The sequence below is a fragment of the Pseudorca crassidens genome, chromosome 19 (genome assembly GCF_039906515.1).
Source record: "Pseudorca crassidens isolate mPseCra1 chromosome 19, mPseCra1.hap1, whole genome shotgun sequence".
Classification (NCBI taxonomy): Eukaryota; Metazoa; Chordata; class Mammalia; order Artiodactyla; family Delphinidae; genus Pseudorca; species Pseudorca crassidens.
In genome coordinates, this window is record NC_090314.1 from 6,508,466 (window position 1) to 6,652,644 (window position 144,179).

Consider the following 144,179-nt stretch of genomic DNA (forward strand, 5'->3'; position numbering starts at 1 on the left):
ATGGACAGGTGAGTGACACCTGCAGGCTGCATGCACACTGACAGGTGCCCCGGGAGACACAGCAGGAACGGTGGGGGGGATGGTCTGAAGTCAGAGAAGGGAGATTCCAGAAACAAGAGAAGCTGTGGGTGCTGGTCTGGAAGCGGGGGTGGGGGGGGGGGGCTCTGGTCGGTGCAGCCCCGGACTGTCCTGCGGGTGGGGTGGGAACGGGGACTGTCCCAGCAGTGGGATAAGGACGGTTTACAAGCCATTTTCTCTCACGAAACTGCCTGTTATAAACAGCTTTCCGAATCAGTTCCTTCTTGATCCCAGGCTAACAGACCCTGTCCTTCTGACCACAGGGGCCTCTCGTAGCCCAGATGGGGTTATTCACATAAAAAGCACTTACTGAGGGACTTCCCTGGTGGTGCAGTGGTTAAGCATCTGCCTGCCAATGCAGGAGACACGGGTTCGAGCCCTGGTCCGGGAAGATCCCACAGGCCACGGAGCAACTACGCCCGTGAGCCACAACTACTGAGCCCATGTGCCACAACTACTGAAGCCCGCACACCTAGAGCCCGTGCTCCGCAACAAGAGAAGCCACTGCAACGAGAAGCCCATGCACCGCAACAAAGAGTAGCCCCCTCTCACCCCAACTAGAGAAAGCCTGCATGCAGCAGTGAAGACCCAATGCAGCCAAAAATAAAAAAAATAATAATAATTTTTAAAAAGCACTTACTGAGCACCTACACTGGGCCAAGCATTGCTCTAGACACTGGGGAAAAAGTGCCGTGGAGCAGCAGTCGATTGTTGGACCCTGTTTGTTTTCCACTTGCTTTTTATTTAGTTGCCTGTCAGTTGACACCACTGATCCTACAAGACGGATGGAGAAAACATGCCCCGGACACGAAGAGCTTTGTGGATGATCGCTAGCTGGCCGATGATTCCAGAGAAAAAGCAAGGCAACATCCCAACCCAGTTCGTCTTTAAGTCAAAATCTCTTGGGCTGTGAGCATGTCATTAGAAAGGTCAAGAGAGCATTTCCCGAAAACCTTTCTCCCCTGAGTCCCTCCTGCCGTCAGTTACAAGTGTCCTGCTGTAACAGGAGTGTGCTGGGGAGGGGGGGTGGGTGGAGGTCAGAGGACGGAGACCCTGACTCCAACTGAACTCAGAGAAGTGAGTCTCCCATCACACCTGCGTCAGCAAGCAGAAAAACCTTTGCTCTGGTCCCAGCACTGCCATGGGGCAGAGAAGTGCTGAGTCCTAGTTATTTTCTTAACGAGGCAAAAGGAGTGAGGATGGACTGAGAAAAAATACACGGTCAGAGGGAAATTCAACTCTGTACATCTGCAGAGCAAAGCACAGTTTCCGACAGCCTTGTTTTTTCCCTCTAGCATCAGGGCACGGGGCACTCAAAGTGTATTTAAAACGCAATAAAGGTGTTTTGATTGGGCAAGACAGACCCTATTTTTATGTCTGAAAACACAAACCAATCCTGGGAAGAGGCAACGAACAGCATCCCCCTCACTGTCGGCCTACAGAGACAGACCCTTTGGTGAAATTTGGTTTTATCCTCAACGGATACAGTGGTTTTACTAAAAGGAAGTTGGTGCAATTTTCCCAGAGTCAGAAGGAATAGCGTGTTAAGAATCATGTTTCTTAAACAGCTAAATAAGGAAACTGGACATGACCCCTTTCCCTGTCACTAGTTTGCCATATTATGAAATAAAGTCCAAGTGCAAACCCGTTTCAAAGCACAGGCTTCTGCTCCTACCTGTGCGGCCCCCCTCCTGAGTCAGGGCCCCCAGCTTGAGTCCTGTCCTTGCAGCCACTGGCCTGACAGGCTGAGTGAAACTCTGCAGATCAGGTCCAGACAGTGCGTCCCAGGCTGGGCTCCTGACATGGCCAGGGAATCAACAGGATGAGCAAACTCAGACCCTCCTGTCTTTAACCTTGGGTCCCTGGGAGGTCCTCTGCACATGCTCGTGCCTCCCCAGTGGGGTGACAGGATTTCCCAGAGACCTGCTGAGGGATGCTTGAAACACACGGGCTTCACTGTGAGGGAAATGCTACTGGTCATCGGCCAGGGTCAGAACACCCAGCTGTGGAGGTGAAGCCCCGGGACGTCAGGAGCCCAGGCGACCGAGCAGCTGTCTGGGCTCTAGGGCTGAGGGGGTCATGGGAGCGTGAATTCCACGTTCCCGCAGGGATGAAGGGACAGGGGTCTGGGGAGGTGGTGGTCTGAGCACAGGGTAGCCCCGGGGAGGTGTGAGAAGCAGCACAGTGGTGGGGTGGGGGTGGGGGTGGCAGTGAGGGGTTCCTGTGGAAGGTTCTCATCCTGGGGTCTGAGCACCAAGGAGCTGAGACATCATTGGCTGTGCAGACTGCACACTGGGCACTGTATTTTCTGAGCCGGGGAACGACAAGTCAGGAGGTCAGAGAGGCCCCAAGGACCATTTCTAGGGCGATGGTTTTGAAGGGAGGGGAAGGGAGAGACTAGGTGATCCAGAGCAGAGGGTGGGTGTCAGGCGGATTCTTTCGGGAGCGCAGCATGCTTGCTTCCACCCCCTCAATAAGAAACATCTCCGGGTGGGACATTCTGCTCTCCTCCCAGCTCATGAAAGTGAGGCAAGTGTTATCGGTTCCACCAGGAACCGGAGATGGAGTGGAATGACGCCACACACACTATGGTTCCAGGTGCTGGTTTATTGCAGCAGGAAGAGAACCGACTCGCTTTACAAATCTGAGGGCTGTGGATGTCCCCACCAGACACACTCATGCCAGTTCCCACAGTGCCACCTGGATGCAGCCAGGAGGTGATGTTTCAGGTAAGCAGAGACAGAAATCAGATGCTACCTGCAATCGCTTTGGAAGGTTTTGAGAGAACAGGTGTATTGCAGGCACTGTTTAAGTGTTGCATAAATTCCCAGATGGATTCCTTCCGGGGCACTGAGTGACTAAAGTATCCTGTTCAGCTTCAAGACCTTCGGGCAAATGGACAGACAGCGGACAAGCAGGTGGATGTGGGGGCTGAGGAGGCTGCTGGTGACGGAGGCCACCCCTGTCTGCGGGGACCCATGTGCCTCCCAGGACCATTAAGCATCCCCATCCGGAGTCCAGCTCCTGCTTCCGGCTCTCCAAGCCACTGGACGTGTGGAGGCTGATTTCTGAATTTAGAAGATAGCAGGATGGAAATGTGTTCCTCACTAAAGGGACAAGAATGTGAGCTATGTGGGCCGGCTGGCCCCTTTCTGATTTCCCTTCTCACTCAGCCTTGAGCCGAGCTGATGACTGCAGCAGTGACTAACGAGGACGAGATGGATCAGAGCCGGAGGGATTTCTAGTTTTAAGTCCAGCATGACCCTTCCAGAAAGAAACGCTCTGACACCTCTGATATTTTAAAGTGAACTTTAAAGATGCCTTTGATTCCTTGGAGTTTCTGAAATGCTGATACGTGATAGGGTGGGCAGTGGGTGGTCCAGTCTGAGATTCCCCAGACAAGCGTCTGGAATTCCTCCCGCAGAGGCTGGGCAGCAGCATGTCCTTGGCGTTCTGTTATCGTCTGAGGGAAAATGAGGCTGAGGATGTGTGTGGGACAGAGGAAGGTGGACCCGGGGGCCCTGGCTCATTCACAGGAAGGGGGGCTGCGACTGGCAGCCTGCATTTCTTCTGACAGCCGGCGAGGGAACAGAGGCCACGGAACCACAGATACCAGAGTGCGAGTGTGCACCTCGTCCGGCCACCCCGGTCGGCAGCTGGGGAGTGTGTGTGGAGGGGCTAAGAAAGGAAGGTGCGCTTGCACTTCTACCCGAGGGAGAGGACAAAGTGGGTGGGGTTAGAGGAAGAGCTCTGGAAAGACCCTCAAAGAGAAATGCGCTCCTCACGTAAAACTGCGGAGCCAACCCAATTCTTATTTGGGGAGCATTTTGGATATCACCGCGGAAAGAGTTGTCGAGTGATCACCGAGCACCAAATTAGTTTACAATCTTGTTCTCAACACAGCGACTTCTCTCCTGGTGCTTTGGAATTACCAAAATATCCTTGCCTAACAGCAAAGGGGGAAAAAAAAAAACCCCTGTGCGTCTCCCTGGATGATTTTTGCTCCTCCCCACACGCCGGTCGCCGTCAACTCTGCGGCCCGCCCGCGTCGCCCTGCGCAGCCGGCCTCTTGCAGGTCAGCATCAGCAGCAGGAAAAGGGGCAGATGCCAGAGGCTGCAGAAGAACAGCTTCCGGGAGCTCTTCCGGTCTGCGTCCCTGTAGAACCGAAAGCTGAGGTAGGAAATGTACAGGTTGATGGGGAGGGCGATGACGGGGAAGGTCCACGTGGTGACGTCCAGGGCGGGGGCCGCGGCGGACATGGCGACCAAGGCCAGGCAGTGGCGCAGGGCGACGCGCCGGCACAGGTCCGGGTGGGTGACGGACATCATGCAGTAGCCGCCCCGGGAGTAGTCTTCGCGGAGGCTCCAGCTCAGCGCGTTGAAATGAGGAAACTGCCAGGAGTAGAGGATTCCTCCCAAAAGACACGCTCCTGCACAGAGGTTTGGGGAAGCAAGACACGCCGTCATCAGAGATCTACAGAGGCACCCTTTCCGACAGCTGCCGGCCCTGGCGGCGCGCTCCCACCCCGCAAGCCAGACTCCCTCGGGTCCTCGCGCGTCTGCGCTTCCCTCTGCGCTTCCCTCTCTGCTCGGAGATGGAGGTGGGCGGGGGCGGGAGGCTTCCCACAAGGCTGAGCACCTGTGGCACCTGACCGCCCCCCGCCCCCTGCGGTGCCAACACCGCGACAACAAAGGGGGTCACGTTCAGGGGCGGCCCAGTCCCAGAGGGCCTTCTGGGCCGGGCTTTTAGCTGTTTCCACCAGCCGGCTCGCGAGTGAGGGGCTTGGGCAGCGAGGTGGAAGGCCGCTCCGGGCAGGTGGCAGCTCCCCGCTCAGCACCGACAGAACCGCAGTCCTTATGGGCGGCACTGGGGACGCGGGGGCAGCAGGCGGGGCGCACGGCCCGCACCGCAGGGAGGGCGGGGGACTCCCCAGCGCAACCTGAGTACGCAGAGCGGCACAGGAGCAGAGGCTCCGCTGTTTCTCAGAACAGGTGAACACCTGAGCACCCTTTCTCCGGAACTGGATCTTCCCCCCAACACGGTGGGGTGAAGGCTGCCAGTTACTGAGTGCCTCCTTCTAACAAAGACTTCTACAGTCACCTCACTTAATCCGACTGCAGGACTTGAGGTAGGTTTTATAATCCTCATTAAGCGAACGAATCAGATGATGCTAAGTTCTCCAACAAGAGGTGAAGGAGGAACTCAGCGGGAGCCCGTCTGGTTGCAGCCCCGGCTCCCCCGCGGCACTGGGCCGGGTCTCCGGAAGGGGCTGCAGCCATTCCTGAGCGGACGGTTCATTCCTCCTCTCCTCACACAGGGCATGTTCCCCGAGCACCCACTGAGAGGCGAGCGCGGCCTAGGCACCGCGGATGCAGCGTGAGCGCCAAGCCACGTGGGCCGAGTTCCCCCAGAGCCGCGCATCCAGAGGCCCGCGGCGGCTGTGCAGAAGCATGTGCAAGGGGGCGCAGGGCACCGGTGCGCAGCGCACGGGGGCGCAGCGCATGGAGCGGAGCAGATGTCTAGAGGAGGACGTCTGCGCCCAGAGAGGAGTGACCAGGCCAGTGCGGTAATCAAGGCCCCCGGGCAGGAGGCGCGGCAGTCACAGCATGACAAGAAGGCTAGGGCGTGTGTTAGGATCCACAGAGCTGTACATCAGAACAAGGTCGATTTTACTGTATGATAATTTAAAAAGTAAATTAAAATAAAGAAGGCAGGCATGTGTCTGGAGTGCAGAGAGAAGCGGGGCCAGGTTCCAGGATCAGCCAGAGGGACAGGCAGGGCCACTCGCCCCCGCTCTGCAGGCGGCGCCAAGGACTGTTCCATCCTAGAAGCAGCAGAAAGCCATGGAGGGGACTTAACGCGTGAGAGTGCACATGTGCGTGTGGCGAGAGGGGCTGAGGAAAGGGGCCCTGGTGAAAGGACATGCTGGAGGGGCCCAGGCAGCTCTGGACGGATCACTCGGGAGAGGAGAGGAGAGGAGAGATGAGGGGAGTGAGGATCGGGGCGGTGATGGCGCAGCAGGAGAGATGGGCCTGAGAGGGACCAAGGAGGCAAAGGTGACAGGACGTGAGTGCAGAGAAGGGAGGGAGGTGTCGGGAGCGACTCCTGGGCCCAGGGGTGCCCGGAGACCTCGCGCCCTAGAGGACACACCCAGAAGCCGTGCAGGGCAGCTTCTAAGGGTAACTCTGGTGTGTTCGGTCTGACACGCCCTTGGGATATCCACACGGCAAGTCGTGAGGAGGGTCTGGGCTGCGATGCGTCCCCGACGGGGTGAGCCACCTATCCCGTCACTACCTGTTTCCTTTCCCCTCCGGGATGTGAACTCTGTGAGGGTTTGTTCCTCTTTTTTTCATCTCCAGAGAGAAGTGCTGCATACCATGGGGCAAAGGGTCCTCCAGCCCAGCCCCGGAGCCCATGTACACAGAGAACTGCTCCACAAAAGCCATTCCCAAGACCCCCGTTTCCAGCACTGACGTGTAAACCTTAGGACCTTCTACTGCCCCTGCTTCCTTCCTCCTCGGAGGGTCCCGGACGCGCTGACTCACTCGGGGTTCCCTGTGTCTCAGACCCCCACCTGCCTCTGGGGCCCCTGATCCGAGAACTGGGAGATTGAGGACCCACTGGAACCCACCCTGGGAAGCACTGTGCTGCAGGGGGCTTGAACATGTGCACCCACTGTCCTATCTTAGATGGTGATGCAGATCTGCTGAGGCCCTCGTCTGTGGGAATGTGCAGAAAAACAGGGCGGGGTCTGGGGCGGCGACTGCTAACACAGGACCCTCAGCAGGAGAGAACACAGTCAGATCACTGAGAGTCCTCCAGAGAGTAGGCGTGGGCTCCAAGTCCTGCCACGCACCTGCCGGACAGAATCAGAGGAAGGAAGCTGCTCTTCATTTTGGATCTTTATTTGTGAGTCAACCGACTCCTTGGCAGCCTTCCAATCCAGGAGGAAAATAACGAAGACTTGCCCTTAGGGTCCCTATTTTGGTAGGGTGGCTGTCAAATCCCCTGCAGACCATTTTAACCCTGTCTATAACTAGCACATATATACATCTTCATTCATGTAGACACATTCCAATTTGAACAGCAAAAGAAGCAGCTACTGGGACTCCCCTGGTGTCCAGTGGTTAAGACTCTGCGCTTCCACTGCAGGGGACGCAGGGTCGATCCCTGGCTGGGGACCTAAGATCCCGCATGCCGTGGGGCCAGAGGAAAAAAAAAAGAAGCAGCTACTATTTGTTGAATCTGGTGGCAAACAGAGGACGGTGTCAGCCACCCACCAGGTATGACCCTGGAGGCCAGAGAGGCAGCGGCCAAAGCGACAGAGCCCTGCACGGGGTCTAGCGGGAGGCGCACACGACGCAGGCGACACTGACGGCTGCTACTCAGAGAATCAAAAGAGGGCAGCAGGATGGGCGACCTGGGAGTGACTGCTCAGGGAAGGCGTCCCCAAAGGTGGTGTGTGAGCCACGTCTCAACTGCACTGATCCTGGGAAGAGTCACTCGTTGTGTCTCTGGGAGACGTGCAGGCTGTGGGGAGGCATGGGGAGTGAGGAGACAGCCAGCAAGGGCGGGGCCGGGTCTCAGGGTACCTGCACACCCGATGGGGAGGGGCATCTCCCCCAGAGCAGCGGAGAGCAGGGAGGAGGGACAGGTGGCAGAGACCACCGAGGGGACAGGTGGTTGGGGGGCACTGGAGTGGCACACACTGATGCCTTTTCCTCCGGGGGGGACCCGCACGGTTCATGGTGGAGACGTGAAGGTTCTCTCTGTGGCCGTATTAGGTTTGCCCAGCAGACATCCATCCCCACGAAGGCCTGGAGGCTTGTAGGCAGGCCCGCGGAGGGGAATCACGTCCATGCTCTCCTGTTCCCGGCACCTTTCTACAGGCACAGCTGCTCTCACCTCATAGATGAGACATTAAGTAACTTGCCCAAGGCTATTCAGCACCCCGGCACCATGTACCAGCACCTTCTCCTAGAAAGTTGTTGCCGAACAGTAACAAGGGACTGCCAGGTGGTCGTCAGAAGGCCAGTGGAGCAGAGCAGAGGAGGGCTTGCTGGAAGGAGAAATCCCATGTATTAAGATAAGAGTGCTGGTGCCTTAAAAAACAAACAACCAAGGTTGTTCAATTACAAACACACAGGTAATATTTTTCTTGACAGTGAGCACCCTTGGGGAATTAGCCAAGACAGAAGGGAAGGGGGCAGCACCCAGGTACAAGTGAAGTGGAAAACAGACCGACAGAAGGAGACTTCTTCGTATTCCGATGGCAAAACAGAGCCATCTCTGGATGTCAGAAGGGCCAGCACAGAGGAGGCAGTGTGACTGGTTCTCGGGGCACTGGGCCACTCGGAGGCTTTGAACGCAGCCCTAGCCCAGGGGAGCCGACAAGACCAAGCTGTGTCCCCAGAGGAATGGCATCAGGGCTCACGTAGAGACGGGGGAGAGGACGGGTAGGTCAGGGCTCAGGAGCTGTTTTGCTCTTGCAATGGCTGAGAAAGAGCCAATTCAGCCAGGAAACCAGGCTCGAAACGGTTAAGACATCAGGCTCCCACGTGGAATCTTGTCTTTCTCAAAAGCCCTCTTTTTTCCCGTGCCAATTGGAGTATTCTGTTTTGCTCAATACACGTTTTTAGTTACGCTTCTCCTTCAAATAACATAATTAAAAAAAAATCACTTTCGTAAGAGTGGCATGCTGCTTTCTCTGGGAGAGGAAATTGGGTAGGGGTTTGGGTCATGTCACAGATGAAAGAGCTTTAGAAATCACAGCTTAGCCTTCAAGGAGTGTAATCAGAAAACCCCACCCCACACAGCTCTCCTCGATGGGCTGCAAGGCCTCGGCTCCGTAAAAGTTGTAAAACAAATGACTGTCTCCATCAAGATAAGGCGAGCTAGAACAGGAAGGCTGGAATTAGTCCAGGGGCCTTGGGGGAACCCACCTTCCTCTTGGGGGGAACATAAAGCCCTCGGTTTCCTGACTCAAAGGCTTCACCTCAGCCTCACCCCCACGAAGCAGTCTGTTTTCACTGGGCCCATGGTCTGTGACAACAAATATTTACTGTCTGCCCACTACAGGGCAGGCACGGTCTACTCTCAAGGCCTCTGCTGGAGTCTGGCCAGGGACAGAGACAACACACAAGGGGTCACAGCCCAGGAATGTCACCTTCGGTGCAGGGCTTTAGGGGAGCACACAGGAGCAAGACCTCAGTCGGCCCTGGAGAGGTCAGGGAAGGCTTCCTGGAAGAAGTGATATGTAAACTGAGATTCAATGATGGTCTCTGAGGTTCAATCCATTCACACAAGCCGTGCGTTTCCTCCTTCTCTGCAATGTGTTTTCTCATTTTCCTACCGGTCTGCAGAATCTTCATACATACTTGGTTTAATCGTATCCAGAAGAAATGTCTGCTTCCTTTCTTTTAATCAAATATCTGTTGGTCTATGAATACACAGGATACGGAAACTTGTGAGGTAGTTGGCGTATCTGTGCGAACGGACTCTCCAGAGGACAGCAACTTCCTGAGATCATGATGCCATGATCCCAGCTTGGAGGCAACTCCAGAGAAGGGCCAGGTGTCAGCGGCCTTACTTCCTTCCCTCCACACACAGAAAACAGAGGTGAGCTCGTCGACTGTGCTGTGTGTGACCAGCTGAGGGGAACCCTTATCTTCTGGCACCCTCTCCGATTAGGGGGGCTCCTTAGGTGAGGCAAGGCCAGCCAGTGTCTTCCCAGTGACTCTTGGAAAACACTCTCGGAACATCTCCCAAGCATCTCTACGCCACACCGGCAGGTGGAGACCCTCACCCTTGTCCCCTCTGCTCAGGTTCGTAGCGTACTTCCATCATTTTGTTGGCAAACAAAGCCAAGGCAATCCCAGCCAATGGCTTCCCAACAGGGTGGAGACAAAAATCTCCAAGTTGGAGCTCTGACTCTGTATGGGCTCTTCCAAAACACACTCCTCTGGAATGGAGCTCAGTGGTTTCAGCTTGCTTTCTCTGCTGCCTGGCGGGCTTACGTTCAACCCTTCCCACCCCGACCCCAACCACTCACTGCCCTTCGCTGCCGACGCAGGTCCAGCAAAGCCTGGGCTGGGCTCGGGCAGTCCTCCCTCCGCGGACAGTGGGCTCCCTCTCTCCACGTGGCCCTCAGCAGCTTTGGGGTGTCATGCTCATGTAAACTGGGGCTGGCTGGGGGAGCACAGCCAAGTCCAAAGCTTCATGGTCAGCAGTTTCAAAGCCCTTCTTTTGAGGGTGAACACAGAGGCGCCTGTGGGACAGGTCAGCCTCCCCCATGTGATGAAATTCCATGGTGCCGTAGAGAAAGGGAAGAGGACGGGGGCCAGTTCATCAACTGCATGGCGACAAAGGGGAGATGAAAAGTCCCCTGGAAATAGGAAATAGAGTCGGCAATGGCCGCCTGCCCTTGAAGAATGCTCTGGCAGTGACTGGGGAATGATGAAGAGGCACGGCGAGGAGAAGGGATGCTCTCCCTGCCTCCCTCCACGGTCCACTCCGCACGGTCCCAGCCCCGCTGTCCACGCCCCACCGTCCATGCGGAGCCGCCCGAGGTTTCATTTGAAGCACAGTCGGGGGAAGAGGCAGCACAAAGCCCTGACTCTGAGCAAGGTGACCCCTCCCCTCCTCTTCCCCCCGCTCCCCTGGGGGCTCCGAGCCTCTGTGGGTGCTCTAGGAAACTCACCTGCTCCCCACTCGCCAGCTCACACTTGAAGGTCTGTCCGTTTATCACCCGAGCATGAATCTGTTTGTTGAACAGAACTGACTAAATGTGCACTGCGGGCCAGGCCTCACCTACTGTGGTCCAGCTCCTGTGATCCTGCCCAGCTACGCGACCCGGGGGTGACAAGGCTGGGCCTTGTTGTGCCAAACGGTCGCCAATTACACCGCCGACCTCCGGCTCGCTGCGTGTTTCTCATGTGGTCCTTCTGACTTTTGTTTCTTCGTCTTTGAAGACAAGAGGGCTCTAAATATCGTTTGGTTTGCTAATATTCCTGCAATGTCTCTTGGTCACTCTGTCTTTAGAAATGTCATTTATCTTAATCAATCTCAAGCTCTAAGACTAGTTATGGAAAAATCTCACACGAAAGGAATTTACTCGTTTTCGAGTTTGATCTGAAAGTGAGGCAGTGTTTTAAAGGAAATCTTCAAAAGGGCTTGGGTTCAACAGCGCCTGGTACTCGTTAGCCCTCAATAAACATTTGTGGAATGAATGAGTGAGTAAATTCCATTCTACCTTCCCATCCCAGAATAAAGGAGGTAAATAAAGTGAAACGGTATTTAACATTTTGTAGTTTACCAGCTGAGGCTAAAAAAACTCATTCTCTTTTTGTTACTAGAACCATCCATCTGTCAAATGTCACTTCCTGATAAGAGTCCGTCTCTGAGTCCTCATTTGTAACTGAATGTTGGCTGACATAATGTTGACCACACAACAACATCTGAATTACAAACCAAAGGCCATTTACAAATCTCTTCAAGGCAGTCACCAGAAGCATGCCACAAGACCGGGGATTTATTCAAATATAGGAAAATAACAAAACAGAATCTGAGCCTTTTTAAGAAATGGGGGTGATGGGAAGAGAGGTGGCTTTGGCATGGGAGAGGGGAAGGGACTTTAACCCGAAGCCTTCGGGATAAACTAGACCGTCTCTGGAGGTGAACGCTGCTGAGAGGCTACCATGTGCGGCTCCAGCCCGGGCCAAGCAGGAGCATCTGCTGTCGGGCACTTATCCGCGGTGTGCCCCCCACCCCCACGCCCTCCCCCGGGCGTGCAGGTCGCTTGTCTCCTTGCTGGCCACTGCCTGCAGAATCAAACCAAGCACTTCCGTTCCTAAGGCAGCGAGCTGGCTGCACCACGGGCCAGCCCTCTTATTGGGCCTTCCTGAGTTTTAGTTGCTAAGCATTTTTAATGTTTTCTGCTAACAGCAGTTAAGCTCCCCCGCCCCCCCCCCCCAAAGAAAGCAAAGTAATTAGGCAGGTGGGAGGAAAGGTCTAAGCCTGGGTCTCAGAGGAGAATGGACACAGGAGAAAATTCCACTGTACTGATCACCTCTATTGACACAAAAAGCGCTTTTAAGGCTGGGCCCTGGCTGGGACTGGCACCCTCTGAAACAAAAATTCCACTGGGAGAGAAGAGCTAGCTGTTCACAGTTCTTTGTGCAGCTACAAAGCAGCAAACACCAAGAACACCTAATGTTTGTTTAGCTTTTACAATTTCCATCCGTTAGTCTGTTTGTCTTCACCTCACCCCTCCCCCTGCCCACCAATCCAGCCTCACTCGCCCACCCACACTGAGCTGGATTCTGAAGGGTCACATCAAGCACAGGCTTTGGACCCACACCACTGGGGCATCTAGAACAGCGAGAAATTCTTTTCCACTAGTGGTAAACACAAACAAACAAAACCAACAACAACAATAATGTTGTGGGGAAAAGAAATCAGAACCCCATGGCTGTCTTATGTTTCACGTCTTTACTGGAGGCGGGAAGGCAGCACCATCTCTTCCGTGCTTGGTGCCCTGGAGGTCTTGATTGGCCCCGTGGCCACTACAAAAACCACAGAAAGATCTAGATGCTAAGAAGGGTGCTTCCGAACACTGCATTTCTTCACTCTGTCGGCCGTCTGGGAAGCACACAGTTTTTTCTGTAGCTACAAATCTGGTATCTTTCCTCCCATCCAGAGTCAGTTCCTTCGAGGCAGGACCCTGAAGGTGAGGCTTCAGGATCCCCATCACACACGGCCCCGAGCTGCTGCCCCCCAGTCGTAACCAATGTCCACCAAGCCCCAGGAAAGGGCTTCAGCCCAAGTCCACCTGGTCAGGGAGACGGCGACTGAAATGAAGGCCGGGGCTGGTATGCGGCGTCCTGAGGCGGAGGCACGGATTTCGGTCTGTGTAGACTTGTATGCCTACCAACCCCTGTGCACACACTTTCCGTTTCTTGGAAAGCACTTTCCCTTCTCAACTAAACGGGCCGCGACTTAACTCAGAAGTCACTCGGCTCCGAAGTCTTCCTGGACCGATCTGGGGGCCAATTTAAGAGAGCCCGGAGCCCCCGCTAAAGCTCTCTGCTCAGGGAAATACTTGATCACCGGCCTGCCTCTCCCTGAAGACTCTGAGACATGAGACACAAGTGAGAACCGGGACTGGGTTTAAGTGACCCTGTATCTCTCAGGGCCTCGCATGCAGTGGCGGCTGGGGGGACGGTTCGGGAAGGCGCGAGCCGAGTGGGCCTCTGTCACCTCTGTCACCCACCTCCCCCTCCCTCCCCAGCAGCAAGCTCGACAGAGTTTTCCAAACACTTCTCTCCTCATGGCTGCTCCACAGTGACCAGTTTTTGGAGGTTTAAAGACAAGATGGTTTGGAGATACCACAGAAGAAAGGAAACATTGCTGGCTGTTTTTTCTCAGAAGGGCTCCTTCAAACAAACACGTTCCCAAAGATAAGAACCCAGAAGAGATACAACCACCTCGGTAAACAGTACAGATGACACTGTTAGCGCATCTCTGATAATACCATCTGCCAAGGCCTTGGCCCAAATCCCTCGGTATTTCCAGGGCATTCTAACAGTAAGAGCGCTCGCTGGTTCTGCCTTTTCAGATTGGCGGTTCTCAAATGTAGTCCCTGGACCAGGGGTATCAGCATCACGTGGGAACTTGTTAGAAATGCAGACTCTCAGGCACCTCCCCAGACCCACTGAGTCAGAAACTTTGGGGGAAGGGCCCAGGATGCTGAGTTTTAACAAGCCCTCCATCCAGGTGATTGACATGCATTGAAGTTTGAGCACCATCGTGTTGGACTTTGGCTAGCGGCTGCCACAGTACAAAGTGCAGTTCTAGAAGATGAAAAAACTATATAAAATCATAGCTGACTTAGTCCCTAAAATCCAGGAATAAAAATCTTTCAACTACATTCTCTCAGATTCTGCCTTATTTCTTTGAGTCATTTCCTTCTGTACTCATAGGTGATGCTCAATATATATCTGGCGATTGACCTTGGAATACCTTAGAGTTTTTTCATCCTTAAAACGGAAGCTACTTATTCACTGTTTCATTCATCCATTATTTCATTTACTCAATTCATTCAAAGATCTACTGCTTAGCTCAAGTTGGCTCTACCTATCAAATTAATGTCTTGAAACTTCTGAAGCAATTGCAAGCATTATTTAAAGTAGCGTTCCTCTTTCTGTATAAACCTCACAAGGCTTTGGGTGTGTGATTTGATCTGTGGTAATTAAGGATTCTGGGGGCAGTAAACCATGTTGTCATTGTGCGCCCCACAATGCACCTTCAAGATTTACACAAAAGGGGTATAATAGAAATCAATCACAACAACTGCAAAAGGACCTTCTTTTCGTGGCTTTACAAACCTTTCAGGCTGCTCTGCTTTACACCAGGGTCAGTTCAGGTAGATGAAGGGTCTCGTTTCTCAAGACAAACGTGCATTTTCAGGCCGCTACCTATAAAAGGTACAGCCTGGCCCTGAGCTGTTCCTCATTAATGAGTTTGTATACAAACAATTAACTTTGGATTGCAGAAATACTATACCTCAAATTAAAAAAAAAAATTAAATATGCCCATTAGCATTTTAGCCAGATCCGGACTGTGGCTGAACAAATAAGGGCTCCACCTGGATGTGCGTCCTAAGTGGGAGGACCTGAAAAGCTTCTCTCTCTGGCCTCCAGGGAGGCAGCTTGAACACATGCTGAAGCCCAAGCTCTTCGCAGGAAACTGCCAGGGGCCTCCAGCCTTCAGCAAGAACCTGGGTCCGAGCACCCTGCATGACAAAGGTGACTGAGTTCTCCACGGCCCTGGACTGGACAGCCCTCACATACCTCCAAGCGATACCTGTCCCTGGGGCTGTCACACTTGGCCCTGACCCTGGCCCTGGCTGGGATTCCCTGGACAGAAAAGGTAGTTTCTGGTGCCTTGTTCCTTGTGACAGGTTTGAGGAAACTGAACAGGGCTGTGTCCATCCGGCAGGCAGGTGGCTTGGAGCAGGCATCCGAGGGCTTAGGCAGGAGGACGTGGATGGGAACAGAGCACACAGTGCGGGGCGGGCGGGGAGGCAGAGCCTGGGAGCGACCTGCTTGCTTTCCAGTGTCTGGGCGATGACTGGAAAGGCCTGGAGGGCACAGCAGGGGGAGGCTAGCTGGGTCAAGGGTGGGGATCAGGCTGAACTGAACAGCAGGAATCTGACCAGGAGGTTTGGCAGTGCCCAGGTGGGCTCTTTAAATTTACAACTGAAAACCGGGGGTGGAGGGTGGGGGCGGGAGCTCATTCATCATCTGGTCCAGGGATGCCAGAGCCCTGCTTTCCCTCCCACTTCCCTCACCCAAGACACAGATCGCTGATGGACCCAGTGCTTTCCCTCTAAGCCGGGAGGCATCTCCCTGTCCCAAAACAACAGCCAGGGAACAATCGGGAACTGCTCAGACTCTGCCAATGAATCAAATCTCACCACCTTCCTTCATCTGTACTAATTAACACCAGCTTTATGATTGAGGGAGATTCAATAACAAGTCAGCAAATCCTCACAACAGCTCCATGAGAAGGGTCTTTCCAGTCCCAGGTGGGAGGCGAGGAGACACCGCGTAAGGAGGTCAAGTTTGGTTCTGAAGGGCAGCCAGCTAAGGGCGGGCGCGCCCCAAACCCAAGCCCCCTCCCCCAGGGCCAAGCCCTTCACCGATGGGCTGACACCATCTCCCGCTCGCAGGAGACTGGCTTCAGGCTCATCACAGAACAAACAGGCACATACGTTTCAGAATATTATATTCGCAGATTCATGAAACGCCAACATTTACAGGATATTAAAGCCACTGTAAGAGACAATCCTGGTAAAGGTGCGATCACCTCTGTAAGCTTCCAAATGGGAACGTAAGAGCTTTTACGAAAACGTTTCAGAAACGTGGCTTCTAGGGCAACGGTTTATGGCCAACAGCCTTTTGATCGCTCATGTGAAAAATATGTACTTACATATATTGCAGGAAACCTCACCACTTCCTTCCTAAGCGTTGGTGAAAAACAATAATTACTTGACTAATTAGACTTTGAAACTTCCCTTACAGATGGTAAAAAGGAGCTATTTTCACCCCACAAATTTACTTGTGACATCCCAGCCAAAAAACTGGAGGAATGTTTCAATGGTTTTATTGTAGACAGCATGAAAAATGTAAGCAAATCATATAAAAATAAATTAGAAACTAATGAAAATAGTCTGTCCTCTCCTAAGAGGGGAAAATAGTCTGGTTCTGGGGGAGCGAAGAGCTGGTGCAGGAGGCCTGCTGACGAGGCAGCATCCGCTGTGCCCGGGCCGGCCCTGATACCCACTCCAGGATCGGGACCGACCCCACACAGCACCAGGCCTGCCTTGGCTCCTGACTTCCAGGTGCTTTCTTCTCATTCTACCTGTTGCCCTTTGTTTTCTCTCAGCCCTTCCCTACTGGTGAGAGCATCTGTTCACCCAGAAGCCAGGCTGACACGGTCTCCCTGCAGCTCTACACTCGATACTTCCGACGGCCACAACCGCACACGTGCCAAAGGATTGGTACTGAATAGAACGGTATCTACCACCAAGTACCGCAGCTCAGGGAAGGAAGTGGCCTCTGACCAGCGGCGTTAGCGCATGGAAGAGCCCCTGAGCTCGCGGGGCCAGCACCCAGGCCCCGGGTCTGTGGAGAGACGCTGAGACACTCACCAGCATCCAGGCTGCCCGTGGCCGCGGTCCAGCCCATGAGGGGAGGGATGGCCCCCACGACGGCTCCCACCCACGTGTTGGCAATGCTGATCCTCTTGAGCGGGGTGTAGCAGCAGGTGTACAGGAAAATGTTGAAGAGCCCCAGAGCTCCCGTGAGTGGGTTTACGCCCCAGGTCAGAAGGGCAACTCCCGGAACTGCACAGCAAGTGGCAAAGGACACAGCTAGCAACGGGCTGGAAGAGAACAGGGGACACAGAGCCATCACTTTCAGCTCCAGGCAATCACGACATGGGGCACAGGTACAGGGAAGTGAGCTGGGGGGCGGTGCTGGCCTGGCTTCTGCCCTGAACCAGGACATCCTCTGGATGACATTTACAACGAGGAGGGACTGGCTTGCAGGAGCTCGGGCTGCTCCTCCTGGCTTCGCCAGCCGGGACTAACAAAGTGAAGAGAGTGGAGGCCGCCGAGGCCCGGATTCAACAGGCGGCCCTGCCCCACCTCCCAGGCCGCAGGATGTCCTGGCCTCCCTGTCCTTATCTGAGCAGCAGTGACCGCCCCCTCCTCCCAGGACTGACGCGAGGGCTGCCCAACAAGGCACCTGCTTTGCACACGGTTCTGTTGCACAGCTGGTGGGAAGTTAAGTGATCGTGACAGATGAACCCTTCAGAACCCAGGATTTAGGATTTGGGCAAAAACCAGTATCTTACTTCTGGAAGCAGTTCTGTCCATTTACTTATTCTTTATTTAAAAACATCACCCAGTTAGTACTAATGCGTAAGGACAGTGTGTCTGAGTACCACTATGTGTAATAAATTACAGGCTCAGCACGGCACCAGCTCTGGGCCAGCAATGAGACACCAGGGGCCGCCCGCGGTGATCACGCTGCCCGGCCGAACCGTGGTTTACGGACACACAGCTTTCAAAAGAGGCAGCACAACGCCCTATATGTAAATTGTCAGATAAAAGTCTACAGCGCTAAAGATGACCGCAAGCCTGGTTCTCAACAGAGCCTACTTTATACAGTGGACTTCCTGGGGCCTCTTGTGAAAGGCTTTTCGAAAGTGTGGATAAACTGCATCTACTAGTCCCTGCCCATCTGCATGTTTCTTTACTCCCCTGAAGAAACCTAAGGAGGGCGCTTGAGCCTGTCTCCTCCTTGGAGAAGCCATGGCTCACTCGCAGGCCCCAGCACGTGCCCATGGGGACACAGGCGTCATGGGTGCAGCTCCGAGGGGGCTCTGGTTTTAGGGAGGCCGGCTCGCGTCCCTGCAGGCACACGTGTGGGTGCGGCCATGTCCCTGACACTGCCTGCCTGTCCCTCAAGGAAAAGACAAGATGCGAGGGGGGGGGGGGCGAGGAGCCCCCAACCCCTCAACAGACATCCTTCCCTCTTACTATGAGTGATGGATACCTTCATCTTGACTTCTTCCTCCCATTTTCTCTCTCATTTTTAAAGGTAAACGCTCCAGTTTTGCTCTTGTGTAATCCCCTCCCTGTCTGTCTTTCACCTTCTCCCTCCACTGAGCCACATCCTCACGTCAACGGCCTTGTTCACATTTCTCCAAGGTCTGACCATCCCCTCCAAACCCAACTAGCCTTGACTTCCCCATCCCTCCCTCTGCTATCGGCCCCAACTCTCTCCCTCACACCTACTGAAGTAGATTTCTCTCTGCTGTGACCTGGATAAACACCATGTGATACACACCATGTGACCTGGACCACCTAGCTTCCCTGTAGAGCAGACACACAGTTTTCCAGGGGCACGGGGAGGAAGACGCCTGGGGTCACCTCTCACATTGGTCCAGAAAGTGGAACTGAAACGGCTGAGAAGCAGTGCAAAAATTGTAACTGCTGTTCTTCTTTCAATCAGGTACTTTATAGCTTATAAGAACAGATTTTTTTTTCCCTATGGGACTCTGAAAAGCTAGTTTTATTTGGGTGGAAGAAAAATGTGGCTCATAAACATTTTTATTTTTCCTGAATTGGACCTTGTGGGGAAAAAAAAAAGGCTGTTCACTCCTTCTCCAAGGACTGTGGAAGCCAGTTGGATTCAAAGGTATTAGTGTTGTAAAAAGCCCTTTTACAAAAGTGCACGTGAACTTAATTTATTGAGATAGGCGATTTTACGTGCAAGTTTAGTTTCTGACCCTTGTCGGAATCACAGAAAATCATGAGACTCAAGTTTGGTGTTTAAATCCGTGCTCAGGGGCACGAATGAAAATTGGGTAGGTTGACAAACCATGTAAACAAAAATGAGGATATCCGCCCTGGTAGGGGTGAGCACTCTCAGCGCCCAGACACTCAGGGAACCCATTTCCTTCCCGGTCCAAGGAGCCTGGGGTCGGCTCGTGTTGTGGGTAAAAGTGCCCCAATGACTAATTCTGTGAAGTTTATACTCCCGTGCTTTATTTTTCATAAACATATATGTTTATCAACAGAGGAATGGATAAAGATGTGGTACTTATATACAATGGAATGTTACTCAGCCATAAAAAAGAATGAAATAATGCCCTTTGCAGCAACATGGATGGACCTAGAGATTGTCATACTGAGTGAAGTTAAGTCCGACAGAGAAAGACAAATATCATATGATACCACTTATATGTGGAATGTATAGTCACAGATGTAGAAAACAAACATAGTTACCAGGGGATAAGGGGGGGAGGGGTAAATCAGGAGACTGGGATTGACATATACACGCTACTATATATAAAATAGATAACTAATAAGAACCTACTGTATAGCACAGGGACCTCTACTCAATACTCTGTAATGGCCTATATGGGAAAAGAACCTAAAAAAAGAGTGGATAGTTGTATATGAATAACTGATTCACTTTGCTGTATACCTGAAACTAACACAACATTGTAAATCAACTATACTCTGATAAAAATTTTTAAAAAATAAAATTAAGGGGCTTCCCTGGTGGCGCAGTGGTTGAGAGTCCACCTGTCGATGCAGGGGACACGGGTTCGTGCCCCGGTCCGGGAGGATCCCACATGCCACGGAGCGGCTGGGCCCGTGAGCCATGGCTGCTGAGCCTGCGCATCCGGAGCCTGTGCTCCGCAATGGGAGAGGCCACAACAGTGAGAGGCCTGCGTACTGAAAAATAAATAAATAAAATAAAATTTAAAAAAAATTTAAAAGTACTTACTCTTCCCCCTACATTTGAGGAAAGGAGGGAGAGAGGGCGGAAAAAAACCCATAAAAGTAACATGTTCATTTCCAAAAATTAGGAAGGACAGAAAATCACACAAAATATTCTAAATTAGCTTTTCAAAGAAACATTGGTTTATAGCTTTCTAGACTTTTTTTTTTTTTTTTTTTTTTTTTTTGCGGTACGCGGGCCTTTCACTGTTGTGACCTCTCCCGTTGTGGAGCACAGGCTCCGGACACGCAGGCTCAGCGGCCATGGCCCACGGGCCCAGCCGCTCCGCGGCATGTGGGATCTTCCCGGACCGGGGCACGAACCCATGTCCCCTGCATTGGCAGGTGGACTCTCAACCACTGTGCCACCAGGGAAGCCCTCTAGTCTTTTTCCAATGATACATCTACTTTAAAAATAACTGAGAACAGGGACTTCCCTGGTGGTGCAGTGGTTAAGAATCTGCCTGCCAATGCAGGGGACACGGGTTCGAGTCCTGGTCCAGGAAGATGCCACATGCCACACAGCAACTAAGCCCGTGCGCCACAACTACTGAGACTGCGCTCTAGAGCCCACGTGCCACAACTACTGAAGCCTGCACGCCACAACTACTGAAGCCTGAGCGCCTAGAGCTCGTGCTCCGCAACAAGAGAAGCCACCGCAATGAGAAGCCCACGCACCTCAATGAAGAGCAGCCCCTGCTCGCTGCAACTAGAGAAAGCCCACGTGTAGCAACAAAGACCCAATGCAGCCAAAAATGAAGAAAGAATTACTTTGCTTGGCTCTTTAAAAAAAAAAAAAACTGAGAACACAATGAATTGTGGTTTTGTTGCTTATTCTATTTTCAATATATCTTAATAATTTCCCTATGCAGTTAAGAATTATTTCACACCATTATCATTAATAGTTACATAGTGGCCTATTCCGTGGATATACCGCAATTAATTCAATCAATATGTCTTTTTGGACACAGCATTTTTCCAGTTTTTAATTAGAAATAATGTTGGGATGAATATCTCATTGACAGGTCGTTGTTCACAGCTCTGACTATAATACATTCTGAGGATAAGTTCCCAGATCACTAAGTCAGATGACATGAACATTTTTAGGGGTTCTGACTTGTACCCCAGCCTGTACTCGAGAGTTTATACTAGTTTACACTCCAACCAGCAGTATATGAGAAAGCCTATTCCCAGAACCTGTATCAACACTGGGCACGGCGGCATTGAAAACAAAACAAAAATGAACAAAGTCAGACAAGTTTACTGAGATAGATAGTATTATCCCCATTTTACAGATGAGAAACTGAGACTCGGACCTGTACAGGACCTGTACTCGGGTTTCCTTGCGGGCTCATTCAGGTAACCCGGGGTTCACCCTCTAACTGGTACGTGGAGGGCACTGGTCTAATACCATTTACTGATGCTCTCACTTCTGGGGGCTGCAGGGGGCTGGGAGGTTGGGGTCTTCAGCTGGGAGCAGCCTCCTGTGTGCTCACAGCTCCTTCAGTTCACCCCACTGCCCACGTGGCCTAACTTCCTATGCATTCCCTGACATGGAAATGACTGGGAAGCACTCCATTTCTTTGAAACAAAGGACAGACCTGGGATGTAACACGGTGAGCAAGACAGACATGGTCCTCATGCTGGGGGTGCTTATCCCACAGTGGGCGACAGTGAAACAGGTGGAACAGTCAAGTGAGGGGCGAGCCTTCCGGGAGCAGGAACCCAGTGTGGGCGGAGGTGTGGAGCAGACACGGGAAGTTCGGGGGATGTTGAAGCCAAACCCAACCCAAACGGATGGGAGGCAGGCAAAGGGCGGGGCAGCGTGCTTTGGGGGCCAGAGAGCAGAGGTAGGGAGGGCCATGGGGAGGTCTCTGGGCAGATGCAGAGTCCACAAAGTTCCCTCTGGGAACTTGTTAGGAACCCAGGTGATCTGGAGACCCGCCGCTACACTATCACCAACGTGACTACCTGGCCTGCGTCTGGCCAAGCTGACGCAGGCTGAGCTGACAGAACCCAGCACCCTTGTTCTGCTTCCAGTGCTGACTGTGCTGGCCTGGTAAGTCGCCCACTTTCACTTGTCTTTACATAAATGTCACTGCAGTGGAAAGCACTCAGCGCTGTGAACTAGATCTGTCATCAGCTAACGCAGGAACTCAGCTGTATCTCTCAACCCCTCTGTTCCAAAGACCTTGAATCTAACCTAGTCATGTGGCTTAACGTGTTCTGGCCACTGAAAGGGCAGGATGAAGCAAGTGTGGCAACGTCTTGATAACTGTTGACTCTGGGTGATGGGTGTCCTGGGGTTCAGTGTGCTCTCTCTACCATTGTGTCCCATGGAACGTTTCACAACAAAAATGTTTCCGAAAATGCTTTATACTCCTTATTCACATTATCATTCTGGTTTCTGTATATGGCATAACTAAGCATGTTGTACAGGAATCAGGTGGTTCCGAGTTCTCTCATGAGAACTCTGATGTAAACTCTCTATATAAACGTGGGCGGATTATTTAACCTCTCTGGTCCTTAGTTTCCTCAACTGTAAAGTAAGGGTTGTATTAGGACTCTTGATGGCAAGACTGCAACCCGAGTCAAACTGGCTTACACAGAAGGCTCGGTAACAAGACTACGGGGAAGGCAGGGGTTTGACCCCATGGAGCTATGGGACCTGGAGCAGATTATTTAACCTGCTGGCCTCAGTTCCTTCATCTGGGAAGTGGGAGACACTTACGCCACAGAATTGCTTATGAATTAAATGCAATAATGTAAATAAAGCACTTAAGAGTGCTCACTCAAGGTGTTCATTCATTATTCATTCAAATCTCTCACTGCCTACACAGCCAGCCGCTACACTGGGTGTGGGTACAGCAGCCGTGAACAAGACAGAGAGCAGAGTTTAGTCTAGAAAGGAAGACAGACGTTAAACAAACACAAGTACTATGAACTCTCAAGTTGCAACATCAGCTACAAGAAAAAGAACAGGTGATACGAAACAGTTATTAAATAGAGGACTTATTTAAATAGAGCTGGAGGTAGAGGCTGATAAACTTGCAATAAATTGTTTCCCGATTTATTTTTTCAAAATTATAAAGACGTAACGGATATATACTAGAATATGAAAACGCATGTATATATACTCAAGAATGTCAGTTCTTAATCATAAATTATAAATGTATGATGGCTGTGAAGCATGTTTCTAATAATAACAATTAAAATGGCAGAATATTTCTATCTCTAATTATAACTTTAAATTAAGAATTTAATTTTATTACAGCAAATTACAAACAAATAAACCAGAACCAGGAGAAACTGGGTTGATCACCTGCAAAACATTTTTAAAATAAATTTATTTATTTATTTATTTTTGGCTGCGTTGTGTCTTCGTTGCTGTGCGCGGGCTTTCTCTGCGGCGAGCGGGCTTCTCATTGTGGTGGCTTCTCTTGTCGCGGAGCACGGGGTCTAGGTGTGCGGGCTTCAGGAGTTGTGGCACACGGGGTCTAGGTGTGTGGGCTTCAGGAGTTGTGGTGCACGGGCTTAGTTGCGGGCTTAGTTGCTCCGCGGCATGTGGGATCTTCCGGGACCAGGGCTCGAACCCGTGTCCCCTGCATTGGCAGGAGGGTTCTTAACCACTGTGCCACCAGGGAAGCCCCCAAACATTTTTTTTTAAAATGTGTGCTTACACGTCTACCACAGTAGCTGTCATGGCTTTTATTAAGAACCGAGGAGTTATCTCTGTGAGTGGATGTTGCTGGAGTGAATTTATAAAGGAAAGATCAGAAAAGCAGGGAATGGGGTGTGATACTGCTGCAAAACATTCCTCATTGTCAATAAAACAGAAAAAAAAATGTGTGAATAAGGAAAACAGCATTACTTGATGGGGGTGGGGAATGGTGGCAGGAAAAGATCTAGCAATTTTCTTGAGCTAAAAAATATTCTTTTGTGTCCCTTCACTCACTCATGCAAATAGGTTCACGGCTCATGCTGAGGGTGGAATGATGATTTATTTCCAAACTCACATCCAAAACTGAATTACATTTTAAATTGAGAGATCTTTCTACTGAGCACCAGCGTGACGTCTTTCTACTTGTGCCTTTCCTGGCCAAGGCTACCGTGGAAAGAAACTAAGAGATACGAGTGGGAGGGGGATTTGTCAACACATTTCTATGAATTATTTATTCCTCCCATAAAATCTAGTATTTCTTTGTTTACTAAGGACCAATCCTTAGTAGCTCTATCAAAGTGGAATCTATGGAAATTAGGAACAAATGAGAAAATACAAGCTTTAATATGATACCTACTTATTACACTTAAATGTAATTTAAATTACCTGACTTTTAAATAATTTACTGGAGAAATGTGGCCTGTTTAAGTGATGTGCCAGAGAGGTCTATGAAATGTTATATTAAATCAAGAAGGCTTTATATTTTAAGCAGCTCTGCAGGTAATTGGTTTAGACAAAAACAAATCTCATACTTCTTGGTCATTTTTCCAGAATAAATGATTTTTAAATTGTAAAACGAAATTCCCTTTCTTCAAAAACAAAAGAAAACTCAAAACCTTAATCAAACCAAGCCAATTTAACTTTAATTTCCTACGTAAATGCCACATTTGAGCTCTGACCTGAGTTTTCGGGAAAAGTGTTCACAAATGACTGTTTTGAAAATGTCTCTTCAGAACCTCATTTAGGAGTTTTCTATTTCTGAACAAGTCTGAAGTTACAGATACTGGAAGGTAGCAGGGGACTGATGTAAATTTAGAATTTAAGGAATATGTGACGACAATAAGGACACAAAACATACTTTAAAAGGAAATTAGTTACAGCAAGTTTTGAAAGACTATCAGTTACATATAAAATGATGGTAACCTGCTTCAAGAAAAAATTAAATTTTACAACATGTTTAAGAGAAATGCAAGAATAAGTATGTATTTCTGGCATGATTATATTCAAAATATAGGGACTGTGGTACTACATTAAGTAAAACTTTAAGGAGGAAAACAAAGCAGGTCTGAGCTGAATGAGTCTTTGAAAACTGACTGAAGAATCTTATTAATCTAGGGGGAAGATAAGAAAGATAGGTTAGGGGGAAAAAAAACCAAAAAACACTCAAAGGAACACTGGCCCGCTATTGACATCTCAGATTCAGCCTTCTAACTCAGGGAGGAAGTGAATGGTTACCTCTTGAATGACGCTCCATCGATTCAGCTCAAATTAAGAATATGTTATTTGTACGAAGACTCTGGAATTTTCAAAGAGAAGATTCCTATTGTTCGATCTCCTCCATGAAAAGCAAGTTTCTAGTGTAGTGGTCCAATCTCAGTGTTTTCTCACATCCTTGAGGGCGGGACCACCTATGGAATTCCTCCATTACCCCCAGGCCCCGGGGAGGAAACACCTAGGCCTGCCTAGGTGGGAGACACATACTTTTCCTTTTTCCTGGTTGAGCCAGATGGTTTAATTCTGACCCCCTCCCTTTTTAATTTATAGGAATCTATAAAAAAAAAAGCAGCTTTGTTCACTTACATAAACTTAGGGTCAGTGAATTGTTAGGAGTCTTTGAAAAGCTTTAATAAAACACAATTTATAAAAAATGAAGCTAGGAAATAAAACTATCCATCCCTACAGCTCTGGAGACTCCTGGGAGCTGCATGCACGTGCAGCTACTTGGACGTGAGGGTGCAGATGTGGGAGGTTGCATCTCCTGCACCGCCTGGGACCGGAGCCTTTGGTCCACGGGTCCAAACAGTGTTTGCAAACATGGACATCTGTAGGGACCAGGCTGGCAATGTGAAGCGTAAAGTGGGCGGACTTAAGAAAAAACAGGAGGCGTGAGGACTGTGGGAACTGCTAGTCAGGTTGCGCTGGCAGATTCCACGTGGGAGCGAGCCAAAGAAGCCTAGAAATCTGTGGTTTTATGTGCAAAGTTTCTATTTTTAAACGCTGGCAACTGCAGAAAAGCAGTGCACCAAACAAAAAAGTGCCTCCTCAGGATCTGGTCTGGTGGCTGCTGTTCTGCAGTCTGTGGTCTAGGTGGAAGGTTTCTGCTGTCGAGTGCGTGCAGCTCCTCTGCCCCAGGACGACCCCACACCCTGCCCCCAGCGACACTTCTCTTATCTTTGGTGTGGCCGTTTCTTAATCATCCTCCAAATTCAGCCTTGACATCAAAACACGTCCTCCAAGCACATCTTCCCTCACCCCTCTCTCCTCCCTGTTGGCCCCCCATGGGTGGTCCACGTGCCCTCTGCTGTCACAGCACTTCTTGGTCTCATGCTAACCTCCTCTGCTGCCTTGTCTACCCATCCCCGACGTACACTTTTTCAGTGCGACTCTGTACCATTCATCTTTACATGCCCTGTACCTAAGGCTGGGGCCCAAAATGTTGGCTGAAACAAACCTTTACAAACCAGGCAAAAGAGAGAACACGATCTTAAGACTACTGCTCCCGTAACAGCCGTCAATGGGAGTAGCATTTGATGGTGTCGAGTCTTTTCACATCATCATCTTATTTGAAAAGGGAGGAAATAAAGTGATAGGACATTAGACCAAATGACTCCAGGTTATTAGTAAAAGGTCCTACGACTTATTTCCCACGTGACTGCAAGGCATTGGCTATGTCGCTACGATACGATAGTTACTCTGTATATTCATATTTCTTAGAATATCTAAGTATTGTGTGGTTATACAAAGGGGCCTGGGGGCTGAAGGATTCCTCCATCCCCAGGACTGCTGTCAACAAATGCTCACAACTCACGATGCTTTCATAAATGCTTTCTTTTTTTTTTCTCATGACAATGAGAGAAAAGCATGTTAACTTTCAGAAAACTCCCGTGTTCCTCTTAGAGCCACTGTGATGACTTGTCACAATGACATGCACACAGGCCTTTTGCTGGTTCTTCCTAGTATGTTTCATACGTTGAATGATTTTAAGGATAAAGTTCTGTCTGTTAGCACCACTATTATTGAGACCAAATCTGTTCTTCCTGCCACTCCAAATGACTGGTTAACACTAAAAAAAATTTCTACACTTATAAAATGTTTATGTTCTTATTACATTCGCATTATATACACAATGAGAGACTAATCGTAACCACCCAGAAGCTCTGAAGAGCTTCACCAGGGCCGGCTACGTGTCTACTAGACCAGCGTGACGGGGGTAGGGGGAATGAATAACACTCCCAGGTCCCCTGCAGCCTGCAAGATGTTTACATTTGCTTAACTGCTTACTGGTAAAACCTTCAGTAAATGTGAAAAATGTCTCCTGTAAATCCCTATAATACTTCAGCTAAACCCCGTTCTTTAAGTTAATAATGCCAACTAAACAATCCATTAATTTCACTCCGAAAACTCAATCTTCATCATTCATTTCAAAACCAGGTATGGGCTGCCCCCAATTCCAAGTGCTCTGATTTATCCTCTCTGAATCACCTTCCACTCTGCTCTTATCGCTGTCTCTCCGGCTCACAGCCCACACCTCAAGCTTACCAGTTATGGAGCACTCTCATCGGAGCCATTAAGTTGGGAAAACTAACGCTGACATGTAGTCTTTCCCTGTCAACATGACCGAGCTGGAAAATGGATAATTCAAAGGAGACGGAATCAAAATAAAAAAGAAGGCCCAGCCCACGCCTGACTTCTTCAGGAAGCTTTCACTGCCCAGCTGGTCCTTATCCGAATCTCTCCTTTCTGACCTCCCGGAGACCTTCTTGTTTGTACCAATTCATTTATTTCCGTCAACACATGTTTATAGGCTGCCCTGTCTTGTCTGCTAAGCATTTTATGCATTCGGCTAATTTTTCCACCCAGATTATAAGCCTTTTGAGCATGATAACAATAAAACTGACAGTGCTGCTTCCATTCTAGGTGATCAATACATTTTTGATGAATTAAACAAGGGAAGTATGTAACTCTAAAATATAGACAAGATACATTTGGCCTTGACATTCTTAAAAAAGATTAATTTTAATTAGGGTAGACCATGAAAAAAGGTTATTACTTAAAAAAATATATAAGCTATGTTAGAAATTTAAGTCTGAAGGACTTCAGCTCAGAGAAAGATGTATCCCTCTGTCCTCTTTGAAAACAAACAGGAGAGTGAACAGAAAACAGAAAGCTCCAACTCTGACAGAACCAGGAAACCCTCCTAGAGAAGAGCGCCAGATACAGGAGGACAGTGAGAGCACACACAGGTCTGTGCACTGAGGCAAACAGTGAACGTCTAACCTCAGAAGGTCTTCCGGAGGCTCTGCCTACAGGTCACAGAAGGGATCTGACGCCAAGTGGGTGCTCTGGGGGTGGGGAGGTGGGCCCCAGTTAGAAGGTGACCAAGTAGAATGAGGCCGAGGGTGGCTCAAGCTGTTGGAAAGCAGCCCTGGAGGCGTGGCCTTGTGCTCTGTGCCCTGAATCCGCGCCCCAGCCCCGCTTAACTGCCCCCACAAGCCTTGCCCTTGGCCCAGGGCACTGGACCAGAACTCGGGCCAGCAAGTCTTCTCACACTGGGCCTGGGAACTGGGACAGAGGACTCGGCTGGAAGACCTGGGGGCCAAGGCTGAGGGTTCCATGTTTATGATGAGTCAGTTTAAGTGGAATTGGGACCTGAAGACCCAATAGGCAGAGAGGAATGAGGTGGAAGCGCAGAGAGCAGCAGCCTCGACACGGGGGTGGGAGGGGTGAGGGGTGCCATGCTTTCCGGAAGTCTGGCTGTAAAAAGAGAAGAAAAACCAGATGGAGGGGCTGATTTAACACTCATCTCTGTGGCGGAAGGACCACTTGTCCAAATATTAAGTCAGAAGGAAAGGCCCTGATGGGGCAGAGGGCCTGGGAGGCCCAGGGAGCCTCTAGGCCAGGCACCCACGCTCTGCAGCTGCCCTCTAGGGCTGGAGCTTGGGGCCCAGAAGGCAGAAACGGGGCCCCAGCCGCCAAAAACAAGTGTTAGATGCTGACAACGAAAACCTGTGCAAAAGCACCTGGTCTCATCCTCCTCAGAAGAAACGAGGGCTGTCTCAGGAGGAACTACTGAGGACATTCACTTTAACCACTCATCATCTGCCCTCCCCTCGGCCACCCGAGAACTACGAAATCCGTTTTATCCAATTAGGACCAATGTTGCAAGTAAATACAGAGCTTCATCACACAGAGGGCGTTCAAGGACACTGGATACGCGTGTGACATGTAAGTGGCAGGCAGGCAGGAAGTTACTGGTGAGAATACAAAACAGCAGAAAAACGGGGGGCCCAGAGGTCTCAAATTCCTTCTTGGTTTTGCCTCGCTCAACCCCAAGTCATCCAGGCTCCCAGAGCCGTGGTCCCCTGGGCGGTGCTGCGGCTGTGCTGACAGCCTCAGGGGCACAGATGCAGGGGTGTGGCCCACAGTTAACAGAGGTCAAGTCTGCAGGGAAGAGCCAGTCCTGGAGGTAAGACAGCGCCATCTGACCCCTGCAGCCCCTCTCCAGACGTTCTCAGAGGCAGACGCTGAGCTCTTTACCAAACGCACCGAGACTCCGCGACCAGCGGTGTGCGTAAGGCATGCACCTAAGTGACGTGGGGACAACATACTCAAGTTCACCAAGTGGCCCCCGAGCCATTAAAGACTCTGATACGTAATTCCACCATAAAGGCCCCGGAGCTGGAGTAGAAAGCAGAAAGCCATGGGGTCAAGTGTTTCCACAGGAAACAGAAGCTGCAAAGGATGTCGCCAGCAACCACCTGCAATTACTGTGAGCCCCAGTGCCCGCTAGACGAGACCACCGGAGTAACCCATAACTGGGTCCCTGAAAGAGTTAAGATGAATTCAAACATGCCATCTAAATATAAAAATGCCTTTTCTTTCCACTAGTGAAAAAGACATAAGAAGCAGTCCCAAATGGTTGACACTTCTTTTTTTCAACTGTAAAAATTTTAGACACACAGAATTGGTATTTTATGTAGGTAACCAACAGATAATTAAAAGTGCTGTCCTCTGTATCCTCCTTGGGAAAATGAAGTAAATAATAATGCAATTTCATAGATTTTTATGGTCATCAAATGGCATTTTAGCTGTAAAGATTTTTTTCCTTTGATCCTCAAAAAATTAGAGAAAACTTCTATAGCCTAAGATGTAAGGGGTGTATTTTTACTGTAATTGACTTTCAAAAATAGCCAATTATCTTACTATGCCTTGTTTATTTTATTTTTTTTAATATTTATTTTTGGCTGCGTTGGGTCTTTGTTGCTGCGTGCGGACTTTCTTTAGTTGCAGCGAGCGGGGGCTACTCTTCATTGCGGTGCGCGGGCTTCTCATTGCAGTGGCTTCTCTTGCTGCGGAGCACGGGCTCTAAGCACCCGTGTTTCAGTGGTTGTGGCACGTGGGCTCAGTAGTTGTGGCTCGCGGGCTTAGTTGCTCCGCGGCATGTGGGATCTTCCCGGACCAGGGCTCGAACCCGTGTCCCCTGCATTGGCAGGCGGATTCTTACACTGCACCACCAGGGAAGTCCTGCCTTGTTTATTAAATACGTATTCAGTGTCACGTTCTCCAATATCTGAACCAACAGAGACAAACTGCAGCTCAGCAAGAAGAAAGGCAACAGCATGAAGCCTGGCGAGCGACACCTTGGGAGGACTGGGTGCATTTCCCTTTCTTGAGACACAACTGAGCTGCAGTTCATTCAGCCTGTGTCGGTCAGCCCTAAGGTGGAAATATATTCTACTCAAAATCATCCTTCATGACCCGCCGAGGTCAACCAAAAAGTACATGCAAGCTTATATATGTACAAATCTGGAAAATAATGACTAAGTCCACTGAAGTTTGAGAAGCGCTGAGTTAAATTAAAAGAGAGAAGAAAAGAAAAGTCTATATTTAGGTGGCTGGGTGCTCAGAGCATCTGCCTTTGAGACGACTCTCGGCAGAGGGGAGGTGGAGAACTCTACAGGGTTCTGCTTCCCTGTAGGGCGTATGCCCTTCTGTCTTAACGTCGACTGAAAAGGCATGGATTTCTGCTGTGGTCGTGAGGCTGTGAGGCCACACCTTCTCTGGGGGTTGTGTCCTAATGGCTGCTTTGCTTCTCTACCTTATAATGAATCTGTGGTACTGGCACAGAGGGCTGCAGAATTTAAGAAAAGTGAGAGGTCGAGAGCAGACGGGTTACAGCTCAGGGAAGGGGTGTTAAGATCTCAGACCTCTTTGCCTGGCCTGGTCTCACTGGGGGTGGGTCTGCGGGGCAGCTCAAGCTGTCACCCCAGAAGTGCAACTCCTAGAGTTGGTTTTTGTCTATTGACCTTGTATCTTGTGCACTTCCTAAATTCACTTAACTAGTTCTAGCAGCTTTTTTGTCAATTCCTCTGAATTTTCCAGGTAAACAATCGTATTTGTCTGTTTCATTTCTTCCTTCCCAACAGGGATGACCTCTGTTTCCTCCTGCCTTGCGGACCAGTGAGTCAGGAGCTCCAGAACAACGTGGACAGCGCTCCACTTCCTCCAGGAGGCCCTCACAGCTCAGCCGGCAGGCACATTTGCCTCGCCCTCCTCCCCAGCTTTCCTTCCCTACTATTCTCCTCCAGGAACCCTTCACACTAAGCCCAGCTACCAAAGTCAAGTTGTCCTCCAAGGTCCGCAAGCTCCCTCTAACCTTCGGCCTCACTTTCTCTCATTAATTCTCCACTCCCGTCCTTCTCGTCACCTGATGTCACATGTCATTCACTCCTCGGTGTCTGTACTTCCCTCGCCTGGAGGTCATTTCCACTTCTCTAACGTCTATCTGTCCGTCCACCCACCTACCCATCCCTCATTCAGCACCAAGAGATCTGCCACTGCCACACGTGATGGCGAGCAAGAATGCTCCATGACGTCTGGGGTTTTTGTCTGTTCTGTTGTCTGCTGTGTCACAGCATTAAAAATCATGCCTGGTGCATATTAGGCCCTCAGGATATTCGTGTTATATAAATAATCCTATGCAGTGGACATAAACAGATGGAAGACTCAGTCTTCGTCTTGGAAGAGCTCACAACATGGTAGTGGAAGACGCCCAAGGACAGGTGTGTAGTGTGCTGAGTGGTGCAGTGGCAGACACAAGCACAAAGAACAAGAAAGCCACCAAGACCAAAGCCCAGCACCCCGTTACTGGAGTGTGGACAGAGCGATCCGTCCGGGGGCAGCCCTGCTTGGCTGAAGACCTACCCGGGCATGGAAGGGCAAGGCTAGCACAGCTGGCAGGGCTCAGAGAAAGCAGGGCATTTTGGTGGAAAACGCAGCAATTCCACTTAGTGACAATACAACATAAAAGCGTGAATAAAAAGGAGAACAGAGGGATGTGGCTGGAAGGACTAGAAAGGACCAGACTCTGAAAGGCCTTGTATGACATAGTAAAGAATTTAAAACACATTTTTTCCCCAAATATGTTTGGAAGACCCCAAAAAGTTTTAAGCCAGACACGAGTGTGATGCTTATCTGCCAGCTGAGTGGAAGATGGATGGAGAGGGGGTGAGCGAGAAAGCAGAGATGGCGGCTGGGGCACTGCTGTAATCACCCCACAAAACGGAGGATGGTCAAAGGGCAGACGCCAGGGTGATCCAGGTGGTGGAAAAGACACAATATGTTGAAGAGTCAGATGAAGGGGATAAGAGAAAGAGAAAGTCTAGAATGAGTTCCAGGTGCCTGACTTTAGAATGTAAATTAACAAGCATAGAAGGAAAAAGACAGACTTGGGAGAGAAAATGATGAGCTTACGGAATGTGAGATGCCGCAGGGCACCCAGAAGAGAATTTCAAAGGGTCCAGGCTCGGAAGAGGAGTCTGGGCTGTGGGCACAGCAGTGTGGAGGGCAGCACCTCAGGGGAGGAGCGAGATGGGAAGAGGACCAGTGACAGGGCGCAGACGGGGGAGGGAGGGGCAGAAAGGAGAGCCGGAGGCCCCATGTCTACTCACCCTTTGGTCCTCAGCTCCAAGACCCCACTCCCTGATGGTCGCCCTGACCTCCTCGGTCTGGGTCAGGTTCTCGGTGCTCCCACCTCCCCTGGGCACCCCCCAGCACAGGTTCTACCGCTACCCCTCCAGTGTCTGGCGTGGGGTCTGTCTGGTTGGCAGGTGTATTCAAAAATTACATTTGTTGAGTGAGCTGTACCTTGGACAGCACTTAGGGTCCTCATGCTTGTGTGCCCCGCTCTCTCCAATGGGATTCCACAAATGGAGCCCATGTCATTTGCCTCTTCGTCACTCTAGCAACCAGCACATCCTCTAAGGGATGACATCCTCCATAAATGCGTCCTGATAATGACAGGATGAACGAAGCATTCACTAACCTGCCACTGGCTGGACCAACTTAACCGTGAAAATGGAAACATGCACTTTCATCTTCTGAGTTCCCTTATCTGCCAAGTGTTTTGCTTCCTTTCCCCCATCCCTTGAAACGAATCTGAATTTCTTTTTTATGTTATTGCCTGATAAGTATGAAAATATTTGTATTTCAAAGCAGATCTGGAAAAAGATGAAAGTTCTGCAAACAACTCTACGTTCCTCTGGAGTGTCAAACCCACTCCCCAACAATGCACTTCAGTTTACATGGTTTTATCGATCTTACGTTGTCCCCCCAACAACGCTATGAGATGAACAAGGTAGGAGATACGATCTCACCCTGCATGTGAGGAAGTGGTGGTGTGGGAAGAGCCATTCACTGACTTGCCCAGGCTCAGTGAGTGAGATAATGTTTTTCCTAGACTGCAATGACCACACGAAGAAGATCTGAAGACTGAGATGTTTTCTATTACATACAGTTTTTAAAGATTGCTAATTCACTTTTTCCGATCATCAAGTTAAAATTGGATTATACCAAATCTGCCTTTTTTCTGAAAAGCTGAATGAGTCTTTAAATTTTATAGCGCTTTACAATTTTCAAAAGTTTCACACAGATGTTTTCATTATTTCCTAACGCTATGGGATTATATGACCTTCTTGATAAGAACGTCAGCTCCTCTGACGTCTACCTTCACTCTTGCCTTTGAGTCTGCAGATTCAACCTCCTCAGTGGGTTTCCTCACCAGCAAGGTGAGTTCTCGGGAATGTTCTTTGTCTGAGAATGAAAGGGAGCTCTAAGCCCAAGTCCCCCCCGCACAGCGATGACCAGAGCCATGACAGTCTGGCCAGGAATGTCCAAACAAGTCAGCTGACCTTATTTATCTTTTCCAATTTATAAGACATAAAGATATTGAGAGTCAATGAATAAAAAGCTATTTAAAGGGGTCAGTATGACAATGCCTACCCGCAATGCCTCCTCTCTTCTGATTTAGGTACATCGTACTTTCCATTTATGCTCTTTCTTCTCTTCAAGGCAAAATAAACAATTGGAATTTGTATGAAACAGCCTTAAAAGTAAGGGAATTCTGTGAACATCACAATTGTCACCGTCACTCCCTTCATGTAGGTGGCATTTGGTCAACACTCAAGCTGGACACTGTTGACAGGGAGAGTGGACACCTCCCACAATTCTGCTGGGACAACGGGTATAAAGCAGGCCCGTCCTGGGTAAGCTGGGAGAACGGGCCCCTTGACTTCAGCCCACATGACGGTCACACTTGTGGCAGAGTGCTGTCCCCGAGCATCTCTGGTCATGGCCCTCACCTGGGACACACTCACACAGGCAGCTCCTCTCTTCTTTCTTTTTACCATGTCGGTTTAACCCTGGGTCAGGCTGAAGGGTCAGTGAGTCCATTCCCCTCCCCGCTCGTGTCGAGGCCACGCATGCACTCCACGTGGGTCCCAATGGGAGCTGGTGTTTGGTGTCCTGTCTCTGGCTTGTACCCAGCGATGCCTTTGAAATCCATGATTTGCCGCCGCTACAGAAGTCACTGAGGCCGCTCCTCTAATATCATCCAAGTGCCCCTTCTTTCTTACTTTTTAAGAACTAAGAGGCAGAAGATTGGTCTCCCTGGAGTGGTGTTTTCTTCTCATGGACAGAGAGACTTTTACAGAGAGTTATGTGCAGCTGTTAGGAACTCAGGGTGTGGAGTCAAGTGGCCGAGGCCAAATTTATTCATCGTACTTGGATCCCCAGTTTTCTCACGTGAGTACTGGGAAGAATTTAAAAGCATCTACCTGGGCTTCCCTGGTGGCACAGTGGTTGGGGGTCCGCCTGCCGATGCAGGGGACGCGGGTTCGTGCCCCGGTCCGGGAAGATCCCACATGCCGCGGAGCGGCTGGGCCCATGAGCCATGGCCGCTGAGCCTGCGTGTCCGGAGCCTGTGCTCCGCAGTGGGAGAGGCCACAACAGTGAGAGGCCCGTGTACCACACACAAAAAAAAGCATCTACCTCACAGTGCTATAGTGAGACTTAAATATAAATAACGCGTATAATGCTTTTCATTATGATGTAAGTGTGGTTTCACCAGGAAATGTAGAATGACATTTACAGTTCAACCTTATTAACTATGTGAATTTGATATGCTTTTCTTGCGATCTTACCATTTATCCCCATTCTATTTTCTGTAACCCCAACTTTCTTTACATATTTCTCTACTTTACTAATAGTCTTATGAAGCCTCTAACCCTTTCTGGAATAAAGAATAAAATAAGTAAGCAAGAAGGCACTATTTCCTCTGCCAGCTCCGAACCCTCCCTGTCGTGTTTTTCTAGAAGGGAAGCCATCTAGGAGCGCAGAGAAGGCAGCCAGGCACATGCAAACTGCACCGACGGTGCACACAAGTGAAGAGCTCCTTCAGGGAGCTCCCCCAGGTCCTCGAGAGCTCTCAGAATGACCAGTGCAGGCATGTCCTTCTTTCCTTCAGGATTGCTATATTACTTTAACTCCCTAGAATAGAATTTAGTTCACTTAAACAAAAATTTTCAAAAAAATCTGCAATCACTTGAAAAAGATAATGAAAATAAACGTCTACACTATGTCCGTCAAATGGATACAACCAAGCTATGGACAAAGGCTGTCATCAGCAAAAGACCTTTAAGGATTTCTTCCCCAGATTCACTTCACCGCTGCCCGTCAACAATGACAGGGATCACACTTTACCTGCCAAACTGTGACTAAGTCTACAAGGTTGTGCAGATTCATACAGGCCCAGATCAAATGGGACAGTAAACACCAAAAGAGAATTTCAGAGCAAACTGGCTAGGCTTTGGACTTAAGGCCCAATAGCCGTTATGAATGGGAGAGCCACCAAAGCTGAGAGATAAATGTCAATGGTCGTCTACAAGACTTTCTGCTATACCCCTATGGCCACTCATTTATAAAATATCTGTGTAGAAGAAAATGATTTACTGAATTATAGTAAACACTAAATGGCAAGATATTAAGTCTTCAGTTTTAAAACTATGATTCTCAATGCAAGATTTTGCCACAGACTCGTAACAGCTCCTTGTACCTATTTAATAAAATACATCCTAGCTAGAAAAATAAGTCTGAGTCTAGATTTTTCAGGCCTATAATTTGCCCTCTAGAAGAGCAATTACGGTTTATTATCATAAATGAGATTCTGCCTCGGTCATCTTGCAAACAAAAGATAAGTTCCAAGTCTATCAAGACTAATAAACTCGTACTGTAGCCTCTTCCTTTAACGCCAGGGCACTGCCAACACCAGCCACCAATGCCGTGATGCTCCTCCCTCCTGGATGTACTGAGACTGTGCTTTCCTGGGCGCGAGGAAATGAGCACGCTGGGCGAAGTAAGACAGGCTACTAGAAGAATGACGGCCTTTATCTGATGACCATGCCACGCCTAATGGCTGTTTGCTGGGCTTATCCCGTTTCCCTTGGTCCTAAAGGAGTATGAGTTCACTGAGGAAGAAAGCCTGGACAGAAATTCCAAACAAGTAGGAAGGCACCCGTGATTTCAGCGGTGGCAGGAGCATCGTTTAGCTTTTGAGATGGGTTACGGGGCTTACATGTGCCCTCTAAAACGACTTTACTCAAGTCAAAGTGCTTCTGACACTTTCTAAACGTAAAGACAGCAGACAGCTGCATCAGATCTCACAAAGGGAAATAAAGGATCAGTCAGGTATGAGGTTTCTGTTCTTAGGTGTTTTCATCTGGATCTACTGCCCTTTTCAATATTTAGATTCATTTAAGAACTGGATGGCTGAAAGCAGCAAATACTAAAAATTACGTTTACACAGACATCTGACTGCATCTGAACTTGCTTCCTTTATTGTTTTGCTTGATATGTATGATTATTTGATCCACGGTGTTACGCCAATGAATCTGAAGCTCCGTGAGGGCTCCGCCGGGACAGGTGGACAGGGGTTTCTCTGACTTAGAACAGTCATGCAGTATGAACCACTGGTCCTTTCTATTCTTCTCACCTGTGCTGGCTATTAGACTTTAAAAAATATTTTAAAATGCCGGTTTCGAGGCCTCCAGGAAGTAAAATGTTTAATTATTAACCGTTAGTGGTATTAAAATATTTATATGCCTTTTAGTTCTACTTAGTTGAATCTGGTGGAGAGGAGAGTAAAGGACGCAGTGCTTTACTTGGGGTCTAACGGTGCTCTCAGCTCATCTGAAAACATAAGCATTCAGACATAGCTTGATGCTGAGACCCTGTATGGACCTGTCTGAAATCACCTGTGTTAATGGAATGTTTTTACCTTTAGCCACTACGAGCAAAACAAGCCCACGTCTCAAAACCGAGTCTAATAAGGGAAACTATCGCGTCAGTTATTCCCACAGCAAAACTGCCCATCTCAGATCCATTCTGAGCTCTGAGCCCTGCATTCTGGTTAGAGTTGGAGAGCACTACATATCCCCCTCCCCGTATGTCCCTTTGCGGGTGGGGTGTTCTTTTCACTTTACAACTCAAGGCAAAATACCGGGAAATGATTCAGGATGGACAAGCAAATGAATGTTCTGTAACATGGAGGGGACTGACATTCATGATTTTACCTGATCTGTCCACGAACCAGAGGTCTGTTCTTTGTCCTATTCATGTTTGAATCAAATGGAACCTCAAAAAACTGCAAAAAGATTGAAAACAAAACAAAATATTAAATACAGTGTGAAACAATTATTCTCTCCTGCTTTAATGCTACAGTTTTTTTTCCACAGTAAATTTCATTTTAATTTTGATACTACAAACTCATACTCTTGGTACTCTTTAGAGAAAAATTCTCTGGGAGAGACACATTTCAAAAAATATATGCACTAATTATCAGGAACATGCACAGTTCTACTTTTACCCGCTTTGAAAACCACGTGTTAAACACACAGTTGCATTCCTCAAAGCCAATGTTTCAGCTTTAGAGCATTAGTGCTGTCCACAATTTCAGAACTTTTCACACATCCCAAAGCCTGTGAATTAACCAAGCACCAGATGACACAGGAAATGGGCTACTAGAGCCAAGGCCAGGTCTGAAGGGAATAAGATGCCAGATGAAACCATACACAAGTGAGGAGCTTACACTGAGACTAAGGCCACATGCCCCTCTGCCTGGGACAGCTCTCCTGTACACCTGAGACCAGGGTGTCACACCTGGCACTGTCTTATGAACACAGCAAAGTGCCCGGGGGATGGAGACTTAGGTGGCTTCTAGGTCTGAGGCTGCAGGAAATACTTAGTGTCTGGAGCCTTAAGAGTTTCCTCAGCAGCAAATGAGAACAGTTGCTCTCACCTACCGACGTCGGGCAGTGTGTGACGACACTGCTGCCATGCAGGCCGAGAGCTGCCGCTTCTCCCCCACACCTGCACCCGCCCACAAGACTCCCAGCCCCTCACAAACCCGACCCTTCCTTCAAGACTAAGGTCCGGTTTAATTGAAGCCTGAACCTCTGACCTGATGTGATCCCCTCCTCCTTTCAATCCCCATGGCACCTGCCTGAACCACTTGGAAATGTGGCTGCACCTGAGGTGAAATCGAAATGCTGCAAATACAACAATCACTTGTCAAGAATTACAGAATTTAAAAGGTGATAAGCCTGTTTCTGATTTCACATGATAGCACTGTCACTCTAGTCGGTAAATGAAAATACAGACTGTCCATTTTTTGGTTCAATCTTTTTTTTTTAACTTTACTGAGGTCCACTTGATATACAATAAACTGCATGTATTTAAAATGTATGATTTGGTTAAGTTTTGACATCTGTACACACCCCTGAAGCTATCACCATATGAAGACACCGCACGCATCCATCTTCCCAAAAGCTCGGTCATGCCCCCTTGCAGTCCCTCTCCCCCACCCTCCTGTCCACACCTCATCCTTAGGCAGACACGGAACTACTCTGTGCCCCTATAGACTATTTGCATTTTCTAGACTTTTACGTAAATGGAATCAAATAATATGCCCTCTCTTTGTCTGGATTTTTTTTCACGTGGCATAATTATTTTGAGATTCATCCTATCACTGAGTGTGTCAATAGGTCATTCCTTTTTACTGTTAATATTCCATGACATGGTAATACCACAATCTGTACATCCATTCACTTGTTGCATATTTGGGTTGTTTCCGGGTTTTACCTATTACGAAAAAGCTGCGATGAACGTCTGTGTATAAGTCGCTGCATGAACACATGCTTTTATTTCTCATAGGTAAACACACTGGAGTGAGTCATCGAGGAGATGCATGTTGAAACTACTCAGGAAACTGTTCCACGAGGTGGATTGCCACGTTACCTTCCTGCCCCCAGAGTATAAGAGGTCCAGTCCAGAGCCTCCAAGAACTAAGCTTTGGGTCATCTCTTGTGGCAAGGAACTACAGCCGTCCAAGGACAAAGGGCACGCGGACTGGCCAGCAGAACAAGGTAGTTATAAACACCAGCTACAACCCTACGACCAGTTGCAGAAACAAGGAATGTAATAGTTCTGAGTATTTTCTCCTTGTTTTGCTATAAATATGTTTGTATATATAAACCACATTTTTTATTTGTCTCCCATTCTCCTACCACTGAATATATGCTAATAGTATTTACTCTCATGCCTCAGTATTGAAGTTACACAGGATCAGTTGGAAGAGAAGTGAACATTCCCCCAGAGATGAATAAAGGGACTTTACCTCCTCTTTCAGGGAGTGGATCAGTGAACTGTTGGTTGTAAGGAGAATTTCATCATGTTCAGTGTACACACAACTTTTTGCTATCGCCTTATCTGGAAGTACGACTGAAGGGTGTATCCAAGCGCCAGGCCGACAACGACGAGCTGTGATGGGTCTGTGCTGCGTTGATTTAGCTCACCGGGAACCATGCTGCCCGGAACGCCCTCTCCCCACAGCTGTAGCTTAGGGGCAGCCACGGAAGCACACATGAGATCTGGAAGGTGGGAATGCAGGAGCGGCCATGTTTACACTTGCAAAACTGGTGTGAGGTCTGGCTTTACTGCGGCTCACACGTGGCAGCTGGGATCCGTTGGCTCACCTTGCTGGCCTGGAGCGGCACGGGGCCCGCAGCTGCCCCCCGAGCTTGTCCACGTCTCGTGATCCTGGGCCAAGTCTGTGTGCTGTTCCATGGTCAAGTGCATGCTCTCCTGCAGGTCAACCTGCATCATCAAAGGTGCAGGCTTGGAAGCAGCAGGAAACAGACACGTGGTCCAGTCTTTTCTCATGCACTTCTGCTCCTCCTTGTGGATTCCGGGTCACTCCTGCTCTCCTCTGCTTTCCTCAGGCCTGGCACCAGGTACAGGGGCAAGAGGCTTACAGGACTGCAACACATCCATGGTCCCACCAGGCCTAATCCCTTATATCTCTCAAGTGGTTCCGACATCCTGATCAAACCTTAACTGATACAGGCCTCTTCTCTAATACTTTCAACAGGGCTGCTGTTTAAAAGTAGTTACCTGTCCAGTATGACCATCTTATGATCTCAATGACAGGCTTCCTGAGATATGTGAATATCCCATCCTTAACGTTAAAGGGAACTACGCAAATAGGCACTCAATAAATAATTTATTAAATAAACCATCACTGCAAGTTAAGTATATTTGTAGACTGAATTACATGTTGAAACGATTTACAATTTATAAGTGTTAAAAATTCTTTGAATGTGTTCAAGTTACACATAATTAAAATGTTCCGTCTGTCACCTTCCCTCCCTTCCCCAATATTCAAACACATTCTATAAGTATTTGACTTATTAATTTAATTTCACAGGACTAATGAGGATTCCAATTACAAATCATGTTATTTAAATGCTGGTAAGGTGTTATCCAATATAACACAGAAACTCTTGTATAAATAACTATCTTGGCAGTTCTCAAGTCTGTGCGCGCACACACACACACACTTAGTTCAGGAATTCTAATGAATGGTTTCATCCGGATGAAAAAAGATGTTATATTTTCTCTGTTTCTGGCAAGTCAGCCATCCAAAGATGGGAACTGAGGTCTAGAACACAGCAACTGAACTGCAGGGTGCCAAAACTTGGCAGTAGCTTCTGACTCCCACGAACGCTCAAATTTATCAGGACAAGCGACATCTGGGTAGAAATACCACGCTGACCAAGACTTCTGGTTCATTCCAGCGAGGGCTAGACAATTCCTCCAAGCACATTATGCTGCTTTACGCTGTTTTTCATGCGTTTCCTATAATGCCTTTCAGTGAGGCTCACTGCTTTGGTTTAGCTATTGAAACCACATTCCCAAAACGTAAAGTGGCGGTGATACAGATGAGAAATTTAAACACTTTAGAACATATAGCTGGCTTGATAATCTACTCACATTTTTCCCCTGTGCTTTGCAATTTTTTCATAATGTTATTATCATTTCAGTTGGCTCCAACTACGTCCGAAGCAGAGAAGTAAAACTGCTACAACTTGTGTTGAAAATAAAATACAAATGTTGTCTTACCAACCCTTAGAACACACTGTTTGGCCCGCCTTTTCATATACCCTCGCTGCTTCGAATAACACCCCCAGTGATACGCTTCGGTGAGCACACTTGGACAGCCGCTCAACCCAGGCCTGTCCTCTCGGGCCCTTCCTTTAGAAGGCTCTAGTCATTAGGTCTCAAATGGCCATGTCACCCAGTACTTTACCCCACGCCTGGACACAGTGACTGGTTTACTGAGTGGTATCGGATTCAAACAGAGTCTTTCCTTGGGATTTTACAAACCAAAAGCCCAGGAAGGTATGTCCTCCCTTCTCTTGGGTTGCCTGTGGCCACGGAGCAGGAGAAACGGAAGTGGAGGAGAGGCCCAACACTGATTCCTTGGGTCAAGTTACCTCCAAGGCTCCACCTCTGCCCTTTCCAGTTGAAGCCAACACCATATGGGTCCGGGCCTCTTAGTTCCAACGTCCCAATACAGGAAAGGCTGTAAGAACTTCAAACATCAGAGCAGTGCATTGCCCAGGAGTGAATAATACTTGCTTTTCCTTCAGCAAACAACTTATTTTCTGTCTATGTTCATTTCCAAAAGAAGTTTTTCTCTCAGTCTCTTTCCCTCATAAAAATCCGTCGTTCTTCTGGAATTTTTTTCATTTAAAATTTCCCCTTTAATCCTGGCTCCCCACCCCACCAGCCTCCACTGGTGACACTCCTCCTAGTTTCTTGCCCCCCAGCTATCATATGAGCTGTTACATGAGTCAGGCTCTTGGGGCTGCAAATGGTAGAAACACAACCCAAACAGCTCAAAGCAAAAATGGGGTTTAATTTCTTACTACAGGGCTGTGCCTGCTTTTAGGAATTACTGGGTCCAGTGCCAAATGTGCTGTCATGATTCTGGCTCTTTCCACCTCTCGCATCTACCCCGAGTACTCCTGCATGCAGGCGCCTTCCAGGAAGCAGGCAAAATGGCACGGGCAGCCCTAGACTCTCATCCTCCTGGTGACCCTAGCAGAAAGTTTATTGCCTGATACCTCCAGAAGAAAAGTCCAGAGCCACCATGGCCATGAATCCTCACAGCTAGGTGATGATGCGACTAGCCTGTGACCACAGGGAGGGTGCAGGTGGAGAGACACAGTGATACTGTATCGCCCTCAAATCGTGAGTGTTATTTTCTCGATAGGAAAGGACAATTCTATTACCAGAAGAAAATGGGAAGATGTTAGGCAGACGGATGCAGTGAAATTATTCTAACTCACTGTAAAGCTAACGGCCCCAAATCATTTCATCTCACGTCATACCTATAAAATAACTTGCCTACGTTACTCCTAGTTTAAGTATCTGAAAGGCATTAATCATTATAAACATAGTAAATAATTTATATTAATCTTTGTCTCATAATCAGTTTGGGGATCAATAGTTCTGTGTATTTAACAGAGTAGTAAATGGATTACTTTTTCCTCCTTGTAATCACATGAAGATATGGGTCACTATTACACCAACGGGTAAATATTTGTTCGATTCCTAATATCAGATTTGTGCTTTTCTATTATACCATGCTTTTATATTAGTAGATAATTATTATTACTCCAGAGAGATGCTGCTCAGATATAAAATATACTTATTAGCCCTTCTAACAGATAACAACATACTTACCACACTACTGAATTTTGTAAGCTAAAATGACACAGACACCAAAAGCAGGTCGAAATATAACTTGGCCCTAGTGATGAACTTCCTATTCCTATTTTGATTAATTACACGCTATGCAAAAAGTAGATGTGTTCTAGAGATGTCTGCAAGTCAGGCTCAGGAAATACTGACTTTGATAACGAGGTGCAACTTTTTCTTCCCCTATGCTAAATAATGGGGGCAACGTTCTTCTAAAGACTCAAAGGGAAAACAAACGTGTGAACCCTGTCGGAGTTTGTTTTTCCATCCATCTTCTCAAAGCTGTCAACAAGTGTTTGTCATTCCAGTATGGCTCACAGCCTCCCAGGTCCAAGATAATGTCTCAATCGGTCTCAGACCAAGTTAAAAGGGATGTTAACAAAAATAAATAAATAAAGCACCGGGAGAGGCACCTTATCCAGCAGGGTTCCACATACCATTACTTTCAGCTTACAAATCAGTTAAGATACGCGGTCAGTCATGGCTCTTTGGTTGTTACCAGTGTTCCACAGCCATACCAAGAATAAACAAATTAAGTGAGACTCGCTGTTCCCATTGATTTTTCCCCACGAGGTATTTTAAATAAGGTGTGTGTGTGCTCAACGTGGTGCTGGGGTAATGTTCTCCTCCAAACATGCTACTCAGGCTGTCGCTCATTAAGCTGTATTTTAAGGCTTCGCCCTAAAAGGTCACCCAGCACTTATCAGGGGCCTGAAGTACCATATCCTATAAGTAAAAGAAAACTCAGAAAGTTGCACTGGTTTTGACGAGCTTCAGAAATGGTGTTATAGGTCACCCTTTCTCCTGCCAGAGGGAACTCAATTTGTAACACTGCTTTCTGAAAAGAGATGGAAGGAAAACATAGCAAAATATTTACAAGATCTGGGTAGAGAGATGTGGGGTGAGTATTCTTTTTGTATTTTATAATTGTCTATAAAGACCATGTATGTTCTACTTAGGAAAAAGAAAAAGTAATAAAAATTTTTACCTAAATGATACAAATATAAAATCTGGACAGACCTTCGTTAGGTTAACTAATAAAGAATAACTAAACTTATCTAGTAGAAAGCCAATATCAATGGAGCCTTAGTCAATTAGAATCCTTTTTTTCCCCCAGAAAGAATCACAGGATAAAATGTTGATCCTAAATATTTCTCAAGGACACCCATTTCCCTCCATCCCTGGTGCCACTCCTTTAACTCAGGCGACCATTTTATTTTGCCTAGATTACAGCGACTCCCCACACTTCCTATCTGCATTATTGATTACCCCTATCAATTTCTCACACAGCAGCAAACACGATCTTTTCAGGTACAGACCTGATCATGTTAGTTCCCAGCCTAAAACTCTTCATGGCTACCCGCTGCCCAGGGAATAAAGTCCAGGCACTCACGTGGCACAGAAAGCCCTTCACAGAAGCTCCGGCCCCTTTACCTCCCGGGGCCTCATCTTCTCTCGCCCCTGACTGCTCCCCTCTAAGGGTCAGAACCTCCTGTCAGGTCCGCAGGGACCCTTCGCGGTAGCCGTGCCGCATCCATCATTAGCACAGAGCTGACTCACTGGTCTGCCCTACATTCTGCTTCTCGTGTGTGCCTCGGCAGTGGAGCTCTGCCCGAACAACCGCCGACAGGACAAGAGGGTTCACTTCAAGTTCAGAGTCACCAGTGTCAAAGGGGGCTCGTACCACTCCCTGGTGAGCCCCCTGGACCTCTCTAGCCCACTGGCTCTGCTCCCCTTCACGGGAGGGTGGGGGGCGAGTTCAATCTGGTCCGCTCTCAACCGATGGGTGCAGCCTCCTCCTTCCCTCCACCTGGGCTGGCGACCCTGTTCCCTCCCACCTCCTATGAAACCTAGTCCATCAGGCACCCCTTTTCTCCACAGCATGGTGTCTTTTAGCTGGATCTTTCCCACTCCCACCTCAACATGCTTAGTTTTCCCCCAAGCCCACACGTCTCCCCGTGTCGTCAGCGGACTTGAGCACAAGGTTAGCATTTGGAAAAGAGAGGACGTGGTCTCTGCTCCTACCGCACATGAAGTTTGGGCCCCTCATCTTAGCCAGCACGGTCAACAGCAGGAGGTGTCCGGGGCGAGGCTAAGAATCCTCCAGAGATCTCGCAACAAGCTCCAAGGGATTTCTATTCTGACAGCTGCCAAGGACCATAATTCCATCTTTGCAAAAATCATTTTTAAAACAGGTAATTCTGAAGGCCAGTTTTGAAGAACAATAAGGAAATGCATTAAAGTCCACTAAAGGCGACTAATATGAACAGACTATTTAGATTTCGAATTTTTTTTTTAAACCCAACTTTTTAAAACTTGGGTCTCACAGATTAAAGGAACTTTTCCTCAACTAGTGCTACTTCATCCTAATCTAATGGGGACAAAAGACTAGCAAATTAATAAAGTCTTGCGGATTCCTCCACAACTATAAAAAAACAGGCATGCTTACTGAAACCATTAATGGTGATAAACTATCAATAATATGACAAGTCTGACCTCTGAAACAGTTCCCTAAAATACTACAAAGAGCTTAAATGCCACCATTAAAAAAAAAAATAGAACATGAACATTTTAAAAGGCAAGAAATAAGTAAAATCACCTTTATCTGGGATCCATGGCAGAACGAAACGATACTCGAAAAGAAAAGGTTATATACCACAAGGTGAGCAGTAAAACTGGCAAATCTACAGAGATTCAGCTGCTGCTCTGATACACATCTGGTCCCATCGGGGCGGGGGTGGGAGCTACAGAAATCATTAAGCCATCGGAGATGTTCCAAACAAAGAAACTGTAAAATTCTTAACTATAAAGCAAAGGAAACACACTTAATCCCTCAGGGGTTGCAGTATGTATTTCAACTGGGTGATCCCCTCCCTCGTGAGGACACGTCGATACACCAAAACCTGGAGTAACACAAAACCTCCCGTCTGCATGTGGCCCGGAGCCAGCCTGCGCCGGCACCCCGGCCCCTGTTGGTTTAATCGTCGCGTTACTCTACACACCCAGGAGGGGGCGGCAGAGAGGAGGAGGCTGGGGGAATCGGGGGAAAAATGTGTCTCACTCATTCTGCCGATCAGAGAATAAATACCTTAAAAATATAGTTACGCAGGCCTTCTGTAAATGTTCAATAACGTGTTGGAAGATTAACACATTTCTTCTAAGATTACGGTTTATTTTTGAACTTCAGATCCTATACGGCTGCAAAGGGAAATGATTCGTCTTCTGAGGAGACACCAACTACCTACTTACTTACTGTTATCTTAAGCAAAGTGACTCGAAACCGCTCTTTAATGACCCCATTCCCTTCTGTCTCCGAGATTCTGTGATGGGGGTACAATTATAGTGCATTTTAACTTTAGTAAAATTTTTCTGCTGCCTATTTTCCCCTACAATCCTCAGTCTCTTACTGATTACCTAAAATTATTTTTAAATAACCTTTTGAAAGTCTTCGTGCTGAAAGCAGGTATATTACAAAATGAGCTTCTTTAGGAACTTAAGTGAAAAAGAAAAAAACTGGAATGGTGAATAAAAACAATGACTATTACATCAAAACAATAAATAAATAATAATGGAAATAATACTTGAATCAAAAAATAAAATAGCACATAAAATATACTGGGGCATTTTCAAAGGCTTAAGAAGGGAACACAGGTGTTATATAAGTAGTCATTAAGTGGAATACTTCCGACAGCCTTTTATAATTGTTTCTGTTCCTGTATTCCCACTGCTTTCCTTTCAACCTGATTACTGGACATGCCTTGATTCTGTGTCTGATATATTCAGAATATGTATCTGAGCATAGACTTGGGCCTACAGAGAAGGACCTACAGTTCCTTCACTGAAACACAGGAAACGGTGGAAAATTCTTTTGGTAGGGCAAGACATATGTCATGGGCAAGGGAAGGATACTGGGAAATTTCCCAGAACTGAGAAAAGTTTAAGTATATAACTTCTTTCCTGAGAAGCCAAACAAAAACCTGTGCCATGTTATAAGCATGGTTACCGTGTTCTGAGAGTGTAACACGTGCATTGACCACCTTACAGAACGATGCCGAAGTAACACAGTGGTTGATCCACGGAAGAAAAGCTTTCCATCCACACACACAATATTTTCAGTCTTCCTGTTAAAAGCAAACCGGGAAGAAATGTTTCCTTTTCTAAGATATGTGGATAAAAATTCCAAATTACTTGGAGTTTCTAGGAGAGGAAAGATATAATAGGGTTCTGACGTTCACTGTGAGTTTTTCAATGGGAACTTTTTTAAAGTTTTAAATTTAATTAATTAAAAATGGCATAAAGAGAACTTAAATATTTCTAACTTTTCTGTCAAATATCAATATAATCCCAGAAAACAGGCAAACATTTAAAAATGCCTATGAATTACAGTAAGTGATATGTGACTGTGAACTTATTAGTATGATCATGCAGCTTAGGTGAATGGCTAAGCTATTTATTTGGTCATCAAATCCCAATACTTAAAGAATTGCAACCGATTACATCTCCACGTAGTTTCTGTCAGCATCACAGTTTTTTGCCTCAGAGGCAATTCTTAGAATATATACGATTTTCTGTGTTTGCACAACTATCCGTGTAAAGTAGCAATCTAGTTTTCTAATAAATATGAGTTAAACGGACAGCATTAATGTCTTAATGAAATACTTCCACACAGAAAAGGTTCTAATTTTAACGACCACCTTTCTTAACCAGTTTTAATTTATTTTTTTTAATTTTAATTTTTTTGGCTGCGCCTCACGGCTTGCAGGATCTCAGTTCCCCGACCAGGGATCAAACCCGAGCCCCCAGCAGTGGAAGCCCGGTGTCCTAACCACTGGACCGCCAGGGAATTCCCCTCCAGTTTCCTTTTAAATACACTAATGGGAGGGCAGGCTTTCAAAGAGATGCAAGTACTCCCTTTCTTACTGTTGGTGACAGGAGACAGTGAAAGCAGCAGAAGGAAGCCTCCACACTGAGGATGGGTAAAAAAGCAAATGAGGAGCTGGCACCAGGTTAAACTCTAAATGGTACCCAGAGTCAGATTTTACGGACAAAACATGTAAGAACTTACTTGAGTGCACGTCTAATCAGAGATTTTACTTTAGAAATACCAAGTGGACCACCGTTCTCCTATATTTAAAAAAAGCCTTCCAGGGGCTTCCCTGGTGATGCAGTGGTTGAGAGTCCGCCTGCCGATGCAGGGGACACGGGTTCGTGCCCCGGTCTGGGAAGATCCCACATGCCGCGGAGCGGCTGGGCCCGTGAGCCATGGCCGCTGAGCCTGCGCGTCCGGAGCCTGTGCTCCGCAACGGGAGAGGCCACAACAGTGAGAGGCCCGCGTACCGCAAAAAAAAAAAAAAAGCCTTCCAGATCATGTACTAGTCTCTCTTCTGTGAAGCAGAGAAACCCTGAATTTATGTGCCAGGAAAACAGTAAGTAACTACCACTCCCACAAGCAGCCATAGCAGACAGAAAGGCAAACAGACTTATAATTAAATCTGTAATGATGAAAAACAATGTTGCGTAATGAATGTCTTTATAAAAACACAGTCGGCCAAACTACCTAACCATTAAGACATTTATTTCAGTTTATCCGTTGACAGTGACTTTTATTCCATAACGAGACGTGACTAAAATACTTCTCATTCTTTAAAAGACAGTCTTTACAGGTATAATACAAATTAATAAGACAAGTCACACTGGGAAGAGGGGTTTGGGACTTTGTCAACTGATCTTTAACAGATAAATTAGCACTATAACTTATAATTAGGCTTAAAAATCCCAGACAATATCCACATATGAATTCTTGAAAGAATATATGAGGAACAGCAATAAAGCAGAGTCTAGTTTATACTAGTATAATTTTTCAAAATGACAGCTCTTATAATTAAATATATTTGAGAGCATATGTACCTTAAAATATATAAATGAGAATATAGACCTCATTTTATTTATCATAATGTGATGACTTAAAAATTAATTCTATTAAAAGTTTTTTTAAAAAGAAAACTACCACCACAAATCAAGATTTTGAAAGCTAATGCAACCAAGAAATCAGATGTAACATTGCAATTAAATGAACAGGCTCGCTGAAGATTTACTGACCACATATTACATGATATTTAATAATCTAAATTTTGTATTGCTTCATAACAAGTCAATGAGATTACTATTAAGGATATAAAATGCCTGAAATTAACAAAAACAGGAATATGAAAATAAGAATATATTATTTCAATATCATTTACAAAAGAAAACATTCTTATGAAGGGCAGTAAGGAACTCTAAATTTAATGAGCTTAGTTTGTTTCTAATAAATTCCACTTCTGGAACTACATATCAAGGAAATGATATAGAAGTATAGGAGAAAACTACATGATAAAAATTTAAAACGTCTGCTGCAGGGTTGCTTTTAACAGATAAACACTGGAAGAGCACTGAAGGAACGGTTACAATGTGGTAAGACACCTTAATGGAACATCAGGCAGTCATTAAAGATGATAATTAAGACTAATAATCTGGGAAAATGCTTCAAACACTAATAATATAGTTTATAGTTTATAATTTGTTCAGAGTGGTGGGTCTATGGATTTTTGCTCTCTTTTTCAATTTTGTTTTATTATAATAATGAGAAAAATAATAAGCACAAGGAGTAAATTAAACAGATAGATGTGGCTACATTTAAAGAAAGATTTGCAGATGTTCTGGGAGTATTTTTAAAAATTAAATGTTACATTACATTTTCCAAACCACATTAAATCTTTTAGGTTTTCCAAAACACATTAGAAATGTAAAAGTTTCATCACAAACGCTTTTGAAGGTTAGTTTGAGGGAGAAAGGCCCTTATAAACATGGCAGGTCAAGCAGACTTAAGAGAAGAGGCTTCTTTTAGAAAAGGTTTCTTCACTTTTAAGAAGTCCTCAAACCTATATTTTCCATAGCTTTATTTGTTTATTCATGGCTGTAGCTCGCTAAGGCCATATTTCTCAGAAGTTTTGTTTTAATTTTACTATTATAGCATACTCTGATTTGCTCAAGAATTTACAGACATTTATTAGTCCAGCAAGCTTAGGACTACCAGCTGAAACCATTTCTGATACTAAATATTGGAGGTGACAGAGGGTTTCTTCCACGTAGAAGGCCTCAAGTGTGCACATCTGTAGTTTTTCCACTTTGAGGTGTGATGCTGATGAACAAAATATCTAAGTTTGCAATCACTATGCAATTTTGTTTTACTGCTAAAAAATCCACTGACTTAGACATTACAAAAATATAAAGCTAGGTTATTTCATTTGAAACTGTCTTATGAAACCTTAAATAATAAAATTGTAAAACCTTTTATTTTGATCAGCTTTTTACTTGAAAGACAGTGCACATTCTCAGCTATGGATTTAGTAATGAAGGAAATATATTTCCCATGAGGTGACCAGCAAATCTGCTATGCATAAAATAATTGATGGATTCTGGCTAATATTGTGAGGGTTCATTCAAATGTTAGCTTCTCACAATAACCAGTCACAACGTGAAGCAGGTGAAAATCTATAGTTAGTTTCATGACTAAATGAATGTAACGGACAAGCAAACACAGAAGAGCAATGGGAAAATGCCTTCTTAATACTGATGAGGCTACAGCAATGCACTGACTTATTCTGAACAAATCAGGAATAAGTACCGCTATTAGCTATTACTCACCGAGGGTTTACTATTCCCACGCCTGGGCTCAGTGTTTTGTGTATTAAGCCTTATCTCCTGTAGGTAGGTATTACCATTATCTTCATTTGAAAGTCGAGATAACTGAAACCCAGACAAGTAATTAACCAGGGTCATAAGGCTTGGATTTGAACCTGGGCTGCCTGAGTCCCTGTGCTCAATCATGGCCCTACACGCCACCCGGCACAGGAGGCTTGAGCGTGAGACACGGCTGGGATGAGGATGCTCTGAGGGGCTGCGAGATGGAGACCCTGGCCCCAGATCACAGCCCAGCTCGGGAGGTAAGATACTTAATTTATAAAATAATGAGGCAGCATGATAAGATTCACAGAGATGCAGACGATAACTGCCCAAAATAAGGTTCAGGGGTATAATAATATAAAGAATATGTTTCGGGGCTTCCCCAGTGGCGCAGTGGTTGAGAGTCCGCCTGCCGATGCAGGGGACACGGGTTTGTGCCCTGGCCGCGGAGTGGCTGGGCCCATGAGCCATGGCCGCTGAGCCTGCGCGTCCGGAACCTGTGCTCCGCAACGGGAGAGGCCACAGCAGTGAGAGGCCCGCGTACCGCAATAATAATAATATGTTTCAAATGATTTTATTCTTTTCCAAAAGAACCACTGACATGCTTAACTGCAGTGGAAACACAAAGTATTGGACACAATTCCAATATCCAACAATATGGGCTTAGTTAATGTAAATTTTGCTTTATTTGTATAATGGCATAATATACAAAATGTTTAAAGCCTTTTAAAAGCAAATGATATTGAGTGACTTGGGAAGTTCATGATTCGGTACTAAGAGAAAAAAATAAAATTATGACATGCCATATACAGTATAGTGCCTATCTGTGTATGTGTATTGAAAAAGATCGGACAAGAGCTATAAACCAATATATTATAACTGAGGGATGCTATTCCCTCTCTAAGGAAATTTTATTCATGAGTGTCCCTTTAATGATCATCACTGTATGAAATATTTGAAAGAATACTTCAAGAACATTTTGGTATTAAAGAGCTCTGATAACAATCACAAAACTAGTTGTAAATCTGCATGGAGAAAAACAACATAGAAATATAAGCAATTTGTCTAAGGCATGCCGATGAATCTCGATATAAACTGCATTTGACAACTGAAAATAGCAGTGATTTCCCAATACCGAATTGAAGAGATACCCACTCCACCCCAGCTCCCGGAATGTCAGGACTCAAATCCCTCTGTCCTTTTGACATCCCAGAGAGTGTCCTTTCCAGTCTATCTTAATGCTGTTTATTTTTTCTCCGTTCACCCATTTATTTTAAAGTGATTTGTTTTAGAAAGTTCTTACAGTCTGTAGATAAGCATGCGTCAGAATCCTAACCACAGTCTTTTAACACTACCCTTAAGATTTTCTGTATTAAAACATTAAATATATAATAACTCATAGGGAGAATTATTTTTATTCTCCTTATCTTGGTTCAGTGTTTTAAAAGAAGTGTAAATATTTGTTTACTTTCACTTTATATACATTCATTTCCGAAAGGAAAATTACTAGGTTAAAAGCTATAAATACTTTTGGATCTACCACTCAGACATATACATATTGTATTCACTATAATAATCTAATATTTGTTTCATAACACTCACAAACTTACCGTGTCATTAAATGCTATTTGGAAATGTGACTTTTATGATGTTCATAGCATGCCATTATATGGATAAGACATAATTTAACGGAGCCCATTTCTGTATGTTGAAATTATGTCTAACGAATTTTAATACATAAAATACATGCACGTATTTTGATAATTTAAAACATTTCTAGAAATGGAATTGCTGGGTTGAGGGGAATGTACATTTTTAACAATTTTAAACTATACTTCCAAAATTTCCCTCCAGAAAGACTGTCCCAATTTACATTCTCAACAGCCTGAGAGGGCCTGCCTTCCAGCATCCTCGCCAGCATTAGGTAAAACAATTAAAAAAAAAAAACAAAAAACCTAAAACATCTTTACTCATTTAATTTCTCATTGATTTAAAAAAAGATTTCTCATTGACTTAAAAAAAAGATTTCAACATAGGATGTAAACTAAACCTTACAACTTTACAAAAAGTCTTAAGTTAATAAAGCGTTGATTGTTAAAATGAAGTCATCAGCACATGCAAATATCTGTATGAACAGACTACAGTCATGCATGTTTTTCTGTCCCCTTTCACTATAATTAATTCCAAACACTGTGAATCAAGGTAGAGTTCTTGTTCTGCTAACCTCATAAATAAGATAATCACAAAAAAGAACACCCCAGCAAAAAATGTATTTTGAAGGAGGAGATTCACTCTAAGTTTTGACATGCACATATCAAAAAAACAAATTAAGTACAGCATTCAAACAACAAGAGTCTCAACTGGGCTTTATGGTGAGAAATCTCCTATAACATCAGTATGGTGCGGCCAAGCCAACAGCAAAAAAGGGGGTTAAGCAAACTGGTAATGAATGAAAGCAAATCTAGACTTTTGGGTTAAGTAGCAAGAAAAACATCTAAAAAAAGGTACATATAATTCCCCAGCTTTTCCTTAAAAGGATGCTTATTACTCAGAGGTCAAGTGAATAAGTCACACCTCATTTTTCTGTCATCTCTGAGAAAGAAAACGATGCACACAAACTAATTTTCTAGATTAATGAAGTAATTTTCTATTTTGAATAGCCAAGTATTTATAAAATTAAAATCAGTTTTGGATGGAAATGTTTCTAAAATTTCTCCTGTTTCTGAGCTTTCAGAACAATTTGCTGAGCCTCATCTGACCTCGTTTGCAATGACTCAGGATGCCTGCCTTCACAGGAGATTGCTCGAACTCCTAAGCTTTTAAAAATAAATCACCTTTATTTTTCTTTGTTTTGTTTTACGCCAGCGTTTTCTTCCTCTTTACCTTCATCTCGAATCCTTATTACTTTTAATTTTCTGTCATTACTTAAAGAAAAAAAAAAAGACTAGACGGGGGCGGGGTGGGGGATGGTAGGAGAGGACAACCAACCAAACTACTTGATTAAATGCAATCATCAAAGGCAGCGCTTTTAGGGTGTTTGTTCCTCAATCTCTATTCCAAGCCCTTTACCGTGCAAATGCCTTTGCTTCTCTAGGTTTGAAAAAGGATTTCAACTGGAGGACAGAGGTGTGACTGACTTGCAATACTGAAATCTAACCGTTTCAATATGGTTGAAATATGGTGAAGGTGGTCAAACGGTACAAATGTCCAGTTATAAAAAAAATAAATCTGGTGATGTGGTGTACAGCACGGTGACTATAGTTAATAACACTGTATGTATATTTAACAGTCGCTAAGAGAGTAGACCTTAAAAATTCTCATCACAAGAGTAACAAATTTGTAACTGTATGGTGATCATTTCGTAATATATATAAATAGCAAATCGTTATGTTGTACACCTGAAACTAATATAATGTTACATGTCAATTATAACTCAGTTTAAAAAAAATCTAAAAATTCTAATAGATTCAGTAATAAGACTACGAAAAACAGTAATTCCATATTTGAACAAAAATTTAGAAAATGAAGATGATGTTCTCTATACACATTTAGAGAAAAACATAAACATTCTATTGCTTCTACAATATAATGCTAGAAAGGCTCCATGTCTAGTACAGTGTTTTCAAAGTGCAGTTCAGGGGCCGAGTGCATCAGAATCCTCTGCGGTACTTAATTACAAATGCAGATCCCTGGGCCCCGCCCCTGACCTTCTAAAACGAAGAACATCTAGGAGTGGGGACTGGAGCCTGCCTTTTCCATCAGCTCTGCAGGTGAGTCTTTATATCCATAAAATTTCAGAACTACTAACCTAGAATCTAAAGCCGGTGGCGTGCTTGCGACGTGCTTTTGTTCCCAACAAAACAGCTGCATGAGCTCCAAAGAAATTTTACCATTACGATAATGGTTAATTACCAAAATTATTCAAAGATTTCAACTTCTGATTTTTAAAAAAAATCAAAGTAAAATGTGTCAACAGAACCAATAAACTAAACTGCGAAGGAAAACAAAGACCACTCCACGTAAAATCTGTAAGAGTCAACTATTCGCGAATGAACAGCTTTACAGCATGGATCTTCGTGCCCAGAAGGTAATAACAGAGATCTCATCATATATACATTAGGTTAATTTTAAAGATAATTTTTATATGTATAGTTATGCACAGCTGCTCTTTATTCAGAATGAAAGAACAAACATAGTGCTATGCTTTGGCCTTGTGGACAGACTCAAAAAGCATTTTGAAAACACGAAGGCGAGTTGGTATCCTGGCTATGATGTCATGTGATGTTTTTGCAAGACGCTACCACAGAGAAGAACTGGGTGGAGGGTATATGAGACCCCTCTGTATCATTTCTCACAACTGCATGTGAGTCTATGATGATCTCAAAATAAAGAGTTTAATTAAAAAAAACAAAAAACCTCCAAAGGCACTGATTTTACCCAGGTCTGGTCAAAGAACTACCGCTTTGGAAGGCATACTTGCTGCTACTGAAGTTAAGTGGCAAAGCTGGCTTTATTAGCTTATTAAGCTAGCTGATTTCAAAATTCTCTCCGAAAGTGTACTACACCACACATATTCCTTGGGAACAGGTTTAATTTCCTTTTTATGTGCTTGTGATCCCTTCTTAGAGGTGAAACCATCTGTGTCCCACATATAAAGCAAAATTAGGCATCTTACAGTCATTCTGTGCCTCTGAAACCCTATCTGACAGAGGCGATGCTTTTCATCTTCCAATATGAGCAACCATTAAGGTAATTCTAAGACCCAGTTAATATTTTCCAGAAAACAGACATTTTCTAACACGTAAGTTGTTTACTAAAGCCAACAGATACTGTAACTTTGTATTTTTATCTCGATTTTCTTTAAGAGCACGTTAACAAGCATGTAAGCATATCATCAATAATATTCCCAAAGGTCACAAGTGTCAGAGACAACTCGATGAAACGTGAAAAACTATACTCTTTAAAGATCTAGATGGAATGGATTGTGAAGAATCATTGCTTTTTTCCTTCAGACACTAACATTCGTTGAATTTGAAGACATTATGCGGTCTGCATCACGAAGCCTTTTAGTTACAAGTAACTGAAAAACTGTTATTAATATTTATTGTGTAGAAAGGAATTCTTTAACACCAAAGCAAAGAACCAAAGAGAGCTCAGAGACACTGGCTCAAAGAACCGCCGTGAACACCGGGGTTCCTCTCTGTAAAAGTCACGTCATTCAGCATCTAGGTTATTAACATGCTCACAAAAAGAAAAGATTTCTGTATGGTAACACAGAGTCTCACTTACGTCCCATAAAGTCAATGCAGACTAAAACTTCACTAATTAAGACTGTACTAGAATTAATGAAAAATCTGAATTAAAGACTAATTTTTCTTAAAAAGGATGTTTCCTTCCTTGATTTCAATTATGATAAAGGTTTCATGAATTTAAAACTTTACTTAATTAGTCATTTTTTTCATCACCCATACTAGAGTCAGGATGAAACTGATTTCCATTTAGAAAACTTTTTCATTCTACAGAATACCATTTCGTAGTTTTAATAATATTTAGTGTTGGTAGTGACAGCAGGCATTTAAAATGCTTGATAACCAACTGTTTAAGTATCTTCAAATATATTTTGTCAAGTACTCTGTATTACACAATGGGTATAATTACAAATCATGTTTGTTAATTCAATGAATTACACCATTAGCTACAGTGGGGGCATATAAACATAGACACAGTGCCCACACTCAAAGATTACTCTTAATAAGAAGAAACTCTTCAAGAACTTTAGTATTCTGATTTAATTTGAAAAATAATACTGGATTTCTTCAGAAATATTCCATAATTTGAACCTTTCACAAATCCAGCTAGTACAAATTAGTGTAATTTAACTGCGGCTACAGTAATACAGATTAATGGATAACCAGAGGTCCCCTTAAAGCTTCCTTTAATGTATGAGTCACAAAAGTAATTTATTAACAATTCCTTTATTTAGTCCTAAATATGCATTTGTAAAATATTTCTAATTATTTTTAAAAATACATTCAACAAACTACAGTTATTACATTTTTGATTTTTTGTTTTCACGGAAAGTACAAAAGTAAACTGCAGCCCAATCCAACTCAATGAATACAGTCTAATTACTGAAATACTAAGTTTTAAAGTTTTACTCCATCATTTCTAATAAAGAAAACTAGTGAATAAATGGCTTATTTTTAATAAACTGCAGGGAAATTCTAGGAAAGTTTTTCAAATTCACATTAACCCAAGCTTCATCTGGTCCCTGTGTAAAGAACTTCACAAGCATCACACATCCCCTCAATAAAGAAGCTACAAGAGTTACCACATTACAAATTTTTAACTTAAAATGTTCAACAAAATCTCCAACTGACTGAACTGTACTGTTTTCTTTAGGAATTAAATAAATCTAAAAGGAACTAAACTCAAAATCAGAACGGTTAAAAAGTTCTAATGACACAATTCTTTCAACATTAGATTATTAAATTTCTATAGTAACAGTGCATAATTTTTCTCTAATACTACCCGAAGATTTTTTATGCTATGATTTAGCATCAGCATAGGCAGAGAATAAGTAAAAATAACCAGGATTATTCTTTGATATAGTTTCTTAGCACGACAAATTTCTTTTTCTTCTTCTCAAATAATTTAATAGGTTAGAGGTTAAAATACATGTATATCCCACAGAAAATTTAACACTTTATCAAAAACTGTTCTACAATAGGCCGATGTAATTGTCAGATGGGAAAAAATACATAAAATTTTATTTTTTAAGATTAGGAGAACATTATGGTTAGAAAATTTTTAAAAAGCAAACTTTTATGCTCAGATACTATGACCACCATTCATTAAAGTGCTTATAAACCCAACGTAAGAGAAAGCAGAGAATCAAGCTAACGCATATTTAGTAATACAAGGATCATACCTCCATGTTGATTAAAACTGATACATCAGTTGTTTTACTTCATATAAAACTTTTTCAGGTGAATGGATTTCACCATCTACACTTATTCTCCTTCGGAATTTAAAATAACAAAATTACAGAACCTGGTTTCATATACGCATCTTAGGCACAAGTGATTGAACAGCTGTGGAAATCTACGTCTCAAATATCAAAAATTCCTGATATAATAAAATGGTGTAAACTTAAACCATCCATTTCTAATCCAATTACTTTATCTCCTCATCTCATCTGCAATGATTTCATGATGTTTGGATAAGGAATGATGTGGCATTTTGTTCATGATTAAATTCTAACGTAGAATGTAGAAATATTATGGAAAGGGAAACCCAAACAAAAGCAAGTTCAAGTATTTTTAACATAACTATAAATGATGAAAATGTATAGATCACTAAGGAAATGTCTACTTAGAAGGAAGTCATAAACAATCCATTTGTTCATCATTTTATCATTTAATCCCCCAGTTTTTTTAGTTGGAAAATGCTCTGAATGAAAGGGACTTTGTCAAAAAGCTACTGGCTTTGGTTTCAGAATCTCCTTCCTAATTACTCTACCCACCTGATGAATGCCAAGATTGCAACACACAAATCAGCGTTCTTTATTATACTGCGTCTGTCCATCTAACACTCCTGTGCATTTGCTACTATCACATGGTAACAATATAGGCTGTCATATAATAATTTTAAGGGAAAAATCTGTTTCATAATTTTTTAATATTACTGCTTTCTAAATTACTGCCATTAGAATATTTGAAATGGAATGTTATCTGTTTTATTTGCTGCATCCAGCGTATTTTATGGTATAATGTGATCACGCGGTCACATTCAGTGACCTAAAACTATTCCACTGAGCAAAGCCGGGGCCAGGACAGAGCCCTTCTCTCAGTGAAAATGAGCTGAGAATTGGAGCTTCCCCTTCCTACTCCCTTGATTTTTGCTAAGGGGTTCTGCCAGACATGGTGGCAGTTTTAATGTCTCCCTAGCGCCCCAAGAGGGGAGGAAAGGCAGAGGCAGAGGACCTCCCGTGGATGGAGGAAAGCAGGCCGGGGAACAGAAAGGAAACACAAGCTAAGGCAGGGCTTTCTGTGTCTCTTCTAACTGATCCCCAGGCTCTATGACAGGCTAGCCATACCTGCCTCCCAGAGCTGCTGTAAGGGTTACGGAACCGCACGGGTGCAGCATCTTTGTCTGGCATGTGCTACGAGCTTCTTTATTCCCACCCTTGCAACCAGCATTCAACAGTTTCTTAGTTTGAATCAACCTATTCCCACGGAACGTTTGAAATTTCTCCGCCTCACAGACTTATGAATAAATTACCTTTAAACAGCGTTTCACAGCTTACATAATGCTTTCACATATGTTATTTCACTTGAAAGTGTTTTTTCATAGACACAACCTTAGGTAAAATGAGATGGGTAGGTCTGTGCCACTTTTTGCCTCTGTGTATCATATCCTGTTTGGTTGTTCTAGATTTTCTCTTGGGCTAAGATTTAACTGCATGAAACTGAGGTCTTTTGGCTACAAAGACTGTTGATGCAAACTTCTAACCACAACATGTAAGTGATACATAGCAGGGGCCATTCAAAATACTTAACCACCAATAGAGCGTGGGCCTGGGGCTAATCCAAAGAGACGCTGCCCCCCCCCGCCCCCGCTCTCACCCCTGCTCTGATGTCTATGGAGTCCTGGGCGCTGGGTGGGTGGCTGCCTGACTTACCAACCCATAGGTTAACAGCCAGCATCTCCTGACTAGCAGCCCTGCATGTAGGTTTTTATCCCCGTGTTTAAAGTGGACCGTTTAGGTCCAGTGGTATAGACTCTGCACTTCCACCGCATGGGGTGTGGGTTCGATCCCTGGTCAGGGAACTAAGATCCCCCATGCTGCGTGGCACGGCCAAAAAATTTTTAAAATAAATAAATAAATAAAGTGGACCGTTGGGCTATATGGGGGGATGCTAGAATGGACCCCGAGAACTCATTCTTCTAATCTCATGTACTGTCTTCAACTCCCTGGATGTCCCTTCTTGTACATTATACATGTTCGATGCCCCTAAAAATGGTCTTCTGTGATATAAACACTTGTACATCAGCTGACAAATAAAATATCTGAGCTATTACAAAGTGTGGTTTTCTACCTCCTCACATTTGAGTTTAGCTGCGCTATTTTTGTCTCAACCATAGTATTAGCGAAATTATTTAAATATTTTACTGAGTCTTCTCTCATATTTACAAAATGAGTAGAAAACAGAAAATGGAAAGCATAGGGACTAGTGATCAGAGAAACTGAAGAGGAAAACCTGCGCCTAAAGCTTGTGCCCTCTGGCTTTTATTTATTGGATTAAGCCGGGAGATGGTGTATTTGACGGTGAAGAAGATGTTCAAAATTTTAAAGCACTGAGAAAATTCTGGACATAGAGTACTGAAGATCATGTTTAATTAGGAACTGGAACTAAGACTTCAAAGATAATCTTAAACTGGACGGGAGTATTCAGAACCCCTAACAACAAGGAAATTGATCTGTTTACACCTGTATATTTAATATATAAAGCAGCTTTCTTAGGCTTTAAAAACCAGTTTCATGCTTTGTTTTCTAATTATAAAATCAGAAAAATAAAAGATAAACCATAGTACTGATACTCACATACAAAGTTAATATATTTTTATCTCTATCTCCCTACATATTGCTCTGAATATGCTCTTTCACTTAACATTATAGAGTGAACATCATTTGTGTTAAAAAAAGTTATATATATATATATATATACACATACACACACACACATACATACACAAATAGATCTACCGCATCACCTATAATGACTGCAGAGTATTTCTTTCACTGGACAAATCAACATGTATTTAAACAATCTCCTTTTAGTTTTTCTTGAGCAGCTTTTTGGTTCTTCTTCTAAATTACAGTAACTACTTAGAAATGCCTTTTGACTTTCTCTTCAATAAACTGCCCTTTTAAGATGTCTATAAATCAATGGCCATTTGGCCCTTCATTTAAATGACTTGAATATATCCAAGCTACACATCACAATGAAAACCCAATTGTTCATTTACTCGAGAAGAATTTTATTAGGCATCTATTATGTGCTGCTGGGGATATGGTAGGGAACTAGGTTCCTGATCTAGGGGAAGCACTAGTCAATGAGGGCACAACCAGAGACCAGCCACTGTGTGAGGGCTTTTCAAACACAGCCTAATTCGGGGGTTTTCACACAGTGTTTGAAGAACCCCAAAGTTCTGTGAAGGTCCCTGAAAAGTCTTCTGTTATAGGGAATGCTGGGGGAGAAGAGGAGCAAAGGAGGAGGGAAAGATGAGGGACAGGAAGAAGAGGAGAAAAGAAAGCTGCAAAGGAGATAGAGGGGAGCAAAGATGAAGATGACAACCAGGAAGATGGCCTGGAGGATGCGAGATGGCGAGACGGTGAGGACCACAGAGACGACGGCCAGGAAGACAAACGCGACGGTGAGGAAGACGGCAAAGGAGGAAGTTCTGAAACCAACTGACCTAGCTTAACCCTTAGGGAAAATTCTACAGCGTAGATGTTACAGGCTTCAGTTCCTGCATGAGAAAGCTGGGGTTCAGTGAGATTGCCTGGTGACAAAAATAGTACACCTAGTAAGTGGAGCGGGAATTTGACTCTGGGCCTGTTCTGCTCCCAAACTTCTGACCTTCACCAGGACATTATTTGATGGACTTTGTCTATTACAGATCAGTTGATCATTACAGAGGCAGTGACTGGGCTTCAAATCTTCCAATCACTGATGGACATTACTCAGATTTTATCTTAAAGAGGCAAATCTACTTAGTAACAGTAATATATCTAGTGTCTTTACTTGCAGAAATATTTTACAATTATGGGAGCAATGTCTTCCTAGGAAGGGAGGAATAATCCTGAGGGGGGCACAGCACATTCACTCACAGGATTCTTACTTCTTCCGTGTAATTTAATTGGGGACTAAAATCTCTCCACTTACGTCCAAAGGCTTTTACTTCCCTGACTTTTGTTGAAGCCGCAGACTGGCAGAGGTTGACTTCAGCACGTCCACTCCAGCCCCCCAGAGGAAGAGATGTGGGAAGATGCTGGGCTCACAGGTGTACACACGTGGGGTTAAGGAGTATCACAAGCTATAACTTACGCACGCTTCTTAATACGCGACTACAGTGTCTCCTGGACAAGTTGGTCCTTAGGCTGAAAAAGGAGAAGGAGGCTTACCACCTTTATTCTTCAATAAATAAAGAAAAAAACTGCCAAGCATATCTGGCTGTATTTTACACATACTCTTCCCAACCTTTTGCTTTCACGGCTCTGCAAAAGTGGGCTTTTCTGCAGGCGTGCTTCCCAAGTAAGGAGGTCTGTTTTTGTGGAGCACAAAGAACCTACATCTTCACATCTTTTGCTAAAGGGACGCATGGCTTACAGTGCGATGAAGAAAATGATTGAGGTGATTATGAGTAGTTTTCTCAAGGGGCCTTAAAGAAACAGAGTAAAGGCAAACAAAAATATAGGAGGCTGAAAGAGCTGGTCTACCCACATAAGCCTAAATAAAAATAGCTCTCCTACATAACCACTGAGAGTAAGATCCTGGTAAAGATTACAAAAGATGCAGATACCACAGGAAGTTTTAAGCTGATTCAGACAGTATGTGTATAACTGGAAATCAAACAATGGAATTCAGGTAGGAGAAACTGAGAACTTGAGTTAATAGTTCTTCATGGCAAGGGGCTCATCAGCTGAGGAAAGGTTACATTATTTATACACCAATGCAGAAATATAAAGTATTATTTCATCAAAGGGAAGAAATTTCATTTCTGCAAACTACAACTGAAGCATAATGGACCTGGCAATCTCTTAAATCTAAAGAAAAAGATTTATTTTTACTAACGCAAAACGGGTGTTTTAAAAAAATAAATGTAGAAATACAGATTTTAGAAATGTACCTTGAGATATACTCTTCTTGAACACTTTTGTTTGGGTTCTGTACTCCTGCTGTAACTCGGCCCAGCTGTACAATCATAAATCCATCCATAATGTACTTAACTGCCCCCTCTCAAAGCACCCTCTCCCCTCCTCCACAAACCTTTTTATTTAATTATCTAAATATCTGAGGTGAAAGCATTTTTACAAGACGTCACCACGCATGCCAAAAAAAAATAGAGAATCCCTACTATATGCACACCCTATTTGGAGAATTCATAATTTGTATCATAAGTCATTCAATTTTAATGGTTTATTCTGACCAAAAGAATATTTGCAAAGAGTTACTTTCTATCCAGAAATATAAAATAGCATAAAAAGAACACAAGTATTATAATCAAGTCATAATTGAAAAAAAAGATATCTGATACTTAGTATTTTTTAAATTAATAACTGCAGGAACAGTTTATTGTCAAATAAGCATGTTCACAGCTAACATGTTGTTGCATAAGAATAGGACAAACTAAAAAAAAAGATTACAGCTGAAAATGCAAATGCTCAAAATTGCAGCATTAAAATGTAGATGAAACAACACAATTTATAATCCTTTCATGTTTTAATCTACTCATAAGCATATGAGTAGTTTTTCATATCTTTTTTTTTAACTAAAAATTCAGTTCAGTGAAATTGCTTATTAAACTATTAGAGGTACCAAAAGAGCAAAATTAAACAGAAAATGTCTACACTGTTAAAAAAAAACAGAACCAAAAAAGATAAATCAGATTTATACACAGCATCTGCAACAAATTTGAGGTACTGGCTAGGGCTTCAAGATTCCATGCTATAATTTAAAAACCACACACACACATACACACACACACAAGATTCAAATTACTATTAAAAATGCAACTTTTGAAAAAATTAAAAACACTTCTGAAGGTGGTGCTAACTTTGATGTGGCTGTGTTACCAGACTGTTTTGGTACCTGAGGGCAAAACAGTAACTTCTCAATAGCGTGTAATTAATAGAATAACAGCTAAGTGTGCAAAAAAAAATTACTTTTTATTTTTAAGTACAGAATGACAGTAACAATATTAACAGTCTAAACGTAGGGCAAATGCATAAATTCTCAATGAAGCACACTCACACACATACAGTTTTTATTTAATAGAAGTCACTAGCTCAAATGTCTAGTTCTTAGTTTTGACCTACCTGAACTTAATAAGTAGAATGCATTTACTGCATTTGAATTTTTGTTCAATAATCTTAAAACTTCCTCTAGGGAGAGAAAATTTAAAGTGAGTATGGCTTACTTTTATTTATAAATGTTAATGCTTTACCTCAGAATATATCTTACCTCTCCCTCCTCACCACCAGTATGTAAATACATGAGAAAACTGAGGTAAGAATAATAAATAGCTGAAATACGCTTATTATGACAGAGCTGTCGCCAACCCCACTATAATGTCTCAGTGGTATAACTTTACTTAGTGGTAGCACCAGGAAAGTAGATACAGGAAGAACAGTCTTCAGAAAATAATCTATTCAAAACATTAAATTTATGAAAACATACACCTAGAGAAGTTGGTTTAGTAAAGAAAGCACATAGCTTAAATTTACCATTGCTCCATCATCTACTTTAAAACCAACTCTCTTTAAAAGAGCTGAAGTTAATTCAAAAGTTATACCATAGTCTTGGTCAAATTAAACTATTTTCTTTCAAGATTATATTTCAAAGATTTAAATATGAAGCCTCGCACTTTCAGTCCTTTGCACCAAACGTGATTCTTTTATTCAAGGAGAGACGAATTATAGTTATAACAATCTATCTCTTCTAAAGTTAAAAACAAGTCAGAAACCAAATCAATACGATTCAGCGTATTTCAGTAATGCTCATACTGATTAATACTTAAATATTTCCTTGTAATTTTAAACACTAATAAAACACTGCAGAGAACAAAAAATATATAGATGTTAATGCTGCAAAAGCTGGAGAGAATTAAACACGGAGTCACCAGAGGAACACTAGCAAGCTCACCCCATGGAATCACACCCCGTCGCAGGTCTCCGCCCAACTCCACCCAACGACACTCCCCTCCTCACACACACTCGCATACCAGTGAGCTTAACAAAGTCGATTTTCCTCAAAACAGTAAGACAGACAGAACTATAACCACTTTCACCATTAAACACACTTGGTTCAATTTAATGGCCTGAAAAATGTATACTAATAAAAGTGTAGAATACCCTATTAACATATAAACACATCTATATAAAGTCTGAAAGTTGCAAAGAGTTACTTTTCGCTAATTAGCTGTGGTAACAGGATGTTTATTAAAGCTTGATTTATTTTTAAAATATACATTATACATCTTTAAAACGAGGAAGAGGATTATAGAAATCAAAAACTTTTAAACCTGTGTTTGAATGCCCTAATTCAAGAGTTTATACTGAACCTTTTATTCAATGGGCTGACTAAAGGAATTTAAGTTAGCGAGACCCAAATGGCTTAAGTTTAAATGGATATTGATGGAGAAGTAAACATTTGGGTACATTTTAAAATAAAGATGAAATGGTAAAGTGCCTTCAAACTAAACATATTTAAAATAATAAATAGAAAGTAATGAAAGATGCATCCTTATAAGGAATCAGAGGGAAAAAAAAATCTCAGCAATGAATCAACACAAGTACCCCCTTATTAATCGCAGTGTTTTTTGTTAGAAGCATTTTTCTAATTGACACTGAATTAGCATTTACTACCCCAGAGAGAGTTCTCCGTGGCAAGCACTTTAATGGGGGTTGTCTGGTGGCTTCCGCTCGTATTAGAGGTGTAACAAAATAGATTTCGTGCACCGAGTTCGCTGCGGTGGTGCAGGCGGCCCGGGAACGGCTTTCCTCCTCGCCCCCAGGACATGCTGGGCGTGGAGCTCTTGCCCTTGACTAATACATCAGGTCCTTTAAAACAATGCATTAATTATGCATTCGCTGCAAGTTCAGACACTGTGCTTAATATGATTAGTGCTGCTGTCTACCCGACTTAAGTACTGACATGTATTTTAAAGCCTGAAAGTGAACTGGATGCCTTCAACTACCCAGAACATTCGCTGTGAAGTCTTCTCAGAGGCCTTACAATAAAGATGGAGACACACAGGTCTCAAGTCCTAACACCAGCAGGAGCCCTGGTTCAGTTCTTTAAACTCACAGGCATCCCGTTTGTAATCCGTGATCCAATTGGTTTACCTCCCCGGAGAGCTGCATTTTGTCGTCTGGCTCTGAACGCTGGCCTATGAATATGTTTTAAATTTTACAGCGTGGTTTTCGGTATGGAAATAAAACTTTATTTTTCAATAGCCCAAATGTTTTTCTTTCAATGAACCTCTTTGGTCCAAGGCTAATTCAGCAAAGAATGACTTGAACACTGCGAAAATTACCAGTAGCACCTGAAATCCAATTCTCGACGGTTTCAGGACTTTATTACATTTTTATTAGTAAGATGACAACGTGGAACAAGAAGGGCACGCTGTCACCTCCTATCAGCTGTAGGAGTGGCGCCTTCTGTTTTCAGCGCATGTTGAAAACTACGGCCTCCGTGAAACGTCTCAACTGGAGGTGACAGGATAAAAACATCCCTGTAGTTATTTTACTGATGTGCATTCATCAGTGACAACCTGTGTAAATACATCTTAAAGATGAAGTTCACGTTTCGTTGTTCACATTTCAGGGCGGAAGAAACCCAACCAGCATCTCCTAAATCAATTTGTCACCTGCTTTAACTGGCCATTTTCTACTGGATTTCAAATCAAAGTGAAAACTGATAACGCAATAGGAAGAAAAAATGAGATTTAAGTAATTCTACACGAAAAGGAACATTTCTAAAATTAAGAACACTTGTTTCAAGTATAACTTATAAACTGGTTCTGATTCAACATTAAACAAATAATCTCCAGCATTAGGCCACAGTCACATAATGAAAACACCCAACACTCAGGAGCCTCCTAAGAGTGGGAAAGGAGACTCCATGCTTTGACAGATAAAGAAACCAAAGCAGAGAGAGGGGAGCCGGGGAGCGGAGCGACACCCAGGGCACAGAGGGTGCTCGGCACTGGACCACTGACGGCAAGACCGCGACAGGCCTTCCCCCCCAGCCACCCCCGTACGTATTCCCACAAGTAATCATCTAACAAGCGGGTGCTGTGAAATGAATACACCATCCTAATTATCAAGAGGCCCATTAACAAATTACATGTGCAACACAGACCGTGAGGGCACATGTCCACCAACAAAGGACAGCGGAACTGGCGGCAGCACCCAAACTCATGTTCTGAACGGAATGAGGAAAAATAATCAACTCTGGATTGTCCTATGGAAGTCTTAACTTCATAATTCTATGTTCATTGAAATTAGGGAAAACAACAACGGGAAACTGCCTGCAGAATATTCTTAGGATATGGCTCACTTCACTAAAACTATCCCTCACTTCTCCATCCTCGAAGGAATGGCAATGGTGTGTAATAAATGCTAAACACTAGTCTCTCTAAAGGGGTTGCCCCCCAATTCACAAATTTTGTGCCAAGTTCAAGAGATGAAGCGATTCCTTCTATGGCTACATAGCTGTCCGAGTCTAACAGAGTGGTCACCCTGCAGTATCTGATGCAATAACTAACCTATTCACAGCTGAACTGAGCAGAAGACAAGAATCAGGTACCTGATTTATTCTTTAGAGACCCACTGTCACAGTGACAGGAGAGAGAGACGTGAAACCAACAGCATGCAATCGATGTGAAACCAACAGCATGCAATCGACTGTAACTGTTGTAAATACTGTATCTGCTTTTCAGTAACACTAACCAAGCCTAGTTTCACAGCTGGGTACCACTGATACACGGGGCACCAAAAGAGAAGAAAAGGGAAAGGCACTTGATACTGAAGGGAAAATGGTCCAAGTCCACACATCACATGGTTTGACTTAAAACAGACAGATTAAAGATACTTAAACGGCTCTGAACATACACTGCAGGCACCTGTTGCTCTCAGGCTGCCTGCCCCGCCTCACCCCTGTGAGCATGAGAACGCTGGTCCCGCACAGAAAGCCCTGCTCACACCATCTCACGTTGCCTAACTCGGAGAAGAGTGGATTTATTTCTCAATTTCACAGTTTCTTCGGGATACATGATTTACATTAAAATGTAATACCAAATAGACCACAGAAATAACATTTACATTCTCTATCGAGAATGTAAACTGCCTTCCTAATTTTATGATTTGTAAAAATTTTTCTTTTTAATCAGACAAATTAGTTTCGTATGCTTCCATCATGCTCTGGGCTACTTTATCCACACTAGGAAAAAGCCTGAGTTCTAAAAAAAGTTTTAATTTTCACAGCTCGTGCATCAATAATATTACCTATGTGAATCCATTCTATACTCAAATAGTCTTAAGAAAATTACTGACTTAAGGCTGCTGAGAAGAGAGCTACGATTTGGGGATCCAGATTCTTTATGATGAATTGTGAGCCTGCCGTGTAAAGAAAAGTTCAGAACCCGTCGCTTCCCCAGATCAAAGGTTTACTGCATGAGCCAGGAGAAGAACCAATAGGTTCCGTGACAGAAGAAAAGCTAGAATTCTGAGTTTGAGCTCCGGCACCCAAGGCAGGGTGATTATTTAACTCTAAGCCTCAGTGTCCCGAGCAGTAGAGCGGTACTCATATGGTGACCCCTGTTCCATGCACCTCAGGGAACTGTGGGGAAGATCAAAGACCTGGCTCAGGAAAAAGCTCTGTAAACTGTGAGGTACCCTCGAAACGCAAGGCACCGCAGTATCGTCCTCACTGCCAGCCTTCTCTCCACATCCGTCCCCCTGCACATCCTCTCCGGGGGCTGAATGGGCTTGGCTTCTGCTCTCAAGCCCTTTTGAAAGGAGGCAGACCCCGTGTAAAGGCAACTCCCCCAGAGGCAAGTGCTGGAAACCTTACCTCGGTTTCTTAGGATTCAGGGAGGATTTAGCAGGTTTCTGGTAGACACATACTTAGGAAAGATCTTAATTCAACGCAGTTTACTGAAGCAGCGGTCTCCTGGCCAGTGGACTGTCCAGCACTTGGCTTTCGTGAAGACTGAGAGGCCAGTCTCAGCCGTCCCAGCACCGCCTGCCGCTTGGCAGGACTTCCCTCAGTTGGTCAAGGGCATTTTTCTTCCTCAGAGCATCCCCACAGCCACTGCCACCAACCAGGACTGCAGTCAGCCCTGTGCCTAGAAAATCTCCGACTGTGGGGTGAGGGGTGGGAAGCTAGAGCAGAGAGAGGTACGGCAAGGCTTAAGGTCAACATGCAGAAAACATCAGAGGAGCAGGTCAGGCCCAGAAATCCACTGCTGGTGAAAGGGCAGCAAGAATCTGGGAACAGGTGCCTTGTGTGTTGATGTTTGGTGAAAGCAAGGTTAGGAATCTGGTGGGTAAGTCAGGGTCAAGAGAGAAGGGGCTCCAGAGTCAGATAAAACTGGAAGGACTTCCAGCTCTGCCATTTGGCCAAATAACTGGAGACAACTCACTTAACTTCTCTGAGCAACCATTTTCTCATCTGTCCAACAGGGAAAGCAAGACCTAGCTAACAGTGCTGCTACGAAGATAAAATCAGATGACGTATGTAAAGTGATGCTATTATTAGCATCATTATGATTACGGTTATTTGCAGTGACTGACTCACCGGGAGGCCCTGCAGGCCGCAAGCAGAAAAATATATATATTTAATATATATATTTGAATACGTATTTATTCAAAGTATAACCCATTTCGCTGGGAACCAGGGGACACAAGCACTTAGGGGTGGAGGGACGCCTGGGCAGACACAGGGGCAGAATCAGGGTGATCCCTGGCCTGTGGCATACGGCATTAACACTGTTCCAGTAGAGGCAGGAAACAACCCAATACAATCAATCCAGGAACAGATTAGACAGAAGATGGAAGCAGATTACTGGGAACACACCCGAATGGACAGAATCATGTGGAGTGAGGAAAGGAGCAGCCTCTAGCAGGCAACTTTTAGCCCTGTATTTACACTCTGATGATTGTGAGGTTCCTACTGGGAGATGAGTTTTCATAACAGTCCAAGGATACCCACACACACACACCTCCCTTTACAGAAGCAGGCCTCTTACCATCTTACCCCATCCCTCCCTCAACAAATTGGACAACTGCCAATAAAAAATGTCTACCGAAAGAAAAATCAGCCAAAAAGAAGGATGCCAGCAGGCTAGGTTTATTCCCCACTGACATGGCCCACTGTCATCGGGTCAGCAACTGACAAGTTCATGGTCCCATAACCACCATACTGGAACTTCAGATGAGAACAAGAATGTGTAAGAAATGATCTTTAGGCAAGCAAATCTGTTTCACTTGTAATATAACCTAATTTTAACATTTGTGAAATTTCCATGTAGTAAAAGTTAGGGAACTAACTACTCAAAGAGACTTAAAGAGAAAATTTGGCATTTCTTATAATTTTCTTTCAATTTCATGAAAAAGCACTGCTAATCATTTACTTATAGTTAAAAGTTCAGAAAACATATTTTCTCTGGATCACAGTCTTATTTATAATTGTATTACACTTCTCTTGATTCTCACTGGTTTTAAAATGTTAACCAAAGAAATTATGATAAAACTGTGATAAACTACAAACAGTAGGCTAGCATGGACTTGGGAAGATGGCAGATACCAACTGGTTCAACAGGGTGACGGCGACCTCACTCCGGAGGTTGCCGGAGCATGCCGAAGGCTTGGTGGTCTCGCATGTCCTAGGAGGAAGGGGACCCTGTCACAGAGTGGTGGCTGTCACCCAGGCCGGCGGACACACTTGCACACTAAGAGGCAAGCTCAAGGTAAATTAATTTCTCAGAACGAAGGCCCTTTTTTTCTCAAATCCATTTCCGTATTATCACCATCATTTCTGAGTTCCTGTGTCCTACAGTCTCGCTGGGGCCGTGGTAACAACACCCTCACTGGTCACAGGCCTCTAGGCTTTTCCCACGTCAGCGACTCTCCTACTGAATGAGACCTGGACTCCCTCGCCCGGCGATTATGACACCTGACGTACGGCTCCTGTCTGTGGCCACCTGCCACTGGAGGCCCCTCCACACCACACACGTGCATGTCTGCCTGATGCCCTCCAGCTGCCCTGCTCAGGCTCAGCTTATTTCTTCGAACTGGATCCATCCTCTCCTCAACTTCAAATCCTGCACGGTCTACCAAGCTAAATGTGCTCCCTCCTCTAGAAGCCGGAGATAATCTTTCTTCTATGATATCCTATACAACTTTATTTCTCTTATTTATTTTCTACCTTCAACTGCAGTTACTTGTGTATATATCTATTTCCCACTAGGCTGTAAGAACAGAAATAATGTTTCATTTGCCTGTCTCGAATGCCACCACATGACACAGGCAGATACTATTGTTACCATCTGCTATTGGTACTAGATACTATTGTTACCAAGAAATAACAAGATACTATTGTTACCAAGAAATCAAAACGTTAGGAAGGTGAAGTAATCTGCTCCAGTCACACCACTACTAACAGGCAAGACTCACACCTGTGTCCTTAGCCATCATACTACATAGCCTCCCTACTGCGTTATTTTCTCTTTCATGTTGATTACTAGGCTGCTTAAAACTGAAGTGCCTAAGTTTAAGACATGCATCCCTAAGCATTAACCTTGCTTCTGGCTTAAGTTTTTCAACTGGTCACTCTTTCTTCCTTGTCATGGTTCTCAGAAAGTGCCTGGGAATAAACATATAATTTTTTAAATGGACATTGACTACTCATAATAAAATTCAGATCATAAAGCCTGAAATCAAAGGTGAGATGAAATACAACTGGCTGAGGCAGACAAGATATAAAAAGAGAGCTGCAGAACAGGGACAAATAAATTAAAAATATAATTACAGAATTAAAATCAGCCCTAGCAATATTAAAGAAAAAAATCCACCCTGAAGGAGATTAAGCCAGTCCCAGGCAGAGCGAGCAGGACACATTCACCCAGACCACAGAAGGAAAGGACCAAGAGACGAAAGCACGGAGAAGGGAAATTCACGGTGGGGAAGGCAGACAACGGAGAAGGAAAACACAACCGCCGCCTGCCGCCTGCACGGGACGACCAAGCATTCCAAAGGTACGGATTCTCCACATCATAATGTCTACTTCTAAGGATCTAAGCTGCGGAGATACAAAGTCATCGGGTGGAGAGACCAGGCCTGAACAAGCCTCGGGACACTGTGTCCCAGAGGGCGTGGCCATCACTCACCATTTCCGTGTGAAGTTTCCCACACCCGCTGCCACCATTTCATCCTCTTCTATGGCTAGTCCACTTTCCACCCTGGCCACCACGAACACCACGCCGCGCAACTCCCGCAAGCACCATGCGCTTCTATTCCGTGGGAACGGCATCTTCTGGAATCCTGCCTCACTGTGGGCTCGTGACTTCCCACCCAGCGACTGTGGGAACAGCTCTTCCTGAACCCATCGCCCACGACCCCTCCCCACTCCCCCAGCAGACGGCCTTAGGATTCGGCCCGCATGGCCTCCGGCAGCTTTCTACACTGCTGACCACTCCCTCCCTCTTCATTATGCCCTCTGCTACCCTGCTACCCTGGTTTTCTCCTCCTCTGTCTCCCCAGTGTCCTCGGCAAGGGCATCCCCCTCCTCGTGCCATGAAACAGCACAGCTCCTCAAGGCTGGGCTCATTCGTGTCCACAGCTACAACCACCACCTCTGGGATGACTCTCAAATTTCCATCTGCAACACGTTCCTCTATTCTGACTTCCAGACCCATATATCCATCTGTCCACTTGTCATCTCCTCTTGGCTATAATGAAGGTACCTCAAACTCAACATGTCCAAAACTGAACTCATGATTCTTCCATCAAACCTAGGTCCTCTTTGAGTGAATGGTATCACCATCCACCTAATCTCACAAGTTACACCCTAGGAGTCATCCTTGACAACTTCTCTCCCTCTTTCCTCGAGTGTGAATCAATCTGTAGGTGCTGTTCATTTTCTCTCTTAAATATCTCTCCGACTCACCCCCTCCGGCATCACTCTGGTCTAAGCCACCACCAGCTTTTCCCTAGAGAATGGCAAAGCCTCTTGAGGGTTCTCGCCGTATCCATTCTGGCTTAAATACCAAATCTGATCAGGTGATCCCTCTAGAGATGCTAGAGCGTGACAATGGTTTCCAAATGCTCTTAGAAACCTTGCCATGGCACGCACACCATCCGTGGCCTGCCCTCTGCCCTCCTCCCACGCGGCCTCCCTGCACTCAACAGCCCCCTTCCCATCTCTCTCCAGTGACAGCGCCCCGAGCTGTCCTCAACCACGCTCCCTTCTGCCGTGGGGCCTGTGCACGAATTAGCCACTCTGCCTAGAACGCTCTTCCCTCCCCCATTTCCCTGGGAAACTCTCACTCATCTTTCTCAGCTTGGGCATCGTTTCCGTCCCTCTCACAAACTCAAATAGTACCAGGCACCTCTCATCTGCAGAACTCACTAAAGCAATCCTGTAATTTTCAAATACAATTTGTGATCATTGAATTACTGTCTGCCTCCTCACTCCCCAGGTATCGGGGAGTTTCCTGGGAACTCCGTTGCCTAGTGACGGGTATATACAATAGACGCTCAGAGGAGGACAAAATAGTTGAAAACAAGTTGAATAACTGAACCAGTTGCTTCAATAAAGGCATAAATTACAAACGTACACAAAATATAGGAAGTGGGACCAGGGGATGTTACCTCGGGGCAGATGAAGAACCCAGAACTCCCGGCGTTCGGTGGAAGGGAGACCCATACGCACTGTGGCAAAGCGTGAGGGCAGAGAGAAGGAGTAGCACCCACGCCTGCAGTTTCAAGCAAATACTGCACACCCTGCACCGGCGCAGGGACTGTGGCTGGAGAGACCTCTGTGAGCTGAGTGGTGAACAGACGGGGAGTAACAGTGGGACCATCAAAACTTTCCCACAGAAACAGTGGAAACAGTACCGAGAGGCAGTAGAAAGTATGTTCGAAAAAATCCTACTAGTAAAAATAAAAGTAAGCTTTGGAAAGCATTTGCTTTTTACTCTCAATACCATAAAGAAGAACTAAAGGAAGACATAACAGCATACTTGTATGGGAAAAAAGAAAAAGCTTCCTGAGTACAGGCAGATATAACAGAAAAACAGGTGAGAAACGGGACCTGATTTTAAAGAAACTAAAAATCTAAGAGTTAAGAAAACCTAGGAATGAACATTCAAAAATGGGAGAAGGTCTAAATTTTAGAAATTACATTTACTAAGAATATAAAGTGTGAGCAAACCGGAAAAAAAATCAGTGTATTTCTTTGATTCTTCTATGTGCTCTTCTCCCCTATATTTTAACCTTTCTGAAGCTGGGGTTCATCTGCAGATTGGCTGGTCTATCTAGTGCTGTCTCCTGTTATATTTGCACCTTCCTGCCCTCCAGAGTTAGCAAACAGTCTTTAGGAGCTAGGAAATGCTTTTGGATAAGAAGGCTGAATACTGCAAAGATGTCTGTTTTCCACAAGTAAATTCACAGGTACAATGTAGTTCTAATGACAACCCAAAGGGTTTTTTTTCTTTTAAGAACTTCAAAACAAAGATTCTCAACTTCACCTGAAACAATAAACTGATGAGAAGCACCAAAAAAAGTCTTGAAGAAGAAGTGCACTGCAGGAGACATGCAACCTCAGACATCAAAGTACATTACAGAGATCAACTTCTTAAAAGGGTGTGGTTCTAGAAACAACAGAATGAACAGATTAGTGAAACAGAAATAATCCAAATATAACAGAATGGGAGCTATTTTAAGAGTGGCAGTTCAAAATAATCCTGGGATGACAAGCTAACAATTCAGGACCATATTAAGTTAAATTACCACCTCATAACCTATTGTTTTTTTAAAGAATCCAAATATAGGTAGAAGGTAGAAGGTCTTTCTAATTACCCTTCGCAAGGGAGAAACCTCATAAAACAACAGATTTGAGTATTTAAAAAATGTAAGGCTTCCCTATACTCCAAAATAACATAAATAAAGGGCAATGTCAAGGAAAGGTTCGGAAAAATATTTGCAACGAATTATTAAACACACATAAAGCTCTTACATATCATTTGAAAAGAAAATGTCTTCATGCTAAAATAGGCAAAAGACATGACAGAACAATCATAGCAATTAACCAACAAGAAAGTACAATGACTAACAAATCCTTGTAATTAACACATTATGAACATAAGACTGGTTTCCTTTTCTCAAGACCTAAGATGAGCGAGATGAGAAGATGTGTTGACCAATGTGAAGAAACTGAACTTGGGGGGAGAGAGGCAGCATGTTCACAGGGGTCTGGGGAGTCCCTGGTGGGTTTTGAGTAGAGGGATGTGATCTCACTTAACGTTTTAGAACGTCACTCTGGATGTCGTGTTGAGAACAGGCTGAAGAAGCAGCAACCCCAGTGAGAGGCTATTCATAGCCCAGGCAAGACACACCAGTGGTGGTGATGTGACGGTCCAACCATCCTCCTGTCACTCCTCATAACCTCTACAGCTAAGTGTGTGTGTGTGTGTGTGTGTGTGTGTGTGTGTGTGTGTGTCCAATCGGCATAATTTCCTGATGGACTGAATCTGGGGTTTGAGAGAAAACCAGGGGTCGTGGATGACTCCAAAGTCTCTGGTCTGAACAACCATCACACTGGATTGATTGACAGCAATGGAGATGGGCAGTCAGAGCAGGTTTACGGGGAAAGATGAGAAGTTCAGTTTTAGACATTACCTTTCCAGCATCTTACAGAAATCCAAGCAGAGCTGTCGAGTAGACAGCAGGGTATGTGAAGAGTCTGGGCTTCTGTATCTCCTATCTAATTTCTTCCTCTGGTAATGAGGTTTCTGTGAGGAAATGAATCACTGGAATATGTTTTCACTAATAGCTATTAGTTGTAAGCACAGAGAACACATAACTCATTTCATCCACACGTTTTGCAATACCAATTAATGAAGAATAATTTTTTAAAGTCTTCAAATGACAAAGATGAAATTAATAAACACTCTCATTTAGTACTGTATGAAAAAACCTACTGTGCTGTAATAAATAACTTTTACATTGTCATTAACTTAAGCTTGATTCTATCTGCTCCCTTCGTATTATTCAATTTTAATTCAACTTGTTTTATTATAATCTTAATGCTAATCCTTTCAAAGATGGCTAATAAGTTTCCAAGAGAATTTGTACAAACAACAGGATTATCCTCCTCTTTACCTTGTAAAATGTGATTTTTTTAAATAACAGCTGTGATGAGGTTAGAATAACAAAGGCCCAGAGCAACAATGCTGATTTAGGCCCCTTTCACCACTGATCTACCTTATCACTTGAGGGCTCATTTTCTTATTCAACAGCCATTCAGTGAGTGCCGGTGCCGGGAATTAAGATAAACAAAATATGCCCTTGCAGCCAGAAAGGGGCTCAGAGGCTAGTGCACGTTCAGATATGCAAAACATAAAATGCAATCTAATAAACGGTGTCACAGAAAGCTACAGGGAATTATAAGATCAGGGCAGAATGCATCAAAATCCAAAAAAGGTTAAATTAAGCCCTAACATACAAGTTTATGGAAAACACATACTAAACAAATATTGATTAAAATGACCTGAGTGCAAAAGGTTAAATATAACTTAATAGGGCAATGTTTTTGTGCTACCACATACTAATCTCTAATGGCCATACTTAAGAATATCCACTTAAAGTGTTTTCTATCGAATAACTAAGAATTATATATGCTTATGATTGTAATTCTTTGATTGAATTACTTAACTCTGACATATGCCTCAAACACCTAGAGTGAACCTCTGTTAAATTCAATAAACAAGGAGCCCTTTAGACTGAGATGTCCCTAATGTCTCAGCAGCCTGCGTATGCAAAACAAAACCTAAGCCTGTAAATATCTCAGAGGTGAAGGAGTCAAAACCTAAGGACAGCCAAACACAAACAGCCAACCAGGTTCCCAAATAAGGCTCAAGCTACAGCCAATCAAATCATTTCCTGGCTTCGCTAGCCTCCTCTCTAGGAAAAGCCTTTTCCTTGGCTCCTGTCTTGGGAGCACCCCTAACCACTTCTGGTTTGGTGCTGCCCAGCCTGGACCAATTTTTGCTCGAAGAAACTTGAAAAATTTAAGATGCCTCAGTTTATCTTTTAACACCTCTTTACAGAGGATTACAGTGTTAATGTCACTTGCTGGCAGCTTGAGACACTTTGTTGTAAAACATCAGTGGCATATCCAGAAACACGTCTTTGATCAATGAACTTTAAAAATGGACGCTGAATTTTTTACTGTTACACTCTCCTACGCAGACATTTAGAAAGCAAATTAAGAATTCTACATTCAGTGACTATTTAGGCTTCAATCTGACAGAAATTATAAAAGTAAGCATGCAAACAAGCATGACAACGAAAGTAAGAAAATGACATGTTTACATTGATTTGACTTTCTCTTCTTGCAAAAGCAACGGCGGATTAACTGGTTAATTCAAGTGATTTTGTTAAAAGTTCACGCAAATCGTTTAAAGCTATGCTTAGAAAGTAATAAAGATATTTAGAGTATCATACTTAATTTGTATGTGGACATTTGTGGGGGAAAACATGGGCTAATGAGGGAAAGGATGATTAAGACATATGGATAACTATTTAAATACTTGAGCCAAGAAATGCACTAATATGGAATGGCACGAAATGTAAATTAACACAGGATCTGGTCTTTTAATTTGACAGCTGTTTGACAACTGCAAAATGGAAAACTGACCTCAGACAACTGCAAATAAATGAGAGACGATTAAGGCAAAGAATTTCACATGGAATGATACAATATCCATTGTAGTAACTCCTCACAGGGGGATAGATAAATGCAGGCTGGAATTTTTATTGTCTTTGAAGGTGCTGATACTCAACGGACTTAAATTGCACAGAGAGCTGTCTGTTACTCCGTTACAATTAACGGCACTTTCTGAAATGTAACCCCGTCACCATCGGTGATAAAATAATTGTAAACACATTTGAAATTTCCAGGTGTTTCTTGAAGCAATTTTCAGTTGGCCCTCCTTGGCTTTCCCTTTTGTATGCTACCACAGTACCATACCCCCTTTCTTAAATTTGGAAATAACGAGCTCTTCTATGGTACAGCTTGCGATGACACACGTGTCCAAGAAAGGCAGCCGCTTCATCTCCAGCCTGAGATTCACCGGCTTGATTCTACCTAACTTACTGAGATATTTTGTGCTTCACTTTTCTTGGCATGATGAAAATAAGGGGAGAAAAGTACATTCCACCATTTAGTTGTGAAAATTCTGTTTTCAGAAGGAAGATTTTTCTATGCTTTCTTCTTCTTAAAAATATTTTGGTAAATGATAATATATAAATTGTGTGTCCTATTTCAAAGGCTAGACTTGGGGGTGGAGTCCTCAAGGAAAATTCAATCCACTGACAGGTTTTGTTTGGAATACACAGGGTTTCAAAAAATTGAGCCAACACTTCACACTGAAAACTCAGGAAATTTCACAGGAAAACCCAAGTGTCTAGCTTGTATTGAAAAACCGGAGGTTCCAGCTGCACGGGTTCTGCACTGATCTGGGCTGAGTACAGCAGCTGCTCCCTGGTCAGGGCACTCACCCTCCAGTTCATCAAGGCCACCACACAGCCCTCAAATGGCAAATAAAACATGGAAGGAAGAGACACCAAAGCATTTGTCTCTGAAGTGGAAAAAATCACTGTGGGTAACTGAGACGAATTCCCTGTGATCACGGAAAAGGTTAAAAAAAAAAAATCTCACTTCTTAGGCTTGTCTATAATCACTTTCCAGCAAGACTGTTTCCTACAAACACAATTATAGTCCCAGGAACTAGGTAGCCTAAGGGGCTGGGGGGTGCACAGCTGGATCTGCCCCCAGGTAAGTCCCTCCTCACCCCAAGACGCAATCCACAGGAAGACCGGGGTGAATGACGAGGCCAAGCACAGGTTTCCAGTTTGCTTCTTCGGCATCAACGCACTGACTGTCTTCCTCACGGACGGGCTAGGCATCCCCTCTGTGTGCCCTGAATGCCTCAACCACTCACCACAGTTGGGATTTTACATTTATCTGTGTCCTTTTTTGATTGACATCCATCTCTCCCACCAAACCATAAGCAACAGTCATCACTGACTCATTCACACGCTGAGCTCCTACTATGTGTCGGACCGTTTTCTAGGCCCTGGGGGAAGAGCAATAGATAAAACCAAGGTCAGAGGAGAGGGACAGGAGTGCAGAGTGTGGGCCTGCCCTTGGCTCAGGGCCGGAGAAACCTGAGCGGAAGTTGGAGCGAAGCCACGTGGACACCTGTGAGGAGGCAGTGGGCACGAAGACCCCCAGACTCTCGCCAGGAGCGTTACTGATGGGCTGGGGTGAGGGCAAAGAAGCCGCGTGGCTGGAGCTGGATGAGCAAGGCTGCCAGAGGGAGGAGAGCAGCACCCAGGCGGGGGGACTTGGGGTTTTACTCTGAGTCGATCCATCCACACGCCTCTGACATAACTTCCCTCTGTCCAAGATCTTTATTTTCCCATCACAGAAAACACCCAAAATGTTCACACCAGTCCCAGCCCACAGAGTGCAGCCTCTCTACTGTCCTCAAGTCCAGGCTGCCCTCTGCCCCAAGCCCCCATTCACTCTCACCTGGATGCCCGCCGCCAGTTTTCTGGTACCAGCTCTCCACATTTTCGTTGTCTCTGTCTCCTGCTCGGATGCTGGCCCCACCCATCTCCACCTGGAGACGCCAAAAGCGCGGCAAACATTACCCGCCACCCCTCTCCCCCCCACTCCACGCCGCCAAATCCAGACTGCATTATTATTTCTTTGCCAAGACCTGCTCCTTCTTCTGTGTTCCCCACCTGGGCATCATGGGTGGATGGCACTCTATCCACCCACTCCCCCGTGTCAGAAATCTACCAGGTGTGTACACACCTTTCTTTTCTGCACTAGGACATCAAATTAACGATCAAGTCCTCTAACTTGGCATCTCTCCTAACGACGCCCCTTCAAGCTCTCATGAGCTCTACTTGTTATCTGAAGCGGTCTGTCCTCAAGCTTGGCGTCCCAGAAAAGCTGAATCAATTTTTATAGAAAGAAAATCTCCCCATCTCCTTTCCTCAGTCAATAAATTCCTGTTAATAAGAAGTCATAATAATTAACATTGCCTGCCTGCCTTCTAAGTACCGGGCCCCTCTCTAAGAACTAACTGCGTCATTTACTTTCTCAACAACGTCCTCTGCTGAGACAGGTTCGGTCAACCGCCCGAGTCACAGGGCGCACGGGTGGCAGATACCGAACCTCCACCAGCAGCCTGGTCAGTGAGCCTGGGCTCGACCCTCAGCCTTCCTGGCCTCTCTGAGCGGCTCCCTTGCGCCAGAGAAACAGACAAGATCACTGCCCGCACTGAGCTTACAATCAATCAATCACCCAAACGCATCCTTACAATCGTGAAAAGCGCCATGAAGGCACGCTGCCCAGGTGATGCAGGTGGGGACCTGACGCTGCTGCACTGCCTGCTTCTACGTTCATCGCGTCCTCGTCCCTGCCTGGTGTTTTCTTGTTAAAATATTTATCGCCCACCTTTTGCTTTTCCACTTAAACTCCAACAGATGAGCGACCTTCCTGCTGCCAGCACCAAGCACAGTGCCTGGCAGGACACAGGCCTGCAGGAAGCGTCTGCTGAATGAATGACACTTCAGCTGTGATCCCGGCAGACTCCATGATCTAAGACGGGGACGTGGAAGGAGGTGGGGCTGGAGAGGAAACGGACCACGCAGCGTCCGTGGGTCAAAGTCAGCGCCTTCTTCTCCACCCTTAGAGTGCTTGAGAGCCGTTACAGGTGTGATGGCTTTATGACCACCCACCATGGTTGCCCAGCACCTACAGGGTAGTCCGGATGCTTGAGCATGGCAGGCCGGCTGCGATGCCCCACCCCTGCTGAGTCCTTCGGCCGAATCTCACAGCACAGCCCCAACTGGGGCCTCAGTCTCCGGGTCTTTACTCATGACCTTCTCTCTGCCTGGAAAGTTCCCCTCTCACACGCATCTAGCTGGTAAACACCCACCTGACCTTTGGAGGCTCTGGTCCCTTCTTGGGGAAGCTCTCCTGCCCTCCAGAGGGGGCAATGCCCACTCCCGGCCCCTTCCCTGTACAGTGCCTGTATTCTTCGCCTATACTAGTGTGCTTTATTATTCCACTGTACTTATTTACACAACTGTCTTCCCTACCAGGCTAGGTGCTACTTCAGAGCAGGGACTGACCTTTTGATCACTGGCAAAAGGAGCCGATGAACATGCGAGGATCCTTCCCGAAAATGACTTTCAGGAAGAGACGACCACCTGGTACTAGCAGTTCCTACTACGTAACGGCACCCTGCTTTTTTGGTCACGGGCAAATCGGAGCCTCTCTCCAACAGGCGGGGGATGCCGGGGAGACTCCAACAGCCTCCCCCCTCCCCGCCTCGGCGATTTGGACTTGAACTCAGCAGAACAAACAAAACTCTGCGCGAGTGAAAGCCAGCTCAGTCACATCTTCCTGACTTTCAAAGGCATTAAAGCAAAGTCCTGAGGCCTGATTGTTCACCACATACTTATGGAAAGCATCATTTTTTAATGCGACCTGACTTTACTTAAGCCAGAGGCATTTGGGATGGCTAAATATCTCTCTGCTGAAAAACTTAAGAACGATTTTTCTTCTTCTGCGAAAACATGTTAGACTTTGAATCCGGGGACTGTCTAATTGTTCCAGGTTAACCGCATGCTTATTTAAATAAGCTATTTTGCCATTCCGTCATTTACTCAAGAGCAAGTGAAAATCAAGGAGGGAATCCAGGCTCAGTCAAAAGTGTCCTTTACTAATACCCTAATTTACAAAATCCCTGAATATTCTGATAAGAACTGAGAATCTGGTCTTAAGATATTTTTAAATTCTTAACATCCCACGTCTTGTTTAATCCCCATTATTTTAAATTAGGAGTTGACAGCATTAGCTTTAGGAGAGAGATCTTTAGCCACGTATCTTGAGCAAGCTGTTTAAGGAAATTATACACAGCACCGTTTAATCCTTCGTATTAGTTCACCTAATAACAGCAATATGAACAGTAGCAATTTTCTAGATCATCAACCATATTTTTGCTAAAAGTGGTATCAGAATAACGTAATTTTACTCAGATATATTAATGAAAATGTTAGGATAATACACTAGACTTTTATTTCAGCCGTAGTTTTCTTTTTTATAAGCTAGCAGGTAAATATCTTCTGGGATTAAAGAAATCTCCGTTGGAATAAAAGCTAAAACTGCGTATTTTCTTAGTATTTTAAGGTTACACAGTATATTTTCAGGTATAAGGATACTCTATATTACAAGTATACATAAATCTTATTAACTACTACCCAATTTTCTCTTTTGTTTCATCTTATCTTTACACTCCATCATTCAAATCCTTTAGAATTTCTTTGTTCCCCCTGTGATCACTGCTTCCAAGAGAAATCTGGCATGGGATCTGAAGGAAATGCCAGAGTGAAATTTTCCTTAAGATTAATCACACAGGTAAGTAATTTCCCCTTCTTACCAAACAATATTTTCTAAAACTTCTTGGAAAATCGATAAGACAGGACTGGGTGGTCGTGAAAATGTGAATTTTAGGATTTACTTAATTACTTACATACAAATTTTAAAGGTCTAATACCTTGCCTAAAGCAGTATGGAGCTCCTTAACTGGTTAGAAATAGCAACAAACAAAGGATCCTCAAAAGTCGGTTTGCATTCAAGAGCACAGGTCTAACAGATCTGTTCCACTGTCCATCGCGGACACCCTGATTCCTATTCTTATTCAAGTGTCTGGAAGTTCAGTATGGAATTCAGAGTCATCAAATGACTCCGATTTTAAAGTGAAAATACTAAAACATTGAAATTTTTCACGTGTTAAACACTAAGAGCAGCGACTAAGACAAAGAGAGTGTGAGTATGAGATGGCTTCCCAGGGTCAGTCCTCATGGTCAAGTTTGACATCAGTGTCATCAGTCAACCAAGAGTCAACCTCACCTAGAAAACAGCAGGGCAGGGAGGCTGGCTCCGAGCAGAGAACAAACAAGCTGAAGGGATTCAGATGAACAAGCTATCAGGAAAGGCAAAACATAACTGAAGACTTGGGGAAAAAAGAAAAGAAAAGAAAGATAATTTGGGAAAAACTCAGCCTGACTCCTGCTGGGTTCAGAAGACAGGGAGCCATCCAGGCAGGAAGCAAGTTTCTAAACCTCCCACATCACAGTCAATCACAACCCGCTGCCCAGAGACACAAGCCAAGAACCACAACTCCAAAAACCTACATTAGTATCACTTCCATTAATTCCATTATGTCTCAATTAAATTCCTGCTTTTGCGATTTATCAGCCTTTTTCACCAGTATTTCTTAGATTTACCAGCACTGACTACACAACTCCACACGGCTATGAAGTGGCAGAGGACGAATAATGCCTGCTGAGCCCAAGTCCCCACATATTCCAATACCACGTGCAGGTGTTACACGCTTGAAATAAATATATACGCATATTCACGCACATGCATATATTACAGTTTGCAGGGCTAACCCAAGGCTCTTAGTACACTGAGGAAAATATCCCATTCTCTACATTATGACCCTAACTGGAGATAACTGGACGGTAACCAGATTCTGAAAGTGGGCCAGAAACAGGCCACACTTTTATATCAATAACAATAATAACATCTAACATTAATGGAGCACTTGGCTTCTACAGGGCGTAAGTGCTTCAAATCCTCCCTGTCTCACTAGAGACAGAGACACTGCCGGCCCATGACGGCTCCTTCACCTCCAGGGCTCCACAGCAAGGATGCCAGTCAGCTGAGGGAAGGTGACTCAGTCAGTGGGAACAGCCCTATTCCGAGTGGTGCCCGGACTAACACATTTCAAGCGAGGGGAAGAAGCAGTGAACTAGGGGCCCACGGCCCATAGATTCTGCTCTCAATTTGACCAGGTTCAGATGTGTGATCAAGTTTTTTCTTCTACAGCACTGGGACGATGCCACCTCAGAGTTGTTGTAAGAAGCAAACAAAATAATGGTCAGTTAAGGTGGCATGTAAATTATAAAATACTGTCTACGAATATATGTTCAAATTATCGTCATCTCTACATTTGCTGGCCAAACTTCACCTAGAGTTATGCGGTTATGAATTCCAATGCCAAACTCACTCTACTTAGACGGATCATGCTGGAGTAAGGAATCAAATGTAATTTAGGAACTATTTGGGGTTATATCAATGCAGGGAAAGAGACTGCATTGAAAACGCATTTTCTTTCTGATGTTGCTCAGTAATGCTCATCATTTGCCTTATATAAAAAACATATTTAGTTGGAGACTTTTTCCCACATGCTATTCGAAGACTCTGCAAAACTGATCTAGCGCAGTAGCTAATCTGAGTCATCTGACTAAGCCACAAGTTGCGGACTGCAGAAGCCTCGGAGTGAACGCAAGTTGCCCACCAGTTAAAACATCGACGTCAAACAAATCACAACATTCAGAAGAAAAATACATTTCTCTTATTGATTTTTCTTACACAGACAATACGTTCTATACATCACATCGCCAGTGTTCGCTGACATCAGCCTTCCTCCCCCAGAATACAACACCGAGTTTCCTAACCACTTCTGTTCAACATGGAAGATGAAGTCAACTCCTATTGCTCAAGGCAGACTGCAGAGTCAAAACAAAAAAAACATCAGAGAAAGGGAAAACAGAGAAAGATGCTTTAGATATTAATCTCATATTCACTGAGAAAACAGGAAAATCTTTATCTGTCTCTCCTCTCACAGTTTAAAAGGCTGTGAATTTTCTTTTGCCCTACCCACCCTAAAATTCAGAGCTCTTTATCCAAAGCTCTTCCTTTTTACCTTACTTCAGCCATGAAAAGTCTCTCAAGTACTGTCAGTATCAAACAAAAAACAGGTCTCTTCTTGACCCTATTTTATTCACACCTCTTGATCTCTTTCATTTCCTTTCATAAAAATTCAACACTCTGATACACTAGATCCCAAAGATAACATGACCTTATCTCCTTTACCTCTCTAATTATAACCTCTCAGATCTGAAACTCTACTTACGTTTTGTGCCTTTCTTGTCATTTTCTCCAAAATAAAGTCTCTGAGAACATCAATAGTTCTTCTCAGAGCTAAGTCTAGGTTATGAATTCATTCATCATTTATTTCATCTTTCAAAGGAGCCATTTTTTGAAATCCCATGAACGTAGATTTAAACAAACAAGCTAATACTTACAAAATGCTTAGAACCTTACTTGGCATCTGGTTAAGTGCGAAATAAGTGTCAGCTGCGACTACTGTTATGGAAATCTCTTACTACTTTCCCCGGCTTCCCCCATAAATATTCCTTTTTTTCCCAGTATGACTTCCTTTGGAATTTCACCCTCCTGGCCAGCTATATGCTGTGGGAAGAGGTGATGGTCAGACAAGATCAGTAAATCATAATCACTGGTCTCAAGGAGTTCAGCGTTCCCTAGGGATGAGCTACAGATGAATAATTTCACTGCAACACCACAAGAGCCTATTAACCACAGTTAGGAAGTGATAGACTGGGAGCACGGTCACAAGGAAGAAGGGACACTGAACTGTCACAGACAGGAGCGCAATGACCCATAGTTTGGAGGGATAAGGAGGCCGACTTTGGCTCAATAGGAGGAAGACATTTCGAATCATCAGGCTGCCCATCAACAGAGCCAGTTACCCTGAAAGTAAATGGCAACCGTAGTATTCAGTATACCAGGGATATTATAAAAACTAAAGAGATCCAACACAAAACGAGTCACCAAACTTCCTGAACAATCTACCAACAGCAGAGTAATAATGGAGGAAAATATTCTTGGTCTTATTTGCAGGCGCACACACAGCACCACAATCAGCCTGACAGTAGATCCAACACGTAACTACAGAGAGGGTGAAGGTGAGGCAAGCCAGTTGACCCGGGTCCAATCAGTGCACTTGGGAGTAGAAAAGCCAGAACCCAAGCCCAAATCATTTGATACAAAGATGCTTTTACCACACCACACTTATAGTGAAAGATGGAAGGTGCAGGTGGGCTATGAAGAGAGAGACACAGGATTTCTTGTCTAAACTGAGTTAAAAGGGGCGTTGTTAATAATTACACGAGGAACACCAGCATAAACCAGGCCACATGGTCACTCCAGCCATCAGTGGGCAGTTACGTAAGAAGAAAGGTGAGCCAGAGACTGCCCGAGGCAGGAGCTGTAGCCAGGATCTAGAGTGAAACCAAAAGTAGAAATCATCAAAGCCGTAGTTCTCAACCAAGTCCCCAAGCAACATTTGGCAACGTCTGAAGACATTTTCAGGCGTCACAACTAGGGGGTTGGTGCTAACAGCATCCAGTGGGCAAAGACCAGGGACCATGGGAAACACCCCAGGATGCACAGGACAAAGTTTTCCAGCCCAAACAGTCAAGAGGGCCAAGACTAAGAAACCCTGTATTAAAAATTAAAAGATCTGACTGTATAAACATATGAAACATCTGCACTTCAAAAACAACCCCAAAAAACTGCAGAAAATATTCCGACCTTACGTGAGAAAAAGTTAATCCAATCTACGTACTTCGAGACTTCTTAAACAAAGGCAAGCATCGGACAGCAAAATGGGCAAACAGAAATGGCAAATAAGCATTTAAACAGTCTCCCCAAATAAAAAACCACTCTACCTCCTGAGGAATCAAAACACTTTGAATTAAAAGGACACATCTAAGGTCACCTATAAACCCAGCATAGATTTTCCAATACGCAGCATCAGTGATGAGCTGTCACACACTGCCAAGTGGAAGCGTAAGTTGATTTGAAGCAAACAAACAAAAAAAGACCTTCAGGGAAGAAATTAAGCTGTACTTAAAATACATATCTTTTTTAATTTTAACTTTTTATTTTGAAAACTATGTATCTTTTAATACAGGGGCACAATTCCAGGAATCTACCTAAAGAAATAGTTGTGGACATGTTCAAAGATTCAGCTACAAGAATTTCAGCTCAGCATTACTTATTTGGGCAAAAATTGAAAATCCCTAAAATGTCAAATAAGGAGAAACCAATTAAACAAATCATGGTATATCTACATAGGACTCTTAAAATCATGCTATATAGCAAATATCGACATGGAAAGACATTCATGACATACTACTTAAAAGAAAAAATATATAGAAAATATACATATTATATATATATCATTTCTGTGAGAAATTAATATGAAGGTATGTGCGTGAAAAAAGTCTGCACAGTAATAACATAAATCACAATGGTAAGTGGTGGATCTATTTGGGTGCTGGGATACAAGCTACTAGAGCAGTGGATCTATTTGGGTGCTGGGATGCAAGATACGAGGGCAGGGATTTTTGCTTTTTCTCTGCTGTGACTCACACAAAACAGTGCCTGGCACAAGGGGACATAAAATAAAAAATGTTACTGTTATTTTTACTTACAGTTTCTCACTGATGTGCAATAAACACTTTATTTTCATCAAAATTTTAAATGTTGCTTTTAAAAAGAATAATTCAACGGCAAAATAAAACGTTTTACAAACAGAAATGGAAATAATGCCACCTACCCCACAGGGTTGTACGGCTTAAGTAATAATTTATGTAAATACGCTTTGTAAACTCTAAAGCATTGTATGAATATTAGAAATTAATTATTCTGCTAAGATCATACATTCCAGCATTAAATCATTTTCATAAATGCTTTGGCTGGTAGCCTTTCTCTCAGCAATTTCACTTCCAGTATTTTGTCCTTTAAAAACAGAGGTGCGTGTGGCATTACTTGTAGAAGCAAAAAGTTGCAACCGTAGAGGATTGGTTGGGAAAGTTGTGGCACACCCATAAAATGGAATCACTGTTAAAATTCATCCTGTAGAAATGCACTTACTGACATACACTCTTGACCTTTATTAAAAAAATTCATATATGTGTAACATAAGTAAAATAATCCCCAATACAGCTTATTACAACAGTATCCGTTACGTCAAATAGCCAAGAGCTGTGATGATAATTTTCTGATAATTCTTATCTTTCAACTTGTTAATTCATTCTAATTGAATTTATTCAGCTTCTTCCTTTTGGTCTCTCGTTTTACAAGATTCGATCAGTCAAAGCCATCTATATAACATTTTATCTTCCAGTCGCTGAATTTTATGGATTGCTTTCATCCTTGGAAGGCATTCCCGCTTTCAAGCTGCCCTATGGCTTTAAATGAAGTATGCATATGGTTTACAAAACATGGGTGTAAAATTCCTTTTTATATTGTCATGTTAGTGGTTTCTTACATATACATGAATCTCTTTATGCATTAGTCAGGACTTCATAAATCAGAAGCTAAACCTCATTTTCCCTCCTTAAAAGAAATGTAAGAACTGTTTTCCAACGCTTTATTTTTCCTACTTTCACAAAGAGAGATCACAGAAGCAGGGTACGAATAAGAAATCCTCAGAACTAAATGAATAACAGCTAAGAGAAGTATTAAAAAAATGTGAAATGCTACTTGAATCCTATTATAAACGTGACGGAAGGACATTTTCTCCCTATAGAACTCTATCAGAAGCTGGAGAATGTTCGGGCACACCAACCACACATCTGCATTCTTTCAGTTGAACACCAGCTCCCTCAAAAAGGCAGGAAGGGACTTCCCTGGTGGCCCAGTGGTTAAGACTCCGTGCTTCCAATGCAGGGGGCGTAGGTTCGACGCCTGGTCGGGGAACTAAGATCCTACATGCTGCGGGTCGCAGATAAAAAAAAGCAGGAAGCGCTTCCTTTTTGCCAAGGACTCTTTATCTGCTGGTCAAAAACTCAGGCAAATCCTTGTGGCCTTGTGCTCTTCGTTCTGCTTACACTAAAGAAAAGCACTAATGAAAATCGCCTCACATTCCCTTATATTAATTTTATGAGACTGCTTAACACTAGAACTAAAATATTTCCAACGTTATTTAGAAAATACTGTAATTTAAGAAGCTAACTGATACCATAATAACCATGAAATTCGACAGCAGTGGAAACCATTGAGATTTTTAAGTAATTACAAGGCTTCCCAATGAAATCACAGTCCAAGGCAAGAGGAAGGAAGCAATGTGATGAATACAGTAAGATGAAGAAATTATTCATGCGTCCAATAGCACTGATGAAGGGCGGACACCACGCCCAACGCTGCTGCAGAGGGTGTGAGAAAGTTCCAGAAGAAGAGGAGGACGGCTGTGTGCGTGAGAGGTGGGCCAGGCGAGGAAACCAGCCTACGGAGGTGACAAACGGAAGCGACAGGCACTGCCACTTGTCAGCACAGAAAGAACCCCACCAGTTTAAAACCAACAGAACCCAACTCACCCCCTGCAGCAAACGTACTTCCTACAGACTGCGAACTAACATAGCCATCTAAACTCATTTAAACTTCTAAAATTTCTAAAACCTTGGTTTATGTTCAGCTTCCACAAATTTCTGCCTAAATGTAAATCATTTATTTCCTCCAGATATTTCTTTGCTACAACTGAAGGGTTTTTCCCCGTGATGAATTCTTGAACCACCTTTTTCTTTCTGGTGGTGGTGGGAGCGGAGGCAGGCAGCTCCAACTCAAGGCCATTCTGTATTATCTTTTATAATATTGGGGCATTTCTGAACCATTTGATGCTTATTAGTTTCTTGTTGTTTTCTGAGTCTCCACACTTTTGTCTGAAGCCTCTATTTAAAAATCCGTGTAATTGAAACAGAAGACAGCAGTTAATATCCCAAGGATAAATGCAGTTCTTCAATTTTTAAAAGGAGCCTGAAAACTAGAATGTTTTCCTGGCTTAATCTTTTGACCCAGATTTACAATTACATAAAAGTAATAATTTAAAAACTATTTTGAAACCTAGACCCCAAAATAGCCACATAAATCCATTTTGCTTGTACTGCTTTTTATTCCAATTTTCATTGAAAACATGTTCATTGTGAAACCATGACCGTTCTCTTAGCCAGGGAATATGGGAGGGCAGCAAAGGGTAGGAGCAACTTGGAAGAGATGGCATCATGGTTTACAGGAGGGACAAAGGAGCAGGGCTGTCTGAACCTCACTGTAAGACTGTTTTGATGCTTAAAATTGTAACAAAAAATTAACTTCATTTGAAATAGATGGATCCTTCTCCAAAAAGCTGGTAACACATTGTAAACACCACAATGATGTTCGGCATCACCGAATGAAAACACTCATGTTTTTCAGACTACCGACTCACGCATGCACTCAGCCAAGCTGTTTTCCTGCTGGTAACTTGGACGCCAGTTTTAAAACCGTGCCAACTCCTCTTGGGTGTTCTGGTGATGAAAATGACTTTCTTTACGTTTTAGCCAAGACTTTTCCACCACAGCATCTTATGACAAAGCCACAAGGCTGGGGCACCCCACGATGACCAGGCGGAGGGAAAAAACTATTTTAAAGAATCACTTTGATGTTTAAAATAATACATAATAGGGAGGGGAAGATGCATTAAAAATAATGTGCTAATTAATTTTTTGATATATTCTGACTCCACACACCAAGTTTACTGAATACTGAATTTTTGATTTTTTTTTTTAAGCTGGATATGCTTGTTTAAAATACACTGTTTTGCATAGTGGTGGTTTAAAACGCAAACAAGTCAAACCAAAGAAAGAACAGCACATAATAATGTAAGCGCAGGGGAATGTACCTGAAGTGGGTAAGAGGAGAAAGTCTGACGGCCCTAAAACACTTCCTAACCCCGAATCCTGGTCATTTGAGGCAGATACTCTAACACTCTCTCCTCTGAAAATATGTGAAAACCTTTCGCCTCAATAGAAAAGACAAATTGATTCTGTGTCCCAGACCTTGTAGGACACAGGTTCACAGGACCTTCCCAGTTACAGGTGCAAGCCTGGAAGGTTTTTTTTTTTTTATGTGACAATATCATCATCTAAGAAGTAACAAAATCGTGATCCAGCTGAAAGGTGACACACTGACCTGATTGATGGAGTTGGCAGCGCAGGAAGCCAGGCCAGTTCCGACAAAAGTCAGCAGGAAGCAGGGCCAGTCAAAAGGTGCTGGGGCCAAGGCAAATCCGGCTGAGGTGGTGCTGACCACAAGGGCTGCAACACAGAAACAGAGCAGAGCTCGTCACCACGCAGGGCCAGACGGTAACGGCCAAGCAAGCCCCCTCCATGTGAAACAATCCAGTACAACAACATGACCTGTAGGCTGATCTTTCATTAAAAAAAAAGTTTTACAAAACATTTTTCTGATTATAAAAACTATATGTGTTCACTATAGAAAAACGCCAATTTTCCTTTAACTCCATTACACTCAAAAGTGAAAAATAAGATAGGTATTTCAGATCCAGTCATTCACTTATTCACTCGACAAACATTTACTGCACACCTAACCCACAATCGGTACCGTGCTGGACATTAGGCATTGTTCTGAGCAGGTCAGGCTCTTTTTTGCCTCAAGGTCCTTGTACTTTTTGTTCCCTCTGCCTCTTCCCATAACTGGATCCTTCTCGTCCTTTAGATCTTGTCTTAAATATCACGTCTTAGGGAGAACTTCCCTGACCATCTCATGTGCGGGAGGCTCTCCCCAGGTACATCACCCTTCAATTTCCCTCCTGGTACTTGTCACACTCCAGCGCCTCCATGGAATATAAGCCCATGGAGGCAGGAGCCCTAGCCATACCTACCTAGCAAGAGATGCGCAAAACTCAAGCAGCACCCTCCTTTGCGGAGGCTTGTCACTCTTTCCAGACATCACAACATCAACCGCTAAGCCTTACAACAGGCTGTGTTCTAGGATCAGTCATCTTGTTTTGCACAACTCAGCAGCCCTGAACATGGGTTCAGTGGCTCCTCACGTGTCACCCCACGTGTGGCGACAAGCCAGGACTGGGAGAAGAGTTCTCAACACCCAGGCTCCTTCCCAGCAGTACCCGAAGAACAAAGAGTCCATGGTGTCAATGCGGGAATTCAAAGGAAAAGAGACAGCAGGGTTCTCCCTCTCAAAGTGGAACTCAGTAAACTGCTTCTCTCCATAGAGTAAATCAGTTGAAATAATTCTTGACTCTATTTTGAGACCTTGAATCTTAGACCAAAAGTAGACTACTGGGCTTCCCTGGTGGCTCAGTGGTTAAGGATCCGCCTACCAACACAGGGGACACGTGTTCAAACCCTGGCCTGGGAAGATCCCACATGCCACGGAGCAGCTAAGCCCGTGCGCCACAACTACTGAGCCTGTGCTCTAGAGCCCGTGAGCCACAACTACTGAGCTCGTGTGCCTAGAGCCCGTGGTCCACAACAAGAGAAGCCACCACAATGAGAAGTCCGCGCACTGCAACGAAGAGTAGCCGCCGCTCGCCACAACTAGAGAAAGCCTGCATGCAGCAACGAAGACCCAACGCAGCCAAAAATAAACAAATAAATTTATTTTTAAAAAAGTAGACTACTTATAAACATCTATGGTAAGTTAAAAGAGTGTAGAAAATCCATGATAACTTTCTCAATATATAATTAGTAAAATCTAGAGTCACCAAAATAAAAAACAACTTTAGATGTCTCTAAATATCCAGGTCAATATTTTGTATTGTGATTTATAAATAAGTTTTAAAAATCAATTACCACCATAGTGGAAAAGATAGCAACATAGTCACTGAACTGTCAAGCTAAAAATACTGTAAAAAGAAAATTCACTTTGTTTAAAATTGAAAAGGGTATGCAGACACACAAAAGCAGTGTTTTTCTTTTTATTTGCCCCCAGAGCATGACTGGGTAATGGACAATAAACACAGAAAGCACATCAAATTTTTGACTGATGGGTCAAGTGGTAAGTTGAGAAGAGACAGAAAACAGTTTACAAAAGAATGACAGAGAGAAAAGGACAATTTTTTTTTTTGGTTTTGGGGTTTTTTTTTGTGGTACGCGGGCCTCTCACTGTTGGGGCCTCTCCCGTTGCGGAGCACAGGCTCCGGACGCGCAGGCTCAGCGGCCATGGCTCACGGGCCCAGCCGCTCCGCGGCATGTGGGATCTTCCCGGACCAGGGCACGAACCCGTGTCCCCTGCATCGGCAGGCGGACTCTCAACCACTGCGCCACCAGGGAAGCCCAGGACAACGTTTTAGTAAGACTTAGCAATGATTAAATTTACAAAATGGAAATACTGCCTCATTTAAAAATATACAAATTGTAAACGGTAATACACATTAAAAAATGTGTATTTTTTTATAATACAGGGGCCATTATTTTTTATAATACAGGGGCCAGTATTACTAAAAAGGAAGAAATCTGAATTTTGTAACACATTTCTAAAAAAAAGATCAAAAGCTAACAAAGAATGTATTTATACTTACTTCATCAAAGCAATTAATTTAAAGAAAGGAAAAGAAAATTGATAAATTGTAAAACTGACCAAAGCAATACTCTCACACAGCACTGCCACAATGGTAATTAAACTGTTCATTGATTTCCTGGGATTCATTACATGGAATCATTTTGCAGCACCAGGATCTCATTAACAGTGAATGTAATATATTCTTTCATTCACAGCACTTGAAATTATATTTTATTTGGTAATCTCATATTGTCCCTTCACAAATAAACATAAAATCAATGTTGCCAATGAAGTGTGACCCATCCAACAGAAGCCCAGAAGCGCTGTCCTGCAGGCCCAGGGGTGACTCTGGAGGTCCAAGGAAGAGGGGTACCCCTACCCCGATGCACCCACTCCCACCTGCCCCTGGCTCGTGGGTGGAGGTCCAGCCCAGCCACAATCACCGCCATGCAGAGACTCAGCAGCCACCTAGGGAGGTGCATGGTGACAAAGGCAGCCCTGACACCTAGCACAGCTGCAGCTCTACACACAACTCTTTTTGGAACCATCAGGCTGGACCTAAGACTGGTCAGGGCCACGTCCTCCCAGATGCCGTCGCTGACAAGGAGTGAACAGATGCGGTCTCTGGTCTGCCTGCCTCCTCCAGGGAGAAGCTCTCTATAATTAAAAACAGGTTGTTAGATTTTCAAACGGTCGCAAGCAGGCACACCCTGGCTGGCCTAGAAGAAAGCAAGCCTCCCCGTGTGAGCTACCTGAGGACCACATGGCAAAGAAGCCCAGGCGGCCGCTAGGAGCAGAGTGGTCCGGGGACCTCAGACGCAGAGATGCAAAGGTATGAGTTCTGCCAGCGGCCCCCGAGCCCCAGGGGAGAAGCACGGCCCCGGCCCACAGTGATTTCAGCCCAGGGGGACCCTGAGTGGAGGATCCGGCCAGGCCACACCTGGACTTCCGACCTTTAGGAACTACAAAGTAAGAACCTCGTGCTGTTTTAACCTGCAAAGTTTGTGGTATCATGGTTTGCAGTAAGAGAAAACGTGTGATACTGTAACAAGGGTGGCACTTAAGGAAGACTAGACTTCAGGACACAGAGGACTGACCGGAGTGGGGGAAAGCTCGCTCAGGAACCATGCAAAGGCCACTGCAGGGAACCAGGTGGGCAGGGAGAGGACCTGGCAAGGGTGGCGATGGTGCAAACACAGGTGGCGTGAGTGATCTTAAGGCAGTGACACGGGCCTTCAATATGGAATGAGCGGAATGGGTACAAGCAGAGGAGCAAAACGCAATTCAGTGACTCCAAGAATAATAAAGCCCTAAAAGGTCAGAGGGAATTTAGGGTCAACTAGTCTCATCTCTGTCCTGATGGAGGAATGGACACTATCCCTGGATCTGGCAACAGGAAGCAGTTTCTCCCCAGGCAGCCCTGCACAGAAGGGCTCCAGCTGTCGGATGAGTCTCTCTCTCTCTCTCTCCCAGATCAAGTCAGGACGACTCCCTCTGGATAGAACCCTTGTCTCTGGAGCAACACCGAGTTAACCTCTCTTAGTACAACCTTCAATCATGCAAATGCCACTACCCCCAGCCTCTGTCTCTCCAGGCATACTGTCCACGGGACCAGCCACGCGGAGCCTCCATGCTCCTGTCCACACTGAGGGACACCTTTTAGAGAAACACTAGTTTCTAGTATAACAAAAGCACTCAGCACAGTGCCTGGCAAGTAATAAGGGCTTAATAAGCAGTACTCTTGGTAATTATTAAAATGCGCTTCAAGATGATGTATTTTTCCAGCCACTATGCTTAGACTTAATATTTCAAAGTGGTGTCTTAAGGAACTCTGAGAAACAGCAAAACACTTCACACAAGCTCCACGCGCCTCTGTCTTAGAACGTCCAGGGGAGTGCCCGGAGTGCAGTCCTTAAGAAATGTGGACTAACCATGATAGTGATAAAAACAAGACTTACATTTGTGAAGCACTTTGCAATGCCAAAGTGCCTTTACATTTATTTAAATCCCGGAAACACTGCACTTATGGGAAGAAAACATGAGAACTTTCACTTATATTTGACTTCTCAACCCTCTCTTTTAAAACACACTTTGTATATCTTAAAATGAATATAATACATTGGTGTAAGAATACATGAATTTTACTTACAAGTAACTTTACATTTTTGTTATATATGACATATTTATATACAATAGCACAAATATTTTATACATATACACACGTGCACTTAAAACTGTTTTACTGATAAAGTACACGACTAACAAACTTTGCAGAAGCTTGCTCTAAAATGAAAAGCAAGGCAAGCATTGGTGGGTATTACGTCTGATTTTATACACGGAGATCCAGGCGTCAACCAGCGGCAGTGAACGCAATCTACCGTCTAACCCAGAGTCATACGCTTTAGGCACAATATTTGGCTCTCTGCTTTATGGGATGTACTGTAGCAAGTACTCCAAAGACTCATTTTCAGAAGAAAATTCCGCTAAAGGAAAGGAAGATATACACACGCACCACCCAGCTGATGACAAAACCACCACCAGGCCAGCAGGGCTCGCAGGACACCGCGTCCCTGCGCATAACCCACGACGCCCCTGCAGCACGGGTCTCAAGGGGGATGGCCACAGGTCCCAGAGGAGGGAGCCCCGCGCTGCGGGGACGCCGCCTGCACGTCCTGCGTGCACGCATAGCCAGGCTCCCCAGCTCCAGCTCGCAGTGTGCTTTCCAGGGCAGCCGGGAGCCACTGAAGGGTTTCGCCTTTTCCAATAAGCAATAGGTTTTCCCGCAGCAGCAGCTTTGTCAGGAACGATTTTTTTTTTTTTTTTGATAAAGGCTCAATACTCTGAGAACTGTTGGTCTCTGAGCGTAAGCATAATGGAGGTGCTTTCTCTTCTGAGATCGTCATTTAGAAATAACTCTAACGATTATATTAACACACTGGTCATCTACATCCTGCTTTATCTCTGTCTTTCAAGGCCTCGCTATTTTTCAGCCCTGGCCCCAAAAGAATTAAGTGAAAAACAAAACTCCAATAAGTCAATTTGGATAGTTATCAACTCTGATAAAAGATCTGCTCAAAAGATTGAAACCACTGGCTAAATGAGAGTTTGAGATTCTCTATAGATTTCAAATTATCCTTGTGATCTATTACATCTCATTATCCTTGATAGCAGATACTATGCAATATTATAACCCAAATCCTACAAGCCTGTGATGAATCTCTTGAAAGCTCTTTTATGTACAAAGCTGCCCAAGAACAGGCGGTTAATGAATTTGTACGTGGTTTTGTTCACCGGTGGCTCCAAGCAATGGAATGTTTTCGTTAGCAGATCTCAAAGTTCAAAATTATACAACTTAATTCAGAGGCCAGAATTAAGTTTTTTCTGATTTTCAGACGAGCATGTATTTTTACTTGGTAGCTGTACTTAATGATTTCTTCCTCTCTCTTCATTTCTGTTAACACCGTAAGCTTCAAATGGTTCAATGTCTAATTTAAGAGTTTTTAGCCTCCACAGCTTGGCCGTGTTCCGCGACCGTCCCAACGGTTATCTTACCCACACGTGTACGGAGGAAGGTGGCGACTTCTACGCTTATTGTTATGTTCAGATGAAAAGTCAATTGATGAGAGACACGGTACTTTCTTCTCAGCTACATTAAAGCCTGTCAATCAGGGGGTAACTGATTACAAACCATAGCCACTTCTGGTTAAAAGATAAAGACTTTTTAGTGGAGATTTTTAATAACACAGCTGCAAAACTAAGAACTTGCCGGGCCTTCTAGTTTTCCCCTTTCTTTTTTCATACTCAGTGACCAGAGCTGGTCTTAAAAATCCTAAAACCAAATTAAAACCCCTAACTTCAAATTTACTGAGCAACACTGTTACCAAAAGGAAACATTTAAGTACAGTCCCGAGGAAGCGCTGGGTTTGCACCCAAACGGCATTCAGAAAAGGAAGATGAAATTGCTATCAGGTCGGTGACACATATAAATAAAACACATAAATAAAAGCTGTTTATCCAAGTTAATTATGCAACACCGAGTGAGGCCCTAAGAGTGTTCTTTCAATCACAGTTTTTCCTTGAACCATCAAAGATTTTCTACTTTGTCGTCCTATTTTTAGTTTTCCTTTTCAATAAAGAAATTTTTCTTTTCAATATACTTCATAACCAACACTTTACAACCTTTGTAACTAACTAAAAAACGTTTCCATAGAACTGATGCTTATCAAGCTTTTAAGAAGTAAAAACACTTTTTGAAAAATGAGTTTGGCAAGAAGAAACTGTTAGTTGAGCACTTTTCATTAAAATAACGAAGATTTTTCTCAGTTTCCTATCAATGACAACAGGTGAAGGTGACACTATACAAAGCAGACAGAGGAAATCTAGGGGCCCCAGGTCATCTAGTTCAAGTACAATACTTTTCAGTCACCACTAAACATTTCAACTATTATATCACAGTAAAATAATTATTTGTAATTAAAAGGCTAAGCTGTTCCAAATTCTACAAATGGTGGCAACAGAGTTCATTAGTTTTCTTTTTTTCCCATCGAGCTTCTGCTTTTTGAGCACCTATTATGGGCAGAACAGGAACGAGGCCCTGGCAATGCAACAAGGCAGGAAGATGGATGCGGTCCCAGGCCTCCTGGTGCCCACAGGCTGGGGAAGATTCAGACAAGCCAGCAGGCATGGCCACAGAGCGTGGGAGCATGTCAGAGGGTGCAGTTGCGGACGGATGCCGTGAGGGAGGTGAAGGGCTCCCGACCGAGTGCCCGCTCACACTGAGCTCAGAGGTGTGACCGAAGGCTGAGGAGGAGCTGGCCTGCGATGGGGAAGCGGGGAGACGTGACTGCGAGAGGCAGGGCGACGGCAAGGACAAGGCCGCAGGGTGACGGAGCGCCAGACAGACCTACCCTCCTCCCCTGCCCATGTGAATACAGATAAAAAGCGGGCCCCTGTATTTTTTTTTTAGCAAATCACTGATATGTTAGCACTCCTCTTTTCATTCTTAACTTCCCAATTCACTATCCACCCCCTTAAGATATAAAAAAAAATGGTATTGAGCAAAAACTACTTTTAGTACTTAGAGATAACCCTGTAACATTCTTTTAAATTCACTTCTGTAAGTTTTTCGTTCCTTAATCTTAATAAATGAGATGCTACCATGTTTTGCTTTGAACTGGAAACCAAGCCCTTGATAATACCCCCAAGTGCTAATTAGGCACCTGGGCATTTCTGACCTGCAGGGTTGGGAAGCAATCGTCTCGTCTCCTCCAGAGATGCACTAACCCGCCCTCCACAGAGGAGGGAGGCCTGCTTGCTTGCGTTTGCAGAGTCTAAGAGGACTCCCAGGTGCCACGGTGATGGAGCCGTCCACTGATGGGGGGGAGGGTCGGGGGAACAGGCAGAGGGGAGAAGAGGCAATGACAGGTGAGAATTCAGATAAATTCGGTTTGCAGGAAGTTGCTGAGTTCCCACTTGATGAGAACTAAAGCTCTATTTTTTTCTGAAATGGAAAGCAAGGTAGTTTGCTGAGAATGAAGATGAGGTGGTACAGAGGTGGTGAATGAGTTCTCCAGGTAAGAAGAGCTCCTCAAATATGTTCTGGGGACCATGCCTACCAGGGCCCTCTGTTAAAATACAGATTCCTAGGCCCCATCCCAGACCTTGAGGGAAGGGGCTTATGGAGATGAAGCCCAGAAATCTGCATTATAACAAGCGATTCGAGGAGTTTCAGAACCACTAAAGATAGTGAAGTCCCCTAGGTCGATGATGGAATTTGGGGTGAGGAAGAAAACTTAGGATGCCAAAGCCTTCAGTGACTGTTAAATGCAACAAAGAAAGGAAAGAGGAAATTCCATGGGACCACCTGGCTCGTTCCCTTGTTTAGCTCAAGTTTCACTGTCAACCTAAAACCTACACTTGTCAAGGTAGTCTTGGGCTGGGTGGCCTTCCTCACTGTACAGTCCAGGGTTGACAACTCCCCAGCACAAACTAGGAGTCTCAAATGTGTATCTGATTATCAAGACGACAGGGAAAGACTGCCGACAGATGGCTACACGTCCACAACCACCACTGGGAAAGTGCATGTTGAGGTGGCAAAGCAGTCTTCATTTAAACACGTTACATGTGAAGTGCACGTGTGGTGTAGTCCCAGAGCAGACCTAGGGGTGCTGTTCTATTTTCTTTGGAAAACTGGGGGTGAAGAGGTGGGCAGCCCTGCATCCTCTTCCTGGGAGGGGATACACTGCATAATGAGACAGCCCGGGGGGTGCTGTGAGAATACAGAGAAGCTGGATACCGACAGAGTTGACTAGGCTGGACTTCAGATGCTTTGGCTTTTTAAATGATAGAGGAAAGAATTTTTTACAACCTCCCTTTTAGCTGTAAAGCCATGCTGTACAGTCCTGGCCAATGAGATATAAGGAGACATTCCTATCAAAAGCTTCCCTTCCCAAGTAAAAAGGCAGCACGGCTTGAGGGCTCTTAGTTCCCTAACCAGGAATCGAACCCACATCCTCAGCAGTGAAAGTGTAGGATCCTAACCACTGGACCACCAGGGAAATCCCTAAAAAGGCCAAGTCTCATAAGGAGGCTTCTGCTTTTCTACACCATCCCCTTTCTTCATTCTTTCTGCCTGGAACATAACATGATGATGGGGGAGTGGCAGCTATCTTGTGGTCTTGAGGACAAAAGCCACAAGCTAATGACAACAGAGCAAAAAACAGCAGCCAGCTATGTAGACAACATCCTTGAGCACTAGTTCTGGGCTCCTAATTTCAGACTCAAGAGAGTAATAAACCTCTCTTGAGGTTTATTACAAAAGAGTAATAAACCCTTTATTTGCTTAAGTCACTGCTCTTCAAGTTCTCAGTTACATGGAGCTGAGCCCATTCTCAACTCATAGCTTTTTCTCCTTCTCTTCTTTAAAGTCGTCAATGTTTTTTTGAGAATGATTATCATCCACGTGAAATTTATCTCTACATTCTTCGAGCATCTACCACACCTCTTACACTTACAATCAATCCAAATAACATCAAACTGAATTTAAAACAATTATATCAATAGAAAACAGAATAGCTGAGATAAATGCATTTTTCATCTAACTTAGAACACTGGCTGGGGCATCTACGTGGCCCACTCCTACCAGAAACCAAATGAAATGATGGAATAAAAATGAAAATTGGAGAAAAACCTACATCAGCAATAAATTAAGTAAAGAGAGGATACTAAAACCCTCAAGAAATGTTTGTTAAATACAGTGCAGATGAGTTGAAATTGAAGACAGTTGCTGAGAGCTGACTTATTACTTTCACTATTTGAATAGTAGAAAATTAGACTACCTTAATACCAAGTGGGAAGAAAATGGATAAATATGGGAAATAAAGGCTATCTGACGGGACCCTGTCTTCCTGGCTGGTGTGGAGGGTGAGGGGCCAGAAGCAGAGGCCAGGGTGGAACACGGCGACATGGACCCACTTCATGCAACAGCAGGACTGTCTGGAGGCAGCTGCATCACAGCTGGAGGGAGAGAAGAGCAGTCACACCAGAGAGAAAGCAGGGCCTGGCCCAGACGTACTTCTCACAGAGCCGAGGCAGAGATGAATCTGAGGACCTTAACCCAAAGAGCAAGCCCCACACCAACACTGCTCCTGCACAGCGGGTATGCCCAGCAGGCGGGGGCACTGGGGCAAAAGCTGGGCACAGACACACTGTGTGCTGAGCATGGAAGCGGATGGCACGAGAAACCAGACTTGGGAAAAAGTAGGATGCTGGCTCTGTGGTTTCAAAAACACGTTGGAAAAACCTTTTCAGAGAGAAAGTTCCCTTGCTGGTTGCCTCTGTGTCTCCTTTGGGCCACAGGAATGTTTTACCAGTAATGGAAACTGAGAGCCTCTATCCTCAAGCTTAAAATGCAAGAGAAGTCCAACAACACCACGTCAAACTGGGTGGTAGGTTATCATGTGCCTTTGTGTCTTCAGACAACACTACTTATTAAAAGAGAAGGTCATCAAAAACAGGGTGAGCGCAGGGACACAAAAAGATATGCACAGAATCAGAATTTTTTAAAAAGTACAGAAAGCATTTACATTATGATCTTACTTTTGTTTAAAAAGCAAAAATATCTGAATGGCATGTATAGAAAAACATTCTAGAATACACCAAAATCATCAAAATGGTTATTATTTTGAGAGGGTAGACTTATAAGGAGATTCCATTCGTCTTACTTTTGCTTATCTATTTGTTCTAAAAGTAAACACTTACTAATAAAAATAGTGCTTTAACATTTAACAAGTATATAAATATTAAGGTATTTATTTCAAAATATATATTAAAATTTTAAAAATTAAAATTCTACTCAACTAATATTTTTATGAAAATGGGAAAAATCCTTTACGCAGTATCTCAGAGCTGATGATTACAGTACGTTGACTTTTAAAAACTACAAGCAATCTAAAATAAAATTGTATCCTCTATTCCTGTTTTTTTTTTTTTTCCTTTTAATAAAAAGCAGCATTCTAGGTTCTAGGGGAAAAAAAATCTATACACTGACAGACTGTAGTTTATATCAGTTCCATGGACAGCCTAATCTATTGGTTCCAATAAACAATCTATTTTAGTATTCTGGTCTCAGAAAATGTGTTGTAGCTTTTCAGCACAGACATTATTCAGGAAAAAATTTCTGCTTTTTATTGACACATATTAAGTATAAACTCAGCTGAGTCACCAAAGCTTCTTATGATCCTAATCCAAATAAAATTTCTTCACCCCAGTGTGGTCCTTGCAACAAACTCCAAAAACATATTGTAAATAGCTCAGCTGGCAAGAGAAACTCAAGGGAGACATATCATTACTTCTTTATAAACTCAGTCTTACTTCCTTTCACAGAAAAAAAATATCTTTAAATGGCATTATCTCCTGCAAACTTTGGCCCAGATCCTGGCATAAATGCCAAAGCATCATCCCACTGCCACCTTCTTATCCTACAAAGGAAATGCAAAGATGTCACTGTGTGGCTCTTCACTTAAATCTATAGTTAGTTATCCTCGGCGTATTTCAGCTATAAACAGAAGGAGGCAAAGAAAGGAAGACTAGTTCTCTAAAAGTGATCACTGACTCCCAGGTATTTCTGTCTCGGCTATCATCAGCCATAAACGAATTGCCCAAGATATTAAGAGTCCAAAAGAAATCAATTTATAGATACCAGGGATTTTCTTTAAAAAAAAAAAAAATCCTGCTGACTCCAAGACGTGTGAATTCAAGTAATAAAATAAACAGGGAGGTAAGAGGTCAAATAAGAGGGTCGGGGTCACCCAAAGGGTGCTGCCTCTTTAAATGGAATAAGCAGAAGGAAATGACTTTAATTCAATTAGCTCGTCCAGAAGCCTGGGGCATGGAATATATAAAATGCTCCGAGGACAAATTTACTGCCCAGGGCTTTTCCATCTGTGGCTGCAGGGGAGGCTGCTGCTCTCTGCCCCCTCCGAGATGTATACCTCGCCTGTGCACATCTCTCCTGTGTGGTCCAGAGCCCCCAGATGGCTGCTCCCTTGCCAGTGGTGGCAAGGGCTGCTCTGGCTCACGGGAAGTAAGGCGCGAGCTCTCCCACATCCTCCAGGCCACTGGGGCTGGGCCTGGCCCTCTGCCTGTGCAACCCTTCCTTCACTTTCTCGAAGGGTGGTCCAGGACCACCGGCATCACATCATCTGCATGCGTGCCAAAATGCAGAGCTTTGGGTCCGGTCCCAGGCCTCTGGGAGTTGATCTCAGGGGAGAGCAGAAGCCCCGTTTGAACACACGTGCCACGTATGCTCCTTAGCAACTGACACCTGGGGACTGGTAAGTCGACAAGCAACATAAATAGAGCACAACATGCACCATTAAAGAAGGGATGAAGTCATTGCTTTAGATTTCAGACACCATGTTTTAAATACCAAACCCTGCATCTGGAATGCCTATTCAGATATACAGCACTATAAGGTACAGAAAAGGACAACCAATACAACATCTGGTATGAAGGGAAGGAACATGTGCCCCCAGCCCCCCCCAAATGATCCTAAACCAGTTATCATCCTTTCCTATCTGTCCCTAAAGAAATAAGCATTATGAAACAAACTTGAAGACATTATTTTAAATTAATAATTTAAAGTACCTCGTTTGAGACTCTAACAAGAAACATTGATAATTAGTTCCTGACTTTGCAGGCTGTCATCGCTGACTTCCTAATTGCCAAATAAAATAACTTCATAGCCAGGCATCTTAGGAGACCTCTACCATTTAAGTGTTGATCACTTCCTTTATGGACTGGCTTTCTTTTGGCTTCCGTGACAAAGCCACTTCCTCTTTCCCTTCCTCTGACCATTTATTTCCTTGCAGACTCCATTATACACTCTGCGCAATCCTTAAAAGGGGACATGCCCCAAAGTCCTGTCCTTGGCCTTCTGCTCTGGTCACTCTACACTTGACCCCTGGCAGCCCTGCTCACCACCACGGCTTCACAGTCAACCCTACACTGAAGACCGCTTGCTCTTCTGGCCCAGTGGTCTAACTGAGCTCCTGTCCTTCACAGCCAGTGCCCACTGGACCTCTCCACCTGGATATGCCAGCAGCAACTCGAATTCTGTGTGTCCAAAACTGTTCTCCCCCCAAACCTGGTTCTCCCTTCACTGTTCACATTCTTAAGTCTCAACACAACCATTCATCCAGTCTTCCACAGCAGATGGCCCCAAGTTGTCCTAGAGCAGGGGCAGCAAACTCAAGTGCCTGCAGGGGCACCCAGGTGACGAAGTTATTTTATTTATTTAAGAAACAAGTGTATAGGTCTTAACATGGTCTCTTCTACACAATTTGCAGATGTCACCCCATTTAAAACTCAGTATTGACCTAGGAAGTAGGTATCATTATTATCCCTACTTTACAGATGGGTAAACTGAGGCACAGAGATGTATGGAACTTGCTCAAGGTCACTCAACCAGTGAGAGAGAGGATTTGAGGGCAGGGACTCCAGCCCAGAGGTCACTACTCTACGTTCTCTCTCAGAACTGGGCCGCGTGGAGGATAGCAAGGAGCACAGTGCCCAGGACCGGGGAAGGCTTGCTTCCCCTAACAGCAGTTAAGACTCCTTGCAAGTCTGTGTCCTAAACCTTCTATCTTATGGCCCCCAGCACTCCACCACGTCTACCTGAGGTTCTGTTCATTCCACTTCCTTAATATTTCTCTCTCTCTCTCTCTCCCCCCTTTTCTCCTTAACTCAGCCCCAAGTCATTTCTCAGTTGACCACCACTGATTTGTTTCCCATCATCCTTGCCTCTCACTAGTCCATGCTCTATAGCTGGGGTCAGCAAACTTTTTCTCTAAAGGGCCAGACAGGAAATAGTCCAGGCTTTCCAGGACATAAGTTTTCTGTGGCAATGACTCAATTCTGCTGAGGTAGCATGACACCAGCACAGAACCAACGGCTATGGCTGTGTTCCAATAAAACTTTATTTACAAAATCAGACAAGCTTTGCTCAACAGTGTAGTCACCAGCTTTCTTCGCAGAGAAACAATCTACATTCCCACACATGTGGGACAATCCCAGAGGCCCTACAAGAAGCAAAGCACAACAGTGAGCTGGGAGTCCCAGGGCCCATGTGTTCACTGCCCATCAAGCCCAGCAGTGCAGTCCTTCTTGTTTCCAGAACTGAAACGGAACACATTATCTTACTGCATCGTCACAGGGTAGTAGGTGTGAACACACAAAAGACAAGGAAATAAGCAGGATAAATATTCTGTGTTAACTGCAAATAAAAGAGAGACCATTTTTAGTACAATATGTTTAGGGTAATACTATTTACTATTCTGCGTAAACAGAATTCCAAAAATTTGATTTCAAATCCCAATTAAGTTGAAGAGAGGAAAAATACTAAGAGGGGACCCATAGTTTCAAAATCATTCCTTTTGGGGCAATAACAAAATTAGCATTTTGTTTAACCAAAAAACAAACAAACAAAAAAACCCAAACCACTCTCAAGTAAGAATCTGACTAGACTGGAAAAACAAAGTACCTGTGAGTTTGATTTTGGACAGCCGAGCCAAAATTCCTGGCAAATCATCCACACGCAGCTTCATCTCTTTCCACTGCTTTTCTTCTTTTGTCTCTGTTCCCACAGCTATAGAGCCTTCAATTACTGGGGTGGGTTCGAGTTCTATTGATTCTTTTTCATTTGGCTTTCTGGACAGAGACAGGCTTGGGGGTGAAAGAGGTCTCATCTCGTATATTTCGGCTTTGGCCTCATCCAAAGATGCTTTTTCAAGGAAAGGAGATGCCACTGGTTCCGGCTTTGGTTTCATTTGCTGGTTGAAGCTTCTGTTCAGTTGTGTGACATACTGAATAAAAAAGGTACACGTTACTAGGAAACCAAGGCCCAAAATGCTCTTAAATGTTTATTCAGTAGCACCTTCCATCAGTCCAACTTGTAAAATACCTAAAAGATTTTCCTATACCTTTAAAAATACTCACTGAAGTAACTTGTGTTAGAGTGTTACATGGGAATCACTCTACTAAGAAATATGGAGAATACAGTTAACTGGTTTTTCAAATTCTACGGCTTAGAAAATCCTAGGAATTTAAGTTCCTTGAAAGAAAGATAAATTTATTTCATATTCATCTCCCCCAGAATTTCCCTCCATGTAGTACCAGAAACTGGAGGTTGCACATTCCAAATACAATGAAAAAGTTTTCTATAATCAAGAGCCAAGGCAACCTGTTGACTTTCCATGTTCCCAGGTGAACAGTGCATGCAGACGTACTCAGTGGGGGACACAACCCAGGGCTCAGTGACCTTAGGGCAGTGGGTGTGGGGAAAGAATTGGATTTTAGAGTCAGATAATCTCTATTACTTACTAACAAAAGGAGTAAGTATGACTAATATCCTTGAGGCACTTCACAGTTTCATATAACATATATCTTTAGAGTTTATTGAATACATATCTCATCCAATGTTCTCAAAAGTTGTTAAAAAAGATGGATCATTATTAGTATCTCTCGCTTTAATTTTCAGATGAGGAAACCAAGGCTCGGAAATAAACTGACAGAGAAAAGAATCAACAACTAGTTACTTATAGATGCTCCTGGGACTTGGAGCAAACTATCCTGATAACTAGTTAAGCAATTTTTCATTACATCACAAAGACTTGAAATTACATATACTCATCTTAGAAAGGAGTTACAAACTCATGAATGAATTCAGAGCTCTGTTTACATAAAAAAGGCATTAAACATATTTGAGTTTCTCTTCTAAACATCCATTATCCTCGATCCCCAACTTTAAAAGTCTGAACATTTCTGGAAATTAAAATCTCTCATCAAAACAATGTGCTTCATTAAGATTTTAAAAGTTAAAGTGGGCATTTTAAGTTAAAAAAAAAAGGTGAGAGAAATGTCAAATAGGACTTCAGAGTATGAATTTGCTATTCTTTCCTGCTTGCACTGAAATCATGAGTTTTTAGCTGTCGTTTCTTCATCCTATGACTCTTTGCCATTTGAGAAAGTGGCAAATGTAAGTTACCACACTGCCGATACCACGAAGTCGACCTGGACAAAAGTCTACTGAGCTATATTACCAACGCCCACTGTAAAATGCCCAGCAAATCACAAACTCAATTTGTTTGAATCTGCTCAGAAGGGCATGTGTTTAAAAGACTTTTGAATACACTGCTGATGTTAGAAAACAGGAAGGTCACACGGTTAAAGCAATTATTTCTGTATTACTGATGTATTCACAGAACTTTAAAGAATTTAAAAAGTTGCATCATAACAGTTCAGCTTTTCCTAATTGTGGCCTAGTCAAAACATGCCAGCAGTTTTCAATCTTTTCCCAAACTTAATCAATAAGTTCAAGATCATATTTTAAAACTCAGACACCAGAATTATTCTGGTTTCAGTTAAGTATAAACAGAACAAGGGATTAAAGTTGTGGATAAACTTCAGACCACATGAAATAAAAGTCCTTCTCAAAGAGTACTTCTTAAAACTCTTCTTACAGTCCCCTCATACAGGGAAAGTAAAGGCAGGGAGCACAAAGTGAGGATGGCCTTCTCAACGTACCATGTGCCTGAGGAAGTTAAAGTGCTGAAATGTAACCCACTGTTGATTGACGTTCCTGAGAAGATGCAGGAACCTACGAGGTGACTCCTGCAAGGCTCTCCTTTCTAGATACCAGACACATCCTCCTACCCAGCCTGTAATAGAGAGGAAGGGGGAAAAATGTTAAAATCGTTAATACTTCTCACCAAGTGATGACTGGACCTACCCAGAAGCAGAGCCCACACCACGGTAAGCAACACATGAGTGATGGGTCAGAACTTTGAAATGACCTGATCCAGACCTGTGAATGAACGGTATTGATCAGCCCTGCTCACCGTTTAAGTGAGTGTAATTCTCCAGCAGGGCTAGGGAACACTTTCATCTCAGGATCATTGGGCTTTTATTATATCAAATGCTGAAATGACCAAACCATAGATCTTTTTAAGAATAAAATATAAGGCTTCCCTGGTGGCGCAGTGGTTAAGAATCCACCTGCCAATGCAGGGGACACGGGTTCAATCCCTGGTTCGGGAAGATCCCACATGCGGCGGAGCAACTAAGCCCGTGCGCCACAACTACTGAGCCAGCGCTCCAGGGCCTGCGAGCCACAACTCCTGAGCTCACGAGCCACAACTCCTGAAGCCCAGGCGCCTAGAGCCTGTGCTCTGCAACAAGAGAAGCCACCGCAATGAGAAGCCCGCGCACCGCAACAAAGAGTAGCCCCCGCTCGCCACAACTGGAGAAAGCCCGCGCACAGCAACAAAGACCCAATGCAGCCAAAAATAAATTAATTAAATTTTTTTTTAATTTTTAAAAAAGAATAAAATATAAAACAATCAGTTCAGTCACTTTTCAAAAAGTATAAAATAAGAAGCAGAATTTTTCTCAATAAATAACAGTAAACTGGAAGATATGTTTCAGATTAATATTTTGGCCATGTCAGGTAAGTCAAGGAAAAGGGAGAGGAAATAGCTCTCAATAAAGTATGAGTCTATGAACCTAGTTAGGAAGAAGCTATTTTTGTTGTATCTGAATTTGGCTTTTAATCATTTCTCTCTAAACCTTCTCTCAAACATCAACAAATCCAATGCTTCCATGTAAGGCCTCATCCTGGGCAAGCCTTCAACAGGACCACAGCACAGACCCCCTCTCCACCTTTCTTTTAAGTCTCTCCTTCCATGGCTTCCATGACCCTAAGGACCCGTGGTTCTCCACCGCCCGCAACTTATCAGTTCTCGGGTTCCTGCGGTGGCTCCTCTTGCTGTGTCAGCCACGTGAAGGCAGCTGTGTCGTTGCTGTTCTGAGCACTACATACTGTCTCTGAACAAACGTAATTCCAGGGTAATTGTTCATCTTCAACCCATTTCTAGAGTCACTACGCCTCTTTCCATCTGCTGAGTATCTCCACGTGGATGGGTTCTAGTACGTCTCTGAGAATGTTACTCTCACCCTTATCTTTACTCTGTTCCCTACTGCTGATAGAACCATCGCCTACTTGAGATTCTAGGACCACCTTGAACTCTTCCTTCATCACCTAATAATCATCAACTCCAGTCAACTCGGAAACACTGGTCAAATCTGTCCACTTCTTTCCCTGCCGCTGAGAGATACAGACCCTTGTCATCCCACACTTGGACTACGGTACAGGCGTGGGATTCAAGCCACTCGCCCTGACTTCGGTTAACTCTCTTTCCTCTCCAACCCAAGTCCCATAGAGCCAACGGTTTTCTTCTGAAGCCCGAAATACACATCACCTGCCCAAACCTGTACCTATGACTCGCTGTCTCGGGCTCTGCACTGCACGCGCCACCATTCCAGCTCGTGCCTCTGCGCTGACGCTGCTTCCTCGCTGGCACGGTCCTGCCTCCACCCGCTGCCTGTAAACTGTTGAAGTCTCCTTCAGCTGCCCTATCACGTCACACTGTTTCTGTGTGGCACTTCTTTCTTTCTTTCTTTTTAAAGATTTTTTGTGATGTGGACCACTTTTAAAGTCGTTATTGAATTTTTTACAATATTGCCTCGTTTTATGTGTTGGCTCTTCGGCCGAGAGGCATGTGGGATCTTAGCTCCCCGACCAGGGCTGGAACCTGCACCCCCTGCATTGGAAGGCGGAGTCCCAACCACTGGACCGCCAGGGAAGTCACTTGTGGCACTTCTTAATGCAAATATTTCCATTTGTTTCTGCATCATGTTTTTCAGTTCCTCAGGGGTAGGGACTCTCCTTTCCTCACCTCCGTTACAACAGCTAGCAGAGTGCCTTCCATATAAGAATGAGATGATGTCTGATGACTGGGTCACCCACATCGCTCACCTGGACTGTGGGAAGGAGAGCTTCACCACCCCTCAGTAAACATGGCAATTATCTTAGACTGGAGATAAGTCCCTTCTTCACTGGAATCATACTCTCAACCCTCAGGTAAGTATGAAACGCTTATTTTCCACATACATGAGAATATGTGTTGTCTGTATATAGGTACAGGAAGGAACAGTAGTGTTGAAATCAGGCCACTGATTGAAATTTCCTTTGAATTCAGTCCTCTGATAGTAAGGGTCTGTTATCTATTTATTTGATGCTGCGTGTATTTCCTTTTTTGCCTTGACATTGTTCTTTGGGATAATACAATTTTCAGTATTAAAAGATTATGTCGAGAAGACATCAAGTTTTATTGTTCTGGGCCTTAATTTCAAAACGAGTTTTGAGTTCCATTGGTCCAATGAGAAATGCATGTTCCTGTGAGGAAAAGAACCACTTTGGAAAATATCTCTCAAGATTATGTGGGTTAAAACCGAGATTTTACGGGGGGGGAAAAAAACAGCTAGGAAAACTGTACTTTTAAATGATGAAAAAAACCACTTCATTTAGTCAAAACACGTCGTATCTCTATGAGTCAGTGCCCAGAAATTTAAAGACATTTTGGTCCCATGTAAACAAATGTAGGTTTGAAGATACACATGGCTTATAATAGATGCATTAAAAATCTGGAAACAGGGCTTCCCTGGTGGCGCAGTGGTTGAGAGTCCGCCTGCCGATGCAGGGGACACGGGTTCGTGCCCCGGTCCGGGAACATCCCACATGCCGCGGAGCGGCTGGGCCCGTGAGCCATGGCCGCTGAGCCTGCGCGTCCGGAGCCTGTGCTCCGCAACGGGAGAGGCCACGACAGTGAGAGGCCCGCGTACCGCAAAAAAAAAAAAGAACAAAAAAAAACCTGGAAACATATGATCTTATCCACTATTCATCATCAACACTGAGTCATGATCGTAGGGCTTTTAAAATGAAGTACACATGACTTCCCTGGTGGTGCAGTGGCTAAGAATCCACCTGCCAATGCAGGGCACACGGGTTCGAGCCCGGGTCCGGGAAGATCCCACATGCCATGGAGCAACTCTGCCCGTGCGCCACAACTACTGAGCCTGCGCTCTAGAGCCCGTGAGCCACAACTACTGAGCCCGTGTGCCACAGCTACTGAAGCCCACACGCCTTAGAGCCTGTGCTCCGCAACAAGAGAAGCCACCTCAATGAGAAGCCCGCACACTGCAACGAAGAGTAGCCCCCGCTCACTACAACTAGAGAAAGCCCGCACGCAGCAACGAAGACCCAATGCAGCCAAAAATAAATAAATTAATTAATTAATTAATTAAGTTTTTTAAAAAAATGAAGTGCACAGATAAGAAGCTGAAAGGTCCTGAAAAGTTTTTAATGGCTATAAAATTCTTTGAAGCTTTAGAAGAACAGTCAGGCATGACCCCTAGATACCTGATACAGTCCCTATTTACCCTTCTGCCACCTTCCCCCCATGCTGCTTCCATATCAAGCTCTTCCAGTGGATCTTCCAAGTGGTTCATAGCAGGTTGCACAGACCACTTACTAGCAGATCTTTTGGCGATTATGTTCATAGCTTCAGGAAGCTAAGCTGTCTGTTAATTCCCCCCATACCTGCATCAGAAAGATGGGTCCAGCAACAAACCATGTGGACCATATGCAGTCCACTTACTGAACTGGGGAATTCTAAGTAGTCAGGTGGACTTGTCCTATAGGAAGCTGAAAATACAGAACTGAAAGGCAGAAAAGCAGCCAATCTTGAGGAACGCACACTGGAAAAACCTCCCTACAGAGGTAGTAATTCAAGCACTAAGAAAGGATGAGCTCTCTGAGAATGAGTGTCTAGGGTCAGGATCAAACATGCACAGTCGGGGATGGGAGAAGGCAACAAAGAAATTCAAAAAGAACTACAGACCCTTTAGATAAAATGTATCATTATGGAAAATCCCAGTCATACGCAATAGCAGAACACAATGAGCCCCCATCACTGATCCCCCAGCTTCAACAACTACCAAACCTCTGCCAATCTTGTTTCATCTATACACACTCCCACTTCTCACCCTCCTGCCCTCCTTTTGAACCAGAAGAGACCTTGGAGATCATCTAGTTGAACTGTCTCATTTAATAGTTGAACTGTCTCATTTAATAGGCCCAAAGGGAGTCCATCTCCAACATGGGCCACCAGCAACACATTCGTGACCCATAAGTTATCATCCTAAACTACGGGGGGGAGGGGGGCAAAACAGTTCCCAACCTCCAGTTTAATAACTCCATCAGGAGAAATTTCATTCATTCACATGTAATTATTCAGCACCAACAGTGTACCCCCGGTACTGTGTCGGGCACTGGGGACACAGAGGTGAACGAGAGAGATACCGTCCCTGCCTGCACAAGGTTCAATCTTCTAGTTAGGAGAAACACGTAATAAACCGGTTATAAATAAATAACTACAGACTGTGCTAACCATCATGAAAGAAACAGGGTGATGCAAGAACAGAGGGGCGGGGGGCTCTCCTTAGATAGGGTGGTCAGGCCTCTCTGAACAGGTAACATTTGAGCTGAAACCGAGCCAAGGGGCAGGAAAGTGCATCCCATTTTCAACATACAGCTGTGACAGGTCCTTGGCGTGGAAGGATTGTATCAGGGACCACGCTAATGGAGAAAGAAAAGTCTGGGGGTCAGGGGGTGGTTGTGGCCCGCTGTCCGTGGTGGTCATCATCTTTATCATCGCCATCAGGACGCTTTATCCTGGAACAAGGCTTCCGGGTTGGGAGGTGGGGGAGAAAAGCACTTGCCCGGTCCTTCAAGCGGGACGTACGAGTAACTTACAAATGGCTAGGACCTAAGACTCTAATTAAAGCCCAGAGGCTCGTGGAGCCCCCAGGTTCTACTCCGTCCTCTCTCCCGCAGCCTCCAGTCTCTGAAAACTGAAAGAAGCACCAGACATCGCGCCCAGGGGGAGAAGGAGATGGAGACGGTGCGGACCACCGGGGCCCCAGTGCAAGACTAGACCCTAGCTCCGTGGCCTCTTCACGTCAGGCTACTCCAAAAGTCACTTCCCGCACTGGTGCCCCGCCGACCTCGCCAAGGGCTCCCAAGGTTGCAGGTAGGCGGAACCACGGCGTCACACGTGGCAAAAAGAAGAAAATTCCCCCAAGGTGGTGCCCGAGAACGGGCGCAGTACCTGTCATGACGCGCGAAGAAAGAGTATGCGGGGATGCGGCCATCACGCACAAGTCCGGTGGCCCCCCGTGGTCCCCGCGTCCTCTCTCCTCACCGGCTGCTGGGCGCCGCCATCTTCTTTTCCCCGCCCCCCGTGAGAGGAGCGGAAGCTTCCTGTTCGTCACTTCCGGCGGGCGGGACGCGGAAGTGGAGGGCTGTGGCCTGAGGGGCGTTGACAGGCCGCCCGGCAGGAGCGCGCTGGGCCGAGGACACGGGATCTGAGGTACCTTCGCGGGGCGTGAGGAGCGCGGGGCGGCGGATGCTTCCGAGGAAAGGCCGCGCGCGACGGCGGACCTGCGCCTCCCGCCCCGAGGCCGGCATCCCTGGCCGGACCCGAGGGGCCTGGCGCTTGGGCAGGGCCGGCCGCGGGCTGCTTGCGGGCCGCTTGCAGTTATCTCCGGGATACTTTTGGGCCGCCGAGGCGCCGGGAGGAAATGGTTCTGGGGACGGTGCCCCCAGCTTCCAGCCTCATCGGTTACAGCTTTACCATATTCGTTGTCAGATGCGGGGAGCGACGCACGCGGGCTCCTGGCCCCTGAGCCACGCCGAGGAGTCGTCAGGAGCGTGGAAGGTGCGTGCAGAGTTTAAGGTTCCAGGCTCCGGAGTGACCTCTGTATTCCTGGCTCCACCTTCTGGCCTCCTGACGTGTTGAGCAAATGACCTAAGTCCCCGGAACCTCGGTTATGTCGCTGTGCGACGGGGATCATAATAGCATATGTCCCATAAGATGGTTGAGAGAATTAAATGATGCCTCTGCAGCGGGTACCCAGCCAGACGCCTGTCACGGCCAAGAACTGATAAGTTATCATTCGTGTCTGATTAGGAGGGCAGGTTTCAGCACTCCTCCTTTGTTCCGGTTTTGGTGTTGGAGTTCCGCAACTAACAGTGCACTGAAGGAAAAAGATTCGGCATTTGAAAGAGAAGAAATAGGTGACTGGGTTCCAGGAGGGTAATTTCTCTGTCTTCAGTGCTAAGGTGATAGGTGGTCATGTGGGTCATCTCGGCTAGCATTGCCGGGCACGGGGGTACCGAGAAGAATGAGACCCCCTGACTGTGTGAGAGCTGACACGGTACCAGTGGGGCGAGAGGGGTTGTCAGTTAGCAAGGTCAGTGTGATGGGGGTGATGCAGAAAGTGCTTCAGAAACCCAGGTGAGGTAGCAGTTCTGTGTGGCTGGTCAGGGAAGGCTTCGGAGATTTAAACTTGGTACTCAGTTGGAGGAACAGTGGATTTTTCCTGCAAACAAGGAAGGGAAAGGATATTCCCTGAAGAGGTAAACAGCATTAAATACTATGTTAAAAGCTTTCAAAATGCCTTGTAATTTTCCATGTGCTTTTTAGAAACGTTTGGTGTTGACATCCACAGGAAAAGGTAACCTCTTTTGAATAACAAGTTAAGGCTCAAAGAGTTTTATTTGCCCAAAGTCACCTAGCTGCTGAGTTCCAGACCAAGACCAGAACCTCTGATACCTGTTACCACGTGATTTCCACCGTGTCTTATGGCCTTATTCACCCAAGCGTCTTGAAGAGTCACAGCCTCTGTGGTTTGTAAAACACAGAGAATTTCAACCTTGGCTGCCTGTCAGCATCACCTGTAGGGCTTTAAAAATTACAGATGCCTGAGCCACCTCCAGACCTATTAAATTAGGAAGGGTGGGGAATGGATGGAACGGACGTATAATTTTCTTTTTAAAGTATCACAGGTGATTTTGGTACACAGAACGGAGAATCACTAGAATCCAACTTTTTTTTCTTTTTTTGACAACACAGCTATGTCTAAAAGGTTGATTCACATGAGTGTTAATGTTTCATGTACTCCGAAAATATGAATTCCTGAGTTCTCTAGGTTTGTGATAGACAAGAAGTTTAATAGACATGTTCCTCCTTGGCCAACAGCTTTTTCTCTTCATTTTCAGTTCTTTCCAAAAATGGGGGCAAGGTCAAGTACATAAATGAATGCATCAGTTTTTATTTATTGAGAGAAACCAGTCAGTGTCATATGGGAAAAAAGGCCTAAATGATGAATACCTTCTGATGAGATTGGTCAGGAAGTGCATTCATTTGTAATTAAGTTAGCCTATGTCAATAATCCCAAAGCATAGTCTCCGGAAAAGTAATCCCTGGAGATACTTCTGGGAGGAAGAGAATTCCACTGCCATGTGCGGTGAATTGGCTGCCTGTAGCTGCAAGGGAGGCTGAGAAAGCAGAGAGCAGGATTGTAGTGATGAGCTTAGGCCAGTCACAATCCATCCCCCAGACATAGTGCTGTCTGGAATCAAACCACAGTGATGTTAAACTAAGAAAAAAGTAGAGAATGGATTTTGGTTAAGCAGCTAAAAGGGTGTGCCACAGTTTTGTTGAACCTGTTGTTTTCCAAACATTTTGGAAACAAACCCTTTTGTGAAATACCCTGAAAACTTGGGAAGTGCCAGCCTCTCTCACACACACACAGCCAAACAAACAAACAATTTGGGGCTTGGACTATGTTTGTGTTGACAGTTTTCACTTATTCAAAGGTGAATAGACTTCCTGATTTGGAACATCTTAACTTCATTCGACTTACTTTTCCTGGACAGGTTTCCTTAGAAAACGCCATATACAAGCTCTGCCCTTCGGTCACTGTAGATTAATAGGACATGTAGAGATGGGCCTCAACAGCCATATAACTGCACCTTTTCATCTTATAGATTTGGAAACTGAGGTCCAGAGTGGTTAAGTAATTTACTCTGAGTGATAGAACTTTGTCTCCAGACACCCAGGCCAGCATTTTTCCATCTCATTATATTGTCTTTCTTGTCCCTGACTCTACCTGTGGCATCTTCACTAATGAAATTAAGTAGGGCTTCACAATTATATATATTTCTTTGACTTTGGATTTTTAAATTTTTACATTTCAAGTAAAATAAATATGTTTCTTAGATTTTTGTAGAATATATTTTTAATTACCTGCTTATTTTGTTTAATATTGCTTATGACAAGAGACATAAAGAATTAAAAGCATTATTTTTAGCTAAAAGCATAGTTTTAATTAGCCCACAGTTACTGAAAGTTGAGTTGTATTCAATTTTATGTTAATGTGGTCATTAACCACAGTTATCACTTGCATATGTATTTTTAAACAGTGATTCTGAATAACCAATGTAAAGCTTTGTACTTTGTCTCTTGAAACTAATGTTATCACGATTTACCTAGATAATGGCTTAGCACTCAGTTAAAAACCAAGCTACCCTCAACTCCCACTTTGTCCTGTAGTGGATTTGCTTCAGAATTTGAAAGCAGAATCTCAAAGTTTCTCCTTGCAGAGTCTGTACTGAATCCAATCTGCATTTTATTCCATCTGATGTGACTTCTGAGTGGATGCTAACTCTCTCAAAGCCTTGGTGAATTTACTGCAGTAGATACAGACGTAGCTTCCTCTAGGCAAAATCCCAACCTAGTATGCAGGATGTAATCAGTTAGCACAGAATTATCTATCTAAAAGCAAAATAGATTTCAGAGCCCAAGGATAGGCAAAGGATCTGAATCGAGTTTTTCCAAAGAAGATATACAAATGGCCAATAAGTACATGAAAAGGTGGTCAACAGCATTAGCAGTCAGAGAAATAAGACTTAAAATCAAATTGGAAACCTGATGTGCTACTGCTGGGAATGTAAAATGGTGCAGCTGCCTTTGAAAACAGTTTGGCAGTTTTTCAAAAAGTTAAATAAAGGGCTGTCATATGACCCAGCAGTTCCACTCCTAGATGGAGAAATGAAGACATACTTACTCAACAATAGAAAGACAGGGTTCTTCCCCTGGTCCCATGATGTTGGGTGTAGGTGGTGACAAGATAGGCCTGGTTTGCTTCGTGCTTGAGGGAGGCCTCCCTCCTGCTGTGAAAAGGCCGATGCTCAGGCTCCTTCCAGTGAGCTGGGCTCCCACCAGATGTAGCTCTGCTCACCAGCGTCAGGGCTCCCACATAAGTGTGTGTGTCCAGAGCCTCAGTGTGATAATAAACTGGCGTTTACCCACGCTTGTCCTCCTCTGGAGGCTTAGCAAAGGTGACCACTGCTACAGTAGGCAACTCAGGTGTGGGAAGCGTGGAGTATTTCAGGACCCTGCCTTTGGCCATGGCTTCATGGTGGTGATGCTGGGTCAAGTCAGGTCAGGAGACTGGTGTTAATTAGGCAATCGAAAGGGTTAAAAAGAACTCTAAGTGTCACAGAGGTAGCAGCTTCAGAAAGCAGCTACCACCTCTGTAACTGGATGATGGGGAATGAGGTCAGGATTATTGCAGTGTGGAAACCGAGAGGAGCAGGCACTGCTCTGCTGATGCTGTGATCTCTGTGGGGAACTGACCGAGCTGGATCTAAAGGTGTTAGGAAAGCTGTACGTGGCCTCAGCCGCTGCTGCTGGGGTGAAGGAGCACTGGAGTGAGGTGCCCAGGGGCGCAGGCAGATGGGAAGCAGGTGGCAGGTAGGACCCCTGCCCTCTCCATCCTGCAGCATCACTGTCCCATCTTGGCAGAGCCGAGCGGTGAGAGAGCCTGCAGGAGTGTGGTTTGCAGACTCCCAGCTCCAGCACCACCAGGCACCGGATACAGGGTAAGTTTGGAGCCAGGACAGATAACTACTGTGAGTTCTTAGGTGAACAGACGTTCCACTGTAAGTGTACAGATTAGGGTTTACAAATCAGCCTCCTATGAGCTTGAATAACCAATATCAGTTCCTCAGATCTCTTAATAGTTCCTCCAAGGTGACCAGTAAGGATCCTGGTCCAAGTTCACTCCAGTCAGACATTACCCCTCAGCTGTAACCTTTTCCAGCGCTACACCCCAGGGCTGATTCCATCCAGGAGCTTGGTGACATCGTAAGTGGAAAGCGAAGTTCAGGAATGCAGGAAAATGAAACAGCCGCAGGGAAATGCACTTGAGCAAATTCTGTTCACTGCCGCGGCCTTCCACCTTCATTAATCAACGGGCCACGATTTTAAGGGAAGCAGTACCTTCAGCCCAGGAGGTGAGTTACGATGGCCTCCAGCCAAACAGAGGGATCTCAGCCACACTTGCCCAGAGTTCCTGACAGCCGGAGAGGCCATGTGACCCAGTTCTGACTAGAGAGAGAGAAGGAGAAACCTGCAGACAAGTTTTCTAGGAAAAACCTCATTCACTACTGAAGGTGTGCAAAGGGCGGTGCTCTGGGCCTTTCATTCTCAGGAAGCAGGGCTGAAAGTGGAATTTCTGGCACTGAGGCAGCCGTCTCGCAATTGTGAAGTGATGAAGAAACATGCCAGGGAAGGTGGAGTAGGAAAAAGAGAGCCCAGATTCTAGATGAACTTGTTGGGCCCCTGCTCCAAGCCTGGAACATCTGTCTGCAGACTTACTGCTATAAGCATACTGTTCTGCTTAAGCTACTTTCCGGGCTTCCGGTTCGTCGCGTCCCTGATGGGACATTGAGGGGTAGGGCTGGGGAGCCGAGTGACCTGCACCAGAGCTTGCTGAGGAAGACGGCATGGAGAAGCAACCCAGATCACGCCAGACCGCTGAAACGCAGGCCGTGTCTAACAAGAATAACACAAACTCGACATGGTAGCTGTTTCCAATAGGATATAAACCCACAACGGTTTAAATAAAACAAATACAAGATGCAGTTTTGTGCAGACTAGCTTCTTATCTTGTTGCTTGGCTGTTTACTGTGCACCCAGTTCCTTTGCTGATGTCAAAATGTCCTGCTTCCCCACATCAGGAAAGTATCCCTTTTCTCGTTTCCTCCTCCTTGGAATCTTGAAGCCTCGTGAAGAATATGGTGGAATGCTCCAAGTGTAGCAGGAAACAAATCCTGTTGGTCACTGCTGGTTGAGAAAATCATAACCCATAAAGAGCATCCCTAAACACCTAAACACACATTTTGTTATTAGCTACCAGGAACTCTTAAAAATGGTTCTTATATATTCTGGTAAATGACCTGTCAGTGTTATAAAACTAGAGAATTCCAAGGTACAAGGAAATTTGCTAAATGCAAATTAATAAGAAGAATCCCAGCAAGGTTATTCTCAGAACAAAAATAATTAGCAAGCTACTAAGAAAGCATAAACATCAGATCTTTTCTAAAATTAGTTATTAGTTCCCATCTGTGGATCTTCTTTCTCCCTGCATTTGTACCTTTAAGACAATTGATAACAGGAAATGAAGATGTTGATTTCTTTTTTGAAATAAGTATCAATGCATATTTGCAAAAATATGCCATTTCTTTAGCATTTACGGTGCATTAAGTGCTTTGTCATGACATCATTTACTTTTCTCCAGCACCAAGATGTGTGTCATTCCCATTTTCAGATGAAGAGCTTGAGACCTTAAAAGATTTTAAAAGATTAAATAATTTTTCCAAGTTCACATAGCTAGGAAGTAAGTACCACAACTAGAATTTAAACCTGCCTGATTTACAAAGGATGTGTTCTTAATCCTAATACTGGGCCGTCTCCCATATTTTATGTATTATAGAGTCCTCATTATCTGGCATTTTTTCATACTAGAATAGAGTTTCACATTTCATCAAACAAGTGAAGTTATTGTAGTCTGGCCTCAAAAAATTACTTGATTTTGCATTTTCTGACTTGGGTTCAATTTCCTTTAACCTCAGTTTCTGGGTATATAGAACAGGAATACTAATACCAGGTCCACCACTTCAATTACATTGCACTTTCAATACTTAATGAGAGTTCATGTCTGGACACCTTCAAATAATACTCATTCCAGAGACCTACCGAATCAAAAATCTTTGGGGGTGGGCCTGGGAATCCAGAGTTAAGCAAAATGACTTTATTATTTTTAAAAAATCACATAAGCTTTGTGTAAAATGTCAAGAGTACAGAAAAAGAAAAAAAGCATTCCCAAGAGAAAGGGTCCCCAAGGAAGATGGTGATGGTGATGGTGGTGATGGCGGCCATGATGATGATAACAGCACTGACACCCCCTCTATTTCTTAGATTCTTCCTGTGTCCCAGAATTTACGTACCTTGTCTCATCTAATCACATTTCGCCTTCGCAACAACCTTACAGCTAACAGACGATTATCCACATTTATAGATAAAGTAATCGAAGCTCATAGTCTGAGAAATCTGTATTAGGTTCCTAGGACTGCAGTAACAAAGTACCACAAACTGGGTGGCTTAAGACAACAGCTGTGTAGCGTCCCCCAGTTATGGAGCCTGAAGTCTGAAATCAAGGTATCAGCAGCGCCATGGTCCCTCGGAAGCCTCTATGGAGCATCCTTCCTGCCTTCTCCAGCTTCTGAGAGACCCAGGCATTCAGTTCCCAGGCTGTGTCAGCCAAACTCCCATCTCTGCCTCAGCCTTCACATGGCAGTCTTCCTTCTGTGTCTGTCTTCACAAGGCATTCTATGCTGTGTGTGTGTCTCTGTCCAAATTTCTCTCTTTTAAGGACATGAGTCTAATTGGATGAGTGCCCACCCTAAGGACTTCATCTTAATTTGATTACATCTGCAGAGATCCTATTTCCAAAGAAGCTGACATTCCCAGATCCTGGGGTACTTCAACATGTCTTTCTAGGGGACACAATTCAACCCATAACACTATCCAAGGATACAATGGCTAGTAAACTGCAGGACTGGATTTGAACCTGGGTGATGCTAGAGTCTGGCCCCGTGGCCGTCAGCCACCACATATCCTGTCTCGGGAAGACACTCGGGGACGTTGTGCCACAGTGCCTCGAGCAGGGGGAGGTGTAATAAGTGGGGAGAAAAATCTTGCAACTGTTCAGGAATAATTTATTTACAAGAGAACAAAACTCTGGGTGAGTCTCCGACATTTCCTCTGCAACAGTTAGATGCCAAGTGACTCCACACAGTGTTCTGAGGGGGAAAAAGTTATGAGCTAAGAACCTTATACCCAGCAATTTCTCTTTCAGTGGGACAGGCGGGCGTTCTCAGAAATGCAAGGGCTCAGAAAATATTCCACGTGTTGAAAAACTATTTGAAGATACATTCCAGTGGTTCAGAGGGTTTGAGATTATAGAAACCAGAAAAAAATCTCAAAAATAATTTAGAAACCAACATAGGGATTGCCAGCTTTTAACTGTGTAAAGGCATTTATAACAAATCAAACTACCATCTAGTGTTCATATAATGGCTTCATAAAAGATTGATCATTTTAATGCCAAAAATATTAAAAGAATATAATCTGATAGTTACTTAAATGGAATAGTTTAGCTTTATGGAAAAAATATTTGTATTTAATATATTTTACCCCAGAGGAGCGAAGAACTTTTTCTGTAGATAAGATCTCACCCATGAATGGGTGTTTGAGAATCAGGAGCTCACAGGAACCTAAATAAGGACAAGTGAAAATGTGTTCTGGCTAGCCTTCAGGATTTATGCCACTGGGGGGAAAATATGATTTGAAACTGACCATAATCATTTCCATCTTCTCAGGAAAGTTTCAGTAGGAAAATCAGTCTTTGCAGTTGCTACTCCCTTCCACATACAGAGGGTAGAAGGAAGGAGATAACTTATTCCCTCAGCTGACATCTGGGTTTCCACTTAGTCTTTCCAAGTTCTCATGAAAATATCCATGAAAGGACCACTAGTTTAAAATAATGGTTTGCATTCGCACATTTAATTACTTCTCCCTCCCCGATTCTCTATAAAAAGAACATGTCTCCATTTCAAACTGAGGGTTTGCCCATTTGGCTATAATTTCTGAGAATTTCTGCAAATTAGAGTACAGGTGAGGCCAGAGTGAGAGAAGAACCCATCAGTCTATGATTCATGACATATAAAGGGTGAGACTCATGTATGGAGAAAGAGGAGTGGCCGCCTAGCAAAATTCAACCAGAACCTCCCTCCCCAAACTCAGAGCCAGAGGGGCTGGGAGCCAGGACAAACAGAATCTGGAAGCCAGTGTATCAGGTAGAGACACAGAGGCTGCTTGAAGCGTTCAATCACACTTATACTTGGAATGAGTTCCGGGACTAAGTAAAGAAGGGCAGCGGTGAAGCTGGCTTAAAACTGAGGAAGTGGGTGTGAGTTGGGAAATGCTGCCCTGGAGCCTTTGCCCTAGAGCACTAGCTAAGGGTAAGCTAGAATGACAATCAGGAACAGAGACTTTGAGGCACCATGGTGAAGTTCTTCCCCCATATCTGTTCCCTTCCTCACCTGCTAGGCACACGGACCTTCTATATGGTATGAAGTAATACTATGGTAAATCAAATCACAATTTCCCTATCACAGTAACTACAGAGATATCAATCCGAAGACACACTGAATAAGAAATTTGCAACCTTTCCTAAGGGACTATACAGTGATAACAAGTCCTCAAATCTAAATGACTTGACACCAACAAGAGGGTTTACTTGCTCACTTAAAGCTTGATGCAAGCTGGGTGACTCGTCAAGGCTGCCATCCTCCAAGCAGTAACACAAAGATCCAGGCTGCTTCTGTGTTGTGGCTCCACCATTCTCAATATGTCCTGTATGGTCACCACCTTATCAGAGAAAGAGACTCGCGCGTACGCGTCAAAAATGGCAAATGTCTTTTATACTCCCAATCCATTGCTCAGGACTAATCAAATGTCCCCAACATAACTGCAGTGCAAGGGCATCTGAGAAATGTAGGTAAGCAATGAAACATACGGGTATTACTCTGCCACAGGGACATAAAAGAAGACTTGGATAAAATGAAGGGCATACCATGCTTCTGTATCAGGAGAGGTAATATTGTAATGATGTTAATTCTCTCCAGTATAATATAGGGCTGTAACATAATCCTGACACAGCACTTAATAAAATAACCCCCGAGTTCTTCAGGAAGAATAAATGACCAAGAATAGCCAAGAAAAGTTAGAAAGTAAAGTGAATAAGGCAGGGCTGTCCACCAAGGTGTTAAATGTATTGTGAAGCTCCAGTTGTTCAAATAATTTGGTGGTGCTTCCCCAAGAGTAGCTACCAAGATCATTGGAACAAAATGACAAGTCTAAGAACAGACCAAAGGGTATATACACATTTAGCATGTTTAGATAAGAGCAGCCTGCTAAATAAGTATGGAAAAGAATCTTTAGCTGAAGCATTTAGCATAGGGGCCACCAAATCAACACTTGGGAGGAATGTTAAGTCTGTACCTCACACTGAACTCCAAAATCTATTTCAGACGGACTGAAAAGTTTAAATGAGTTAATAGAGGGAAATAAAGGCTTGGGAAGGACCGTCTCAGCATGACTTAGGTCAAAGGATGCATAAAGATGCATGCGTTTTTCTTTTAACCTAAAAGTTTTAAACTTCTCTGTCCCAAACGACAGATCAAGCTAAAAGGCAATCAAAAATGAGGAAATCAACTGCATCATATATGACAGACAAGGGAGTACCACTATTAACATGTGAACAGCTCTAGAGATAAATGATAAATGCACAAAATTATATGAATGAAAAGACATGGGTTTTTTTTTGATAAACATAAAAATTTCAATATCATTAGGGTCAAAGTACAAATTCAGAAAAACTGGTATAGTCTTCTACCTACTGAATTGGCAAAGATTAAAAAAAGTGATAATTGGTGCTGTTAGGGTACAGGATGACAGGGAGTATACATTCGTATCCAGTTGGCCCTCCATATCCACAGATTCCACATCCGTGGATCCAATCAACTTCAAATCAAAAATATATTTGTTTAAATTCCAGAAAGTTCCTAAAAGCAAAACTTCAATTTGCTACACACCAGCAACTATTTACATAGCATGTACCTTGTATTAGAAGTAATCTAGAGATGATTTAAAGGATATGGTAAGATGTGCATAGGTCATATGCAAATACTACACCATTTTATATAAGGGACTTGAGCATCCATGGGTTTTGGAAGCTGTGGAGGTTCTGGAATCAGGCCGCTGTGGATACTGACAACTGCACTCTCTCTGGAGGGCAGTTTGTTAAAAGTCTCCAAAAGTTTCTACCTGGGCATTCTACTTCTAGGAATTTATTCTAAGGAAATAATAATGCATTTGTAGAAATAATTATTTATTAAAATCATCATCCAATCTCAGTTTTAGGAGCAAAAGTTTGAAAACAACCTAAATGTTCAGTAATAATTCTTGGTAAATATCCAGTATGTCTTGACTGAATAAATTGTTTTATGTCCATATGCACAGACGTTGTAAATATTGTTGTAAAGTTTGTTTATAGGCATTAAGATGTTCATAGGCTATATTTGAATGAACAAAGCAAACTACCTACAGTATGTTCCTATTTTAATTTTTCAGAGTTTATATATGCCTTAAAAAATTCTAGAAACATACGTTCAAAATTAACAGCAGTCACCTCTGGTTGATAGAATTAAGGCAATTTAAAATATTCTTTTTCATTCTCTGTATTTAAAAATATATGTATTCTAGAATAAGTATGTCTCACTAAATTAAAAAATGGAGAAGGTGGAGGGAAAAAAAAAAACTGTGAGACTCCCAGAGTGGCCACTGCCAGGGTCTGACGTGTGGATCAAAAAAAGAGAATGACTGTTGTGCCCTCATGGCTGCCTGAAAACACATATTTCAGAGTTGGCTGCATGCTTTCTGGTAGCTTTGTATTCCAAGGGCTGAGGTTTGCAAACAAGCTAAGCCAAGTACAGCGTGTGCCCCATCAGGTGGTTTTGGGAGCTCACCAGGGATGAGTGACGCTCGCTCATTTACCTTTGGAGGAGTCCGTGCGGGGCGCCGAGGTGTTGACGGAACCTGCGCTGAGAGCAATGTTTATTTATATCTCCTCACCATCATTCACGGCTAAATCGGGGGCTTTCTCCGAATTTGCTCACAGTTTGCATTTGCAGTTCTCTCCACTGGTGATCCCTGGTTGGGTTTGGCTGGGCTTGAGCAAATGAAGAGGAACTGAGACGGTGAATGGGGCTGAGCGCTGTGATTCACGCGTGCTAGAGGCTCGGTTGCTTACACCATAAGTGTTGGAGATGCTAAGGTCTCCAGACTTCTGCTTTGCACCTTGAGGACTAATTCACATCTGCACTGCTCATGCTAGAAGATGTTTTAAACTGTGTGACTCTGTGTGTGTGTGTAGCCAGTTGGGGTGGGGGGAGCCCTCATAATGTCCCAGTTAGGGGTGAGCCGTTTGTATCCATTGAATGTCTCTATGGAACGTGAACACTCCTATAAGCCTCTGTTTATTATGGAAAATCTCAAATATATAGAAAGCAGAGAGTTGACCCTCCCCAAATAGGGGTACATATAATTGCATCAGCAATCATCAACGCATGACCAATCTTATTTTCTTTATAATCCCACCACTGTCCTACCCCAACTATTAGACACTGCAAATGCCAGCAGCTATGGAGTTCAATTTGGAAGTCTTCGAAACTCTTCTATGTAATTTGTGAATTGTGGGGTGAGAGAGAATAGAGCAAAAGATTAGGGAGCCAGATAGACCTGACCTGAAGCAGGCTTGACCATTACAATTTGCTGCTTGGTTGATCTTAGACCACTTAAACTTTCTGATCCTCGTCTGTGAAATGGGAACATAGTACATAGCTTGTAGGACAACTGCATTAAACCCATGGTGCAGTTAAAGTACCAAGCACCATTCTCTGTATCTAGCAGGTCCTTAATTGTTATTTTATTACTATTTCTACTCCTCTATCTAGAGTAGAAAATCTAAAGTATAGAAAGAGAAAGTCCTTCACAATATCAAAATTTCCAAACAGGCTGATAAATAACCGTTGTCCACTTGCTGAGGTCACTACTTAGGAATGAGTACCTTTTGAGAGTAAAATCTGTAACTGGCCATTGTCATTAGTGTGAGCTGCTGCCTTCTCACTGTAAAGGATAAATATGTACCAATTTTGTCCAAAATTTCACCAACATGGGCATGAACAAATGTTTTTAAATTCCCCCATTAGCTGACCCCTTGTTTGGGTTCAATGCTAGAGATGCAAACAAGGTGATCGGTGTGCTTTCATGAGTCGGTGTCGATTAGCTTTTCAGCCTAAGTCATCGTCCTGCTACCGAGGAAACGAAAACAGAGCAGGTCGGTTGTGATGGGAAGCTAGGGTGTTAGCGAAACATGACGTCTGAGGAGCTACTTCTCAGGTGGTTGGACCTACAAAGTGAAACAAGTTGGGGTGAGTCAGGGGAGACGGGGTGCTGGGAGGACAGGACCTGGAGTAGCCGGGAAAACGTGAGCGCATGAATCATCTGGATGGTGTATGCGGAACAGGAAGAAAAGTCACCGAACTTGGAACTGGGGAGCACTGTGGACAGATGTCAATAGGCTCTCCAACCTGGTTCAGGTCTGTGTGAACTCAGCAAGGCCTTCCAGCTCAAATCAAGAGGAGTGAGTTTCGGAAAGTCAGTTAATTTCTTAACTGCTCTTTCCAATTAATTTCTGACCTGAGGCAAGTCACTCTGCCCTAATAAGTATTCTCCTTATCAGCTGGGCTTTGAAAAGTGGGTTTATCATGTCCAAAGGATGTGCCTGTTAGTAACTGTGCTTTTGCAGTGGACACAGAAGTGGGCAGCTCACGTCCCACTTCAAGGGAGCTCACAGCACCTTCCAGATCCAACTCAGCTTTTGAGCTGAGACCACATTCTTTCTAGAAGGCCCCCAACCAATGACTGAGCATGAGATGAATCTAGGGCTTGGCCATCTCTGCCCAATGTGGGGCGCTTCCAGGGCTCCCTATTGGATTAGCCTAAACCTTATCAAACCCACATGACAATCTGAGGCTCTCCCTGGGAGAGCATCCTGCCTGCTCCAATAATATGCCCTGAAGCCTAACTCAGTCCCTGAAGATCCACCTGACACACGTGGTACGGAAATAATTCAGAAATTACAAGGAACAACTATAACAGGATGATAGCAGACTTAAATCATAGATGCTCAAGTTGCAAAAGTTTATGCCATACACAAAACAGCCGTATTTTTAAAAAAGACTTGGCACTGTGATAGTATTCTTTCATCCTGGAACTAACATTTCAGAGTTCTGGTTACAAGCCCGTGTTTCCCTTAGCCAGGAGTTTCGTGACCAGTTAGACAATAACCACATCCCTTCCCAGCCTTCCTTCTGTTCTTTTCTGTCAGGTCCATGACCTTTTAATTTTTCCTTCTTGAAGTGTGCTTTTCTTTTTTTAAATTGAGGTATAGTTGATTTACGGTGTTTCAGGTGTACAACAAAGTGATTCAGTAAAGTATGGTTTTCTTTAAGATTTTCAGAAAAAAGTTGTGTTTTGTTTTTTTTAAAGTGATGTCTTATATATTATCAAGACAAGAAAAGTCTCTGTTGAAGTCATCTGGATCCACACAGCTTATTCATTATCCAGTTCAACTATTGGTCAACACTTACTTACAGGGGTCCAGTACCGGCTAGGAATTACATTTTGGTTGCTGATAATGGTGTCCCAAATAAGGTGGTGTAGACAAGAGAAAGTGTAAAGAAATCCAAAACGTGATGGCTTTCTATCAACCAGGCTGTGTTAAACTACAAATCCCAGAATGACCTTTCCTGTGTATCTCCAGGTTGAGTGGGTCGCAGAGAGGTTCTCTGGGAGATTTGGAGATAGAAGGGCCATCACAGCCATTGTGTAGCTCACACATGTTGTCATTACCTGCTGACTCACCTTATCACACAAGGAGGTGAGCCAGCACCTGGGCCCACAGTTGCTCCATCTTTTCTTGGATCTGCCTTCAGCTTCTCTGACACCTGCCCCTGGGCCAGGTGTACCCATTTAGCTCGCTGATGAAGATGCCCAGTTTCTAAAGGATATTCACACCACTAAGGTCAGAGGCAGTGAGATCTGACACTGGTTCAGTCTGTCTCCAGGGACTCCGGGTTGTCCTTGTGGGTCCTGCTTGTTCTCTTCCTCCTCATTTCCATCTTCCTCTCTCCACTGCCTGCAGCCTCCAGCATCAGCATCGGGTGCAAGGACAACAGCCTTACAGATTCTGCTTAACCTGCTCCTGCGATTGCCTAAGGTCCAGACTCTGTAACAGAACACACCCATCTAGGGATTCTGCTTCTCTGATGGGACCTTAGGTGATACGCAGAAGTGGACAGCCCAGTGTTGGAATGGAGGACGCACCTTGTCTTTCAGTTCAGCCATCCTTACCACAAGTGCTTCCATCCTCAGGATCACAAGGTGTAGCCACCATACTCTGGTCACTATTTCCTGTTCCTGGCAAAGAGGGGAAGAAGAGAAAGCCAAAAGGGGGTTTTCCTGGAAGCTCCATGTGTAGCCCTAACCTTGGGAACGTGAAGTCCTGACATCTAAACTACCTCTGTGCCTTCAAGGAATATGTGACTGAATAGAGTAGAACATTGGGTGTAGCATGGATTCCATGTAAATTGCAGATGAAATTCAGTGTCTAACAGTGATGTGGAGGATGAAAATAACTTATGCTGAGCTTTTTGTAAAGGGGAGGGTACACTTATATGGGGAAAGTTTTCTGGAAGAGGTCACTTTACACTCTGATTTCAAGAAGGTAAAGGATGTGGCATAGTGGAAAGGATAGAGGGAATTATACAAATATGGTGGAGTGAGAGGTGGGAGAAGTAAGAAAGTAAAAATAAAACATGTCTGATTTGAAACAGATTATGCATTTGGTGTTAATGACTGTAATTTGACTCAGGTACTTTAGATTTCAGGATATATGTCTGAATCTGTGCACATATGAGATGTGCATTTTTGTGAAAGAGAAACTTAAATAATGTGTATTTTCCTTGTTTACCAGAAAGTTTTCTTTGTATAGTAGAGGCTTTTAAGTACAGAAAACATAAGAAATCTATATTAGAAAAAAATGTGTCTCAATTAGGAAACGAACTTGACGACACTTCTTAGGACTTTTCCATGACTGTCCCCTTCAAATTATAACTAAGGTGAATTTGGTACAAATGCTGGAAAGCTGAAGAGAGTTTAGAAAAAGCCAAATAGGAAAATTTTTTTTCATTCATCACTTCCATCCATTGCTTTACAGAGAAGGTAGCTGGAGACCTTTATTTACCATGCCTGCCTTTATTTACTAGGCTGCTGCTTATAAAATGGGTCAAATGTCCTATTTTGTTTTAATTTTGTCCTATTTTCATTTGAACTCAAACTAATTTGTTCCTTAAAAATGAGAAGACGAACACGCTGAGCTTAGGTACCTTAAAGTATTTTAAGAATTGACAGAAAAATCAGTACTTAATACAGATTATTATTTTATCAAGAAATTATGAAATATTTGTACTGTTAGAAAACTTTGTCCAGAATGTACGACTTCAGTATATATCCATTATTTAGTGTCAGGAAAGTTTGAATTTGCTTAAGAACTCCTTAAAGATTGCTGTTGAGAATTATGCCATGAAAAAAAAAAAAATCAAACCAATAACCCTACCTTTTTGTAATGAATCACCTCATTTGCCAAGTTAAGAAATATAGCAATATGCACTTAGTGCCGATTTAACGTATGATGTTACGTGGTATTAGAAATCTCTGTCTCAGAAGTAAGTAATGGTACACAACTGGTCAGAAAGTGTAGCCGGTATGATTCTCAGGCCGCAGATACAGGGAAGCAAGAAATGTATCTTCTCTGGTGTACTTTATTCCATTTTTTTCATAACCACTTATCTTCTAACCCAAACTTCTACAATGATGGAGGTAACTTAGCCAATTGTGGAATTCATGGCCCTTTTCACTGTGACTTAAAGGAAAAGTTCAACAAGTTCAAGAACTAGCAGGATAAATTTTAAAAAATTACTTGAAAAAATATATAAGAAATATTGCTGACACAACTGGACATCCACATGTGAAAAAACGAATCTAGACACAGAATTTCCACCTTTCAAAAAATTAACTCAGAATGGATCATAGAACTAAATGTAAAATGTACAGCTACACAACTCCTGGAAGATAACATAGGAGAAAATCTAGGTGATCTCGGGTTTGATGATAACTTCTTAGATACAACATCATTTAAAAGCTTCTGCTCTGCAAAAAAGACACTATGAAGAGAATAAAGAGACAAACCACAATCTAGGAGAAAATCTTTGCAAAACACAAATCAGATAAAGGACCAGTATCCAACATGTATAAAGAACTCTTAAAATTGAATAATCAGAAAACCCATTAAAAATGGGCAAGAGAAAAAAATTTTAAAAAATAAAAATGGGCAAGAGATCTGAACAGATACCTTGCCAGAGACGATATATGGATAGCAAATAAGCATGAGAAAAGATGTTCAACTTCATATGTCACAGGGGAAATATAAATTAAAACAATGAGATGCCACTACACACCTATTAGAATGGCCCCAAATCCAGAACACTGACGATACCAGGTGCTGGTGAGGATGAGGAGCGACAGGAAGCCTTATTCTTTGCTACTGGGAATGTAAAATGATAGAGGCACTTTGGAAGACAGCTTCAAAGTGGAACTGACGGTTTCTTACAAAACTAAATATATTCTTACCGGATGATCCAGCGATTGTGCCCGTTGGTATTTATACAAATGAGTTGAAAATTCATGTCCACGTAAAAACCTGTTCACAGGTGTTTACAGAAGCCTTATTCATAATTGCCAAAACTTGGAAGCAACCAGGATGTCCTTTAGTAGGTTAACTGTGGTCCATCCAGACAATGGAATGTTATTCAGTACAAAAGAAGTGAGCTATCACCCATGCAAGACATGAAGGAGCCTTAAATGTGTATTACTAAGTGAAGAAACCAGTCTGAAGAGGTGACATACTGGATCCCAACCATATGACATTCTTGAAAAGGTAAAACTATGGAGACAATAAAAAGATCAAAGTTGCCAAAGGTTTGGGGAGTACAAGGAAAGAATAATAAGTAGAGAACAGAGAGTTTTTAGGGAAATGAATCTATTATTCTGCAGGTTACCATCATGGGGACCTACATGTCATTATACATTATACATTTATCAAAATCTATAGAATGGGTACCACTGAGAGATGGCCCTAATGTAAACTGTAGATTTAGTTAATGATAATGTATTGATATTGACTCTTTTTTTTTTTTCTGCCTGCATTGGGATTTCGTTGCTGCATGCGTGCTTTCTCTAGTTGCAGCAAGCAGGGACTACTCTTCATTGTGGTGCACGGGCTTCTCATTGCAGTGGCTTCTCTTGTTGCAGAGCACGGGCCCTGGAGTGCGAGGGCTTCAGTGGTTGTGGCACGCGGGCTTAGTTGCTCCGCGGCATGCGGGATCTTCCTGGACCAGGGATCGAACCCATGTCCCCTGCATTGGCAGACGGATTCTTAACCACTGCGCCACCAGGGAAGTCCCAATATTGGCTCGTTAATTGTCACAAATGACCATAGTAACTCAGGATGTTAATAATGGTAACTGGGGTAATTAGGAGAAGTGTGAGGAGCACAAGTGAACTCTACTTTCCTCTCAGTTTTTTCTGAAAACCTAAAGCTGCCAAAAAAAAGCCTATTAATTAATAATATGCCTAATATACCTATTAATTAAAAATATACCTAAGAGTTATAGAAGAGAGATTCTGAAGAGAAAATCGAGAAATCTCATATACACACAAAAATATTTCCAACAGGAAAGAAGGAGCAGTAAAGAGGAGCAATAATGAAAAAAATTATGCACGAATTTTTTATGGGAGAAAGATTTACATATTTAAATCAAAGGACAAAATTAATATTAGGCGAACTGAATAAAAGTACACATACATTATCTGAATTAACATTCTAATTTCAAGGAATCTAAATATAATGGGAAAAAATTAAGCATATTTTTCCCCCACAAACATAAACACCAAAATAAAAGGAAGCAATTAAAACATAATTCTGCTGGAAAAAATGTAGCTCAAGTGTTTTAGATCAAGCCAGTATTTTGTATGTGCAAATGTGACAGACACTTTATTAGATATATTTGGGGATGCAGAAAATATGCCTCATATATGCCAGTCCTAAAAAAATAATGACCAGAAATGTCCTGCTCACTAGAAATGAGCCATAGCAGAGAATTGAAGAATAAGAGACTAATGCATAAAAGAATGGTGATGCATAATGAAAGCATAAAAATGTCAACAGTTAAGCGATGATTGTTACTAAGTTCAAAAAGCAATGTAAATTTTTTAAAAAAACCTAATTCTTGAAAGAGACTACATCATATGTCATGAAGCATTTACAAGTACCAATCAGATTAGAGGACACAAACATTTTAATAAATTCCAAATCATAGGAATTATACAGGCACAAAATGCAGCAATAACACTTTAAAATGTGTTAACACTAGTATAAACACACACACACACACACACAAACTTCGTGGCCCTTTACAACTTTCCTAAATAACTCAAGGCAAGGAAGAAATCAAAACAGCAATTTTAGACTATTTAGAAAATAATGGTTCCTGAACCAAGATGGCGGAGTAGAAGGACGTGCTCTCAGTCCCTCTTGCGAGAACACCAGAATCACAACTAACTGCTGAACAGTCATTGACAGGAAGACAGTGGAACTCACCAAAAAAGATGCCCCACATCCAAAGACAAAGGAGAAGCCACAATGAGATGGTAGGAGGGGCGCAATCACAATAAAATCAAAACCCATAACTGCTGGGTGGGTGACTCACAAACTGGAGAACACTTATCCCACAGAAAGCCACCCACTGGAGTGAAGGTTCTGAGCCCCACGTCAGGCTTCCGAACCTGGGGGTCTGGCAACGGGAGGAAGAATTCCTAGAGAATCACACTTTAAAGTCTAGTGGGATTTGATTGCAGGACTTCGACAGGACTGGGGAAAACAGAGACTCCACTCCTGGAGGAACACACAAAGTAGTGTGCACATCAGGACCCAGCAGAAGGAGCAGTGACCCCATAGGATGCTCAACCAGATCTACCTGCTAGTGTTGGAGGGTCTCCTGCAGAGGTGGGGGGCAGCTGTGGCTCACTGTGACAACAAGGACACTGGCAGCAGAAGTTCTGGGAAGTACTCCTTGGCATGAGCCCTCTCAGAGTCCGCCATTAGCCCCACCAAAGGGCCCGGGTAGGCTCCAGTGTTGGGTTGCCTCAGGCCAAACAACCAACAGGGAAGGAACCCAGCCCCACCCATCAGCAGTCAAGCTGATTAAAGTTTTACTGAGCTCTGCCCACCAGAGCAACAGCCAGCTCTACCCACCACCGGTCCCTCCCATCAGGAAACTTGCACAAGCCTCTTAGATAGCCTCATCCACCAGAGGGCAGACAGCAGAAGCAAGAAGAACTACAGTCCTGCAGCCTGTGGAACAAAAACCACATTCACAGAAAGATAGACAAGATGAAAAGGCAGAGGGCTATGTAGCAGATGAAGGAACAAGATAAAACCCCAGAAAAACAACTTAATGAAGTGGAGATAGGCAACCTTCCAGAAAAATAATTCAGAATAATGATGGTGAAGATGATCCAGGACCTTGGAAAAACAATGGAGGCAAAGATCAAGAAGATGCAAGGAATGTTTAACAAAGACTTAGAAGAATTAAAGGACAAACAAACAGAGATGAACAATACAATAACTGAAATGAAAACTACACTAGAAGGAATCAACAGCAAAATAACTGAGGCAGAAGAACGGATAAGTGACCTGGAAGACAGAATGGTGGAATTCACTGCTATGGAACAGAATAAAGAAAAAAGAATGGAAAGAAATGAAGACAGCCTAAGAGACCTCTGGGACAACATTAAACACAACAAAAATCACATTATAGGGGTGTCAGAAGGAGAAGAGGGAGAGAAAGGACCCGAGAAAACATTTGAAGAGATTATAGTCAAAAACTTCCCTAACATGGGAAAGGAAATAGCCACCCAGTCCAGGAAGTGCAGAGAGTCCCATACAGGATAAACCCGAGGAGAAGCACGCCAAGACACAAAGTAATCAAATTGGCAAAAACTAAAGGCAAAGAAAAATTATTGAAAGCAGCAAGAGAAAAACGACAAATAACATACAAAGGGACTCCCATAAGGTTAACAGCTGATTTCTCAGCAGAAACTCTACAAGCCAGAAAGGAGTGGCACGATATATTTAAAGTAATGAAAGGGAAGAACCTACAACCAAGATTACTCTACCCAGCAAGAATCTCATTCAGATTCAAGGGAGAAATCAAAAGCTTTACAGACAAGCAAAAGCTAACAGAATTCAGCACCACCAAACCACCTCTACAACAAATGCTAAAGGAACTTCTCTAAGTGGGAAACACAAGAGAAGAAAAGGACCTACAAAAATAAACCCAAAACAATTAATAAAATGGCAATAGGAACATACATATTGATAATTACTTTAAACGTGAATGGATTAAATGCTCCAACCAAAAGACACAGGCTCACTGAATGGATACAAAAACAACACCCATATATATGCTGTCTACAAGAGGCCCACTTCAGACCTAGGGACACATTCAGACTGAAAGTGAGGGGATGGAAAAAGATATTCCATGTAAATGGAAATCAAAAGAAAGCTGGAGTAGCAATACTCATACCAGATAAAATAGACTTTAAAATAAAGAATGTTACAAGAGACAAGGAAGGACACTACATAATGATCAAGGGATCAATCCAAGAAGAAGATATAACAATTATAAATATATATGCACCCAACATAGGAGCACCTCAATACATAAGGCAACTGCTAACAGCTATAAAAGAGGAAATCGACAGTAACACAATAATGGTGGGGGACCTAAACACCTCACCTACACCAGTGGACAGATCATCCAAAATGAAAATAAATAAGGAAACATAAGCTTTAAATGACACAATAGACCAGATAGATTTAATTGATATTTATAGGACATTCCATCCAAAAACAGCAGATTACACTTTCTTCTCAAGTGCACATGGAACATTCTCCAGGATAGATCACATCCTGGGTCACAAATCAAGCCTCAGTAAATTTAAGAAAATTGAAACCATATCAAGCATCTTTTCTGACCACAACACTCTGAGATTAGAAATGAATTACAGGGAAAAAAACGTAAAAAACACAAACACATGGAGGCTAAACAATACGTTACTAAATAACCAAGAGATCACTGAAGAAATCAAAGAGGAAATGAAAAAATACCTAGAGACAAATGACAATGAAAACATGACGATCCAAAACCTACGGGATTCAGCAAAAGCAGTTCTAAGTGGGAACTTTATAGCTATACAAGTCTACCTCAAGAAACAAGAAAAATCTCAAATAAACAATCTAACCTTACACCTAAAGGAATTAGAGAAAGAAGAACCAACAAAACCCAAAGTTAGCAGAAGGAAAGAAATCATAAAGATCAGAGCAGAAATAAATGAAATAGAAAAAAAGAAAACATAGTAAAGATCAATAAAACTAAAAGCTGGTTCTTTGAGAAGATAAACAAAATTGATAAACCATTAGCCAGACTCATCAAGAAAAAGAGGGAGAGGGCTCAAATCAAAAAAATTAGAAATGAAAAAGGAGAAGTTACAACACACACCGCAGAAATACAAAGCATCCTAAGAGACTACTACAAGCAACTCTATGCCAATAAAATGGACAACCTGGAAGAAATGGACAAATTCTTAGAAAGGTATAACCTTCCAAGACTGAACCAGGAAGAAATAGAAAGTATGAACAGACCAATCACAAGTAATGAAATTAAAACTGTGATTAAAAATCTTCCAACAAACAAAAGTCCAGGACCAGATGGCTTCACAGGTGAATTCTATCAAACATTTACAGAAGAGCTAACCCCCATCCTTGTCAAACTCTTCCAAAAAATTGCAGAGAAAGGAACACTCCCAAACTCATTGTATGAGGCCACCATCACCCTGATACCAAAACCAGACAAAGATTCTACAAAAAAAGAAAATTACAGACCAATATCAGTGATGAATATAGATGCAAAAATCCTCAACAAAATACTAGCAAACAGAATCCAGCAACACATTAACAGGATCATACACCATGATCAAGTGGGATTTATCCCAAGGATGCAAGGATTCTTCAATATACGCAAATCAATCAATGTGATACACCATATTAACAAGTTGAAGAAAAAAACCCATATGATCATCTCAATAGATGCAGAAAAAACTTTCAACAAAATTCAACACCCATTTATGATAAAAACTCTCCAGAAAGTGGGCATAGAGGGAACCTACCTAACCATAATAAAGGTTGTATACAACAAACCCACAGCAAACATCATTCTCAATGGTGGAAAACTGAAAGCATTTCCTCTAAGATCAGGAACAAGACAAGGATGTCCACCCTCGCCACTATTATTCAACATAGTTTTGGAAGTCCTAACCATGGCAATCAGAGAAGAAAAAGAAATAAAAGGAATACAAATTGGAAAAGAAGAAGTAAAACTGTCACTCTTTGCAGATGACATGATACTGTATATAGAGAATCCTAAAGATGCCACCAGAAAACTACTAGCGCTAATCAATGAATTTGGTAAAGTTGCAGGATACAAAATTAACACACAGAAATCTCTTGCATTCCTAAATACTAATGATGAAAAATCTGAAAGAAAATTAAGGAAATGCTCCCATTTACCATTGCAACAAAGAGAATAAAATACCTAGGAATAAACCTACCTAGGGAGACAAAACACCTGTACTCAGAAAACTATAAGACACTGATGAAAGAAATTAAAGATGATACCAACAGATGGAGAGATATACCATGTTCTTGGACTGGAAGAATCAATATTATGAAAATGACTCTACTACCCAAAGCAATCTACAGATTCAGTGCAATCCCTAGCAAATTACCAATGGTATTTTTCACAGAACTAGAACAAAAAATCTTAAAATTTGTATGGAGACACAAAAGACCCTGAATAGCCAAAGCAGTCTTGTGGGAAAAAAGCGAAGCTGGAGGAATCAGACTCCCTGACTTCAGACTATCCTACAAAGCTACATTAATCAAGACAATACGGTATTGGCACAAAAACAGAAATATAGATCAATGGAACAAGATAGAAAGCCCAGAGATAAACCCACACACCTATGGTCAACTAATCTATGACAAAGGAGGCAAGGATATACAATGGAGAAAAGACAGTCTCTTCAATAAGTGGTGCTGGGAAAACTGGGCAGCTACATGTAAAAGAATGAGATTAGAACACTCCCTAACACCATACACAAAAATAAACTCAAAATCGATTAGAGACCTAAATGTAAGACCAGACACTATCAAATTCTTAGAGGAAAACAGAGGAAGAACACTCTTTGACATAAATCACAGCAGGATCTTTTTTGATCCACCTCCTAGAGTATTGGAAATAAAAACAAAAATAAACAAATGGGACCTAATGAAACTTCAAAGCTTTTGCACAGCAAAGGAAACCATAAACAAGACGAAAAGACAACCCTCAGAATGGGAGAAAATATTTGCAAACAAGTCAACGGACAAAGGATTAATCTCCAAAATATATAAACAGCTCATGCAGCTCAATATTAAAAAAACAAACAACCCAATCCAAAAATGGGCAGAAGACCTAAATAGACATTTCTCCAAAGAAGACCTACAGGTGGCCAAGAAGCACATGAAAAGCTGCTCAACGTCACTAATGATTAGAGAAATGCAAATCAAAACTACAGTGAGGTATTACCTCACACCAGTTAGAATGGGCATCATCAGAAAATCTACAAACAACAAATGCTGGAGAGGGTGTGGAGAAAAGGGAACCCTCTTGCACTGTTGGTGGGAATGTAAATTGATACAGCCACTATGGAGAACAGTATGGAGGCTCCTTAAGAAACTAAAAATAGAATTACCATATGACCCTGCAATCCCTCTTACATATACCCAGAGAAAACCATAATTCAGAAAGACACATGCACGCCAATGTTCATAGCAGCACTATTTACAATAGCCAGGTCATGGAACCAACCTAAATGCCCATCAACAGATGAATGGATAAAGAAGATGTGGTACATGTATACAATGGAATATTACTCAGCCATCAAATGGAACAAAATTGGGTCATTTGTAGAGATGTGGATGGATCTAGAGACTGTCATACAGAGTGAAGTAAGTTAGAAAGAGAAAAACAAATATCATATATTAACGCATATATGTTGAACCTAGAAGAATGGTACAGATGAACTGGTTTGCTGGGCAGGAATTGAGACACAGATGTAGAGAACAAACGTATAGACACCAAGTGGGGAAAGCCGCAGGGGGGTGGGGATGGTGGTGTGCTGAATTGGACGATTGGGATTGACATGTATACACTGATGTGTATAAAATTGATGACTAATAAGAACCTGCTGTATAAAAAATAAAATTAAAAAAAATAAAAATAAAGTATAAAAGTTTCATACATAAAAAAAGGAAAATAATGGCAATTTCAAAGTTACATATCACAATTAATAGGCCTTGGATCAAGTTGTACTCAGAGATGAATTTATCATCTTAAGTACAATTGGAATAACTGAACTAAGATTTCAACTCAACTCATAATTTAGGATGCAGTCAGGCTCTGCTGTTTACGTGGCTATGACGAATTACTGACAGCAAGCCTGCTTTACGTTTTCTTATTTGCCACTAGCCTTTTCCCATGATGCTAGGACATTTATGGCTGTTCTCGTTATTGCTCCAGCTAAGAATGGAAAGGACCTTGCCTAGATGATGGTTTTCAAGTGCTGATTGGCCAGTGCACACTGAAGGCGTTTGTCATCACTAGATGGGGTTCCTTACAGATGTGTTATTTGAAACTGGGGCTTCATGGGGGATTTTAGGTTTGTTTCTCCTGGGTCTCCTGGTAGCATTCTTAAGGTGTATGCATTGTAACAGTAGGGGGAGAGGGATGAGCAAAGAGGCTGGTGAAGGATGTTTCTTCTTGATGGGACTTAATAACCTACATAAACTTTCAATGTTTATTGCATGGAACTGGGTTTGAAAAATCACATCATCATCTCCCAGGATGGCAGAGGTCATCGTAAGGTCACTATCATTTTTCTAATCTCTACAAACAAGAGTGGTTTCTCTTAAATTACGCTGACCTGCAGAGAGGCCACAGTGGGGGTGGTGGGAGGACTCTCACTTTAGGTCAGTCATCAAAGAGCCAGAATTTCATAGTCATGTTCATGACAAGTCAAAAGAGGATTGGAGCCTGTCTGTTAAAAGAGTGCAAACATTACAAGCATGGACATTCTTGTTAGGTACTAAAATAGCTTTCTTCATGTGCACTGCTAGCTTTAAAAAGAGTCACATCATGTTTTCTTTCATACAGAGAAATGCATTATAAGTAGCCATGGAAACACCACATTAACAGGACTATCCTGCAAAGAGGAGAACATTACACATTTTTAGTATGTTGAAAGAAAAGAATCTAATATCTCATCTGATTTTTTAAACTAAGATTGTTTCTAGAATGTCCTCGAGCTCTCTAATCTCCTGTTTAATCTCTTTAATCTTGCAAGCGTTATCAGCTCTCAGAAGCCTGCTATGCCCTGTGTTCTAATAACTTCATCATTTATCTGGAAAATGTTCTGAAGGTAATTTTCCTTTGCTACATTAAAAAAGAAAAAATAAGCCTTACCAAGCAAGATAAAGGGAATAACAGATTTGTGCTGAATTATCTAAGTCATAGTAAAAGGCTAAAAGACTTCTGTTGCTAGAAATTTCTGAAAATCATAATTATCTAGCTTGCCTTTGGTATGCTTGGACCATTTACAAGAGCATTTTCACTCACTGGTTAATTGACTCATTCATTTATTCCTTCACTCCTTAATCAGTTCAGTTAGTTAAGTGCCTACTATGTGCTAAGCATCTGTCAGGTCCTGAGCGTATAAAAAGCATGTAAAAGACATGATCTTAAGGAGATTATGTGTAGTGAGAGATACAGACAGTGCTCTTAGGGCTAAATCTGGGGCCTATGAGGGCCTAGGGGGAACAACCAACACCATCTATGGGGGTCACAGCGAGGGGGACTGGAGGAACGTAACTGCAGGAATCCAAGCACAAGTCGGGCTGAGCAGGTGGGGGGAAAGAGTGTGAGGGCAACAGGGAGACACACCAGAGCCTAGAGGCACATCTAGAGATTCAGAAGGACCCCTTGATGACAGGGGTGCTGCAGCGTGAGGCTCTGCAGGAAGTAGGGGGGAAGTGAGCCTCCCAAGGTAAGGAGGGTCCAGATCCTGAAGAGCCTTCGCTGTTTAACAGGTTGGATTTTATCCTTAGGGCAATGGAGAGCCTCTGAAGCGTTCTAACTAGCAAAGCAATGTGATCAGATCTGTTGTAGAAAGATGATTTTAAATGCTGAATGAAAACGTAATTTGAAATATGACAGGACAACCAGTTAGGGGATATTCAGCAATGGAGAGGAGATACCAGATGACATCCAGATGAGGGACACCTGTGGCATGAACTGAGGTGGTGACACTGGCGATGGGCAGAAGTGGATGCATTAGGTGGTTCAAGTAGGATTGAGAGGATGGGGTAGAGGAGGTGGAGGAGGGGGGGACTCCAATATGGCGCACCCATTTGTGACTTTGACCTCTGTGCAGACTGTGCTTCCATTCACTGAGGAGAAGGGACACTGCAGGGCTGGAAGTTTGGTAGAAGGAGGGAGAGAAGACAGTGAACTCTGTTTTGGACAGACTCACTGAGATTGGAGGTCGAGGTTTCCACTAGGCAGCTGGGTGTGTGGGTCTCAAGTGGGCGGGAATAAAGCCATAACGATGAATGTGAGCCCTGCTGGGGAGTGTTCCCCATCACAGGCTCCAGAACAGAAGCTGGTGTGGAAGAGAATGTTTAAGGGAGGGTGAGCAGAAGGAAAGCCTCTAGCTCAAAGCATGTGTCAAATGACACCGCAAATGATGCAATCAACAAAACCCAGAAAATGAAAAATCCTGCAGATCTTTAGATTCTGTGGCAATTAAGAGACATAAAAACCAAAAGCAAAGCATGGATCTTGTTGAAACAAACTAACTGTAAAAAACTTATGAGTTATTGGGAAAATTTAAACACTCCTGGATATTTGATGAGGCATTATTATTAATTTTTTTCAGTATGATAAGACTGTTACAGTTTTTTATAATTTTTTTGCTCTATTTTTTTTTTTTTTTTTTGCAGGACGCGGGCCTCTCACTGTCGTGGCCTCTACCGTTGCGGAGCACAGGCTCCGGACGCGCAGGCTCAGCGGCCATGGCTCACCGGCCCAGCCGCTCCGCGGCATGTGGGATCTTCCCGGACCGGGGCACGAACCCATGTCCCCTGCATCGGCAGGTGGACTCTCAACCACTGCACCACCAGGGAAGCCCTGTTCTTTTTTATTGCAGTAAAATACACATAAAATTTGCCATTTCCATCATTTCTAAGTGTACGGATTAGCGGCATTAAATGCATTCGTAATGTTGTGCAACCATCACCATCCATCTGCATAGCCCTTTTCCTCTTGTAAAACTGAAACTCTGTCCTCATTAAACATTAACTCCCCATTGCCCTTCCCCCCAGCCCCTGGCGACCACCATTCTACTTTCTGTCTCTATTTTGACTTATCTAAGCATCTCTAGGAATCATATAGTATTTGTCTTTTTGTGACTGGCATATTTCACTTAGCATAATGTTGTGGTTATGTTTGATTCTACAAAAAAACTTTTAGAGATACATATAGTATTGTTGACAGATAAAAATGATGGGATATTTGACATTTAATGCAAAATAATCTTGCAGAGCAGATGGTGGGGGAGAGATTATGGTGTAGATGAAACAAGAAAACAAAAATGGCCGTGAGTTGCTAACTGTTGAGGCTGGATGATGGGTACGTGGGGATTCACTGAACTAGTCTCTCTATTTTTGTGTACATTTGAGATTTTCCATAAGGAAAGCTAAAAATTAAAAAGAGTGTTCCCTGAACTTATGGTTACCAGGGTGGGGGGGGAGGGATAGATTGGGAGTTTGAGATTGACATGTACACACTGCTATATTTAAAATAAAATACCTCGCTATGAAAAAAAAAAAAAGCGTTCCTCCCATCCCCATGGCCAAATTCATGCAATAGAACTGTTTCCCCAAGTGAAATCAATCCACAAAGTATAGGCTGAAGGACAGCTGTTCTTATATGCATGAGGCTAGGAACCCAGGCCCCATAGCTCTGGTTTCCGTGTAACCTCCGTGCCCTGCCTCTTGGCTTCCCCAAACTCTAGTTCTTGCTTAAAACCCTGCTGGTAAATAGATTGCCAGGTAGGAAGTGGGTCATAGTAATAGCATCACCAGTGACATACTTCAGCTTCCTCTTCATGCCCTGTAGAGACAGGGAGCATATAGCCCAGTACTGGACACCATATTTACCTTCAAGGAGTCAAGCAAGTTCCCTGGATTTCTTCATAATAGCTGGTATCAGGTTCCACAGGCAATAATCATTCTGCAACCATCATTTTCATTGGAGAAAAACACACTGCGCTTCTGTCACACAGCAAACAATTTCTTGAATATGTTTTACTTTTAATTTTAGCCTTATTTAGTGAACTTTAAAGTCCAGGAAAAATAAAAATGTGCTGTAAAGCGATACAGAGTGTTTTCCTATAGACTCCACACTACCAGTTAAATCTTAAATAACCATGATTCATTCATCAAAACTAAGAATGTAATAGTGTACAGTGCTATTCACTGAACTACAAACTTCACTTGGATTTCCTGTCTGTCTACTGGAAATAGATAGATAGGAAATCCTAGAAAAAGCAGAAATGCTTTTTCTGCTCTAGGATTCAATCCAATATCCACATTGTCTTTGGTTATCACATCTCCTCCGTCTCCTCCAACATGTGACGGTTCTCCATCCTTTCTGTCTTTCATGACCTTGACAGTGAAGTGTGCTCATTTGAAAATTAATGTACAGTCATACCATCCTTCAGGACTGCAGGATTCCATGAAAAGCAGGGGGCAGCTAGCCTTACAGACAGCAGGTGGTAATTGGGCTGATGAAGAAGTTTTAGAAGCTGAAACACCCTCTTGTTCCTTAAAACTTCTTTCATCCTCCACTTGCCTTTCTCTCCTTTCCAATCTAGTGAAACTCTTCCAGTTGGGAATCAGCCAAAATGACCATCCTCTATGAAGGAAGAGATTCTATTTACAGGCCAAGTTGGTACTTGCTGGTTTCTGAAGAGGAAAATGCAACACAGCCATAGTGAAAACCTCTCAAATGTTTTTACAGGGAAGGTGATGGCTTGGCCGTTCTGCACCGAGTGGAGCCCGCTCTACTACAGCCAGTCATGGCGCTGGCCCTGAGATACTCCTTTTAGAGCCAGGGTTGCTCAACCACTCACATTTTCATGAAAAAACTACTGCAACAAAACACAAAACAAACCTGACTTAGCTTAGTGAGAGCTGCTGCTTTATTGATGCATTTGCTTTATGGTCTAAAATGGGGTTTTAATAAATTTCTGCTCTGGTGGATACATTCAGAGCCGACGTATTTTATATCTGGGTTGCTCCTTCCTGCCAGGGCTTAGCATTCTTCATCTCCCTCTGGGTCTCTAGGAAGGCAAAATGCACACTTACCACTACTTAGAATCCTACTTGCCTTGGGCACTCCCAAATCCCCAAATGTAGTACATCAAGTGTGAACAGGTCAACTTGCCCTCACCATCTCTGCGGTAGCTTTATTTTCATCAATAAATTTAAAGGTAAAGTATCAAATCAGAAATCACGCGCAAATGCAAACACAGCGAAGGCTCGCAAATCTAGACTCCACTAACGCCAAGTCTGTCACGATTATTCATAAGTGGTAAGACGCTTTAAGTAAAAAAATTGGACATTATGTCTTTCTCTATGAATTTTCAGTTTGCTCAGGGGTAAAGTAGATCTATTCAGATGTCAGTTGCTATTTCAGAAGAAGGATTGATCTTACGAAATTAAAGTTTTTTCTAATATACTTCAGGATCTAGAGATTCTTCTGTGGTAAGGGATCCCGATATTTGATATATTATGGCGTGACGTGATGGTACAATTCATTACTTGGTTGATAATAGATACCATCCTTGAACTAATGGGACCACTTCTTTAAAAGGGATGTACAATTTAGAATTTTTACTGTCACCTGATTTTCTCCTTAGTTGTATTATAAGCTCCTTGAATTTAAGGATTATGTATTTTATATCTTTCGTGTCCCTAACTCACTGTCTCAGTCGCAGCCTCACTTTGGGGCTCAGAAAAATGCCTTACATGTACGAAATACTTAGTAAAGCGTTTTCCTGCAGTATCGTGAAACTTGATTATTCTGAACATATGGATTTGAACCGGTTTAAAGCAGTTAGATGTGCTCTTGTT

At 43.8% G+C, this 144,179-nt stretch overlaps 1 protein-coding gene and 1 long non-coding RNA gene across 3 annotated transcripts; one reads left to right on the forward strand and one right to left on the reverse strand.

The window, feature by feature from the left end:
- Positions 1–2,665: 2,665 nt before the first annotated feature.
- On the reverse strand, positions 2,666–113,080 carry COX10 (cytochrome c oxidase assembly factor heme A:farnesyltransferase COX10). Its single transcript, XM_067715749.1, has 7 exons — positions 112,940–113,080; positions 107,457–107,590; positions 105,415–105,736; positions 91,023–91,147; positions 37,785–37,855; positions 16,791–17,023; positions 2,666–4,508 (listed from the first exon to the last, which is right to left on the reverse strand). The coding sequence occupies exons 1-7, from the start codon at positions 112,980–112,982 to the stop codon at positions 4,105–4,107; spliced, it is 1,332 nt and encodes a 443-aa protein (XP_067571850.1). The 5' UTR covers positions 112,983–113,080; the 3' UTR covers positions 2,666–4,104.
- Positions 113,081–113,107: 27 nt separating this feature from the next.
- Positions 113,108–118,625, forward strand: LOC137212400 (uncharacterized). Of its 2 annotated transcripts, none has more exons than XR_010937493.1 (3): positions 113,108–113,200; positions 113,480–117,972; positions 118,170–118,625. It is a non-coding gene; the product is annotated as an uncharacterized lncRNA (long non-coding RNA). The 2 variants fall into 2 exon arrangements; XR_010937492.1 differs by having other exon boundaries at positions 113,480–117,558; positions 117,780–118,625.
- Positions 118,626–144,179: the final 25,554 nt, after the last annotated feature.

Bases quoted from the DNA above. Each gene is read 5' to 3' on its own strand.
- COX10 (XM_067715749.1), bottom strand. From the start codon at position 112,982: ATGGCCGCATCCCCGCATACTCTTTCTTCGCGCGTCATGACAG. The intron at 105,737-107,456 runs GTACGTTGAGAA...TTTTTTATTCAG, and splicing joins TTAACTTCCTCAGGCACATG to TATGTCACACAACTGAACAG. The intron at 17,024-37,784 runs GTAAAATCATGA...GTTCTCTTCCAG, and splicing joins CTGGTTCGTGGACAGATCAG to CCCGTTGCTAGCTGTGTCCT.